Below are 142,491 nucleotides of genomic sequence, written 5' to 3'. Positions count from 1 at the left end.
GATCTGTCCCCCACAGTCTCGGCAGGGCCATCAGCAGGCCACCCGGGGCCGCGGGGCCCAGCCGCTCCGATGGCAGTGAGGCCCTGAGCGGGCCATGCTGTGGAGCCATGTGCACGATTCCTGCGCAGAGATGGCAGGGCGGGCAGGAAGCGGGCGCCCGAGAGAGGCCGGACGTCGGCTTGCTGGCGGGAGGCTTGCAGCGAGCGGAGGGGAGGGAGCGGGCCGGCCGGGCCCCACCTTGGGGACAGCGCTTCTGTGACCGTGCGGTGGAACGTGGGTGGCTTTGTAAGCAGAGGCCTCTGGCTGTAGCTCTTTGCTTTCCTTGGTTGTCTGTGGTGCGGTGTTCGAGTGTCAGGCAGGAAATGGCATGCTTAGCGTGTCACCTGCACACGTCACTGGGAATCCTTGCCTCGGAAGCTTCGGTCTGAGGGCAACAGGCAGCACGGCCCGCCTCGTCCCCGCCCTTCTCCCCTCCCGCCTTCCTCCTCTTCTTTCCTTCCCCTTCGCCTTTTCCCTTCTTTCTTCCTCCTTCAGTAATAGCCACATTCAATCAGCAGATGTTTCCTTTTCTAATTTTAATTTTATTTCCTATTACAGTCGGCATGTGTTTTATTAGTTTCAGGTGCACAGGAGAGCGATTAGGCATCTCTGCACCTGACGTGGCGATCGCCTGCCTGGCACCATGCGTGGCTGTTACAGTGTCACTGCCTGTGCGCCCTGTGCGGTTGTCACACCCCCGGGCTGTGTCTGTAACTGATGGCTGGTACTTCTTAAGCCCTTTTACCTTTGTCACCCAGCGCTCCGACCCCTCCCGCCGCGGCCGTCAGCAGACGCTTGCCGGGTGTCCTCCGTGTGTCCCACGCCGGCCCAGGCTCGAGGGTCCAGCAGTGGACAGGACACACAGGCTCGCTCCTGCGTGGCCACAGTCCAGGGAGGGCCGGGCCGAGCGGGCGAGGCCCGTGCAAGTTGGTGAGGTTTCTGTGACGTGCGGTGCCGTAAAGGAACTAAAACAGACTGCCTTTTAATGAAAACAAAATTACAGATGGTCCCCCGCTGGCTCTCAAGACATGCTGGAATCATTGTGTAAGAATTTCGTGTTTTGCTTCTGATAACAATCAGAATCTCCCCACAACCACAGGTGGTTTTCTCCCATGTTGAGAGGGTATGGTATGTATTGTTAATTTCTTCAAAACTATAAAACTACAGTAGAGAGGTCCATAGATAGATGAATACGGTCCAGGCTCCATGCCAATAAGAAACACTTGTTAAGACCAAGAGTCATGAATGTTTGGCTTTGGCATCTATGACAAACATCTTTTCCGGGTTGTTTCGTGGGCACATCCGTGTTTGTATCGGGGTGGAGGTATTTGATCCCAGCTCCTGGCGAGGAAAACACGAAGTGGTTGTTTGGTAGAACTCATACTCGTGATAAGATATTATATGATAGGCTATATATAATATAATCCTAAAGTATTCACTTTAAAACTGTTACTACCAGCACATCTTATAAACACTTAAATGGTTCAGAACACACTCCAGTGTTCAGGGGTTTTTTAGGAAAATACTCAGAAAGCTATGGTTGTTCTTCTTGTTTTTAATTAATAGCACTCACGCTCGGTGGTAACGCTGCTCCATATGACCGTGCAGAAGGGAACACTGAAGACACAGGTGCACAGTCCTCAAGGACACGATACAAGTGCCTGAAGGGGGAGCAGGGCTCCCCAGTCCCACAAAAGCCAACTTCAAGAGCGACGCCAGCTTGTTGGGCCCCAGAGGTTCATGGGAAGTATAGGATTGGGACCGACCTGGGCTTCCCAGGCAAGCATCTTCCCGACGCCGCGGAACTCTCTCCGCCTCAGTGTCCGACTCCCGGTGCTTCTGTTAGCAGAACCGTATTATTTCCCAGTGCGCGGAAGGAATGCAGGGAACGGTGATTATTATTGTTTCAAGTACAATTCTAAGTGTGGGTAGAGAATATGACTCTCTGTTTGGGGATGGCACTTTCTAAAGTACCTGGATCCACTTGTGCTGCCTGAATTCTTGTTCTAACACAAGCAGTGAAGCTGGATCGTTGGAGGGCTAGCTTGTCCCCAAACCCACATGTTTCTGCATTAAAATCTTCTGCTCTGAAGATGGAGATTTTCTACCTGTTTGTCTGAAACATGAGCACCAGCCATGGAGGGAAAGCTGGAGCTCAGAACACAGCGCGGAAACCCACTAACTGGACGAGTCTCATAAATGCACCCAGAGGCGCTGTGGTGGGCAGTGCACACACGTCAGCAGTAACTGTTGTTTCAACAGAAGCGACAATGAGAAGGTGCAGGGCTGACCCGTTGCCTGGGAAAATAAGGCTGGCCTCCTGCGGTGCTTGTGGGTCTCTGTGCTGGACACCGGACGCATTCTCTGCGCAGACAGGAGAGGCCTGAGTGTGTCAACACACAGCCCTCCCTCCCTCCCTTTTTTCTTTCTTTCCTGCTGTTCTTTTTTTATCCCCCTATAGATTTCATTGGTAAGGATAGGAAGGACAGCAGACCGAGCTTCAGGGCAACTGCTCAGAGGAGTGGCAGACCCGTGCTGGGGGCCTCGCCCCGCGCCCCGGAGGCTGGGGGGAGGCAGGGACTCCACTCAGCCCCCTCCTGGGCGAGAGGGCCCGCCAGGCTGGCCGGCAATGCCCGGTGACTCAGAGAGAGACAACCCAGTGGTCCTTTAGAGTGCAGACCCTCCGCCCCCTCTCCCTCTCTGCGGTGCCACACTGTGCTGGGCACTGGCGGGGGTGCTGTGAGGAGGTTCGGCGGGCGCGGCCTGGCTTCTGCAGAGCCAGGGGGCACGGTGGGGCATTGCAGGTGCCAGCGTGAATTCTGTCCTGCGAATGCGGCGAGGTTCACACGGGCTCTTAAACCCTGCGGTTTCAATAGAGTTGGTAGAGGAGCCAGTTCCGAAGTCTCTGCGTGAGAATTGACTCACTCCTCTCTTACTGTGTTTATATTTTTGCAAGTTCTCTTGTTTTGAAATGGAGGTTTTATTGTTTTCTTTTTAAAGTAACAAGAGGTGTGCATTAGTTGGAAGTTACTAACTCGGTAACCTGAGGGGTAATTGCTTATAGCACCTGGTATAAATGGGGAAAAGCTTAAAAACTTACATTTTCTCCACACATCTATACATGTGATGGGAAATAGATTTATTTTGGTATCACACAGGACAGTAGGTCCTGTGAGTGTTTCTAATGCTTGACTTTCTTTTTGATCCATGGGTTGTTTAGCAGTGTCCTAACTTTCCAAATATTTGGAGTTTTTCTAAATATCTTAGTGCTATTTGTTTCTAATTTAATTCCATTGTCTTTAGAGAATGTATTCTCAGAAGCTTACTGATATCTTTCCTGCTGAATATTCCACTGCACCTTGAAGAATGAAAGAAAAAGAATGTCTGTTCTGAAGTGTTCGGTTATTGCGGTTGGTTAAGTGAAATTGTTTGACAATGTTATTTAAAACTTCATGATACTGATTTTTAATTTTTTTGGTCTAGTTCTATCATTTACGGAGACAGGATATTAAATCTCCACCTGGGACTGCAGATTTCTCTCTTTCTCCCTTTAATTCTGTCTGTTTTTTTTTGATGAGTCACAGGCAATAGTTTGAAAAACACTGATCTGGGGGACCGGAGAGGGAGCAGTGGCCGCCTGCAGTGGCCTCAGGGACGACACCGGACCCGATCGTGGCCAAAAAGGCTGAGCAAGATGAGGGGCGCTGGTGTGCTCGCTCTGTGCACACAAGTGTGTGTAGTTTATGCAGTTTTGCGTAGATTTAACATCTCAACATATGGGGACTGGCTTGGGCATCCTATTTTGCATGAGAACTTCATCTGATATTAAAATAATTTTCCAATTTGAGAGCGTTCTAGTTAATGCAAATGTTAGTCCTCCTTTTTAATTTCATTTACTTATTTTACTGTCGTTCTGTGACCGTGGGAGCAGGGGGCGGAGAGCAACGGGGGAGAATTGGGGCAGCTGCCGGTCCTCCTAACGGCCCCTTGGGTAGGGTTCCGCTTCCGCACTCCCACGCCGGTGTCGCCGCGGTCCGTTCCCTGACGCCCCGCCCACGGGGCTCACTGGCACACAAGAGGCTTTCGGCGGAATAACCAGCAGGCAGTGGAACAAGGCGCTGCAATGTCAAACACGTCCCGCCAGTCACGCATTAGCGCCACCCAGACACTTCTGTCCTTCCAACTGCTAATGGTTCCTTCACACGCCAGGCAAGGGTGCCCGTGAATAGGCTTGAAGGTGGTTTGTGTTTTATTTTAAAGGCAAAGAGCATGAAGGATTCGACAGCCAAGTTTTCAGCTTCATTATCGTTGACAAATTTGTTGAGTCATGACACCTAGACCCTTTACGGAGTGGAAAACAATGACGTTCTTGAGTAACGATAGCGTATTCCCTGTAGAAAATGCACACGGTATAGAACAGCAAATTTCCTACCTGAATTTTCCAGGTGCAGTTTAAAATGGCAGGGTATCAGTCTGCAAATCAGTGCGCATGGCTTTTGTGGACACAGCGTTTACATGGGCCTTAGGGCTCTGATGTGAAAAGGCGCATCCTGTGCGTTGTGTGATCAACGATTTGCTGCAGTTCGCATCAGCTGCGGGAAGGTGGACATGCAGGGACAGGCCTGGCATGGAAAGGGCGGAATTGAGGATGCTTGGAGGTGGCAGAAGCCCATCCCTTACAAGCTAAGCAAGGGCCCCGGTAGTCACTCACATGCGCCGACAGCCGGTCTCCCGACGTGGTCCTGAGCAGTAGTGCCGGCCGCGTCGCCATCATCTCTCAGCTCAGAGCGGGGTTCTGAACGCGCCCGTGTCAGGGCTGCGCCTGCAGCTGGGCTCGCACACCCGAAACCTGTGTCACTTTATTAGTGAATGTCACCCCGATAAAGTCCGTAAGAGTCAATTTAGAAAAAACAGACGGAAAACGTTGAAGGACATTTTTAAAAGCATGTAAAGCAGTAGCGTGGGAGACATCCGCATAGGTTATTTTATGCTAGAAACAGTTGTGTGCATCAGTGTTAATGACTGAGCCTGAATTGAGATCTGTAGGTCAGGAATGGAAAACCCAGGCATGTTTGCACGTGGCCGTGCCACGGCCTGGCTGCTATACAGGCTGGAGCGCAGGAGGGAAGCCAGCAGTTACTGAGCACTTGCTATACAGCAGGCGCCTCGTGCACAGCGTCTCATTTTCTCCTCATGGCGGCTCAATGGAGCAGTTACTTTTACAGACACTTCACAGATGAGGACGCTGAGCTGAGAGGTTAAGGAATGTGACACGGTCTACGCGGCAAAGAGGACTTGAAGGACAGCCCATGCGTCATATTCATTGCATGTCACTGTCCTCACGGGGGCTTCGCGGGCTGCCTGTCTCTGAGACAGAGGTGGCGTCCCCTGACAGAGGCTCGGCCTTAGTCAACGGTGGCAGGAAAATGGCCATTCAGGGAAAGGTGTGCGTTTGCATACAGGTGAAGACATGACCGCATCTTAAAACGAAGCTGCCAAAGGTGTAAAAGCAGTGATTCCTGCGGACATCAGTTCAAATGATTTTTCAGACAGGGGTGCTGTACCCCTGAGTGGTTCCACAAACTCCCCCGTCACATCAGAAGAAGTGACTTGCTGTACCTCCGAGTAAATTGCTTTTCACTCGTCCTTATAAAATAGCATCTTAGGAGAGAGTGCATTGTTATTTAGTATAAAATATTAAAATCTCTTTGTTTTGCATTGGGCCACATCTTAGGGTTTTGGGATGAAGAACCCAAAGTTTTCACACAAGGATCCTCAATTTAAGGAGCCATCAGCCCTTTTTCTGACTGGAAATGTTTGTTAATGGAAAGTGTTGATCACGTTGTAGCAAGCTGATAAGATACCAGGAGAGACGGGGGATTTGTGGGAAAATAAGATGGGCATGTATTATTGATATTTTTCACTTTGAGAACATTTTTGACAGAAAAATATAAATAACCCTGGTCGATAAGGGCATTTTTTTTCCACTTTCAGTTTGAGTGAGAAAATTAAGACAGTGTGTGGTTCTGAGTCATTTGCCCAAAGCACGGGAAGGCTGTGACTCATGGCTGCTCTTCCAACGGGCTTTCCTGTGCTCGGCAGCGGACGCACAGCGCCCTGGACACGCGGAGCCGGTGGCACAGGCTCGCGCGATCGTGAGCCAGCATTGCCGTCTTGGCCGCTCTTCACCGGGTCCTGCGCAGACAGACGACGACACCCCAAAGGGTGAGGCCCCTGCTTCTCCGAGTGACACCTTTGGAGCAGGACACAAACGTGGTCACGAAGACAAAGAAAGAAGAACAATACGTCAGACAGGGACTGTGTGGGGATCTGCAGAAATCTGCTATTATTACAGTTCCTTTGCTTGACACAGGCAGGCAGCTCACCATGACATGTTCCCTTGCGCCTCACGGGGACATTCAGTATACATTGATCCACACATGTCGGGCAGCGTCTTTGCTTCCAGGAGAAACCTCCGACCGTAGTCATCTCACCCTTCGCGTTTACCTCACCAGCGCCGGCCCTTGGCGGCGGCCCCACCCGGAGCTGCGCCGAGCGGGCACGCGGAGGGGCAGCCAGCAGCCTGGGCTCACTGCCGCAGTGCCTGGCTCCTCTTCGCGGCTCGGAGCGGGCCATGCTGCCTCCCAAGGGAAGCTGCTGGCGCTGCTTGCTCGGCAACCGGTCCTAATATTTTTTAGCCATTTTCAAGGCAGAGGTTCCATCATTTTTTTTTTAACTGTGATAGGAAGTGACTCCTGGATACACACGTAAAAACGTTACATGATGTGGCACTTATAGAAGGCCTTCCAAATGATGTTGCCCTGAGTGTCCTGGCATCTCGAGAGTAGTCGAGTGCCCCCTTTGGGACCCCATGTTCCAGGGCCCAGCCCCACCTGGTGCTGTGGCGTGGCCGCGTGCTCTCATGGCTGCAAGGGTGGGGACGGATGTTGGAGGTCCCATGCTTTACAGAAGTCATGGTGGACATCGGCTCCCCCCGCATAGGCATCAAGCAAACCAACTCATCATGACAGCAGGACCCAGGTGCAGTATCCAGGTGCAGCATCCAGGTGTAGGGGCCTGGGAGCAGGGGCTCTGATGTCGCCCGGGCTGTGCGGAATCATTTTATTTCCCTGAACTGCATGCAGCATGGGGAGAACACTCGCATAGGGTTCTCAGGGAGATCGCGTGAGTTCGCCTGTGTGAAACAGCTCTTAGAAACCCTACGCTAATGGACTTCATGTGTGTGTAACACATAAGCATGCGTATAACATCACTCAGTAGGAACTGCGGTCGTTATTACGTCGTTGGTGCTGCATTGCCCTGCTCCCCGCCCCAGGTCCCCAGATGCTGCCCCGAGATGAAGGGCACCTCGCTGCGCCCCAGCAGCGCTCTCTGGGGGCATGCGTACAGACAGGTTGCTCGGCTTTAGGAACCCGTCTAAGTGCCAGTGATGTTGTTGTTAATGTTTACATAGAAGAGCTCATGACCCAGGAAAATTTTTACCCAACAAACATGACTTCAGTGTTCAGACCATGGGAGGACCCCCGAACAGCCTCTGGGGTCCCCCACAGAATGCCGGGGGCTTAGGGGCCCATCTTTGGAATCCATGAGTCTTTCGGCACCAAGAGTTATGGATGAGTTGAATTAGCCAATGGGGCATTATTATCCCGAGTCAAAAGTAAGGGTTAACTTTAGAGCACTAGCCCTGACTTCAGAAAATGCACTACCAAATTGTCTCTTAAGAAATTCTGAAAGAAATTCTGATGACTCTTTTGAGCGATGGCTACAATTTTGGAGTACACACTCCTATGGCCACTTTGACAGTGAGTCAAACAATTATTGTCGTCCTTGAGTTCTGCGTTTGATTATTTTGTACGGCCTGGCTCGTCCAAGGGGGTCCCAGTGGACCAGCTACTCCTTCACCTACAGGCAGGCCTAGGAGGGTGCGTGTCCAAAATGCACAGCCTCAGCTTCCCCTGCAGGCCTGCCGCGTTCCTGCACCGGAAGTCGCACTTGAACGAGACCCGGGGAGATGCGTGTGCTAAGGTTTGAAAGGCGCCGTTTCCCAGTCTCTCTCCACTTGTGTCCCTCCCTGTTAAGCCCCTCTTCTTACCTGTAAAGGTTTGAGGTCCTTACACTCATTACAAGGTGATAGCATTTTTAACTGTGCATGCTGACGACAAGGTGACTCATCGGCCCAGTTATCACGGGCCCAGGTAGCTGGAATTTTAACAGGCTCCTCTGGTGTTTATCTTGTACATCTTGTAACACAAAGCAGAGCTGACCACAGGGTGACCACTCTACCACGGGGAGAAGCCACTGTCAGAACGTCCTAGTCAAGGCGAATAGTTGGCACTGACACCAACAGCCTTCGGGCTGCGTTGATGGCTGCTGTGGCCCTAAACGTCCTGCTGGCCGGTGCCAAACCTCAGGCAAATGAGAACAGGGCTGCTCAGTAGTGCCCTGTCTGTGGATGCTTTTTCGTTAACTGATCACACTAAACGATTCCACCAAAAAGAAACCTCAGCTCGCCTACCGAAAATATTTCAGGGAAAGAATTTCTCCACGGGAGCAGGGTGGAGAGTGTGTCGTGTGTTGGTTTTAACCAGTCGAGGTCCAAACCATTCTTTGCTCAGTGGCACTGCCACAAAGAATTTGGAGCTCTGCCGCCACCCACAAACTACTTAGTGGGAGAAAAGCCCTTTGCCACTGGTCTGCTCGCCGGTTCTGGTTTTTATGACGGCACTTCCCGGGGCGGTGATGTGGGTCTCCACGTGGGCCTGCCCTCCTTGCCCTCTCGTTTATCCCTAGCCCCCCCCCAACCCCCCCGCACTCTGTGGATATTTCTGTTTCGTTCTTAGAAGATTTCTGAGTCCTGTCTCTGAGGGCTGGAACGGCTCCCTGCCACCCCGGGAGTGAATTTCTGCCTTTCTTGCTGACATTTTAAGGAGACCGCTGGGTGTGGGCTGTGATTCCATTTCCCAACATGCTTGGGGCAATTACACTGAAATGTTACAAAGCCTGTTTGTGGAAAGGGTGAGGGTTTTGGCTCCAGGGCCTGCACCTCTCCCGAGGACAGTGTGAGACAGCACAGCGAACAAGAGCGCCGGCTGGTTGGAGGGGTTGTGGCTAAGCCCTTGGGGGTCTGGTCAGCCTGGTCAGTTCCTGTCAGTGCCTGGAGAGCTTCTCGAGTTTCCAGGACTTGGTGCCCCTCCTGGGAAGACCCATGCCACGCGGACAGTTTCCCAGAAAGAGAGGGCAGGGGCGTGGGGAGGGGCTGACTTCTATTTCGGAGCAATGCTTTGGCGAGCCTCTCGCTCACCAGGCGGACTCTTCTCGCTCTGCCACCGTGGCCTTCAGGGGCCGCTGATGTTTACCATGGCTGGCTTCTATCTGTTTCTTACGAAGAAGTCTGAGTCTGTGGCCGAAAGAAGAACGGGACCCTTGAGGAGACGTCCTCCTGAGCGCAGCGGACGTGGCCACCCGCCCTCGCTTACCTTCTTCAGGATTCACCACGCCGGGGCCTACGAACTCCAAGTAGAGGCATGAGGATTGTTGAGTACGATAACCTGTTCTCCTGTAACGACTTCTTCCCTAGTAGTGGAGTCCATTGCAGTGGCCTCTTCTGAGCAGGGAAGGGGAGATCGGAGGTACAGTGTGAAAGTGATACCGTCTCTAAAGGTTGGAGAACACATTGCTGGGAAGAGAGGTGCAAAGTCCTACCTGTTGCCTTTCTCGTGACTTCATCCCAGAACATCGCTCCTCTAGGACAGCTGGCTTTGAGGCGAGCTTGGTTCTCCCGGGGCAGGGCGAGGGAACTGGAACCACATGGGAAAATTTCCCCCAGGGTGCATCCCTGAGGGAGTGGAGAGTTCTGGAAGGGGACCCAAGTTACTGCCCCGAGGGGAAGATGGGGGCTTCGAGGCAGCGAGGACCCCCCACAGATGTGCACAGAGCTTTCGAGGGAAGAAACTGATTTGGCTCCACATTAAAACTGGTTGAGATGCAAATTCACAGCACACTGAGATGCCATAGTGAACGTCACAGTTTGACAACTTACGGCGGGGGGTAAAAGTAGGCTTTCAGTTGTGCGTATGGAAAACAGTACAATAATTAATAAATAATAACAAAAGAACAAACTCTGTCTTTTTGCACTCACAGCTGTGGACCTGCCTTTGCCCCATGCTGCCCTCCAATGGGGAGGCTGCGGGGCAGGTGCGCTCGTACCCTGCAGGTGGGAATGTGTCGCAGCACAGCGCTCGGTGGTGGGACTGGGGCAGGGGATAGCTGGGCAGGGGACTGCGCCCTCTCCCGCTGAGCCAGCAGTGCCCTACTGGGAAGAGAGGCCCAAAGGTACCGGCAAGATGTGAGGAGTTCATGCTAGTCCTTTACCAGAGCACAGCTTCTAGGCGCATGCCAGGGCACAGCCGGATGCGCGCCCGTGGGTGGCTTGGTGGGGTGGGCTGTGGTACAGCCCGTCGCTGCAGTGAAGCGGCTGGGAAAAGGAGGGGGACCTGCGCCTCTGCAGGTGGTGTTACGATGGGGGAGAAGGTGGGTATTTCTTTAAAAAAATGAATAGAATTACAGTTTTTTAAAAGAACCAGTAGAATGACATGGGGAAAAAATATAGACAAGGACAGACGATAAGCATTTCTGAATAGGCCTTGTCATAGAGATCTGGCTTTGGAACCCAGTCAGTGTTTTATATAACTAAATATTACCCAAGTAAAAATAAAATGTACAAAATTAAGAGACACAGTGAAACAAATGACCCTGACTTTATGTCAAGTGGATGAAAAAAATCAGAGTAAAAAACGACTTCATATAACAACATAGAAATTAACTACTCACTTTTCACATGGGCCATACCTGAAGCAGGACCCAGCGAAAAAGTTTTAACTGCGTTTGGCAGCTTTCATTTTACTAATGGTATCAATATTTGTTATTTCAAAACAATTATACAGTTGCACATATGAAAATTTTTTAGGGCAAGGAAATAATGTTAGTAATGACAGTAGGAAACCAGGTTTTTCAGGGTATAAAAATAAAATCAATAAATCAAGTAAAAATTGTGTGCTTTTTCATTTGAAGTCACATGACCCTATGAACCCACGCTCTACTTTTCTCTTTCTAGAAAAACACACGTTTCCTTGTCCCTCCAAACTGGAAATAGCCAAGGTCTGTCAGCGGGGGAACAGAGAAAGCTTGTGGGGTGCCTTATAGCGAAACCCTGCCCCGTGACGGCAAGAACGGCCTGCCAGTCCCCAGAGCGACACAGGGGGACGTCACGCGCATTGTAACGAGGGGAGGACGCGGGTGCAAGGGGCTCGAGCTGGCACAGGCGGGGCGGACGGAGAGCTGACCGGCGGCCGCTAGGGGTGGGGCAGGCGTTGGGCGCAAAGAGGCACAGGGAAAGTTTCTGGGGTGGGAAAAGGTCTGTATTTTAACAAGTTTCTGGTGTGGGTTTCGTGGGGTGCACGCTTTTCAAGCCTCTCCAGGCGCTACGTGCGAGCGTGGGTTCGGGCCTGCCGGTTTGGAGACCTGAGGTGCAGGGCATCGGGCGGGGCGCCGCGTGCGCCGGCGCGGGCTCTGGCCGCACACCCCAGGAAGACTGCGTCCAGGACAGCAGCGGGCCAGGGAGCAGGGAGCGAGGCCAAGAGCCACACACACACACCCGTCTGCCACCGAAGGTCAGGTCTGGAGCGTTCTCCAGTTGCCTAAGAATGAGCAATCGGGAAAAAAGCCCGCACAAAGCAACCAAAGCCCCATTAAAAGGCACAACAAGGAAAGGGAGCATCATGTTGAAAGCACGTCTCTGGAACAGGTTTCCTGCTGGGAGGACAAGCCAGGAGAAGCCGCAGCCTGCGGGGGACACGGCGTGCTGCCCAGGTGCGGGCAGGCCTGGCCCCTGCCTTCCGCGGGGTCTGGGGCCGAGTGGGGCGGGCCCTGCGGCCGGGGCACTCCAGGGGGCCCCTCTGGGTGGGGCTGGGAAGAGCCCTGTTGGCACGTTCAGGGGTGTGGGTTTCTGTCCCTCAGTCACTGGGGTTTTCTGTGAGCTCAGGGGAGAGATGATCCAGCTGTTGCAGGTTTGTTGTCAACCACGGCAGATTGTTCTGGCAGTGGGGCAGCGGGCGGGGGTCGCGTGGCTTTGCTCAGGGAAAGGGGAGGCAAGCAGGGCGTCGTCCTGGTGAAAGATGATTTTATTCCAAACTGAGACAGTGGCGGTGGGAATGGAAAAGATGCCGCAAACGGAGGGAAATTTCTGAGACACTAATAAAAGTGGCTATTGGTTGATGCATACCTTCGTGGGGGTGGGGAGGGGGAGAAGCGGGGAAGAGCGGGGAGAAGTGAGAGGAATTAAGGTTTCTGGCATTGGGACTCTGGGCAAACGGTGATTCCACCAACAGAGACGGTCAGGGACAAGGGGACACGTGTCTGAGAGGACATGCTGCAGCCGAGTGAAGAATGGGGGTGTGGCTTGCCGTGAGATACGCAGGCGTCACGAGCCCATCGTGTTATGTTGGGCTTTTCTAGGAACTGTTTAGAGAGATATCATGAGGCTCCTGTGAATCCAGGTCTGTATTACAAGACGTTGTTTCATAACACACTCCTGTAGCTTTGCCAAGAAGTTCAGTGAGTGTTTGGCATTTCTGGGAGCGTCTTGGTGCAGCACCGCTCCAGAAAGGGACTTAGCTTTCACACTTCTTAAATCTGCAGGTTTAAAATCTCAAACTCAACTTCATGGTGTAATCACGCCTCCCAAGTACTGAGCGCTTACTATATAAACGCCAGAGGCTGTGCTAAGCGTCAACAACAGCCCGGAGGAATGTGGGCGCTGTGTCTGCGTGTGGCAATCGGTGACAGGCACCCAAGCAGCCCCCTGCTCGGAGAAAGCAACACAGCACGCGTGTCAGAGCGGGAGGTTGATGCGCGGCCTGATGGAGCTGAGCTGATACTGCGCCCCGACTCCGAAAGCGCCCAGGGAAGACGCCTCTGGACCCTGGGCCACCCGTGTTCAGGGGCAGGCCCGGCCAAGAGGGTGTGGAACAACAGATCCGTACGACTCTGCGGGGCACCCCCAGACTCCTGGCTGTGCCTGTGCCCCCGTCCGCCCGTCTGCCTGCCGAGCTGTCACCTCCACGGGGCACGCAGTCTGCGCTTGGCGGGTGGAGCTTTGCCTGTAGGGTAATTAAGTGACTATTGAGGGGATATCCCCTAGGCTGTCTGATGTTGGACTCCTCTCTTAATTGAGAGGCGCTTATTCGGGAAATCCACTCCTTCAGGATGTGTTCAGAGAACCGACTTAGCCCTAATGATATTTAATGGCAGAGGCTGGAATTTAATGGGGGCGATAATTTCATGTAATTGGGGGCCTTTAGATAAATTAATGCGCCTGAGTGGCATCGCATGCGGGGCTGTGCCCGAGTCAGAGGTGCACTTCCTGTCTGTGGCTCCTGCGGGATGTGCTGTCTGGACGCCCTGGGGGTGGGGGGCACCTGTGCCCCCCTCCTGCGCCCCCAGCTGGCTTTCTAGGAGGGCGTCCTGGGCACGGGCTGTGTTTTACAGGTGACAGACACCCCTGTGATTTCGTTTCAGGCAAACTGTTGGTCTAAATTCATGGTTTTCTTTTACAATTAAAACCGTACACCGATTTGAGTGAGTGATTCTTTAGTGGGGCCCTGCGCAGAGAGTGGCACCTGGTGGGAATGAACCGACTAACTGGAGCGGCCGCCTCTAGCTTGGTCCAGGGCAGTGGGGGGTCCAGGGAGCTGCTTTGGTAAATATCGTGATGCTAATGCGATGTAAAAAAGTCAGACAGGTGTGCCGCTCACCAACAGGCGCACGAGTGTGTGTTTGGGGAGATGCTGTCACAGGCCGAAGGGAATTTTCCTTGGGGCTGGAGGCGGAAGAGGCATGATGCTGACATCAGACGTCAGCCCGCCCAGACGACATGCCACTTGCTCCTCTGTGTGCGGGGCAGGGCAGGCCTTCGGTAGCGTTTGGTTGGATCTCTGCAACGATGTCTGTGTTTAATGAGCTGGTTATTCTCTTTCCCCTGTGAAGAACTGTAAAGCCCTGGTTTTAAAAATGGAGCCCCTACAGTGCATGAGGCCTCTGGGTTAGCCCTTGGGTCTAACCTCTCGCCCTCAGTCCCTACGCTGTGCGTGGCCCAGCCCCTGCTCAGGGCCCGGACGCAGCTGAGCAGTCATTCCAGAACCCACTGGGAGGACCTCATTGGGCCTCTGTGCTGGGTAAGCTCAGGCACATCTATCGACAGGTCGATGTTTCCCAGGGACAGAACACCCACATCTGGGCTGTTGGCTGGGGGCGCAGGCGCTTCTGCAGGTTAAAGGCCTGGATGGAACACGAACCGATGCTAATATTGCTTCAAGTAACAGGTGCATGGCGGTGTGCAGGGAAGAAGATACAGTTTGGGACCTGTATCATATTTTTAATAAGGGATAAAAGTGAGGATCCTTGGAGCCTGTCAGCCCTCATCAGAGAGAATCAGAAAGGATCTAAGCGCTCAGGATACACCCAGAATCGTCTGGGTCGTTGGAAAGTTGTTCAACCCAGAAGGAAGCCTCACTCTTAGAAGGCCTGTTCTCCTTGGACAGAAGGCAGCATCCCCTCTCCCTCCCGGGGAGGGGGACACAGGGGAAAAGTCCCCTCAGGCGGCACCCCCTGCTTCCTGGAAGCAACTGCATGTTATGATGTGTATTCACGGGGACAGAAACGTAAACGTGACGACCGCAGCAGCCGCGTCTCTCTTCAGTGCACCCCCAACGCTCCTGCCCTTCGGAAACTCTGCAGGTGGTCACGGATCATGACAGAGATGGGCCAGGGGCTGCAAAAGGCGCAAAGACAAATGTATAGACCAGCAAGTCAGCCATGCCCGAAGGAGCCACCTAAATAGTTACCGCAGGTCCCGGAGCACAGAAGATTCCCGTAAAAGGAGACAGGGAAACTCCATGTGCTTACCGGGTCCACTGTGGTGCTGCTATGTGTTAGCGTAACACTGGACAAGAGGGAAACGTTGAACAATAGGAGAATGGGAGATGGTCGAACCGTTCCAGCCTGCCTCCTGGAAATGGGGTGAATGTATTTAGGAGGCCCTCCCTCTCCAGCTGGTATCGTTGGGTCCTTTCCCGGCATCTCCTGTTTGTAAGACTATTGTGTTTTTTTAAAACTTCTGAGCAGTCCAGTCACACACGAAGCAATCATCGTAAAATTATAACCAACTGTGCTGTGTTTTGTAAGATGCAGGTGAGGTCCATGTGGAGCAAACATAAAGCAGGCTGGGGGGTTGTTGGCAAAACTCAATTAAACATAAAAAGACATTTAAAAAGTGAAAGGTCGGAGGGTTTACAGCCTGCCCGCTCGGACCCTGAGAGCCAGTCACTCCCGTCTGGTGTCACGGAAACTGCAGGAGAGGAGGCCTCGTGCGAGGCCACGCCGGGGAGGCTCCTGGGCCGCTGTCTCACCCCGGAGCCCCAACGGAGGCCTAGCCCTGTCCCTCTGCGCCCTCCCCGGGGTCTGGTGGTGGTCCGCAGCCAGCAACTCTCCGACAGGGGCTGACAGCTACTGCATGCTGACCCTCTTCAAAGGGCTACAAACGTGCGCTTTAGCCTCATGCTGTCAGCAGAGGTCTCGCTGCTGTGCTTCGAGTGTGCTTGGCCTCAGGTGGATTCAGAAGGAAACAGGGACCAGAGGGAAGGTTCTTCTGAGGGAATCGCACAGACTGTTGTGACATGAAAATGCCTTCAAGATAAAAAGATATCATTGTGCCTTTAAGGAGCCTTTTTTTTAAGTTGATTTTTTTTCAAGGTGGGGGAAAGAGGAAAAACAACACATAAACTTATTGTTCCACTTATTGATGCATCCATTGGTTGATTCTTCTATGTGCCTGGACTGGGGGCTGGGAATTGAACCCGCAACCTTGGTGTATCAGAATGATGCTCCAACGCACTGAGCTACCCAGCCAAGGCTAAGGAGCCTTTTGAGACATTCTTTTAAAAAATAATCCCGTCCCTTGTCTTAGTCTGTTCTGGCTGCTGTAACAAAATAGAGATCAGCCATTTATTGCTCCCGTTTCCGGAGGCTGGACGTCGGCGACCAGGGTGCCAGCATGTCAGGTGGGGTCCCTCCTCGGGGTCGCAGACTTCTCACTGGGTCTTGGCCTGGTGGAAAGGGCCAGGGAGCTCTCTTTTATGCAGGCGGAATCCCTTTCCGGAGGGCCCCGCCCTTGTGGCCTACTTGCCTCTGCTTGTACCACCGAGTGTGTGGGTCAGGATTCCAACAGGTGGGTTTTGGGGAGACGCACACACTGAGAGCACAGCGCCCCTCCATGAAATTTTCATAGCACAGATACACTGTCTGTGTGTTTGTGTATTGTGTGCATGTCTTGCTTTAGTCCACAGAAAGAGATACGTGGTTTTGCTCCCTTCTCCCAAGAACCATTTCTTGACCCCTTGAGAGCCTAGAAAGTGGGGTCCGATGGGCACACCTGACACGGTCGGTGACACACAGCCGAGGACATTCGTGGGAGAGGAGAGACGGGGCCACCGGAGATCATGGAGAGGGGACGGGGCACCCTGACTGGGTCAAGTGTGAACTTTAGTCTTCAGCTTCACGTTGGAATGTAGAACTCACTGAGAAGTATCCAGGGCTCCGACACCCGTCGTGCGTCAGTCAGAAGAAATCCCTCCTCTAAAGAAAAAAGAAGTTCATTTTCAATGAAACGTTTAAGTCCTAGCAGAAAGCAGCCCCGCGAGGTGGCCACGCCCCCTTGCCACGCCCCGTGCCTGGAATGTAGGGACTGTGCGCGGGCCGGCTGCCGCCTTCCTGCTTTGACATCTAACGAGGGACGCTCCACTCAGCAGTAATTATTGACCTTTAATGTCTTGCTGCAGTATATCCAGACTAATTACACTGCACATTTGTGGACTCTTTCATCCTTTCATTTTTAGCCAGTTTGAAAATGAGGCCCCAGGGGTGTGAGCTGATCCACCAAAGAGGAGAAAATGCTAATCTCTCTGACTCTTCAAAGATCTACTTCTTTCTCTTACGAGCAGGATTCTTGACTTCGCTCTTCCGTTGTTCTTCTTTTCTCCTTGAGGACTGGCAGGCGGTAATGGGGGCACTGAGCGAGATTTTGCAAGTCTTCTCTTGTAAGTGTTGACAGAATTTAACAAATGTATTAGACGGAAACTGCTCCTTGTCGGGAGGCAAATCTAATTGGACGGCAGTGGAATAGAATAGACACAGTTCTGAATAATGCATGCCCTGCAACATTTTAAAACAATAAGAACCCCAAGATATTTCTGCAACAGTTTCTGGTTTGGTTTTTCTTGCGATTTCTAGTGTTCTCAGAGTGCTAAAAAGCTATCTGCTGCTCCTAAAACATTTGCCAAATGTCATTTCCTTTTGCCAATCTGTTGGGACCAAATTGGACCCCCTCAAGCCTTACGTGGGGAGAACATATTTTGAAAATTGGAACCTAGTTTTTGATGATTTAAATAAATTAATAACAGAATTTTCTATTCTTATTCTATTTCTGGTGTTAATGCCTTTCAAGGTTGGGTTTGCTATTTCCTCCAAATCTCAGGGTGCGGAGGAAGGCAGTTAACCACGTCCCTGCCGGCAGAGAAGGAGCAGCGTGACCAACGCCCTCTCTCCTGGGAGTGGGGCCAGGACTGAATGTGCCCTAATGTTTTTAGGGGTGATGGGGCATCCAGGTGCAAGCTATGGCGACCTTCATGACGTAGTTCATAGCACAGCTTTGGAGACTTCCGTCCCCTTCAGGCAGGTAGAGACTACATTAAGTCCCTGCGACCCAGGCCGCACTTCCGGCAGGCCTCACATCGCCCCTGCCGTTAGCGATGACATCCACAGTCTCTCTCACAAGGTGCCTTTTTATTTTGCTGTGTTTTCTTTGCATTTTCCTCAGCCAAGATGGCAACCCGGTACCAGTAATGGGGGCTTAGAGGTGTCATCAACCTTGAGAAGTCCACCGGGACATAGCTAGGTGGCATCTTGGGGACTGTCCGGCAGGATGACAAGCCGGGCCCCAGGCTTGGGCAGGTAGAGACCCCTGAGACTTCCAGGGGTGGCCGTGTGGAAAAATGTGCCCAGAAGGGGCTTTGGGAGGTGTTGCAAATGCACTTCTGCGTCACTCGGTCTTGGTGACGTTGCACTACACTGAGAAGAAGGCCCACATGGTACTCGGATGATATAAAGTGTTTCACCACATCATAATTTTAAAAAGTTCTAGAGAAACTCATAGCCGTTTCAAAAACCTTTTGTTCAGTAGCAAGAAGAGGCTGGACGCTTCGTGTGCTGTCCCAGGCCCGGCAGCTCCGTCGTCATCGGGCCTTATCCTGGGAAAAAGGGCTGGTGGAGAGAGCTGAAGATTTCCCGCCCGAGGTGGGCGCGGGCCCCGCTGTGGGCAGGACGCGCCTCCTTCTCCCTCCTCACCCGCTCTGAGCTGTGAACCCAGGGGCCGGCGCCTCCCCTCCAGGACCGCGCACCGGGCCGAGCCCTGCGGCCGGCGGGCCCTGCGGGACGGGCCGCTGGGCGCTGGCGCCCGGCCTCGCGTTGGTCCCGCCAGCGCGCCCTGAGCTTGCCAGTCTCGGTTCTTCTCTCTGGCTGGGCCTCCCAGCTCTTTTTTTTTTCTTTCTTTTTTACCTGACCCTGTGATTAGCATGTCTTCTCTATTTTCGTCTAAGTCACTAGTCCACACTGGAATAGCGAGTGTTTCGTATTTATAGAATTCTGATTAATGCAGCAGACTGTCCTACAAAAGATAACGCGATGAAACAGAAATGACCGGGAAGCCACCGTTCACTCATTCGTTCACCAAACAGATACTTACTGAAGACTTAACATATGCCAAGGCCTCTGAGCAGAAACGGATGCTGCTCTCCCCTCGCAGGGCCCGGAGCGGGAGGTGGATGGTGGCAGTCAGGCCAGACCCTCGAAGTGCATGTAGACTTACGCAGCGACGGCCCTGCCGGGGGCGGGGCCTCGGCAGCAGGGGGCGGGGCCTCGGCAGCAGGGCGGGGCCTCGGCAGCAGGGCGGGGCCTCGGCAGCAGGGCGGGGCCTCGGCAGCAGGGGGCGAGAACTAAGTCAGGGGTCCGCAGACGTTCCCGAGGGAAGGGCAAGCCTCACAAGGGGCCTTCGCTGGGGCCCCGGCAGAAGGCAGGATAGCACCGGAAGAGGCAGATTCAAACAGGGAAGGGCGGAAGCTTGGGGGAGAGGTGGGCCGGCCCCGGTCACCAGGTCCTCTCAGGGCACTGCAAGGCCTGGGGCTTTGTCGGAGGACGACGGGGAGCCAGTGTTCTAAGGAGGGTCCCGGTGAGGAGATCGGACTGGCGTAGACAAAGAGCGTTCTGTCTGTGTGGACAGCTGGCTGGAAGGAGGCCAGGGTGCCTGCACGTCGGGCGGCATCAGGGGGCGCCGCCGGCGTCGGGCCAGAGCTGGCGGCGGCGGGGGCGGGGCGGAGGCCGGCGGCGGGCGTGAGAGCTATTTGCGGATTCTTTGTTGAACTAGAGTTCAGAGGAGTTATGAGAATGGGTTCTCCTCTTTCACATTTTGACTTAGGTGGACATATTTATAATTTAAGGTCTAAAAATGTAGACAAGTGCACTGTTGCGGGAGGAACTGACCAGGAGTCACCAGAATCCCTGGCCCCGCTGGGCTGCAGTTCCCTGGCGTGACCTTGGGTGAGTCACTTCCTCTCTCTGGGCCTCAGTTTCCTTATCCAGTCACGGGAAGGTGGGTCCTCTCTAAGGTCCCTTTCGAAGATAAGACCCTGGGACAGGTTATGTGGGCTCTTTTCGCACCTTCTCAAATCATTTCGACTTTCTAATTTCCTTCCAAACACTCCTTATCCGCTGCCAGGGGCTAAGTATGGGCAGATTTTCAACTTCCAGACTGGAAGGTTTTAAAATGTAACAACTTTGCCTGTAGGACCATTCAAAGCAGGGCATGCGTGGTAATCTGGGTCTCACCCTCCGTGCCATGTGGACTTCAACCTCACCGACAGGAGAAATTTGACAGAAGATTGAAACAGACACACTGCGTCCTAACGTGCGCCCAAACACATGTACAAGAATGTTCATGGGGTGCTATTTTGAATGTCAAAAAACGAGATCAAAGCAAACATAACAATCGTGCCCTATCCATGCAAGAGAATACCGTGGAGATGACGATGAATGGGCTACGCCGCAGGCAATACTGGGGGGAAGCTCACAGACGGTGACAAGTGAAAGCAGCCCACCCGCAAGGGTGCTCTGGGGATAATCCCGTTTGTGTAAAGTCCAGAGACAGGGATTGCTCAGAGGTTACCTGCAGGGACGGCCAGCAGTGCTGGGAGGCGTGCAAAGGGGAGCTCGGGGACCGCTGCCGCAGTGAACCCCAGAGGCAGAGAGGCGGGGGGGCGTGCCCCAAGCTGTCCCAGGCCCGCACACAGGGAGCCTTCCTGTCCCCAGCGGCTGCCAGCTCAGCCAGAGCAGGCAGGGGGCAGGTAACCAAGCAGGGCAGCCCGCACCTCTGTGTTGGGTGGCTTGGCCCCTTTTGCCCGGCCAGTTTTTTAGAGGGAGCGCCCCCGGGGGAGGGAGGAGCCCGGAGGCGGGTGGCCAGGGCTTGCAGATTTCCAGAGCTCAGAGACCGCTCCCAACCACGCAAAGCACGCAGGCACGGTGACGGGTGGGAGACCTCCGAAAGGACGGCTTGCCCTCTGGTCCTCTCGCTCCGAGGAGCAACTCCACCTACCCCACGCCGAAGGTTCCTGCGTGACAGTTTTCGTGTGTCTTAAACTGCATGCCTTAAAAGCACAGACGTCAGCTAAAGCCCACATCAGCCCCGTGGGCTTGCCCAAGACTGAGAGTGTCCCAGGCCATGAGACTTTCAGGGATAAGCCCAGGCAAGCCCGGGGCCAGCCTGCGATACCGGTCACCGCATGGTCAAATGTCAACTTGGAAAGCTCTTTAGAGCTGAAAGCCAGTCCCCTCATTCATTCATACCAGTTGCCACCGTGCCACCTCAGCCACCGTTGCTCAGTTCTCCGTTGGAGTTGTCTTGTAGCAAAGACCTTTTTAGAAGTTTGAAGCCATGTATTGGGTTGTTTTCTTAGCCAGTGGGCACTGGAACTCAAAATGACATCCATGTGACACAATATATGATTGCTCTGAAAAAAATGTTTGGGAACAAGGCAGAGTAAAAACAAGCAAACGTAAAAACAGCCCTGAAGTATGATGTGAGTCAAAAACCCTGGGAGGGACGGCACTGGGCTCCTGAGTCCTTCCGTTGCCGAACTTGAACCCTGTGATTAATCGTAATGGATTACCACGATGTACGCTGTGTTCATTAAAGTGAAGGGGACCGGAAACGTCATGCACCATGAATACTTTATTTATGAATGATTGAAATATTTTACAGCCATCTATCACTGTAGGCTCAAATGCTCTAGAGTTAAAAATCAATTCAAAGCGAAAGAGAGAGGCAAGAGGTGGGGAGGGGAGATGCTTTCCCCGGACCCCCGGGGCCGGCCCCAGGGTTGTGAGCTGTTCTGTGTGTGAGCCTGGTTCGGTTCTTCACCCAGGCAGCCGGGTCAAGCTGGCTTCCAAGGGCAGCTGTGCTGTAACCGCCCCTGACGGGCTTTAATGAAGAGATACACAGTGTCTGGGATGTATTTGAGGGAACTCTGCCGCTTGTGGTTTTGTATATGGTTATGGTAAATAACTAGCCCGCTGACTGTTGTGGTCTGGCCTTTGCTGGGAGCATGGGATCACTGGAGACCATTTAACCTAAATCACCCGCACCTACAAGAGAGCCTGGCCTTGCAATCAAAGCAAAGAGGCCGGGGCGGGGGCGCGGCCTGCGGCCCACCCCCTGCGGAGCGCTGCCCACTCCCGGGGTGGGGGGGGAGGGCCGCGCAGTTGAGGAGCCCTTGGAGGCGGAGAGCCCGCTGGCTGCGCGGTGGGGCTGTCACATGGCAGCCCCTTTCCCCACGACTGATTCTTGGAGATTCGCTGGTAAATGAGCCCGCGGGGGAGGAGAGGCGGACTGCTGAGGCCGAGGGGGGCGCCACCCTTGCGGGGGTAGTGCTTCCCCATCCTGACAAGGCGCTCGGCCGGAACCAGAGCCACCATGGTCCCCGGCTCCAATTAGAGCTGACGCTGTAAAAAAAATGGTCATTTTGGAGCGAACACCAGAGCTCATGGCCTTGGCCCAGTTTCAGCATAAAGAAAGCGTGTGTTCCTTCGAGCAGCTTGGGAGGAGGACTCCCGTGGTGCCTCCCGCCGTGCAGGGGGGCAGGGTCAGAACGGAGGGGGCTGGGCTTCCCTGGGATCAGGCCGAAGCTAGTGCCAAGCCGGTGTGAGGAAGGCGCGCGATGGCCTTCTCCCCAGCCCACAAAAAGGAGCAGCGCCTAAGCTTGACAAGGCGTTGGCGGCGTGTCCGTGGTCCCTGAGCAGCACAGGGAGCCAGCGTGATGCAGGGGCAGGCTGCGGTGGGCCCAAGGGCTGCGCCAGTCCCCCCACCCCCCGCCCTCGCTGCGTCCTCCGGGGAAGGTGCTGCTCCCGGTGTCCCAGAGGACAGGTTTTCCATGCAAACTGGGTGCTGCTTCTCCACAGCCCCCGGGGGCCACCCCGCTGGGTCCTGGGTTGGCGAGTCGGGTGCAAGGGAGGTTCTGCAGAAACGCAGGTCCCTTTTCCTCTCTGCACCCAACATTCACCGGGGCGCGCTCAGCGCCTTTTGTGTTCTCCCGCAGGCATGTTCGCTGAGCAGGGCGAGGAGGAGGGGGGCCCCGGTGCCCTGTTCCTGGGAGAGCCCCGTAGTGCTCTGCCCCCTCTCCCCAAGCGAAAGCACAAGGGGACCGCCTCGGAAGGCCAGGACCCTCGTGCCCACACTTCCTCACATTATTATGGCCCCTGTTCCGTCACTTTAAAAGAGACTTGAAAAAGTACTCTGTGGACTGTCCATAAGTCCAGGACACACAGTTGTTTCTGTTGGTCAGCAAGTCCCAGGGAAACAACATGGAGCCACCGGCAGCGTCCCGAGGACCTTGTCCCAGCTCAGAGGCAGAGCCCCCGCAGGCTCCCCGCAGCCCCGTGGGGCCTCCCCGCGGCCACACACAGCCGAGTGCCGAGTGCCCGTCCAGTCCGACCGCCGCTCAGCATGTCCCTTGTCACGGTCAGTGGGAGCAGTGCAGCCGTCTGCTTGCAACATCGCCGACACTCAGATTTGGGTGGAATTTGATAACTGTCTGGAAAAACGGCTCCCGAGCACATGTTTGCGGCAACTGTATTTTTCCCGATGCTGTTCCAAGGAAGTGGGCAGGGGCGTGGTGCGCTGGGAGTGTGCGTTGGGGCAGGTCTTCACGAGCCGTTTGTCTGGAAGGGGTGGCAGCATGTGGAGACAGGATTGGGAGGAAGGCGGGGCAGCCTCCTGGGGAGACCCCCACCAGGAAAGCCTGTGCTCAGTGCTTGGAGCTGGGAGACTGCGTGGGAGCTGGGTGGGCGCCAGCCGCAGCATCCCGAGGGTGTCTCCTGGGAGAGGGTGTCTCACGGGAGGGGAGCCGCAAGGCGGAGCGCGGGTCCTGGTTTCCTGAGCCGGCTCCAGCTCCTCGGACTGCGTGCCCTGTGTTCCCCAGGGGCAGGCGCAGCTGTGTCCTCTGGGGTTCCTGCTGCGTCCAGGGCTGCCGAGCTAATAACGAAAGACTTAAGGAGGCCCCGTGGAAGGGTGGGGTCCCTCCGGGGGCGGCTCTGCTTGGTGGGCGGGAAGGTGAGGAAGCACAGGTTCTTAGAGTAGCACAGGAATCCAGTGCTTTGAGCTAGGTAGCCAAGTCTACAATAAAAAAAAAAACAAAACAAACCAAAACAAAACAAAACCCAGTTATTTGCTTTATTTAATCTATGGAGAGATTTTTCATCTGACAACTAATTGTTTATCAGTGTGCCTGTATGTTTTGATAAATAAAAGCAAAAAGCCCTAACATTTTGTAGAGGGATCACACCCAGAGTAGCGCGGAGGACTGGCCGCACCTGTTCCCCACAGTGCTTCACAGCAGAGAGACGCTAAAGTTAGCCTGGAGGGCCGCTTACCTCAATAACCTCATGCCTCCAAAGGCTGCCATAAAAAGTTAGGTAATTATGTGAAAATTTGTTCCCGGTTTAAGTAAAAACAACAAGTTCAAAACGTATATGTTGTATATATCAATTTTATAAATATGTTCATAGAAAGGACTAGAGAAATATGTACAAATATTGTGATCAGTGTATCAGCAGATCATTTTAATTTTCTTCCTAACCCTACAAAGAACCATAACAAAAAAAAAACCTTTTAAAATAAAAGAAACAAAATTGCTAGTTTTTAAAAGACTTTTGATAGTGGCTGCTGTCAAAAACAAATTCATCGGATGCGGAGACTCAGCCTGTGGCGGTGCTGACATCACCCCCAAGGGGAGACGGCTGGTCCTTCGGGAGCAAGGGAGCCAGAGCAGCTACCACGGTGGTCTGCAGCCTCCGAAGAACCGCAGCACGTAAGCACGTCGGCAGTGTAACTGTCGTACCGAAATTTCAAGGAGGAGAGGCTATTAGGAAAAAGAAAGTCTGAAAGGCTCTTTCGGGGGTGGTGATAATGGAAAAAAAGATGGCGAGACATTGCCTGGCCTGGCCGATTCCAACCATTTTTAGAGATATGGTTGATAAAGTAAATGATTTTTTTAAAAATAAGAGGTGCCCTTGGACCAAGTGCTCCAAGATGACCGTATGGCAGCTCGCCCCCCTCTGCCCCCCCACGTGGCCTCCAGGCACCCAGGACAGCCAGGGGTGCCGTCTGTGGCCTTCGCTCCAGGCGGCGCGCAGGCCCAGGGCTGTGGGTCCCGAGCCCTGTCTGTCCCGGAAGGCGCCGTAAGGTGGGGGGGCAGTCGGTTCGTCCCAGCCACCCTCCGGGACACGCAGATGTGTATCAAGAAGGATGTTATGTGCGCTGCTGACACCTCGAGTCCAGGGACCTCCCAGATAGGTGTCCCCGGGCGGAAGCCTTCCTGCAGCAACGCTGGGGGTGGGGTGGGGGTGTGTGCATCTGCTGTCTCTCTTCCCAGACGGGCCGCAGAGTGATAATTGCAGGATCCCATTTTGAACAACACAACAGCAGAGCCTGATAAAGTTTGTAACTACTTAGATCGAAATCTGAGAACTCTAAACAATTTATTTACAAAGAAAGACACAGATAGGTTGTAACTGCCTCATAGATCAGCTCTCCTGGACTGCAAAAACAGCAGGCTGGAGCTTCATGGGGGAATCGATCAGCCCCAGGCAGGGGCTCCGGCCTCCTCGGGTGGAGGCCTCTCCTAACTCCTGGGGTTGGGGGGCGGGCCCTCCCCAGCGCTGTGCCTAGCAGGGGCCAGCCCAGGGCTGCACACCGAGGCTGGGCTGGGAAAGAGCTCGGGGGGGCCCCGCAGCACCCTGAGCAGACACACCCTTAGATTGGGAGACCCCAGCCTCGGGGAGAAGGATGCTGGGCCGGATCTTCTTTGCTGCGGGGCTGTCCTGGGCCTTGCTGGACGTTGAGCAGCATTCTTGGTGCCCTCTACCCGCTAGATGCCAGGAACAGCCTTCTTCCTGGAAAATCCCCCGACGTGGCCCCGTGTCTCCTGGGGAAGGGTCAGAATCCCTCGCACCCCACCCTCCTCGGTGGGCTTCAGAGCCGCTGCCTTAGGCAAGGACAGTCCTTGGGTTATTCAATGCCGTTTTTCAGGGGTTAATTTTTTTTTCTAAGTGCAGATTGATATTTGGATATCATTGCCTTCTCTCCTCTCAGCCCTTTCTGAGTGCCCAGCTATACGATTACACAGTGGCTAATTCTTCCATCTTTAACCTGAGGCTCTGACAGGAAACAGCTTTTATCTTCTCTGTTACATGGAGGGGGGCGGGATGGGTTTGAATATCTATTGCTTTGCATGCAAATTTTAATCCTTTAATCGCCTTCCCACAGTTTCAGGGCAGATGCGGAGACTCCACGGCCCTTCCAGGCTTGACCTCCGGCCTGTGAACAGACTGGAGGGAACCCGGGGAGGCCATTTCCTACCCCCGCTGTGATACCCAGCTTTTAGGGCAAGATAATTTCAGGGAGGACGCGGTCTGTTAGCTGTCTGTCTGGCCTGCCCGGGCCTCCCGTGTAAATGGTCCTTGTCACTTATTTACCTTTTGCATAGTGTTCTCCAGGCTCAAATTTCTCCTTTTTATTCTCTGTGTGTTTGTGGGAAGAGAGGGCCGGAAATGAGAAGTTCGTGGGGACACTTCAGTTGGTGCCAATTTTCTGTATTTTTCAGGCAGGGCAAAATTTAGAACACTCAGTATTTTGGCAAATTCTACAATAGAACACAGCAAAGCATCCCTTTATTTTGAGGAGCAGTCATTAAAAAGAACTCAGACGTTTTCTTTCCCACCCCGAGCTCTCAGCTGCGTAATGACGGTTGTCCGCGGGCTGTTGGGCCTGCGAAACGTGCAAGGGCCGTTTCCAAAGCCACTACTTGTCTGGCGGGGACGGCTTTGCATGCTGGACGCCACCCACAGCGACCACGGTGCCATAAATTACGTGGCTGTGGTTTTTCCCCCTGCAGTCTAATCATTTCTCCCGGGAAGGCCGAGTCCTGCTGGGCCTTGCCCTTCACGGAACACGTGAAAGCACGCGCCGGACCCCAGCCTGACCTCAGACGTGGATGTAGAACACTCCGTTCTACGGCACAAGGAGTCGTTTTCCAGTTCGCGCTCTGAGCAGGGCGTTTCTATGCACGTGAGACAGTCAGATCATGAGAGCCAAGCAGAGCCTGACGTCTCAGGCAGCCCTCGCTGAATATCAAACCCGACCAAGAAGGACCATGGCGACGGCAACGTTGCTCCATCCTCAGAATTGTGAGGTGTAGAGATGGCGGGGACCGAGGAGAATCGCTTCTCCACTCTGACTGTTGTGCAGATCAAGAAACTTATACTAAAAGAAGGGAGTTGTTCCCCTTGATGCGGCCGGGCAGGCGCAGCGTTGGGATAAGAACTTGACCCTGCAGATGGCCAAGCTGTGTGCACTGTGGTTTGCTGTCTGCAGCCAGAGATGGTGCGTTCCTGCCCCAGGACCTTTGCGTCGGCCGCGCCCGGGGCTGCTGTGACCTTGCCCCAGATGCGGCCCGCGCTCCTTCAGCCGCTTCCTGCAGCCCCCTGCCCGGGCTCCCTCCCCTGAGAGACTGGCCGTCCACCACAGCAGTCCCTGCGGGTCCCCCTTCTCCCTGTGCATTCTGCTTGTATCACAGCAGTTACCGCTCTCTGTCATTATTTGTTTGCCAAGTGGGGCCCGAAAAGCGTCCACCTACATTAGATCGTAGGTATTTGCGTCAGAGAAGAAAGGTCCTGTTACAAACCTGCGAAGATAGAGTTATAAAGAACGTAGAGATGGTTTAAAATTCTGAAAAAAAATGGGAATCTCACAAGCGATCAAATAAACACAGATAAAATGACAAGATACTAGGACATGTGCCAAGAAGGCCAGTGAGCTACCTTTGCCAAGTCAAATTTTTGTTGTCTCATAACTTTTCCCTCTGTGTTCCTGGGGCAACAAACAACCCCAGTGTGTGTGTGTCGGCGGGGGGGCGGATATTTTAAGGAGTTGGCTCCTGCGATCATGGAGGCTGGCAGGTGGGAGCCCCAGTGAACTGAAGGCTTGACATGGAGGTAACGCATGTTAAAATGCAACATTTGACCCCTAGCAGGAGAAGGAAAGCTTAGACAGCATCTGTTTTGTGTTCTCTGTATAACGCAAGAGCCTATGATTTTCATGACGTAAAACTGAAAAGTGTAGTGAGAGCAGAAGAGACTGAGAGGCAAAGAACGGGGCTGAGGTGCAGGCAGACCTGCAAGGAGAACGTAGGTAAGGTTTGCAAGGAAACTAAAAATTGCAAAAGGTTGACTGAAACCCGTGCTAGGCATAGTAAGATAGACAACCAACACTGCAGAAACCTGAATGGATAATACAAAATTGGAGACACATCTTTAGACCACTGGGGAAATATAAGGGGATTAATAATTAAATTGATGTAGATGATTGGATAGATAGATACAGGAGCTAGATTCATAGATAGTAAAGAGAGAGATTTCAGTGGAAGGTGACAGGTAGGTAGGTAGGTAGGTAGATCCATTGATCAAAAGATTAATAGGAAAGTGAGATGGCTTGATATAGAAGACAAAGGAGGAATGAATAGAAATAGAGGAGAGGGAGACAGACATGGAAGAGAAGAAGCAGATAGACATTGAGACCAAGGATTTTCTCTGTTCCGACGCAGAAGGGGAAAGAGTGTCCTTCGGTCACAGGATGACGCAATCAGCAGAACCAGTTCTAACCCTCCCCCACCCGGTCTTGGATGACACTGTGTGACTTACCTGCCTCAGAAGGCCCACAGAGCAGCGGCAGACCCACGTCTCAAATTCAATCAGCAGCAGCCACAGTCTGCTAACACCGCTTCCGTGGCTGATGGACAACCAAAATCTGGTTTCTCCAATTTCGACCATTTCTGAACTCTGTATTTCTCTGAACCCTCTATAAAACTTTTTCAAAAATGGTAAGAAAACAGAAGTGAATATCTGGTAGACAGATCAGGGAAGACTTTTTTTAGGCATACATTAAGCTTTAAAATTACCAAAAAATATAGATAACAATAAAAAAAATGAAAGATATTCGCGTATTGCAAATACCATAAACAGCATTGTTAGGTGGACAAACTAGGAAATTATTTACATCAAATGGAACAGACAAATCAAACTGTGGTTAGTAATTGAGAGGGAGCTGAGTTTGCCACCCTAAAATATGCCTTTTTGGGGGACATCAGTTGTTTCAAGCTTGTTATTTTTAAGAAAGGAAAGACTCAGAAATAACCGTTGACCGGCCCCCTAGCTGCCTGAAAAGATCGACATGGAGCACGTGCTCCACACCGTTACAGCTGTGGTTCAGTGTGACCTGGGGCGGGGGGCTCGCGAGGCCCGCGCACTGGCCTGCGTCCTGTGGTCAAAGCCGGCCCAGCCGCCTGTGGTTACCACGCTGTGCCGCTCCATTGCCCTGTGCATTGCCTCCTCAGCTCCAGAGGGCACGCGGAGCCTCACCTGCCAACGGGTCCTCGGGCCCCTGTCCTTATAGCACCTCCGTGTGGACATCCAGAATTAAACGTGACGGTTGTCTCCTGGTATTCTGCCTCGCGCCGTTTTAATTCGTAGGCCAGCCCGAAGAACTAAGAGGGGAAAGGGGGGGCCCTTGCCCTGTCCCCCACAGTCATCCTAGTTAAAGGACTTCCGCTGCTCAGAGGGACATGAACACCCCAATAGCAAAGTGGGCAGAAGATAAGAACACAACTCCCAGAAGAAATACAACCAATAAGCAAACGGACACAAAGTGTTTGCCCAAGACTCGTAAATCAAAAGCAAGAAAATCAAACCAAGAAATGCTCATTAAAACAATAGCACTTTCTACCTCAAGTCAGCAAAGACCAGTTGCGGTTCAGCCGGTCTTAGTCACTGTGTGTAAGTTGGAATGGTTTTCTAGAAAGTTTTATGGTGTTCGTAGCAAGAAACGTAAAACAAAGTTCGTGTCCTTCGCCCCAAACCCCCTGCCAGGTATCGTTCCTTAGCAGGAACGAGAGGCTCAAGCCCGGCTCCCAGCCCAGGCGCTCTCCGCTGAGATACTCCTAGTCGGGCAGCGTTGGGAACGCCGTCCGGTAATCCTGGGCACGATGGCAGAAGTTGGGGTGCATCCGCGTGACCGGACGTGGTGCAGCCAGCACGGCGGCGTTTGCAAGCAGCTTCCCACACGTGAAAATGGTGGTGGTGCCGCAGGGTGAAGAGCAGGATGTAAAACTGTAAATTTTATCATTCATGTTTTATTACAGTGTGTGTAGAAAAATACAGTGAAAGATACATTTTTTTCCCCAACTATTTTTAAATGATTTGATTATAGGTGATGATTTTTTTTTTTAGGTTCTGAGGGTTTTATTCCCCTGGCAGTTCATAAAGTCTCTCTTTAGTCAGAAGACTTTGGCCCCTTTCAAATATGCTTCTTCCTTCCCTGTCTTTTCCTTCAGCACGAAGATCCCTTTGCTGGGAAGTGTGGCAGAGGGCGCCTGCGCTGGGTGGAGCAGAGGTGCCGCCTCTGAGCCGTGCGCCGGCCTCCCCGCCTCCTGGCGGGCGCGTGGCGCTTCCAGAACTCTCTTCCCTGCAGCCGTGGCTCGTGACTGAGCCCAGGGTCACAGAGCACACACAGGAGAGCGACTGAGACGTGGGCCTTCCCCTCGGCCGCAGGCTGGCTGGGGTTTCTGCCGGTGCCCCTTTTCTTATTATAAAACAAGGACGAGGTTATTGGCTGGATTCCAGGCTGTGTGCATTATTTTTTATAATCACACACACAAACATAAATGTTTCTGCAAACATTGTCATGACAGGAGAAAATTGTCATAATAAAGTGCTATGCAAAGAAAATAACAGAAGTTGTACAAATAATCTGAACCTGTCTTTAAGAAAAGATGCTATATATCTATAGATATAGATACAGATATTAGATATAGATATATAGAGAGATACATATCTCTCTCTCTATATGACAATTTTACTAGTGTTTCTTTTGGGTTGTGGGAGTGTAGATTTCTGTTTCCTTCTTCATATTGTTCCTGTACGTCTCACGGCGTCTGTCATGAGTCAGAAGAAGGAAGCCTGTTATTTGCAAAATGGGGTGGGCTGGATTGGGTAGAGGTAACAACAGCGAAGGGAATTGTGCAGTTGATCTTGGAAAAAAATTAAACGAAGACGGGCTTCTGTACTATGTCCCCCAGAGGCGGCCACGCCCACGCCATCCCATCAACAGCTGCGCCCCCCCCCCCCGCCCCCCGGGGTGGGCGTCCTCCACCCCACGTGGCAAACGCGTCTACTAAGACCCAGGCTGCTCCTGTCGGGTTCCTGCAGCTGCGTGTCTGGTACCTGGGGGAGCGGACACGTTGCCATTATCTACTCTTCAACGTCCCCTGGGGGAGGTGACTAGACCACCACTGGGCTTTCGGAGCCGATGGCGAAACCGCGTGTGCTGGAGCACTTGCGACGCATTTCCCCTGGGTTCATTTCAGGACCAGCACTTCCACGACCCGCGGGGACTTCCATTTTTCCTGCTCTGGCAAATGAACGGAACCCACCATGCACGTCAAAGCGTTCTCCAGGGCCTCTGTTTTTTCTGCACGTGCAGTCATAAAATCAATCGAGGTGTGGGTTCTCTCCCCGCCCCCCGCCCCCCGCCCCGTTGTGGTCAGACACCCTGGCTTCTCCTCCGTCTGCCGGGCTCTCTGCTCTCCACCCGCTGAGATGTACAGAGAGCCCAGTGGGCGGGGGCGGGGGGAGGAGGCCCAGGGCCGGCTGATGTTTCTGCGCTAGGACATCCCCAAAGCCCTGTTTCCTGGAAGGACGGAGCATGCGCCTGGCAGCCCGTGGTGGACTGTGTCACGTTTGGCAGGCCCGAGGGTCCTTTGTTCTCCGGGAGTAGGAGCCGATCGGTCCTCAGAGGGATACTTCAGGAGAGCCCAGGGGTGTGGCTTCGTTCGGCTTTTGAGTTACAGGCTGTGCTGAGCACGGGACGCTGCTTTGCGGGGGGCGTCCTTCTCCCTCTGCATTTCCTGCGTCCCTTGGGTGGCCCAGGACACCAGGAGCCCATGCACACAGTCCTGGGGAAGCAGCAGTCACACTTATGTGATGCGGGGGCAAGGGCTCCTTTACCAGACATTGTCAGGTAATTGGGCAGAGGCATTTTGGGTGTTCTGTTCAGTTTGAGCTTGTGTTATCTAGGAAACTGCTTCATGTCCCAAGTTTGCACGAGGAGTGCATCTTAGAGGAATCGTACAGCTGGATGTTGGGAAGAAAGCGCAGGCATTTTAAGTACCAATAGAACTAAGTTGACTGCTTTGTCCGAAGGAGGCAACCTAAACCTGGAAAAGCCCGAATGCGGCTGGTTCAAGGACAAGCTTGGGGACACTCTCAGGCTTCTGGAAGCCTGGGAGGCCACTGACAGGCAGCTGAGCCAGGCAAGCCCCAGTTCTCAGCCACAAAGTGGCAAAGCCTGGGCTGGAATTCGGGACCGACCCTGTCCCCAAATCACGATCCTTCCAAAGTGTGGGCTGCCTTTTGAGCTCTAGAGCTGAGATGAAGTGGTCTTTGGCTCACACGTCTCAGGAAACGCTACCCTGGGCCCAAGTAGTTCCCGTCCTCACTTCCTGAGCGAGTGAGAGGATGGATGGGGACCTCGCACCCCCAGCCCCTGCCCGTGTCCCCTGCGCCCCCCCACCCCTCCGCCCATGACGGTGCGGCCCTGCACTGTTCCTCTGTGAGGCTTGCAGAGTTTCAGAGTGAGAGCCGGGCCCCAGCGTGTGGGCGTTGGGGCTGCTCTTTGACCTTGCCGAGCAGGTCTCAGAACACATAACCCCGTTTGCATTCACAATGCACCCGTTCCGCATGGACCCCTCCACCCGCTGGGAGGTCCAGGCTGGGACCACCTGACCTGCTCCCAGAAGGGTGGGCGTGGCCTTGCCGCCTGCCTTTTCTGAAGTGTTGGTGTGAAGGGGAAGTTGGGGATCAGGTAGTACAGGGGGAGGATGGGAAGGCTGCCTCTGTGACAGTCATTAGTGTCCTGTAGCAGCCAAGAGAGGCGTCACCCGCTCCGCCCTCCCACGGTGTGTAAGTCAGTGCCCTCGCGAAAGAGCCACCTCGGCTTCTATTGCCGGTCAGGGTCCCCCCCTTCCCCTGTGGTCGGGAGCTCAAAGGCTGGTGTGGAAAGAGAGGTTCCTGCCTCTCGACTCCTGGTCCTGGGAACCCCTTATGGCCGAGGAGGCGAGCCCTGCTGGTGGGGGAGGCGGGACACGGGTGGGGGGCGCGGATAGAGCCGCGAGGCCGGCAACTCTCCAAACGAGCCCTCTCTGCCTCCCGAGGCAACCGGTCCCGCTTTTGACAGCTTCCCTTTTCAGAGGCCTCCCCTATAGCGGGCTGGGCTTCGTCTCCCTGCGTAACAGAACGAATCAGCTGTCCTCAGGCTCCAGGGACACTGCTCCGCTGGGCTTCGCTGGCCGAGATGGGCGGGCGGCTGGACTCGGGCAAGGCAGCGCCTTGGTGTGCCAGCTCGGTCTTCGTGTTTTCCTCTGACTCTGAACTTTGGTGTCGGCCTCTGGGCGGGGTGTCCCCTGCAGGGTGGTCCGCTGGGCTCTCGGGGGCTCTTCAAAGCCCCTCGGGCATCGGGCTTCCAGGCTGCTCCTTCTTAACGTACACACGGCGGCCTTCATTTCCCTCCCGCTCCACCGTGAGCCGGGTGCGGTCCAGAGGCAGCGCGTGCGCCTGCCCTCCGAGCCACTCCTGTTGGAGGGACCGCAGAAGGGAGGGTGGGGGAAGAGTCCACTAAGTTTCAAAGCGCCAGGATGTTCTTTGAAAAGTTTTTAAGGATCAATTTTGCAGCATCGCTAGTAATAAAAATACCATTCTGTTCACTCTTAAGAATTGGGGGACTGAAGAAGAACAAATGCGAAATGCTTGCTTTCTGACCAACTTTCAAATTCATCATGAAGATGCCTTATATCCTCACTCGCTAAATACGTAGTTTGTTTCCCCTGGTCAAGGGCTAAGGCTTGGAAGACCAAGTCCAGCGCGTTTGCTGGAAGCGTTCGGCTTGCTGAACTCGCCAGCCCTCCGGAGGGTCTGCTTATGCCGCGTGGCTGTGAAGCGCTCCTCATGGCTTCTGTAAAAGGAGGGTTGTCAGGAGCTTCACAGATACGCGGGGTTAGCTCTCCTCCGAAGGATGCGCTGATGTTGCACTGATGATGTGGCCTTCATGTGAAATGCTACACAATTACCTTCTAATTTAATATTGACTTTCCCTCGGGAAATCCGAATTATTGACGATTTACCGTAAGATGAAAAGGACAGATTCCCATGGCAGGTGATTGCTATTAGAAACGTGCTAATGTGGCCCCTTTGGTGGCGGCAATGGACAGAGCTTTCTCGGCCTGGTTGCGCTTTTGGCGACGTGGCGGTTTTAAGTCCGGCCCTTGGGCCCTGCAGTGATGGGTGGAGAGACCTGGATTTAAAAAAAAAAAAAAAAAAAGCTCTGAGCTTTTGCTCAGGCTTCCTGTTTGCCGCAATAGGAGGCCTTTATTAACTAAGGGTCCACCCACTTCATTTTTACTGCTAAATGTTTGCAAAAGCCTTCCTGAAAAAAATGCATGGGCAGGATTTGAATTAGGAAGGCTCAGCATCTCATAAAACTGACTCTCCAACACTTTGTACCAAAGATGGGAGGGGGTGGGGACTCAAGGAGAGAAATGAAACTTCCAACTGTCCAGCAATATGTCTTCCTTCAGTGCCAGCTTCGCCTCCGCCGGGTTATGAGGTCAGGGGGCAAGGCTGATCCCCATCCTCTAGGCGCAGCAGGGGCAGGAAGATCCACGGGCAGGCGTATGTGCCTGTGTGTGCATGTGTGTACACACGTGTGTGCAAAGCACCTTTAAAACACGTTTAGTTTCCCTTGTTTCCAGACACTTAAAAACAATTTTATTTTGCTGGCAAGAGAAGATAGGGAGATTGAAAGGCTCAGCAGTTTTTATGACTAGCAATGCTGAAATGTCACAAGAATTCGAGGGGTTTCCTTGCTGAATCCGCCCTCTGTGGAGCTCAGGGAGGGCTAGCAAATGAATCCCAGCCAAGTCTGGGCCGTAGCTGAAATTACAGATCGGGGCGGCGTCCCTTTGGAGCGAGCTGTGCCTGCGGATGTCAGAACAGCAAGAGCATCAAAACCGATCTTGGGCCAACATGAAACTTGGGTCCGTTAGTTTTAAACAAAGATAAGGGCAGACGTGAACAGCGACTCGGGGACAGTTTAGGACAGCCGTTCGTGAGCACCGTGGTGGCCTGCTGGTGCTTTCCCAGGAGAGACGATGAGGAGCGGAGCAGCAGCTCGTGTTCCCCCCTCGAGGAGCCCTCCGCCACCCACTTGCCACATCTGCGCCCCCCCGCCTCCCAGTGACAAGCCACAGGACACCTATTAGCATGCATTAAATAAAAAGCATCGCTTGGAATCTCTCTTTCAGCTGGGGCCAGTCCAGCAGCCTTGGGAAGCCAGAATCTGCCAAGTTTCTCTCTCTCCTGGAATTCAGACATTTAATCAATGACATTTGCTGTGCCAAGGTTGTAAAAATAAAATAACTCTCAAAGTGCTAAGCCTTTATTTTGGTCTGTGAAGAAATTCCAGGGCTTCGGTTGGTGATCAAAATGTAAAGAACCAAATTCTAACGGGTAGAAAATGAGTGCGTGCAAGTGTGAGTGTGCAGCGAGCGTCAGTGCAAAAGCAGGACGAATCGGGAGTGCAAGCGGGAGGTCCTGGGCCCGAGTCCCCGGCTCAGTGTGAATTCCTGGTGACCTTCAGCCTTACTGAAGTCTTCTGGTTCCATATTTATTTACTAAGAGCAATTGGATTTTCTATACTTTGTCCCTACGCCCATTAGCCTGGAAACATATTTGCATACATAAAAACTCTTTTACATGGGAATTTTAGATTTGTATCCCAACATTTACATGTTATCCATCATAAACGTCACAGCGTGGACACACGGGCTGTCCCCCCAGAAGTAAAAAGCACCGCAGCGCCTTGTATTTAAAAGCTATTCATCACCGTGACTCACTCTGGCTGGGCTGTGACGGCAGTTTGCCCATCTGTCACGCTCGCCGAACATGAAGTGCGAAGGGGCTTTGCTCATGGGACGCTGAGTCCATCCCTTTAATAGACTAGGTGGACTTTGATCGTTGTCTTTTATTTTGTGAGATGGGCTGCTCTTTTTATTAGACTGTGGGATGTGGCTTCGTGGAAGGAGTGGGAGGAAGAGGTAATTCTCGGACCCTCGGGCTACACCAGCTCCCGGTCAGTCGGGGTTTGCGGCCCAGGAGGCTGGGGAGCAGCCTGGCCTCTGAGGCCGAGAGCCAAGCTGCTGGGCTGAGGGCTCTGCCGTGCACACACCTGTGGGTCCTGGAGGTCCCTAAGCTCCGTGTGCCTGAGCTCCAGAGGGGAGGACAGCTGGACACAGAAACCCCACTCCTATCTCCCACCGGTTGAGATTAAACACAAGCAGGAGGCAAGGATGCATTATTCATGATTGCCTTTGTAATGGAATCCGGAGTACTTCCAGGGCTCTCTGCTACCACACTTGCCCTGAGCCAGAGGCAGGGGTGGGGGGAGGGATGGAGGGAGAGAGAGTGGGGAGAAGAGGTCGCAGGAAGAACCTGCCTGCCTTGCTCAGGTGCGAAGGTTCTGTCTGAGCGCAGCAAAGGGTGGCTGCCACCAAGAGCCCTGTTGCGACTTAGAAAAAGCATGCAGGCCTGTTTTAAATTCAGGGGGAATTTTCCATATAAAAAAAGGCAGGGAAGCATATTTTAACTCTCATTGGTACAGAGAATATGGACCTAAAGAGCAACACTCACTTTTCAGTTTCCCCTAAGCTTAAGGGGAAACCCTCAGGGCGAGTCCCTGCAGAAGAGAAAGTGCCAGCGCTGCCCCCACGCTCTGCCCCTGCCTTGACCGGCGCTTTGCTTTAAAGCCAGTGGCAGGTCCACGACCCAGGTGTCCAGGTGTCTAGGGCTGGCGGAGGTGCCATTTGTACATTGGTCTTCGGGGGACGCTTAACCGTGGGTGCAGTGCCGCCTACGGCTTTGGAAGGAGCCTTCCCAAGACTGGACGCTGCATTTTCGTGCCGGGCCCCCGGGAAGGCACGCCAGCGGCTTGCAGGCCACATCCCCTGTGCCGTGGGGCTCTCCAGGGCCCTGTGGAGGGACCGGTGGCTTCGTGGGAGCGACAGGAAAGGCAGGGAGGATGTGTGGGAAGTTCGTCTAGCCCAGGGGTGATTAAAAGATTATCAATTGTGTTTTGTCTGAGTGGCTCATGTGGTTTTTGATATTGTTCTCCTCCAAGGTTGGCTGCTGCCTGAAGAGAGGGGAGGCAGAGAAGCCAGACGCGTTTCTAAGATCATGAGGCAGGTGGCCCCAAATCCAGGTGTGGGGGCCTCCTCACTGGGGGGGGGGGGCATGCGCTCACCTGGGTTCAGCCTCAGACCGTGGGGGTGCGGGGGCCTGCGGGAGCCACTGCTTTGGTGGGATGTTGGGGGCTTGGCATTGACGGGCCCACTTGTCCGTGCTGACCGGCAGGTGTCGGCTCGGACTCGCCTGTCCCGTGGGCTCACCCCGGGCGCAGAGGAAGTCGCTTGCTTGCGTGGCCCGGGCCGCACGTCCCTCTGACGCCCGGAGGGGTTCAGCCTATCTGTGGTGTCCCCGTAGCTCAGAAGCCCCCACCGAGCTGACGCGCGTGTGGCCCTGCTGGCAACAGCTGCAGTTGCCACGAGCGTACGGCCGCGTGGGCTGTGACGTGGGGGAGGAGACGGGGAGCCCCCACTCTCAACACGCGGGCCGTGCAAGGAGCTGTTTTCCTCTCCCGCCCCCCACCCCTCCTTCTCTGCAGAAGCTTTATTTCTGTGGCTACAACGAGATGAGTGTGGGCCGGATTAACTCTGAAACATCATTCCTGCAGAAAAGAGGTAAAATGATGACAGAAAAACATCCTGCAGTTTGGTAGTTTCTTGCAACGCTAAGGACAGTCTTAAGCTCTGGGAGTCAGTGACGGGCTCCTCAGTCTCCCCCGAAATGAGCTGAACACCTCTGTCCGCACAAACACTGGCCACTGTATCCCCAGTCACTGAAGCTGGGAAGCAGGCCCTTCCCGAGGGGAGCCGATGCCTTGCATCACAGCCCCGCGATGGTGTGGCGTTCAGCGATGGAAGGAGCCCACAGGCACGGAAGGCAGGGAGGGACTTTACGTGCAGGCTGCTGAGGGAAGGGCCGGCCTGAAAAGGCTGAGGCTGCATGATTCCAGCTCTCGGTCAGCCTGGAAGAGGTAACACGCTGGGGACAGAAAAAGGCTCCGTGGGGGCCGGAGGTTTGGGGCGAAAGAGGGAGGGGTAGCGAGCGGGCACAGGAGGCCAGGGAGTGGGGTGATACTGTCGTGATGCGGGCACGGTGTCATGAGTTTGTCAAAACCCATAAAAGGTACAGCACAGAGAACACCCCAAGTGTGAGCTGTGGGCTCCGGTTAATAATAATGGAGCAGGACTGTTCGATGTAACACCTGTACTGCACTAACGCATGATGGTACTAACAGGGAAGGCTTGAGGCGGAGGGAGGGCGTCTGCGGAAACTTCGTACTTTCTGCTCTATTTTTCCGTAAATCTGAAACTGCTCCCCGCAAAATAATTAAATAAAGATGTAAAGAAATAAATCTATTGATTAAAAAAAACCAAACACTTGAGAGGTGGGAGGCGGTCGGTGCCGCCGGCCTTTGGCGGGGGCGGGGGCGGGGGCCAGGCACGCTGCCTGGAGGAGGCGCCGTTGGGGCTGAGGGCCGCCGCTGTGGGAGGCTGGCATGAGCGGGGCACGGCTGTGAAGTCCCGGGGCCGGGGCTTGGAAGGAGGGATGACGGGAAGTTCTGGGCGACTCAGGAGCGGCGGTAGGAGCCTGGGAGGCGGGGTCCATCTTCAGTTTCCCCCTACGGGTGGGAAGCAGAGCAGCTGCGCTCCCAGACTGTGGGCGGTGAGGATGCATTGGAACAGCAGAGGTGACAGAGGACAGCGGAAGGCAGAGTGGAGCTGGGAGAGGGTCGGGGAGCCAGGAGGGAGAAGCAAGCACTATTCCAGTCCGGGGGAAACAGCAGGCACTTGGGCCGTGAGAGAGCACGGAGTTCAATAGGGGAATGCACCCTGCGCAGTTTAGACCCGGACGGGACCTCTCTGATGGTCAGTCTTGCGCCGGAGTGGTCCTGTTGGGCACAGTCTTCAAGATGCAAAATTTGGCCGGGTTATCACTTTGAACAGCTTTCCTGGGTTCCATACCTGACGAGAAGCTCTTTATCCAGAGTACCTGTTCTGCCCTCTGCGTGTGAGGCAGAAGTTGCCAAAGGAAACTGAGGTCCACTTACCGGCATCCGTGATTTTTAAAATGTATTGCAGAAAGTCTTTGTGAACAGGACAGTGAGTGGTAGGTTGTTCTGTGGTCTGGGACCGCACCGCCTACGTGTGGCCGGTGTGGCCCCTGGACTCTTGGAATGTGACAAGTCCAAGTTGAGCTGTGCTGGAGGGTGTTGACGACTTTGTACCAAACAGTGTGAAATGTCTGATTGATACTTTTATATAGATGACATGCTAAAATGATATTTTTGGGTATATTGGGTTGAGAATATGTTCTTAAAATTAATTTCAACTGTTTCCTTTTTTTGTTTTGTAAGTTGTCATAGTTTGCTAGGGCTGCCATAAGAAAATACCACAAACAAACAAAATACCAGCAACATAAACTTATTTCCTCATAGTTTTGAAGGCTACAAGTCCGAGATCAAGGTGTCGGCGGTCCTGCCCACGAGACCCTGAGGAGCAGTGGCCGGGGTCTCTGAAAGGATTTGCAGGATCCAGTGAAAAATGAAAATATGGGGCTCCTTGTTCAAAATTAAGTATTTCAGGGCGGTGGCCGTCTAGTATTACTCTAGGCCGGGGGCTGTCCTGAACATGGGACCCTGTGTGACCGCGTGGGCTGACCTCCACAGAACTGGCTCTGGTGGCGGCGTGAGCTGCGTACTAAATCAGAGGGTGGCATTGGGGCGGAGCGTGCATAGGCGGGGCCCTGGCTCTGCCTGTGACCCCACTTCCAGCCAGTCCTTCTCTTCGCCCCCGACGTCCTCTCTACGCGTTTAAGGTGTGACACATGACCACCACTCAGCACTTCGGCTCGCGCTGCGTCCCCTGCCTCGGGCGCACCCCCCAGATCGGCACCCGGCTTGCATTCTTGCACTGTGAAGTCCCTGCTCAAATAGCCCTCCTTCAGAAAGACTGTTCCTCACCAGCCCGTCTAATAGCTGCTTCCTGTCCCTGTCTCCTTCCTCCGTTTCCCCCGTCTCGGGAACTTTCTTCCTCGTTGACTAGATGTCTATGCGACCATTGCTTCTTGATGGCCTTCCCCAGGCAGGTTGGAGACCGCATGTGAGCAGGGGCTTTGTTCCACCCATTGCTGAATCCTTGGCACCTAGAACCAAGTTTACCGCACATAAGAAACTCAGAAAAAACTGAGCGGATGAATGAACGAATGGAGAATAAAGGAAGACGCGTGGCTGTAGGGTCCGCCGCTTCTGCTTAGGGAGCGGCGCAGTGTCCTGCCGGTTCGGTCTCTGGTGAAGGGCTGGCCTGGGCTGTGTGAGGGCACCCGACCCACAGTGACAGGCGGAAGGACCTGACGGAGCACGGCCTGGTCACAGATGTGCCTGCACAGGCCGCTCTCCTAGGACTCGTACTCCGCAAATCTTATTCTCTCTCTCCACCATGTTTTGTGAACACTACTCAGTTCACAACCATTACCCAACAGGCGGACAAATTCATCCTACCTGTATCTGGTGGCATGTTTCAGGGTGTCTGTTCTGCTCGCAGACCTGTCTTCTAAGGACTGACTTGTGCTCATAATTGCTGCTGACGGGGTAGGTCCAGGTGGCTTAGCTCTATGATGTCACCATGTTTGCCGTGAAGGACTGGTGCGGAAGTGGACACCTGACCCAACGCCAACCAATCAACTTGCTGGGCAGTGACCAATTAGCTTCTCTGACCAAAATTTGAGTAGTTAAGAGGTAACAGAGAGGAGAAAGGACAGACCCTGCGAGCAAGAGAAAGGAGGGAGATGATGGGGCTGCTGAGAAGTGGACACTTGTTTCTAGAGCCTCTGGGTTGCACGCACCGGCTGCGTCTTTGGTTCCTCTCTTGGTCTGTGAAATCACTCTCATATCCTTCTCTTCACTGCCTTCCGGGACCTCCCAGCCTCGCCCTCTGACTCAGAGTTGGACCTTAACCAGAACAACACAACTGCTGGGAAATGCATCCTTTTGGATACCCACGTGCTCATTTCAACCATATGCAGTGTCATGCAGTGTACTATGTAATCATGGACAACCATCAACATCGAAGGGGATAGAAAGGTAGTAACAAAATCATTCTCTTGAGGATCAATATGAGTTTCGCTGGGAAAACAGGTCGTGCCCCCGCGACAGCACGTGGTTCGGTTCCCAGGGAGAGGAGGGATGGTGCAGGCTGCGTCTGGTGAGGGTGCGCTGTGTGAACAAGGCAGCTAAGGCCCTTGGGTAGAAATTCTTCTGGAATGTTCACTCCTTTGATATTCTGGCTGAGGAATTCGAGCTCCACTGAGGAGACAGCAGACAGGGAGTGACTGAAGGGTTTGGAGGACAGGAGTAACCTGGAGACATTGTTTCACTGACCGATGGATCTGGTGCGTCGGTGGATCAGAGGGTGTCACAGATGCTTCTGGTGCCAGCGACGAGCCCGTTGGTCCCCCTCTGGCCTCAGCAGCCTCTGGGACGCACAGCTGCCAGGCACGCTCAGCAGGGTCCCGTCTCAGGCACAGCCAGTGTCTCTGGGCTTTCCTCCTCGGGGCGTTCTCTGAAGCCGAGGGCAGTCATGCCTCACAGAGCTGCCCAGAAAGGTGGGTGAGACGTGCCTCCCGGGTCCCTTCATCTCCTGGGGGCTGGGAGTCAGGGGATGCATGTCCAGGGCTCTTGTCCTTCAGAGGGACAAGTTATGGCCATCCTGAAAGATTCTTCAGAAGGTCTCCAGGAGAACGGAGTCTCAGCAAGCCACTGTGTTGCACGGATCAGCAATGTCCCTGTCCATCCCCCCCTTTCCTGTCTCAATGCGTGTCACGCTCTCTGTCCTGCTTCCTAAGATCACCTGCCCCAGAGACACCTGCCCCTACATGCTCACCTCAGGCCCTGCGTCCGGAGAACCACACTGAGACGTGGAAGAGGTAGAAGACGTGGGAGCCATTGTATTTAAAAAGCTACAAAATGGCTCAACTATGGCTTCCCAGTTTTCAAAGGCTCTGCCGCCTCCCCTGCTGCTCCTTCACCCCCGGGCAGCAGGAGGGCAGGATGGCGCGAGCGCTGTCCCCTGAGCCTCGTGGTTTTACAGGCGCGGCTTCAAGCGCTTGGCACGAACCCATTCGTTTATTCTTCACACTCGTCCTAGAAATAGACATGCTCATTAATTCCATTTTGCAGATAAGGAGATTGGAGTCGAGGGAGATTAAGCAACTGGAACAGAGTCACAGGTTGTCACACAGGAGCCTGGATCTGACCCCGTCCAGTCTGATCCAAACTACAGGAGCCACGTCACCTCACCGAGGAGCTGCATCCGGGAGGCACCCCAGTCCCACATACATTCTTCCTCCAGGCGCCATGGGGAGTGCAGGAGAAAAAGATGGGGTCACGCCCGTGGAGTTCCGTATTGTTGCTGGAACTTAACTCCAAGTTTGAGAAGGAGAACAAGGGAAGCAAGTTGACACCATGGTCAGAGAGTCCCCCTTGAAAGTGGACATGGACCCTGCTCTGCGGTCCAGGTGGCTTTGTTGGGATACCCAGGTGAGAGGCAGCCTGCTGCCCTCGCAGTCCAGTGCTGGCCACCCCAGGACGAGGTGGCGCAGTTGCCACATGCTGTGACGAAGCCACCATCACTCTCAGACTTGGCGTCTCTTCCTGGCAGCCGGGTCCTGCCCACCTGGCCCTCCCTGAGCTCCTTCCTCCTCTCACTGGTGCCTCCTGGGGATGCCAGATGACATCGCATGTGTGGGGACAGTCCCCTCCTAGCGGGGCTTAAAGAGGGTCTCCGCTGTGGCCCCCTGTCCGCGCTTTAGAGCAGGATGGGCTACATTGCCTTTAAGGGCCGTATGAGTCCGGGCTGCTGTGAAAGGCCCCGTAGACTGGGGCGTGAACAGCAGACCTCGTCCTCACAACTTTGGAGGCTGGTCCTCCAAGGTCAAGGTACTGGCTGGTTCTGTTCCTGGTGAGGGCTCTCTTCCTTGCAGGACACACCTTGATTACTTCCTTGCTGGGGGGATAGGGCTTCAACATATGAATGTGGCGGGGGGGGGGGGAACATACCTCCAGCCTGTAGCAGGGGCCATGTGAGAAATAAAAACACAGGGCGGGGCCCCTTATCTGATGTCGACCGTGACAGTGACCGCAGAGCGCTAACCGAGCGCGGGCCTGTTCCAGCTGCAGCGCCCCCGCGCGCCGAGTTTGTGCACCTGCGCCTTGGGGCCCCTCCTGACAGACAGGCGCTCGGACTCCCCGGGTGGGTTGGGCTCCCTGCCTTACTGGCTGTGTGACCCTGGACATGTTTCTTCACCTTTCTAAGCTTCAGCGGTTCACCTACACGGTGGGCGTAATAATGCCTGCCCCGCGAGGGTGTCGCCGGGACGGAGGAGGGTGGCATGGCAAGGCTCTCGGGCCCTTCCCCGGCCGCTCTGCCTGCTCAGCAGCCCGCAGAGCCAGGCGTCCCCCGGCCCCTAACGCCCCGTTTGATGTACGTCCCCGGCAGCATGGCTGTGTACCTGGTGGTGGCTCAGCTGGGAGTGCGTTGGGAGAATAATCCATTAAAGAGGGAAAAATCAATAGCGCCATTAGGGACCACTTCATCCCCGAATGATGCCAACTGCTGGAAGGGCCGCTGCCACCAAGCGCTGCCTCTAACGGCGCGTGTGGCCACCTCTCACGTCAACTTCTGTCCTCCCAGGACGCGACGCCTTCTTAGGACACCAGGCACGTAGAACATGCTGCAGACCCAAGGTGCGCACAGCTTGTCTTAATCACCAGCACAGCATTGCGCTTTACTGAGGGACTGAACACATCCTTCCGCACTCAGCTAAGCTCCCCCAGCGGCACAGCCTCTCTTCTGGTCATGCCTTGTGGTTGCTTTTCCTCCCTCCTTTTCTTTCCAACAGAAAGCGGGGGGTGCGTAGTGTCGGGGAGGCCCAAGGGCCTGCACCAGCGTTCCCAGGGACCTGGCGTTAGGAATGACCTGCATACACTGCCCCTCATTTCATGCCTAGAAAAGGCTTCAGGTTACTCCCTTCGCCCTTGATAATCATGCTCCTGCACGATCACCCATTGATTTGATCTGGAAACACGCATTCCATGTCTACTGCGTGTGAGGCGCTGTGGTGGGGGGGGCGTGGGTGCTTTAAAATAAGGGTTATTGACCTTCTCCTCCCATGAGAGGCCCATCTCAAGATCGACCATGAACACGTCTTTGTAAGGTCACTTGAAACTTAAGTTCTTTCAGTTCCATTTGGAGGTAAAATAATTAAAACTAAAAATTAATTTGCGCGTTTAGCAGTAGCAGTGTCCTCTGTCAGTTTTAGTGTCATGAAATGTGTGGGTTCTGTAGCTGGAAAAAGGGACAACGGCAAGATGAAGGGCAGCGAGCTGAGAATCCCCGTTAGCTCTCTCTTCGGCCTCCGGAGCCTCCCGCCCACGGCGGGGCTCCCCCGACACAGGCCTGGCTGGGGTGGAGCGTCGGGCCCACCCTCCGGCCGTCCCCCTGGCCTCCCTCCCGTCGCTAAGCCGCACAGGGACAGGCGCTCGCTCTGTGAACGGCTGCTGCCGACCGGCCGCCTGGCCCCGGCCCCCGGCGCACGCCCCGCTCTCTCCTCCCTTCCATCTCACGTCCTCGAGGGGAAAAAGCACTTAAACGTCTGCTCTTTGCGGGCTTCCGCCCGCATGGCCCTCTCTCATTTTCTAATGCTCAGGAGGAACAAGAAGCGCACTCACGGAACCCGGGGTCAGTGCTCCTGCCTAAGGCCTGGCTTCTGCGTGCCCACGAGGCTCTCAAGCAGCGTGGCTTCCGCTGCCCCCGCTCCCTGGTGGGGACCACAGGTGTCCACCTGTGCGCTGTCTCCCCAGCCACATCCTTCCCTGACTCTCCTGGAGGAGGCTGGGGGGATGTACATTCAAAGGAAGGGCTCGTCTGCTGTGTGTCCCCCGGGCGGCCACCGGGCATCGGCCTCCGGGGGGTTGGAGCTGGCAGCTGCCCTGCTTGCCTTCACTCCAGGGGCACAAGGGCCCTCGTGGCCAGGAAGCCTGGGCCCGCAAGGAGACGAGGGCGGCTAAGGCGGGCGCCTGACGAGGACGTGCGCTCACCGCCGAGGCCTGCTCGTGGCGCAGCGACGTTGCTGCCCGGGTGCGGCCTGGGCTCCCCGCGTAGTTTTCCTGCGTCGCTGTGGCCAGAGCAGGGTTGCTGCCTGCAGGGAGGCTCCGTCCCTGGGCAGGCCCTGCCCGCACTCAGTCTGTGCGCGCTGCTTGCACTTTCTTAGCGGCTTCTTCAGCCTGGTGCTCGGATTAAGCTTGCTTTCCTGGAGCGATTTCCTGAAGCGAACAGCTCGTGTCTGCTGTTCAGTGACCGGGGTGAGCCCCAAGTGTCACCGGGGTCCAGGTCTCTCGCTGGTTAATGCACTTTCACATCAAAGGCGGCCCCTGTGCCGAGCCACACGTTGCCTCTCATCGGAGGATTTTAAAATGTCTCTACTATCAAAAATAGTGTTATTTTTTTACATACGCAGCAAGTAATGCTAGTAATGACTTCTTTCAGGTCGTCTTACTTTTTAACTAGAGTTCCAATAACCGGTTCGATCTGATTACCACTATCAATAAATGTTTTATGAAAGTGTCAACTTGCTGTCTTTCTTCCCCATTCACCTCTTCCCCTGCCTCTTAAAAAAATAATTTTTCTTTTCATTTAATCAGAAGTATACCTATTTTTTATATATGGAATCTAAAGAACAATATAAATGACAAACAAAACAGGAACAGAGTCACACGGAGAAGAGACTGAGGGTTGCCGGGGGTGGGGGTGGGGACCAGGTGGAAAAGATGAAGGGACTGAGAGGTAGCCGTTGGCAGTTAAGAACAGTCCTGGAGACGTTAAGCGCAGCGCAGGGCCTACGGTCATTAATATTGTGATTACTGTGCACGTCCCCAGTGGGTAATGGAAACATCAGGGGGGCACTTTGTAAAGTACACGACGGTCTTACCTGGTCTTCCGGAAATCAACGGAAGCTGTAAGAGCGCTCGGCTCCTGGCCACACCTGCCGCTGTGACTGCTGGCGGTCAGCGGAGTCCGGCGGGCCCTCCGCGGCGGCGCGGGAGCGGCTGTGCCGGGGCGGGGCACCCCGCAGCCTGGCCAGGAGCCTGTGAGCCGCCGCCCCTCCGCGCCGCCCGCTCCTCTCCTGGGGCTGCAGCAGGCGCTCGGGGGCGCCTCGTGGTGGGACTCGGCCTGGCACCCCTTGGCTTGGTTGAGTCACCCAGATTTGTTCAGCCCTCAGTCCAAGGGAAGAAAATTAACCTTGGGCAACGGAGGGGCTGCTCATTTTGCAAGTCCCAGAGAGATGAATTCTTCAAAAGGGGGTTGTAGGGTTACTTTTACAAAGTAAATCTAGAGCAAAGGGAATAGGACAGGGATATGTGTCGTTAGCAACATTTGTGTCTGGCTGTCGGAAGTATTACATGTTCAAAGCTACAGCAGAGAATTAAAAAAAAAAGAAACAAATAAATACAGGAAAAAATCAAGATCCCTTGGAGCCAGCTGGTGCCTCTGCTAACACCTTTGTGTGTGCCCTGTACTTGCAGGCATTTGCACACTCACACGCAAATTCGAGTTTCACGTGTGCCTTTTTACACGAGAAGAGGATTTTACGGCGCACACCTTAGCACTTTCTCATCTCTTGTGAACATTTTCTCCTGAAACATGTAACGACTGCTTCGTGTCCCTTAGAGATGCTTCATAATTTCTTCACCTGTGTCCGTCCCGCTGGCGAAAATTAAGCTGTTTTCCTTTCTTAGGCATTATACACGTTTCTATTCCGTGATAACCTTCCTATTGACCTTCAGTGACTTAAGATAAATTCCCAGAAATGGAACTGCAGAATCAAACGTTATACACATTCTTCTAAGCCCTTAATACCTATGGGGCAAGCGCCCAGAAAACAATGGGACCGTTCTGCACTCACGTAAAGCAGCCAAGGGCCTATTTCTGTACTCTCACGATAAACGTTTCTAGCACAAGATAAAATGTGCCAAGTGTGTGTGAAGGGTTTTCAACACACATTTTTCTACTTAATCCTCATACCGCCCTCACTATCCTTTGCGTTTTACAAATGTATAGGGTTAAGCGTAGAGAATTCGTGTTCCTTTGATCAGAATCCCATCATCACTGGTTCTGGCCCTGATGCCTGACGCTCAGCCACCACCGAAGGGACTGACTTAGCGCACGTCAACATTCCCTGAGCGCCCAGTGGGGCGAGGCTCTGTGCTGGGCTCCGTCAGGGGCCGCGGGGGCGAATTAAGTGTGATCTGCTTCCGGAACCTTCTGACCCATCAGGAGAAGACAATAGATGCATCATCAAAATCCTACAAACATAGTGGGGCTGCATTTGAAAACAGGGAGAGCGAGGAGGCAGGGTGGGCGCCGGGAGCGGGGAGCGTAGTGGGAAGGGAACGGGACTGTTCAGGCTGACTGCTCAGGACACGCAGTACCTGCAAACAGGGAGCTGGAGAGTCAGCGCTTCCAGCAGAGGGACCGTGTTAAAGTCGCAGCCCTGCGGGAACACGGGGCGGGGGGGCAGGCGAGGCTGTGAGGAGGGGCCTGGAGGTAATGCAGAGAGATGTAGCTGGAAGGCAGATTACGGAGCTCTTTGCGGAATTAAGGAGGCTGGGTTTGATCCTGAAAACCAGTCAGAGTGTGGAAGAGTATAAGGAGATGTGATTCATGTGCCAAAGAGGAGTCTGAGAGTCATTTGAAATGTGGATGGAACAGAAGAGACTGGGGGCGGGGAGCACAGGTGAGCGTCAAGGAGAGGCTGCGTGCTGTTGAGGTAGAATCGCGGTTTAATAGTTGGGGCTGAAGGGGGAAGAAAGGTTTCTCCGATGGAGAGCTTTAGGAGCTGGCGCTGGTCAGGAAGAAGGAGGAAGCAAGTCTGGGTGGATTAGGCCTGACGTGCCTGCTGGGGACACAGCTGAACGTCTGCCCTTGACCTCAGGGGACGGTTCAAGACTCTGGGGATCGTAAGCGTTGTCTGTAGGCGAGCAACAGCCGAAGCCACGGTTTGTGTGTTACACGTGAGGGAAGAAGGTTAGAGAAAAGAGGAGGCTGGACGAGGCCCTTGAGCCTGTCGAAAGTGGATACAACACAGAATGGGAGGAGCAGGGGTCAGAGAGAAAGGTGGACGGGGTGGGGGCGGGGTGTTCTGGGCCCAGGACACTGAAGAGGAGGAAACTTCCAAAGCAGGAGCTGACGGAAGGCGGGAGACAGTGTGGGTGAGGAAGTGCCCGGAGGGCTCCCCCGCAGGGTGGCTGAAGAGCAGCCCTGGGGTTTGGCCAGAGTCCTTGAGAGAGTCACCTCAACAGAATGCGGGGGAGGGGCCAAGGCTGGAGGGGACTGGGCGTGGTTGGGACATGTGGAGGCAACAAGACAAAGATGACTTGAGGGCATGAACACACACGTGTGCACACACACGCAGAGCCTGAAGTGCGGGCAGAGCGTGGGGAAAGCCAGCGGGCCTTGGGGCTTGCGGCAAAGGACAGGCCACCGTGGGGGCCAAGGCCTCGTCGGACACAGAATGCGCAGGGCGGGCGGGCGGGAGGCGGGTGACGGCTGGGAGAGGCCCAGAGGAGATGGGAGGGCCGACACCGAGGGCCCCGTGAAAGTGTTCTCTGCTGGCCGAAGCGGCGCGTCTTCAGGAGGTTGGGGTGGGGGGGACGGCAAACACCTGTGCAGCGGCGGGGGCCAGAGCTTGGGGAAAGAGGGAGATGAAGTCAGCTGAGGAAGCTGGGGGCTGGGGGGAGGGTGGGTGGTGTGGCCCAGATGCGGTAACAGGCATCGCGCTCTACCTTTCGTTTCTTCCTGGCAAAGCCGGCAGTGGGAACCAGCCTTCCCCTAAGAATCCTGGGCCGGCTTTTTAGAACAACATTCCGCATGGAGGGTTGGGGCAGATAGAGGAGAAGGGGCAGAGTGAGGAGGGGACACAGGTGTTCCCACAGACAGACTTGCGAGAGCGTTTACAGGGGACGGAGGCCCCACTCCCCTCCCCGCCCCTCGCAGTGAGAAAGTGGCAGGATGTATTCTGGCCTTGTCGGGTGGTCTGTAAGGTGTGTCAAAGCTCTTACTTATTTCACATTCTAAATCTATTATGTGAGGACTAGTTTTGCATATGGACTAAAACTGGAAGGAGACATGCACAATTAAACTTAAATGTATGGAGATAGTAATTGTTTAAATAATTTCTTCCCTATATGCACAAACCATATACAATGCCACTGGCTCTATAGATTTTTTAAAGCAGGGCAGGCTTCGATCGTTGCTCTTTTATGCCTAATGTTTCTCTTTCTGAACACTTGAGGTTTGATTTTGACGTATGTGTCCAGACGCTTGCGAGTCTCGTGGAGACCGAGGGGCCCTTTTCTATCAGAACTGAGCTAATTCTGTAGAAGCTTTTGACTCAACAACTCATGACCTGTTCCAGGAAATGCATTGCGAAGGAGCCAGCAGATAACAAATCTCCAAGTTCTTAGGAAGAATTGCTTCTGGAAACTGCAGGGCATGAGATAAGGCTGGCTTTGTGGGATCTGACTTGACCAGCCCCGCCGGGGGTGATGCTGCTCGAGCTGTGTGCACAGAACTGATAAACTGCACTAAGTGAATGCAGAACTCTCTCCCATAGCTTGTTTTCAAAGGCAGTGGCCAATACCAGGGTTTATTATGTGAACGACAAAAAAAAAAAAAATGGGCTATGTAAATTTTATAATGGGAACCCTAGATTTGTTAATGTTTCTGATATCCAAGCTACACTGCATAGAATCACTGGATCGTAGAGATTCAAGAATTCTCTCCTAAGTAGAATAGTAAATTTTGCCACTGAACTTAAGAGTTTGTGTGATGGTTGAACAAAAATTGTGTCCTTTGAGTCCCGTGACATCCCTGAAAGGCGATGGGACTAGTTGCAGCCTACAGACACGCGTGCTCATTCGGGAGGGTCTGCTTCCTGCCCCGGGAAGCCCCGTGGCTCACAGGGCATAGCTGGGACTTGAACTCAGGACTCCAAACTTCAAATCCCGTCCTTTTTCTGCTATGCCAGATGCATTGAAGTCTTGCTTGGTTCTTTTTTCTCTTTTCTTTTCCCTTCTTTCCATTTTATTGTATTTTATGTTTTATACTGAGGAGACTGAGACTCAGAGAGGTGAAGCGGCACCAGCGCCCCCTGCTGATGAATCCAGAGGTAAACCCGAGCCGCTCGCCTGGCACAGGCAGTCTCTCCTTGTCCCCAGAGCAGAGGAAAGGGTTAAAATCGGCACAGCTCAGGACCACCCTGCGGCAGCGGGCATGTGGCCCACCTGTCTTCTTGTACCAATGTAAACAGGCTGCACACACAGAAGGGTGGGGCAGGGTGGGTGCTAAGCACCGCAGGACGGGGACGGCCCTGTCACCCTCCGCCGTGGCCTGGCCCCTCCTGTCGGCTCCGCTCCCCGAGCTGGGTCAGGGGCCTCTGCTCTCATCACACCTGCGCTCCCCCTCCTGACTACAGGAGCCATTTCTTTACACGTTTCATTCTGTTCCCACCCCAAGACCGAGTCCCCTGCTCTCGCAGGAGAACGGTGTCTGAACTGCGGAGGTTCCCTGGCTGCGGTGACGGGCCAGCGCCCCTGACCGCGCTGTCCTGGGGTGCTCGGAGCGCCCCCAGGTGGTGTCCGGTTTTTGCAGTTAGAAGATGAGGCCCCAGCGAGGACCCTGCCCTGCGTCTTCTCGGACGTGCGCACGGACCCTTCTCTACGTGTGTGCCTGCGAGAGGAGTCCGTCTCCTGAATACATCGCCACCTGCAAGTTACTAAGAATATAGACAAGTGGCTTCTAAATCCTGGTTCTACCACCCTGACCAGAGCTGTTCAAGGCTCTGGCTTCCGGTTTCCCGACCTCGCCATCACGGACGTTCGGCCGCCGCGTCCTGGGCCGCCAGGCACTGTCTCTGTGTCGGGGTCCGTGCGACAGCTGACTCGCCGCCATCCGAGGCGAGGGCCCGTTTTGCAGATGAGGGGACTGAGGCAAGCGCTTCTATGGGATGGAGTTTTCTGTATTTCCTGGTTACCCTTCCCTCCCCCTGTCATTTACTTCATCTCCATGTTTAGCGGTCACACACATGTTTTAGTGAGTAACCATGACAGAGCAAAGTCTAAATTCTATCTGCATCTCTAGGCTTCTCTCCCAAAATACAAGGACCGTAAAAGGTTTTAATTGTATTAACCCCAATAGTTTATGTTGCTGTTGTGTAATACTTTATTTTTTCTTGTTTTTATGTAAATAAGAATTAGCCGCTACTGTTATTGGACTTATAGCCATGTTTATTAGCAGTATCTGTATGTTTGCACATGTCTTTGCTTTCTGTTGTTTTATTTCACCAAATCCTTGTGGGTTCAGTTTACTTCTTAGCCATTTTCTATCTCTCTCTCTCCTTGTGATTCATGCTGTGTAATTTTTTTAGCATTAACTTTCAGTTTACTGATCCTTTCTTCAGCTTTGCCTAATTTGTTAATTCACTCATGCATTTAGTTTCAATTTTAATGCCTTTTTAAAAAATCATTTCTAGAAGTTCTATTTTTGTTCTTAAAATTTACTCTTTTTTTTTGGCCTGTGGAATTGTTTCTAAGTCCTATTGAGTTTTTACCTATTGAGTTTTATTCTGACTTTGACCTCTGTATTTTAACATCTTCAATTTACACTTCTTCCCGGTTTTTTTCCTGATGTCTTTAGGTGTCCAATATTTGACATAAATGTTGAGTCTTCTGCTTTGTTTAGAATGAGGCGTATATCGTGTATTTAAAGTTCTTTCCTGTGCCCTCACTTTCAGTGAGAGCCGCATCCCTCTGGCCGGGCTGAGGGGTCCCGCGGGTGTGACTTTTTATCTGCTTACCCGGGGCACCTCGCGTCCTGCCAGGCTGGGGCAGCTTCCAAGGGGCACCCTCCTTGTGAGGATGTGCATGCCATCAAGGTGGGGTGACGCCTTCTCGGAACCTGTGCGTCATGCTGACTCGGGGTTTGGTTTCTCACAGGGATGTTTCTCTCCCACAAAAACCTCAGTGCAGAGATACGCTTCTTTGCGATCTTGACTAACCAGGTAGGGAGCCCTGGGACGGTCATTTGAGAATTCTTTATGCAAATGTCTCATGGTCAGAATTCTCTCTGCGTCAAAGCCCTGGTCCCTGAGCCCCAGGAGGCACAACTTTGAAGTCACTAGACCCTCCCCACAGCGTCTGTCACCAGACCCTCTGCCGTTTCAGTTCCACTGCTTAGAGGTGCCGCTCTCAGTTCCCGCTTGGTTTCTGGAAACTGCTTTTTCACTTTTCTTCTTGTGTAATCTATTATATATTTAAATTTTTATTTACTTCATTTGGCATTTCTCTTGCCTGACAGCGGTAGAGTTTCCCCGATGGTTGGGTCGGCCCTGCTGCCCGAATTAGAAGTACCTGGAAGGATTGAGCGGAGCACGGGATTCGAGTTTTTCCGTGTTCTTGAAAGCTAACCCAGCCAACTACAAGGTTATTCCCCGGGCTCCGCGCACGGGATCGCGCGCCGGTGACGCCGTCCCCTGTAAGGGTGTTAGCTTTGGCCGGCAGCGGGGAGGGCCCTGCCTTCGCCGCCGTCTCTGCTCAGGGAGAGCGCTCCCTGGAATGTGCGTGTGGGGGAGTCATCCCCCAGAAAAGATTCCGTGTTTTCGTATGTTTGGAAAATGACGGGTTAAACCCATAAAAAGGAGTTTCTGTGCTGCAGGGTTTCTCAGAAGAGGGAAGCGGCTGCTGTGAGCACCCCCCACCCCGACACGGCGGGAGGTCGGGAGGGGCCCTGTCTCAGCAGGAGCGGTAGGTGGGACCTGGAGCGGGAGCCAGGAGGATGGGGCACCGGATTCCCGCCAGAAAGCGGCAGGAATCGCTTTACCGGGGCTGCCTCCCTGGTTTGCATGGGAGCCTGCGCCTGCCCTTTCAGCATGGACTCTCTTTAATTCAGATGTAATTCTAGGAAAACAGTCCTGTGACCTACGGGATAGTGACTTACTGACATAATCAAACCACTGTGTCGGTTTGGGATTTGTCTCGGGCCAGATATCCTATGAGAGAAGAGACGCAAACTATAATGTTTCCTCCTGGAACCGTCGGGATTGCCTGGGGAGCACCCGTGGCCTCGCAGCTGACGGCGAGCGTCTGCGGCCTGCCGGCCGCCCTGGGCGGGGCCCGCTCCCTGCAGGCTGTGCGGCCTCCGCCGCGGGGGGGGGGGGGGGGCCCTTCTGCCGAGCCGCCCGGTACTGCCTTCCTCTCCGGCTTCATTTCAGTCGGCTTTTCAAAGGTTGGCAAGGTGAAGATGGACTCTCTAGGCTCTGATAGGCTCTGAATTTCGGGCATTTTTGGTATCTGCCCCAGCAGAGAGCAAGATGGAAGCTGTCACCTAACTGCCGCCAGCGTGTAAGACACCCCCACTTCGGAGGTGTAGGTGTCCTGGGTTCGAGGGTGTTGGCTGCTGCATGGCAGAGGACAGAAGCCTCAGCTCCTGGGATCCGTGTTCTCCATCCCCTAAATGGAGGATCGTCAGGGCCATGAAGTGAAGTAACAGAGGTGAAGTCCTTCGTGCAGCACGGGAGGCACTTTGGTTGTAAATGGAGCCCCGTGTTGTTTCCTCTCCCATCTGAGGAGAATCCAGGTGAAGGCGTGGCCCTGGGCCCCGCTGCTGCCTCTCGGCTGCTCTGGCCGCCGGTGATGGTCCCGCGTTGCACCCCAGCTTCAGCCGGGGGAGCAGGACCGGGGACGTCCTTCCGCTTCAGGCCAGCTTGGGCCTGGATCGGCCGGGCCTAATTTTAAAGTAGACTCTAATATCTTTGACTAAAAAATGGCTTGATGAGAATGTGTGCATTTCTGTCCAGGGAGAGATTCATCTTCAAGGGGTGACGATACCTATTTTTATTATTTCCCCGCCTCACCAGACAATTTCAAGAATATTTATGATTAAAATAGTATTTTCAAGAAGGCCGGTGTACTTAGCTCTCTTTATAAAAGAGGGCCCAAACAAGTCGGCTCGTCCTAAATCTGCCGAACAACTCGGGTAATAAATATTTCTGTGTTTGTTTTCGGAGTCCGTCTGAGCGGCCAGACACGTTTGATTTAGGCTCGGTCCCCTTGGAACAAACACGTTTCCTCTTCCTCTCACTGCTATCATGTTTTTCCAAGGGCCCTGGCTCCCTCCCCGGAGGCCCCGGCCCCAGCAGCCACTGGTCTGCTGGGTGGCAGCCTCTGTCCAGCATTCACCGGCTGGACGGGAAAACCTGGGCTTGCAGGGGAAGGCAGCTTCTGCCCTGAACGGTGTGTGTCCCCTCGTTCACTCATCCGCCGCGCCCAGCCGGTCAGCAAACGCTCGCTCAGCATTTACCGCGGGTCCCTGGGAATGACGCAGGCGCGGCGCCTGCTGTGATGGGCCTCGTGCTCCGGTGGGGAGATGGGGCGAGGCAGGCAGTCCCTCGTGTCAGCTGCTCCTTCACGAGGGAGCTTTCCTGGGCCACCTGCCGCCTGGGCCGCGTGGCGCTCCTGGGCCAGCAGTGGAGGGCCCACGGAGCGTGTGCTGGCGGCCTGGCCGCCTGGATGGGGGTGTCCTGGGGAGGCGAGCCGGTCAGCTGAGCTAAGGAGAGGAGAGCTGACCGCGGAGAGGGCGGTGCTGTCGGCTGAGAGGCAGGGAGTGCGGGGGAGTTGAGTTCACGTTTTACGAAGGACTGAGCTCAGGCCCGGGGAAGGAAGGTCTAGAAACTGTGAGAAATGGGGGACCTCATCCAGGGAGGGAACAGTGCAGCTGAGGCGAGCCATGGGGTTGGGGTGGTGCCGAGGGGCCCCTGACTCCCCAGCTCCTGCCGACCTGCATCAGCGTGCGTCTGAGCACATGTCGTGAGCTTCGACTAGTTGCAACACTCATTTCCTTTGCCATTTACCGCAGCTGGATCTTGCATTTTGCCTTTCTTAGAAGTATTTGATTTTTCTCACAACATTTTCCATTTTTATCTATTATGATCTATCTCTTCCTGTCATGGCCGGAAAGTGATACCAGGATTAGGCAACTCTCTAGTCTTTCTCTTGGGTACAGTCTGAAACGAAGTAACTCCCCCCATCCAGTATCTCTGCGACATTTTCTCTACTGCGGCTTTCTAATTTTGTGGGGACAAAATAATCCATTTACTCTTAAAATTAATGTCTTTTTCTAAAGTCGGCTCTGCTTTGCACCAGTTCCCCTCGGCCTTTCTGGCGTGCTAAGCCATGCACACGTCACGGGACACTTTCGGCTTTGACTTCTGGCTGATTAGTTGGCTGTTCTTTAATGTTTTTGTTTCTATGGGGGGGGGGGTACAGTTACCAGTTTCGTTTATTCTAAAGTTCTGCTTATTCTAATAACACTGACTTCCTGCCTAAAGTAGTAAGAGAACACAAAAAAAAGTATGAATTCAGATTTTAGTTTTAAGAGCCCGAAGAGCATGAGGAGTTGTCAGAGGGGCAGGACATCACGCCAACGGGGCCGGGGCCACCGCGGGCTGTGACCGCGCAGCAGGGGCGTCGGAGCCTGGACCGCGTCGGGAGGAGGAGGGGCCCGTCCTGGGCACCTGCTTTTCAGAAAGCAGCCAGCGGCAGCAGCCCGTGGCCCCTTGGCAGACCACGCTCCTAGGCCACGCCGGCTACTTGGTGACTAAGATGGAGACTCATCACATGTCCCTGACATCACTGAGCTGCCCAACTTCCTCAAAGAGCTCGGGAAACACAGTTCACTTCAGAAATGCAAACAACGGAGTGGGAGCCCTGCCTGGGTGTGCGAGCCAGCCCGCCGCATGCCCTCCCTCAGCCGCGGGCCTGTTCGGGGCTCTGCCCGGTGTGTGGGGGGCGTTTGAGCGACAGACGCCCGAGGCGGCCTGACCACCAGCCACTCACCTTGAGAGAAAGTGAAGCAGAGATCTCCGTTTGCTGTAGCACTTCCTGGCAAAAGACACTCAGAAGCTATTAAATCAACACATTAATTATTAACGCTATTAAATGTCTAGAAGTTTCTAAAAGGAAATTGTTTTAGGGAAACAATTTAAAAATAAATCTCTCCTTATGTTGCATTTTTATTTCTTTCAGTTACATCCTTTATTTTTAACTCATATTTTTACTGGAAAAATATATTGTGCCAAGTTTCTGTTACATACCATTCTTTAGAGGTGTTATGAACACTTAAGGGAAAGAAAATCTTAATTTGCCTTGGATAACTAACTGGAATGTATACGTATGATGCGGTTGGGATTTACTAGACAAACCATTTGTTTGGGCTGATCATTTTGTGAAACTCTAGTTGGAGAAAAGTAAGAAAAACGATTTTGTATCTGCAGGAATTCTTGCATTGGAGTATATTGGAAACTACAGGCTCCGTGGCTCATGTCTTCTGCGTCAACTCAAAACATTGGCTTTTTTTTCCCCTTTCTCTGTAATTCTAGCAATAGGCATTGTAGAGGAGCACATTTGGAGAAGATTTTGATTAACAAGGATTATCCCACGTTCTAAGGCCTTTTAAATGTCACAAGAGCCTGTTCATTGTGTATTTCTTATGGGGAAACGGTGCCACAGACTTTGGGGAGACGATTCTCCTGAGCCAGAGAGGCAGCCCCCGGGCCCCTTGTGCATCCCGAGGCCAGAAGACGCTGTTTAAGGAGGAAGAAGTCCGTTTGAACCACCTGCACATCCTTAGAAGCTGTGACAGGCTAGAACCTGTCCAAACGGACTTGCCATCCTGATTTCTAGGAAATGTTTGTGTCTTATCAGAATAAGGCTGTGAGCTCAGCCCCTCTCCTCTTGCTTCCACTTTCTCTTCCCCAACTGTCTTCTCCCCCTAAAAACGTCCACAGGGTCCTAAAACTACACAGCTCTGCTCAGGCTGCCTGCGAACAGCTCCTGTGTCGCACACTCTCTTGTTCAGAGGATAGATTTTAGATGCAATCTCTTCTCACAAGGTAGTGATAGGAGAGGGCAGAGGTGCTAAGTAACCCTGTTGTGGTCATCACTTTGCAATATATGTGCAGGCACCCCCTTGTCATGCCGTGCACCTTAAATTTATGTATTTTGTTTGCCAGTAATATCTCAATGAAGCTGGAAAAAGCGAGTTCCGCGCGTTTCTCTTTATTCCATCGGCTGGCCTCTGAGGCCTTACTTTGGGGAGCATGTTCCCAGGTACGGCCCCAGGGAATGGATCGGGGTTTTCCCATTTTCCTTCTTTGTCCTCAAGGGCAATGAATGGCAAGAACTGTGAAGAGGGGTGATTATTAGCTCATCTTACTGAACATTGGTTCCAAGGTATTTTATGACAACTGAGATACAGAGGACCCGTGGCTTCTCCGTGGGTAGCTCTATTTGTTCATTCATTTTCTGGGACAGTCGGCTCCACACGTGTCTGCTACCTGCCGAGCTGGGGGAGGGGAAGGGGAGGGAAGGAATGAGAGACTCGTAGGATGGGCCGTTGCTCATTGAATCTGCCAGGGCCGTAGAGCTGCTCAGGTCTGTTCGCGTGGGTGGGTGGGGGAACCATAGGAAATAAAGTGTAAGTGTTGGTTTTAGGAAATTAGATAGTTGGGTATTTTTTTCTTTGATACTGTATTTCTGTTTTAAGATGGTGCAAGTGTGTGTGTGGGAGAGAGAGAAAGTGAGAGGAGAGAGAGAGGTTAAGAGACAGACTGAGAAAGTCAGGGAATGAAAGATAGATGGGAGGCGGGAGATCAGAGAGGAGAGACAAAGAACAAAACCTTGTTTCCCTTCAGGGGAAGAAATGGCTTCCAAAGTTGTAGCAAAAACGTGGCTGATTCATCGATTCATGTTTCAAACTGTAGGGTAAGGGGGTCCCACTTCACGTGCTGTGTATACACGTGTGCTGTCTTTCTTAGCGACAGGAGCCGCGTCCGTCTTTAAATGGCCAAAATGTCTTGGCCTGGTGACCTGGAGGCCTCTCAGGGAGACCGCTCCTAGGACATGGCCGCAAGGGGAAGGGAGATGGGTGCCATGTCACGTGGCCAGCGACTGAGGGCACTGACGACTGGCCGTGGCCGTTTGTTCCCGACCGGGGTACAGCGGACAGCTGCGGCTGGCTGTGGACGTGGCAGGAGGCCTCAGCTCCCCGTGAGCGATCCGGGATCGTGATGGCGATGTGGGTTAGTGTTTATCGAGCACTGGATACGCGTGCACACCTGACCCTAAGCCCCTGACTCAGCTCATTCATGCAGACCTCACGGCGCCCCGGCCGTGGGATTTCCTTAGATTTAGAGGAGGAAACCGAGATTCAGTGGTAGTTCACCGGTGAGGGGTGAGCCGGGGTTCCAGCCCGGCCAGGCTCTGAGCCGCGCCGCAACGAGCCCTGATTTCCCAACTCCGCGTTGCAGCTTGTAGGAAGCTGAGACTTTTATCGTCCTTGGTGACGGTGTTCTGTTTGCCTCATAACACGACCTCTGTCGTAGAAGAAGTCCTATCGAGAGGACTCGAGGTGACCCAGCCAAGACACGGTGGCCACATAGAGATAGAAGCAGCTCACGTCTGCAGGGAGGGACAAATGTGAAGCTGCACTTGCTCTCCTTGGTCACTTCTCTCGGTCAGAGAGCGGAGCGGTAGAAACACGAGAGTCGCGGAAGGTGCCTGAGAAAGGCGCAAATACTGGGGAGGTTTTTGTGCCATCCGAGGCTGCTCTGGCGTGGGGTCCAGGCAGCTGGGTGCTGTTGGGCCAGGAGCAGGGGCGGGGCACTGGTGAGGCCCACGGCCCTGACCTTGAACGTGCCCACTCGGCCCGTCAGCAGAGGCCACCTTTCTAAAAGGCTCTGTGTTTCACTCTCCAGCTGGCCTCTCCCCCATTGGACAGCAGGCCCAGGAGCTGGGGTGGATGGGAAGGGCTCTCGAGGGCTCCTGGTGCCTGAAGTATCCCCTGGGGCCTCACGCAGCTTCGCTTCCCCCTCCAGCCCCGTGCTGACGTCCTCTGGAGACCCGACGCCTGCAAGCGCTCCCTGGCTTCTCCTGTGCGTGCGCCCACATCCTTCCAGACCCGTGAGCGGTTTGCAGGGCGCTCAGCGGGTTCTTCCGAGGCCTGAACTGTGCTGGAGAGGCCCTGGCCCCGTGTTCAGGTGGGTGGGGGTGGGGATGCAGGCGCCGGGCGGCCAGCGGTCAGCGCGGCGGAGGGGCCGACGCGGGGCTGTCTCCCCGCCAAAGGGGACCCTCGGGGTTCTTGGCACACAGAGTTTGCCCACTACCTCTTGCCAGGTTTGCAGGGTCACAGAGACAAACTTCTCAGGTGCCGGGGACGCATTCCTGCTCAAGGGGGCTGCTCCAGCCGTGAGCGGGGTCCAGGGTCGGCGCATGCACCTCACTCACAGCTGCAGCACAGGGACCCCCGAGACTGCTCACGGGGCGGGCTCCCTCGCGGGCCTTTGCAAACTGGGCCTTAAAACTCAAACGTGGCCCTGGGGTTTCTGAAACAGTGTTTTCCCATTCTGATAAATCGGCCTTTCCCCTTTTTACAGAGAATTTGACTCAGAGACACTTATTTAAATCCGTCCGGAACAGCCTCGAATGCAGATCTGGGGTTCCCAAGCCTTTAAAGACCCCACAGTGCTTACAAGAGCTTAACTCTTTGTCATTCCTGGTAGTCCATCTGGGTCGCTTTTTTGAGCACGAACTAAAAAAGCACCAACTTTGTGGGAAATTTCCACCAGGATTAATTGTTATCTCACATGGGGATGGGGTGATTCAAAACATAAACTGAAGTGTTGTTTATTTTGTTCATTCAGAAGAAAGGAATACAGCCTTCCTGGTATTTTAATGGGAAGAATGTGTATTGTGAGAATTTTTTAAACTTCCCCACATCTTTCACTTCAGACGTCTTACGTGGGCAGAATGAGATTTTCACGGGCACTGCAGGGTAAATGAAAAACAGCACTGGGGCTGCTTTGGTTTTGGCTCTTTGGTGGGGTGTGTGACTTAGATGTGGCGGTGTGACAACCGTCACCGAGCAGCCATTCCTGGGGACAGTGGCATCACATACCGTCACCTCTGTGGACATGGCTTGGCGCTCGCAGCCGGGGTTACCCAACGGTGCGTGGGCACGCAGTGAAGACACATGCACTGACGAGCTGAAATTCAAACTCCACCAGCCCAATCGCCGTTCTGGTCGCGGCCTCTGTCCACTCTGCACGTTGGGAGCGGAGCAGCAACGTTTCAGGAAGCCTAGGACCTTGAGAACGCTCGTCCGTGCTCGCACCGCTGGCGTCCCCGTCGCCGGTCTCTGAAGTGCTCTCTGCCGCCAGAGGCGGTGTCCAAACAGCTGTTCCTGGGAGCCCGGCTCTTCCAGGCGTCCCAGCTTGTCGGTGGCTGGGAATCGGCCCTTCTGAGGCGACCCAGGAGGGCCAGGGCAGCCGTGGTCCCCCCCCCCGCCCCCCGCCCCGGAGGCCGTTGGAGCTTCCGCACGCTGATGCGGGGGCTCGTGGGCCAGCGGCAGGTGTGTGCGCACTTGGGCCCACCCGTGGGCCCACCCCTCGGCCTGGTGTCCTGGGTGATCCACGCGCTTATCATTTGCTGATTAGACCCAGCTGATACGCTTTTACCATATATAGTGTCTCATTTGCTCTTTCATGAGCTGTGTGAGAACAAGGCTATTTTGTTTTTGTATTTTTGAGTGAGACAATTCAGACCTTGAATAGCCAGGTAACTTGTCCCTGGTTCGTAAAGAAGCGACCAGAGCACCCGCCCCCCGTGCCACTTTGGGCTCTCTCCCCGCTTCTCTGCGCATGCCCACCCTGTTCTGCAGTGCATGTGACAGAAAGGGACCATGGGGAGTCACCTGGAATGGGAGAAGCCCTGGACTTTGGGGCCAGGCTGTCCTGGTGGCTGTGTCTTTGGGGGGCACGTTATCGACCATCTCTGAGTCTCAGGTGTCCTAATCTTTAAAACTGGGGTACAAGTGCGGACTGCCTAAGTTTCTTGGGATGATTCAATGGTGTGAGAACTGAGAGGTGGCCTAGAAAAAGCACAGGAAGACTCGGAGGTGGCGGGAGAGGGGCTGTGTGGCCCAGGGCCCTGGGGTGAAGGGATGTTCCGTCTCTGCCTGTGTGGCTCCTCCGTGTGCTCTGGAAACCTGGGTGGCGAAGTGCGGCCTGAGGCTTGGGGCTGGGCACCCCGAGGGGGTGTGGCCCCTGGGTTTAGTAGATGGAGGCTGCACCCTGCAGCCTCTGTGGCTCTCAATTCCCCACGGAAAGAGGAAGGTCAGGGCTCGGAATTCCCGAGAATTCCTTGAAAATCCCTGGTTCATGACTAGGGAATATTTATGCTCGTCCAAGAATATACAGTTGCTTTTCTGGGCTTCCCTTGGGGGGAAAACAGTCTCCACAGTTCCTTTTATTTACTTTCTTCTGAAAAATAAACCAAACCAAACCAATTTGAGCTAATACTTAAAGGCAAAGTGTTCTGGGCTCCCATGGAATGTTCAGTGCCTACAGTTCCCGGCCGGGCCGCGTCCCGCCTCGGGCCGGTCCCCCGCATCCGTCCAGAGGACAGGCTGGGGGTTGCAGGGGGCTGTGCTGGAGGCTCGTGCCTGCCCTGGGCTGGGCCGTCCGAGGGGCGGCGAGCCCTCCCGCTCCGGCGGGGGTCAGGGGGGGGCCGGGGTGGGGACGGGAGTCACACAGCTTGACGTTGCCCGCAGTGTCGTTGCCTGCAGTGTGGCCGCAGGCGGGGACTGGCCTGGAGAAAGGAGTGCCAGGCGGGGGAAGAGTGTGTGCTGGGGGCTGGGCAGCCGGGAGGCAGAGCCAGACAAGTCACGGGAGGGTTCTCAGAGGAGGTGACATTGGGCAGACATTTGTGTGCAGTGAAATAACCGGTCCGGAGAGTGGACAGGAACTGCAGTGCACGTGGCCCTCTGGAGAGTCACTTTCATAGCTGCTAGGGAAGGGTGCGGGCGGGGCCGCGGCAGGAAGGAATTTGGACTTCGTTGCAAAATGTGGGGACAATAAGAAGATGCCTCTACTGGGTCCTCAACTTCAGCTCCTGAAAACCTTTGGTCTCCTCCCCATTCTGTGTATCAGAGACATGTATGTGTGTGTGCACGCGCGCGCACACATGTGTGTTTGCAAATGTTTTGGATTCTTTTATGAGATGGTCAGGCAGGTGCATCCCCGAGAGGAGATAGGGAAAGCTCAGGAGGAAGTGCTCCAAGGTTGGCTGTAGTCACAGGTCCTGGGGACAGGAGGCAGCCCGGGCCCCGGGGGAGGGGCTCCAGGGCCCAGGCGGCAGAAGGCGGGCGCGGGCGGCGCCTGGGCCTCGGCTCCTGCTGCAGTTTCCAGGGGGAGGGGGGCGGGGACCGGCTCCTGCACCCTTTCGGTGGGTCTCGGCCTACGGGATGTCCCGGCGGCCGGGGCCCTGGCTCTGCTCTGGCGACTGCTGTCTCTGGGTCCCTGGGCCAGGAGGAGGGGCTGCACCTCTGGATCACTGAGCTTCCCTCTCAAAGACACGTCCTCCATGGGGCCCCCGGCTGCGTCCAAGAACTGCAGGCGGGAAGGTTTATTTTTCTTTTTCAGAATGTCAGAACATCACACTATACAAAAACAACTGTAAAAAGTTACTGTACGACATCCACCGCCATAAGTAAACGGCGCGTCGGGCACCTGGCACTGGCAGGCGCGCCCTCGCTTTCCCTCCCCCGCGGACACGTCCCAAGGACTAGTGTGGGGGACAAACAGGTGCGGCCACATCTGCTACCACCCCTCCCCAGCATTGCCCCCCCGTGGATGGCTGCAGGTATGCGGGCCCTCCTGGGACATTCTCGTCACCCACGTTGGGTGACACAGACCAGGGAGCCGGACTGCACCTCGCGAATCAGATCAGAGGGGGCCTCGAGGAGGGTGTGGCAGTCTAGGCGGACGAGTGACGGTGTCCACAGGACACTGGGAAGGAAACAGGGCCCAGAAATGGGCCTAAATGTTAGCGTGAGGGGGGCGGCAGGAGACACAGGGACAGAAAGAACGCGGCACGCGGTGGGGGGCCTGGCTGCTCACAGACAGCGAGGAAGGTGGACTCGAGGGTGGCGGGTCTTGGAAGGGCTAGAAATCGGATGACAGTGAGTGCTTTCCCGGGTGAATTCTGCGTCCGTTCGCCGTACCATGGCGCCCGCCCCCATTCCCACTGTTTCTGCGCGCGGTGACCTGCGTGGGGCATGCAGCACGACGGGCTCTTCCCTTGGGTGTTCGCAGCACCTGCGGTGTTTCCTTCCGGGCCCCTCTCTGCCCAGGGGGGACACTTGGGGACAGGCCACTGCAGATGGCCTCCTGGGAGAGGGGCTCGCCCGGAGCGCAGCACCTTCCTGCCTTTGCGAAAACCGGCACACGCGGCCCGTGGGCTCAGAGCTGAGGACAGAGGACAACGAGGACGGCTCCTGAGGTCCCAGGCGGCGTGGCTCGGTGTGGCCCCTGAGGCACTGCATGGAGCGCCCTGCTTCTGTGGGTCTCGTGCATGTGCAGCAGGACGGGACTACGCGTGCCAGCCCCGGGAAGAGGACGGGGGGCTGCCATGCGCACCTACACAGAGTGAAGGGGTCGCTGAGCAGGGTCGCGGCGTTTCTGCCGGCTTTCGAGCCGCGTTCCCCACAGTGCGATAAAAATACCCGACTGCTGACAGACGGTGGTAGAGAGGAGGCTAATTCAGATTCACCGAGGCTGCCGGGTTGCCCGGGGCCCCCGGCAGGGCTGCACGGCAACTGGTCACAGGCCAGGCGGGCGAAGCTACCGCTAAGTTGGGGTTTCCTTCTACCTTGGGTTTATTTTGTTTTCATCTGTGAAGAGTGTGGTTTCAGTGAAGTTTTAGTTATGTCTTTACTTCGCTGCATCAAAGAAGCAAGAATAGACACAGCAAAGATGATTGGAAGGTGACGCTTTTGTTTTTTGGGATAAGAAATGAGATCCTGTCACGACACTGGTCCCCTCGGGGGCCTCTGTGGCTGCTCTCCCCACTCCTGTGAGCCTCTCCGCCCTCCTCCCTGCTCCCAGTTCTCCCGGACCCAGCAACCCCAAGTGAGCGCACGCGTGTTTTCCGCACTTGCAGAATGCAGCTGCAGAATCGCAGCACCCTGCGTAGCAGGGCGTTTCTGCTCCTCGCGGTCGGCACGCCAGCCCGGAGGCTCTCTCTGTGGGGCTGTCCGGTGCGCGGGAGGGTGTTAGCGGCCCGCCGGGCCCCACCCACCAGAGGAGAGCGGCACCCTTCCTTCAGTTTTGACAACCAACCAACAAATATCTCCAGACCCTGCCCAACGTCCCAGGGTGGCTAAATCGCTCCTGGCTAGAAAGCGCTGATATGGGGCTTAGTTTTACAACTCACTCATTTTCATTAAAAAAAAAAAAAAAATCATTTGTACGCTTTTCTATACGTTGCTTTTCCCAATCAAAAAGCATTGACAGATGCCTCCGAGGTGACCTGGTGGAAGACTGGGGAATTGTTTCTAGTGACTGCTCGCTGCTCTGGGTGGTGGGGGACGCAGCATTGCCCCGCAGGCCTGCCCCCGATGCCCGTGTCCGTGTGCGTGACGGGGCCCCCAGCCCGCGGTCTCCTCCAGGCAATGCGGCGAGGAGTGTGCCACGGGCTCTTCGAGGGCCCTGGCAATGGGGCTGTGCCGCCCGCGTGCTCTGTGGTAGTAGATGTCCCCAGGTGGCTGAGGAAGCCGCTTGGCAAGGACGTCGAAGACTGTCGGTCGCGTGAGACCGACGCTGCCCTAAAACTCTGAGGTGTGAGTCTATAAAGAAGTGCTTGTTTAAGTGATTTTTAAATATCAAAAGGCATAGGAATTAATTGGATAATTTGCTTTTTTTTTTTCTTTAGTCCTAAAAATTACAGCTGTTCAGGAGGAAGTTCAGATTACCGGTATAAGTATTGGGTCTTTCGAATGTCTTGTTGTCTGTTTTTTTGGTCAAGGTTTTGAGTGAAGACATTAATTACAATGAGCAGATCATGAAAGAATACTTGTGTGCCTACAGTGTTAGTTTTTCCATAATTAATACCATATTTTGACTATGGAGAACATGAACTTTTTGCCCACATTTTTGAGGGAAAAATAAGGATGTGCATTATACTTGGGTAGTACCTGAAATATCTTGTATCTGTTCTTATGTTTTGTAATTATTTGTTACATAAGATTTCTTGCACCATAAGAGGTTCAAAAATAAATGCTAAAATTCCTTTATAATACAAAAAACAAGTATCTAAATATAAATAAATAAAAAGTTGAATTAGAAAGTTTAAATGAAAGATTTTTTTTCCCCTGAAAGATTGGGCCAAAAAACGTGGGCGGGTATTATATATGGCAAAGTATGGTATAACCTGTGTTAAGTATTTCTAGGGCATAAACATCAGTGGAAAAGGGAGACTACATTTAAGTTGTATTAAGTAACAGAATAATACAACATCCCTGCTGAGTTTCTTTAGCATTAATGTTTACCTGAAACTCTGCAACAAGCCTCATTAATCAAGTCAGCGCAATTTAGTAATATATCACTGTTACATGAGTAATGAAAATAGTTCTCAATTTGATACTTTGAATATTTTAATGTACTGTTTGATTCCCAAGCTCATAGGTCAGGATAGCTTTTAAGCACCATAATTTAATTTGTTCTACCTTTTCTCCCCTTCAGAGTTATCTGGTGAAAGGAAGCAGCCGACCCTGCCTTCTGAGTTCCAGGATCGCCCTGCCCAAAGGTAAGGAAATTAAGATGTTCTTTTTCTTTTTCAGCACATTTGCTGGACTTGGCGAGTCTAGTGTTGCGGTACGTTGCGGCATATTGTGGCATGTTGCGGCACGTTGTGGTATGTTGTGGTACATTGTGGTATGTCGTGATACGTCGCGGTGCTTTGTGGTATGTTGTAGTATGTTGTGGTACGTTTTGGCATGTTGCGGTATGTTGTGATATGTTGCTTCTGACAGATATTGTGCTGTAAGCAGACACTGCCTTCTGTAGCTTCAGAGAAGGCTGGAACTAATTTAAAATTAAGCAAAGTGTTTCTCTCCTTTTTATTGGGCTTGATATTTTTTAATGGACCTGTAATGCCTAAATGTTGCAAACGTTAAGTTTTGTGCTGAGCTCCTCTGTTACAATGTATCAAAAGTGATATCCCCCCACCCCCCGCACCCAGACTGTTGCGGGGTGGGGTGTGGGCACCCAGTGCCGATCTCTGCTGCACTTTCAGGCTTTGCTGGTGGCCTCCCGCAGGTCCTGTGCTGTCCCTTTGGCTTGTGTGATGTGCTTGGACTTCAGTTCCTCCCTTCTTTTACATTGTTTCTCCTACCAAGCGAGATTCTTTCTTGTCACTTCCACTTTTTAAAAAAATGATATGACAACTTGTAGTGGAATATTTGCATTTGTTGTAATTTTGTGTGATTTTTAGCATGAGATTTATAAATAAGTTCCATATTAAAATGTCAAGTTATGTTACAAAATTTTTAAAAAGTATTTAGGGAAAAAGATATTTACAAAACTATCCTATATTTTAAAGCAGCAATTATTATTGTTTTTCTACCAATTTCCTATGCTTTTTCGTATTACATCTACAATTTGAAATTCTGACCTTATATAGCCTGCCTTTTAACATGTAATGCATACAAAATGTTAAGAAAACACTGAAAGTGATTAAATTAAATATAATTAAACACATACGTCTCTTTCTCCCCTCTTTGTCCCATGACAGCTAGTTCCCTTTCAAGGCGAGGTCTGATGGTTCTTGTTTTCTCATTTGCTGGACCAGTCAGACCATCTACCTGGTGTATACCCCGTTTCTTTATTCAGCAACGTGTTAATGAACACCCTTATGCGTGTTGTTGCTCCTCACACGTGTGAGCATTCGGGTGGAAAGAAAAGGCTACCACTCAGTATCTAAAGCTAAAATTTCCGTTTGCCTGCGAAGGGAGGGAAAAGGGCTTGTAGGACATCGTTCTCCTGAAACAAAGCAGAAGTTGATCTCACATAAGGTTTTCGGGGGCGCCGCGTCCGGGGGTGGACAGACGTTCAGAAACGAGAGTGTCGCGGCATTGGGGGACCTTCGGTGCGGGGCCTCGGCCATTGCCGTTTCTGTCTGGCCGTGAGAAGCGCCGTCGCTGAACTGAATTTTCATGGACTGATTGCGATGGCCTTGAAACAGGTTGTCATGGTGACTTGTTTTGTGCCTTGGGACCGTGACCCAAGAACAGCCATCTCTTTGCGTCCTTCCGTGCGGGGCCTGGGAACTCCCCGCTCTCCTCTGCGGGAGAGCTTCACGCGGGCAGGTTGCCGGCTCGGACAGCGTGTCTGTTCTTTCCACGTTTTAACTGACTTCCGCAGGGACTTACGCTCCAACCGGCAGCGAAAGCGAGCGCTCACTTCCCCCCGACGTACCCTGTCACCGGGTTTTTACCTTTGTTCACCTGGGGGTTGAAATACAGCATCTGCTTGAAATTTTAACTTGTCTGTCTCTTAGCCTAAGTGCGCTGTACACAGTTAAAAGGTGTTATATTTTATTTTCCATATTTTTTTTCTCTCATTGCCCATTTTTGATGGAGTTTTTAATATTGAGTTTTAAGGACTCTTCCTCTTTTCATTAGCCCTTTTTAGTAAAAGTTGTAAATATTTTCAGTATCTGTTCGTTGTACTTTTGTTTGTGATATTAACTTGGGCAGAGTGACATGAAAAACCTGCTCTTAGATAGTTTGATCAATCAATTTGTTATTGTCTTCTAGGTTTTCTATTATAGTTGGAAAGACTTTTTCACTTTGAAATTATCACTTTCTCCTAGTGCTTCTGTGGTTTAATTTCACCCATTCCTCTGGACTTTATATGGGTGTAGGAATTGGGGAGGAATACAGTTTCTGAGGGAGATACTTAGTTGTCCCAACACTATTCGTTGGTTAATATATTATTTATCCATTAATTTAAATGCATCTTTGTCCCAGAGTAAATTTCCGTAAGTACGTTAATTTATTTCTGACTTCCCCCCCATCCATTGATCTCTATGTTGATTTTTTCATTTAACATGACATCACTTGCATTTTTCTCTTTGTTAATTGGGGCTCTTGCTTGCCACGGCCATATTTATTTACATTAAACAAATATTCTGTAATTTACTCCACAACTTTCCTTCTGGTGGCCCTTCATTTAACTTTGGGGGGGATTTTAGTTACAAATCAGCAAATTGGTTTCCCAAACCTCATCTTCGTTTAGTCCACAAACAGCCACCCGTGAGGGCTACGCCCGCAGCCCGCGCTCACCTGGCCACCGCGCCCCACCGGCCAGCGGGCCTCGCAACGCTGCGGCTGCCGCACCACAGGCGAACACTTTCCCATCCAGGCGCCTGGGACGTTAAGTCAGTTGGTGCGGAGAGGCCGACAGAAGCCCTTCGACGACCAGGCATCTGCCATGAAATGTGAAAGACAACCTGTTGGACCAAGTTCAAGTGTTCCACTGAACTTGGGCATCAAGCCCTGAGAGAGAAACTTTATACTCAGTTCCGAGCGCTGGCTGCAAGTAGTGGCCTGGATGACTTCATTCTCCTCAGAAGGTACTTGCACGAAAGTCTTGTTTTTCTGTGGATGATTCAGAAACACTGACTGAGACATTATGGTACAAAGTCTGTAGTGTTTGTAAGAATATGTGGGTGTGTGAGTGTGCCTGTGTGGTGTAGCTTCCCTAGGGCAGTGGTCCCCAACATTCTTTGGCACCAGGGACTGGTTTTGTGGTGGAAGACAGTTTTTGCACCGCCCGGGGGTGGGGGGCAGCGGGCAGTGGGAGGGGCGGGGGAGACGGGAGGCGGCGCTCAGGGGGTACTGTGGGCAAAGCCTCGCGCCGTCCGAGTCTCTCGCCTGCTGCTGTGCAGCCCGGCTCCTAACAGGCCACAGACCAGTACCGGTCTGTGGCCCGGGGTTTGGGGACCCCTGCCCTGCAGGGTAACCCTAAATATGTGCCTCCCGGGCTGTGCTAGTTCTGATCCGCCAGAAGGAGGGTCTGCGGATGCACATGGAGAGAGACAGGGGCATGTCATGGCTGCCCCTGTCCAGGGCCACGGGAATGGAGCCCCAGCCCAGGTACAGGCCCCCTGTCCCGGACCTTGGCTTGTCCTTCCTTCTGGGGCAGGACCCAGCCAGGGCCAGGCCACTGGCATAGCTCCGTCCGTGTACATCCCAGGGGACACCCTCCCTCCTCTATAGGCAGCGGGCAGCCTCTCCAATTTATTTTAAAACACAACGGTCAGAATATTTGTATTGGGGATTATTTGTTGCTTAAGCAGAATTAGGACTCCTCTTAGGAGCACGAAGCCCTCCCTGGTTAGAAGGCATGCATCTTCTTACACGGGGATGGGCAGGCACTGTTGGCCAGAGAGTAAAAATTGTTCACCCAAGATTGTAGGACAAGTCGCTGCTGATGAGAGGAAGTGATGGGTCAGCACCATGAAGTCGCCGTTGTAATGAAAAGCCACGCTGCGTGGGGCCATTGGTGTGGACCACAGCGTAGCCTCAGACCACGCCAGCCCACACAACTGCATGTGGCTGATTCAATGACTCTCACCAGTGAATTAAAAAAAGAGAATAAAGAATGAAGGATGATGGGTTAGACAGAGGTCTCCCCCTTTGTTTCTGCCTCAGTGAAGCATCATTGTTCTGGGAAAATTCAGAAAAAAACCCATTGCCTCTTTGTTCCTGTGAGCGCGCCGTATTCTCCTTGCAAAGCGTTGACAGTTGGAGGAGAGCAGCCGAGGGGCGCGGGGTCCGGGGCATGTGTGCCAGCCCTGCGGGGGCGCTCGCGGCCGTGACGGCGGATGTTTCCATGAGACCAGACGGTCGCCCCTGCGGCACTGAGCGGGGCCTCAGGCGGGAGACTCCTTAAACCTCATGACAGGTGACATTGGCAAAAGTTATCTCGGGCAAAGCAAATGTAGTCAGTCGGGGAAACTTCGTTATTGGGGGGGTGGGTAGGTGGGGGAGAGGAGGGCACAGAGCAGACCCTCAGCAGGGGCTGCCCGAAAACCTACCTTCTTGCCCCGTCCGCCCGCGGACCCCCGCTGGCCTGCGGTCCAGCAGGTTCCACCTTCGGAGTCTGGAGCGTGAAGTCAAACTGTGTCTCGCAGCTGCTGTCTGGCTAGGGGGAGCCTGCCCTCTTCGGGGACTCTCTGCGAGGGACATTAGTTTCCCTATAAAGAGTCAACAATATAGGTGTGATTCAGGGGCCAGGCAGAGCCAGGTCACTCTGGCAATGCCTTCTCAGTGTTCTAGGGATGCGCAGTTCTGAGCCACACGGCGGAGTCTGACCCAGGGCTTTAGGGCGGGGTTTGCTTATCTCTGTTTTGACAAGTGCCCCCGTGACTCCAGTGAAGCCTAGAGTTGGGTTGTCACTTCAGGGTTGAATCTGATCGCCCCACAATAGTAGGATAACACATCCCATGTTCATGACGGAAAGAAATTCCTGTCCAGGCAACGCTGTGAATTTTGCCAAGTTCACACACTTGAGGTATGTTCGCCAATTCACTTCTACGTGTTATAGACACACCCAAGCAAAAAACAAATGCCCGGGCTGTGGAAGGGGGTTTATTTGGTGTGGCACCGTTCGGAAAATACCAGCTTTGAGATTTGATGAGAGTTCATTGAGAATTTTTCATTTTTCTAGAGAAATGGGAAGGACTCCTGACTGGTTCACCTGAAAACAAAAAAGGGCAAAACACAGAAGGAAGGCCCAGCAGTGATTTCATTATGCAAATGAGATGGGGACACGTAGTGGAATTCTCTCTGCCCTGAGGATGGACCCCCTTTTGAGGTTGGGGGAGCAGCCCGGAGGGAGCGGCCTCGCACTCGTGGGCTCCGTAGCGGTCGCTCCCAAGCAGTTGCCCGAGAGGTGCGAGCAGGGATGAAAGGGTCATCACACAGCGGTGGGCCTCGCCCCCCCTTGGCTGGCTGCCTGAGAAATAAAGCCAAGAGCCCACGCAAGGCCCGTCCCGCGCCCGGTGAACACGTTGGCAGTGGAAGCCAGAGGAGAGCTTGGGGACGGCCTGGGAAGTACATTATGTGACATCGCAGAGTGTCTGTGATAAAGAAGATGTCTAAAGGAACTGGCTCAGGAAAGTCCCAAATGCAATAAAGAACGATTCCTCCTCTTTCCATGGCTCGTTGCATTCAATGGGGTTTCACCTTCAAACCGGCCTCGTGCCGCCCAGGCCAGTGACGGGGAACAGCGACGGGGCCAGGCCAGCCTCTTCCAGCCAGGGTCCCTCCGGCAGCCGTGGCTCAGCACCCCAGTCCCTGGCGCAGCCCTGCTCACGTCCATGAGGACGAGCCGGGCAGAGGAGCCGGTGTTGGGCGCCCAGGCCTGCATTGCTTTTTCCTCTTCAACAACTCTGCGAGGGATCACTGAGGAATTAACTCAAAACTTCGATCATTAAAACGAAATCACAGCCATGAATTAGTCAGATCCCTGGGAAAGCCAAGGCTTTTGAAAGCAGGGAGGCCCTGTTCTGTTGGTTCACTTTGCAGGAAGGCCCTGCACAGCTGACGAAACAGAACTGGTGCCAACAGACCGCTGCTAATTACCACGCGGGCACCCTCTTGAACAAGAAGTGCGCGCTTTAATTGCCTTTTAGTGAGATGCTGTGCCGTTTCTCCCTCCCACCTGGACCCCAGCAGCACTTACTCCAGGGCTGGCCTGAGCTTTCAGAGATTAGTCATAGAAATGTTTATGTATTAATAATAATAATAATAAAGATAAACGATGTTTGCAGTGCTTCCCCTGCATTTAATCTCCGTAACAGCTCCGGGGGGGCGGGGGTAGGCAGGCCCAGCGTAGCATCTCCACTTCAGTGGTGAGGAAGCGCAGCCCCGGGAGGGCGGAAGTGTTCCACGGTCTCAGGGCTGGGTCAGGACCCAGGAGCTGGTTTTCCGTCTCTGACAATGTCCCATTCACCCCTCTGTGCTGTCAGGTGGCGCACGGGACTACGGCAAGCAGACTTGTATGCGTTCTGTCCCCTCCAGCGCTCTGTTCTTAGCCTCCTGGCACTCAGTTTACACATCTCTAAAAGGACAAACAATAGTAGCTTTCCCTGACGAAGTTTTGGTGAGAACCTATTGATACGAGGAATGGCTTTCAAACTTGTGCAGTGCATTCTTGGCTTAGAGTCCTTGAATGGGTCTTAACAGGTGCGTGACGCCTTTAATGGGGTGCAAAATGGGTTGCTTATTTGTATGTAACGCAGTTTTCTGGGGAGAGTGCCCAAAATTTTGTAAGGTTTTCAGAGATTTCTGTGATTAAAAAAATGAGAATTATTGCCAAAAAACATTCTAGAAGGTGCTGGTGTTATCCATAATTATGTCTCTTCTGATTTTATACTGTATGCCTTCTGGACAACGTGGGAAATACCGAAAAGCACAGAGAAGAAATAACAGTCGCTTGAAAACGTACCATTTAGACAGAACCCAAGAACATGTTACACATTTGGCTGACATCATCTTTTGGCATTTTTTTCTTTAATGTAAGTCAAAAATTAAGAGAGATGTTTTGGGGTGGCACAATTATATTACATATACATATAATATGTGTACTCTAGGTGCATATTTTCAGCTTTGGGATCAATCTAAGTATATGAACATGACCCAGTGGCGTAATAATGTTATTCTACTAATATTTTATACCAGATTTAAATCACTATGTTGTTTTTCCAAAATTTAATATTCTACTGTACTTTCAGATTGTTTCTATTTCTGTCACTTATGCTATATTTCAATATATTTGCTTCTATGTATACTTATACTATATATTCATGAATTTTATGTTTTCTTAAATCAACATGTTGTCTTTTATTTTTCAAACCAGATGGTTAGTTATTATGTATTTAATTCCCTGAGGTGTACTTTAGCTTTTCACTGTCATGTCTTAAAAAATCTTATTTATGTGGAAGAAAGGTATGCCTTTATCCCAGAATTTGCCTTGTCCCTTTTTAAATTCAGATCTCCTTCTCTAAACCCTGTTAATTTTTGTTATTTTCTTTAGCACTTCTAACAATGTTTTTCTTTTCGACGTTTACAGGGTGCCCTCTGCCTTTAAACTTGGTTTTGCCTTGCTAGGACTTTCAGAACAATTAAAAAAGTCACGGTTGCAGCCAGTATCGCATCTTCTTTAGGCGTCACCGCGGGCGTCCCCAGAGGCTCGGGCATGGAGGGTGGTGGCTGAAAACGGCGACAGCGGTCTCCCTCCCGGCGTGGAGCCTGGAGGGCCCCTCCTCCCTGATGAAGATACTTTGGGGGAATCAGGGTTACATGCTGGATGCCACCACTTGCATTTAGGGTTTTAATGCCTTGGTGTCGCTGCGCCTCTCTTTTGACCCAATGCAGAGAGCTGTTTTGGGATCCGTCCGGTAACACCTCTGTGCACTCATAGAATGAACTCTTCTCAGTCATGGCGCGGCATTGACAGCATGCACTTCAGTGCCAATATTTCACTGAGAATGTGTCATCTACACTCAGAGGGGAGACTGGTCTGTAGTTATGTATTTTCGGGGCTTGTTCATGTTTTCAAATGTCAGAGCAAGGACTGGCATAAAACAATGAAGCGTTCCATCTTTCTTGACAGGCAACCATGAAATTTTCTTCCACAGTTCTTTCTTTATTCAGCTTTTCTACGAATATATTTACATTGTCCATTTAATTTAGTTTTCTAATTTATCAGAATGGGATTTTATGCAATTTTGACTTGTAATCTTTGGTCATGTCTATTTCTTATTCCCAATTTTATGTTTTATATTTTCTCTCTTTTATTCCGTTAGACCTGCTGTTTGCTCAGTAATTTGGGGTCCATAGTCATAGCACTTGCAACCTGGCCTCATTTGCTAGTTTCACCTTTACATGTCTAGCACAATTTTGACATTAAAACCGAGACTGATTATTTAAATCATGAAGACCTTAGTTTCAGGGCAATAGGAAACCCCCCTTTTTTGCACATTCAGTGTTATAAGCCTGTGGGAGGAAAATTAGAGAAAGAATTCTCTGTGAATTTCGACATTAGTGGCTAGCACAAGACCATAGGAAGCCATGTTGGATTTTTTTGTAATGTTGGCATAATGTACATCAGTCTTAATTTTACCTGTAGCTCACCCCTTTCATGTGACAGCAAACTGTTTTTATCATTTATGTAAAGGACAAAGCACTGTTTTGATGTGACAGAGTTCAGGCTGGCCACATCGCATCCCCAGCTTTTGTGAATTTCCAAAGGGAGGACGGTGGCCAGGCTACTAGCCGCGCCCTGTTTCTACAGCGAGAGAGACTCCTGTTTCGAATGGGCTGGGACCTCCTGCGTAGCCTGGTCGCATATTTGTCCTGAGCCTTTGGAAGGGCTCATTTTCCACATAGTCAAAGAAGGAAAATTTCATTTCTGTCTTGGATGTAAGCTCCCAAATTCAGAGGTAGTTACAGCATCACTGAGAGAATTTAGTGTGGATTTCCAAGTGGACATGCAGTGTGCACGGCCAGCGTGGCGTGGAGGTAGGTAGTGACCATGTGCGTGTGCAGACCAATGGCCGCTATTGTGGATTGAACTGTGTCCCCCCACCAAATGCTGAAGTCCTAACCCCCAGGACCTGTGAATGTGACCTACCTGACAATACGGTTCTTGCAGACAACCGTGTTCAGATGAAGACACCGGTGGGTCCTAATCCAATATGACTGGCATTTCTATGAAAGCAGAGGGGCCTTGGACACAGAGACAGACACACACAAGGGGAGGACACAGGGAGAAGGCCACCCACAAGCCAAGAAACGCCCAAGACCCGCAGGAGCTGGGAGCTGGGAAACGCCCGGAACAGACGCCCCCTCACCGCCTCCGATGGAACCGACCCTGTCAATGCCTCTATGCCAGACTTCGAGTCTCTAGAACCATAAGACAATCAACTGCTGTTGCTTAAGCCACCCAGTGAGTGGCACTTGTCACCGCAGCTCTGGCAAACAAATACAGCCATTTTATTTCCCGTTGAGCCATTTGCTTTGAAAATTGTAAATAACAATGGCAATTGTCAGTAAGGTTTCGAGTCAGACGATCGCGTCGCTTTTCTCAGCGGTCGCTGCTGGGAACTAGGAAGAGGCCGCACGGCTGAGCTACTCCTCAGCCCGAATACTAGTGACTCTACGGGCAGGTTCTTATTGCAGTGACTATCTGCAGGCTGCTTGTGCAGATGGTGGTAGGGTTCGGTTAACTGAGGTTGGGTTTCTTCCTTTGCATGTCTCCTGCCACTTGATGCCGTTACGGACCATGGTTTCCTGTATGCGCTTCATTAGGAAATTAAACAGCGTCCCCACTGCCCTCAACACATGCTATAACGTTGACCTTACTCTCTCATGTTCTTAGTATCATATGTTATGTATTAAAATCAACAAAGAATTGTATCTTGTGGCCCATCTGACAGGAGAACGGCACCCTGCGTTCAATTACGCTCTGTCCAGACCAGTTCTCTTCGGGAACAGTTTTACCGAGCCTCATGGAAAGGCCCGCATGGCTGTGGCCAGCGGGGCCTCAGGCACAGCCCCGAGGAAAGCGTTTCCGAGCTGGCCCTTCCCAGTCGGCGCCGTGCGTGCCTGTGGGCCCCCGAGGGGGCGCTGTCGTGGCTTTGGTGGCCTGCGGAGGCCCTGGCTCTTCCCCACAGGAGCACAGGAAGCACCTGGAACAGCAAGCGAGGGTGAAAGAAGGAGCAAAGGAAGAAGGAAGGTCAGGAAGGAACTGAGGGGAAGAGAGAAGAGAACGCGTGGCAGGGAGAGGAGACAGGGACAACGCGGATGGGGAAAGAGTGCCGGAGTGAAATTCCAGAGGCCCCAGGCAGGGTCTTCTGTGCGACTGGCAGGTGGCTCGTAGGCCACCCTCGTTACCGGGAGACAGATCACACAGCGCTGTGGACATTTCAGGTCTAAAAGCACGATGAGACCTGATAGTGATACCACATTAAACACATCTCCTATTGATTCCTTCTAACCTTGCAAAACGAGCTGTGTGCGTTAAGTACCTCTTACTGCAGTCTGGCCGATGGGGCCGCAGATGTTAACTGCGGGGCCGGGTTTCCTCCGTCAGCCGGCCAGCCGGCCGGGTCGTGGCCTGGGGGCTGTTCCCCCTCGTTGCCCTCCCACAGAGCGTGGGCACCCATGCCTGGACGAACTTGAATGGGGGAGACGTTGAATGCAGCCTTCCCGCCTTCCTACCCATCGCGTGACCGGCCACACGGAAACGTGTGGCTCCGAGAAAGCAGCAAGCTGTTTGGGAGGAAGAACGTCCTTCGTGGCTCATGAAGTTCAGGGTGTCTCTTACCTTGCTCATTTTCTCTAAGTGACGGTTTTGTTTCAAGGAATGAAGACATTAAAGTCGCACTCATTCCGTCTCCTCATCTCCAATGCCTGCTTTCATACCTCTGTGCTACAGCTCCATTCTCCCCGCGTGGCTGGAAACGGGAGCAGCGGTGGGGACAGCGAGGCTTGCCATTCCTGGGGTTGGCTCCCCCATTTGCAACCTGCAAAGGCCCGCATGTCAGAGGCTCGGCCTTCCTCTTGGTAGATGGGACGATGAGGCCTGGGGTAAGAAGTAGCCCAGAGCACATCCTCCCTGAAAGGAAGCTGTCATTTCATTTCTGTGCTTATCATTGCTGATATTACTTGTCATTGCAGTGTTCACCTGCCAGCCTGGACCGTTGCCCAGTGTGTGGGGCACAGCCTGGGGGTGCTGTGGTGATCAGAAGCCGCCTTGGAGCAGAGCCTGCCGCTGCCACTCCGTGGGGCCTGGAGTGTGGGAAAAACTTCCTCTGATACTGCCCACCCTGGCCGGCTTCTCCTGGGGCCTGGGGTGCCTCCCTCTGTCCCTTAGGCTAGTGCAGGCGTGGCCTGGTTTCCCCAAGGAGAAGGGACTGGGGCTGGGGCAGCGTTGCCAGAGTGTAAAAGGGGGGACAGCACAGGGCACGCCTGTCGTGTGTGCACTGCTCACCCAGTACCCAGCTTATGCCCCGAATGAATGAATGACGGTCGAAGTCACCTTTATCGCCACTTTCCTCCCCGACATGCTCAGTCTGAGGCTTTGCACAGAGAGTGACCTGTGACTGCCCGTTGCAGTTATTTACATTGAATGGGAAATACTGACGCTGGAATTGAAAGTGAATTCATAAGAACTTGGTCGCCCCGAGGAAGCGAATCAGTGGGGGAGCAGGGCAGGAAGCAGAGAGACGTCCGGCTCACCGGGGGGCCTTCCGGATGGACACGTGGGGAGGGGTGTTTGGGCCGGCCATCGGGGACTCTGGGGTGAGGCGGGGCAGGAGAAAGGAGAGCGTGGAAGGCGCTTCAAGGTCAAGGGGCAGCAGCAGGCAGCGTAGACTCGACAGGGGCGGGGGTGGGGGGGTGGAGCGTGGTGCCCGGGGATGGCGCGTGCGCGTGCCGTGCTGGAGGCCGTGTGTGGGAGTGCCCGTCTGCACCTGGGGCCGGGGCGTGCCACACGGGGTCCGCAGGCGAGGGCGTGTGGTCTTCCTCCCAGTGCAGACGTGTGTGCCCGTGAGCCCTGTGCACACATGTGGGCAGGCGGGCGGTGCTTGTGCGCCTGGTGCCAGCGGGCGGTGCTTACGGCCAATGTGGGTGTTCAGCGTGTGTCTGGGGCACGTGAACGTGTGGCTGTACAGGCGCCAGGCGCCTCTGTGGCGGGCAGGTGCCTTGCATGTAGGTGGGTCGCAGAGGTGCCAGGAAGTGTTTGTAATGGATCACGGAGGATTGTGTTGCATGTTTGTCAAGCAGATCATAGTTACAGAAAAATAAAGCTAAGTGTGCGTCACGGCAGTGACGCTGGTGCCGACCACTGTGCCTCCCGGTCCCGGGGGCGCCCGTGCATCTCAGCGCCGCTCGGCCACGGGGCTGCTTTTGCGGAGGTCCCCCTCTCCTGGGGCATAGGCCTCTGGCTCTTGAGACACGCTGACGTGAACCTGAGAGCCCCGGTGCTGGACTCCTTCCCAAACCTCGGGGCCTCTCGTGGCAGTTCCTGCCCAGGGCCGTTCCCTGGCACCCGTGGCCTTGCCGGCTCCTTGTGCAGGGATTTCTGTGAGGAGTGTTTAACGAGCCATGGAGTTTTACGTAAAAATCACAGTGAGGTGGGTCTCTAGAGCGGACTGATGTTCGCCTTGAGAAGGAACACACCCCTGGCACACGCGGCCGCACTGACGGACCCAAAGGATGGACGGCGCCCTCAGCGAAGTGAGCCCGACAGAAAAGCCACGCGCCGTAGGAGGGCCCTAAAGGAGCGAAACCCGCGGGGACAGAGGGTAGCACCGGCGATGCCACAGACGAGGAGGCGGGACGGGGATGAAGAATCAGTGTTCAACGAGGACAGGTTTTTAGTGTGAGATGACAAAAGTTTTTTGGAGATGGATAGTAGTGATGGTTGCACAGCCATGAGAATTCACTGAACCCCACTGAGTAGTATCTGTAAAAATAATTAAAATGATCCACTTTATGCGTTGTATTCTACCACACTAAACATGGCAGTGAGGCGAATTCATCCGGCGCCTTGTCACGGGAGAAATCTCCTACCTGATGTTACATTTCACTCATATGCATCTATGGCGGTTGGGGAGGAAAATCCTTTCCTCCACCCCCTTAGGCTCTGTCCCTAGAGACTGGGAACTAAACTGATAAAAGGCAAGACTACATTTTATTGTTGTTAAAACGTTTACATGCGTGGGAGCGTCACGGAAAAGAAGAGAAAACCCGAACAAGTGGTTCGACTCAGGGTGTCTGTGCCGTGGTAACAAAGGATGGCACATTCTGGAGAAGCGGCGGGACAGCAGGGGCGGTGCACTGCCGGGGGGGGGGCACCTAAGGAGTGTGGGCGAAGCCAGCTGTTCCGTGAGGCTCGGGGTGCAGCGTCAGCCCGGAGCTGTCTCCGCTGAGGACGAGTCACTGCCCGGGAGGGGCACACGCATTTGTGAATGAAAACCTTTGTCACCTTTATGGAAGAAAACCTAGGCCTTGCTTTTAGGCAGAAACCGGAGGGCAGGGAGCTCTTGCTGCCAATTATCAAGGGCTTTCAGCTCCACATGGTCCTTATACCTCAGGGACACATTTGAGGGGGGAGCATAATCTGTTCCCTTAATGGTTAAACTGATCCAAAATTAGAGGTGAGGCAGGAACCCTTCCAAGGAGTGATATTCAAGTTTGTCCGATCCGTACTCAGCCGAGGTCCCAAGACGCAGCTGGGAGGTCCAGTCTTGTTTTAGCCTCTGGTGTTTCTTTCAGTTAATCCACCTGATAGATTATAGAATGGACAGAGGCCATCCTTGTTACGTTGTTATTGCTGTTGTTGTTTTTCCTTTATGTCTGTGGTAGATGAAATGCATCTGTTCCAAAGCATCTCTCTGAGAAGAAGACTCCAAATCTCACCCCAGGGATGCGGCCTCTGGAGCTGGAAGGGAGGAGAGAGGGAGCGAGCGGTGCTCTGTGCACCCGGAGCGAGCGGGGCTTTGGGGAAGTGTCAACGAGTGAGAAGGGCGACTGGATTTCTGACCTTGTAGAGCTTACAGAGAAGGTGAATATTAAAACCAAACGTGGGACAGACAAATCATCTCAAGCATAGTGAACGTTATTTTTAAAGCCAGATGCCTAGCCGAGCGACCTTTCCAGTCTCGGGGCCAGGGAAGGCTTCTCCGCGGAAGAGGCGGTGCGGCCAGTCCTCGGCGGGCAGACAGGACTCACCGGGGCACGGGGAGGCTGGAGGAGGAGGACTGAGTTCTAGACGGAAGGAGCGGCGTGCCCAGTGATTCTCTGCGGGGTGCTGAGGGAGGTCCCCAAGAGCTGCAGTGTGACAGTGGGGGTGACATCTGTCAGGGAGGCAGGGACAAGGCAAACGGGGCATGGTGGCTGCACTGAGGATGTGGACTTGACCCAGAGCAATAGGAAGACCTTGAGCAGCTACTTCAACGCGCTCATTCTGTGGAGGAGTGAACCGAACTCCCGAGTGGTAAAGTAATGTGCTCAGCACGCACAGCTGGCTGCCGCGGACCCAAGGCGGAGCGTGTCCTGCTCCCTCCCCACCCTGGGGTCTCTGGTCCTGGGGCCCTGGCTTCGTCCATCTGGGGATTTGAGAGTAGGCTTTGGGATAGCAAAGAACCTTGGTAAAATCACGGTCCTACCCCCACCAGATGGGAGAACATGGACAATTTATTTCATATCTTGGAGCCTCAGTTGCTCCATCTGTAAAGAAGGAGACTAATCATGTCTGAGGCGGTAATGAAGATGTAATTAGGTAGTATATGCGTGTTTCCACTATGATGTTCACTCTACTCTTAGGGGTCACTTATGGGCCAGTTTCTGCTGTGCACACCTCTTTGTTGGGCCAGAAACGTGATAACTAATGAACTCCTTCTAGCTTCAGTGGACAGATTGATGGCGTTATTGTTTTGGTGTTTGGATATCTTTAAAGCAGTCACCTGGGAGACCCTGTCACTCCCAGGGGGTCCAGCCTGTGCAGGGTTTAGCTGATAGTGTCCAGGTCACATTCTCCGCCTTCTCTGAGAAGCGTGACACTATTTCTGCAGCAACGCAGCACTCACAGATGCACAGCAATAGTGAGACCATGAGCTCAGCTCTGCTGCAGGCTGTTTGATTTGGGATAAGCCACGTAACCTCTGTGACACCCTGCACCTACCACCGAAAAGCAGGTCAGGCGGTGAGTGAATGGAAAGCACCTACAAAACGCCCTGCACACCGCAGGGGCTTGGCACATGGGGAGACTCCTCCCTTCTGCCCATCCCTGGTCCCAGGTCCCTTTGGAGATGACACCCAGCGTGGGAAGGCCTGGGGTTCTTCTGAATTGGGTTTGGCCTCATGTCGAAGTGGGGATTTTCCCAGCCTCCCCACCCAGTGGGATGGCTGCCGTGTTTCCTTAGCCTCTCGGGTGTAGATCAGGGCCCTGGAAGGCAACTGGCAGCCTCTTACCAACCCTGGTCATGCAGCAGAAGGAACCGAAACCCGGAGAGGTAGCGGAGGGTGGGTCGGCCGCCTCGCGGGGTGGCAGGGCTGGGAAAAGGCCCGGCTCTCCAGCTCCGCAGCCAACGGCTCCGTGCGTGTCCGCTCCTCCGCCTACGCCTCACAGAGCATGAAGGGAGGATACTCTGTGGAGGTCTGGGGCCCACTCTACGGAGACGTTCTCTCTCCAGTTCTGTCTTTTAAGTTCTACATCTCTGTGCTTTCAAAGTCAGCTTCTTAGATCTAAATGCCTGGCAAGCATCTTTCAAAGGCTTTAAACACGCTTGGGGAGGCTCCTCTAGAGTTCCGATAGCTTTAGTTTGGCTTCTCTACTGCGGGCCATTTTTGGCAGGTGTTCTGATTGGTCCTGGAGTTTGGAAATCTTCTTTACTGCAGAGGCTGTGTGGACACAGGCCTTCTTACCGGTGGTTGGTGGGGAGGCCGGTACAGCCCCTGGGAGAGAGCTTTGCAACATGTCTATCAGCGCCTCCGAACCAAACAATCCCACTTCTAGGAATTTATACCAAAGAGGGCAAAATATGAAAAAAGTGGACACAAAATCCTGTTCATGTGGCACTAATTGCAGTAGAAAAAGCCTGGAAATTACCTAAATGTTCATCAGGAGGGGACTGGTTGCATAAGCCATGCCGCATCCACACGATGAAGCGTGCATTAATTTTATCTGGCTGCTGACAGGTAAAGGGCTGGCCGAGATACTGCAGGAGACGCTCCCCTGGGATACAGTGTTACAGGCACCAAGGAAGGTCAGGTCGGAGTGCATGGGATGGTGTGGCACCTCCCATCCTAACACAGGGGACTATTTATTTAATAAACACCAGGAAGCATAGGGTGGGGAGATGCCGAGGGGGCAACAGGGTTGGCAGCTAGATTTTTCTTAATGTACTTTGTGTTGTACATTTAGAAACACAAATATTTTATAAAATTATAAAATGAAAAGGTAAAGAAAACTGTCCCTTAAGTCAAACACAAAAGTAAATAACCTAAGTGAATATCAATCTATATGAAGGAACCATTTGAAATGACATTAGCCTTTACAGGCGTACCTCGGAGATAATGGGGGTTCGGTTCCAGACCACCGAGCATCGCAACAAAGTGGGCTGTAATTTTTTTGTTGGTGGAGGGTCTTCAATTTGTAAACGGTGCAGCATGTCTGCAGTGTGACTGAGCAAAGCATAGTCAAGCGAGGAATGCCTGTGCTCGTCGGGCTGTTTGTCCACGGTGGGACATACCCTTAGGACAGAGGAAGATGCAAAGCAGTCTTAAATTTCTTTCAGTAATTATTTTGTTGGTGTTATGTTGGTAGAGTTATTCTAAAGCGTTGTATGCATAAATAAAGATACAGTACATAGTGTTATATTAATCTCATAGGGAATCAAGTTTTTTGACATTAGAGAAAAAGAGACTGAAAAAAAAAAAAACAACAAAGAACTGAAATAAAACACTGTAACCCAAAACGTGAATTGGAAATGTCAGAACTCCTGATGTATTTCTCCAAACTGTTTCTGGCTCTGGCCACTGAGAAAAGACTTAGAACCAATAATCAATACAGAAGCTTGTCAGCATCCATACCGTAGTTTCCAGATCCCCTCCCCACCAAGAGGGGCCAGCGGGCCTCGGAAGCCATTGGTTGATTCCACTGGAGTGGGGAATGTTCCAGATGAGCCTGTTACCTCATGTCCCACCAGAAAGCATGGGAGCAGTGGGAGGCCACCGCCCCGGGGCAAAGGCTTCCGGACACCCGGGCGCCAACGCGCAAAGGCTCCCACTGGCCAAAGGCGGACGCCTCCATCCGAAGACGGATCTTCACACGAAGAGCCACACCTGTGGTGGACCGAGGTGCACAGACCCTGCGAACCCCATGCATCCATCACAGCCGATGAAGAGCGAACGTGCTGCTCAGGCAGGGTGCCACGGACCCCCCCTCATTCTTCTGAAAACTGGTAAATAAAGGAATAGAACCACGCACTGCGTTTTCTCTCCAGACAGGGCAGTGCTGTGGAATAACTAAATCGTGGAGGAAGTAAAGAGCTTCCTTCTTCAAGAATTCCAGTCAATAAATGAAGAATCAGAGAAGCCAGCCTACCACCGTTTGGCAGCCCCTCATGAAATAATGGGTCATGGCAATGACCGGCAAGAGCTGCAGCGCCATTGGGTGAAAAGCTGAGGGGAAACTTTGTGATGCGTGGTTGAAGCTGGCGTCACCCACCTCCAAGGACAGGCGACCAGGCGCGACGCGCTCCCACTGTGACTGGGTGGGGGGGACGCCGCCGGTCCTTTGGACCCTCCAAGCCTGAGTCCGGTCCAGCCCCGAGACCTGACCACCAGGCTGCGGCACGGGCATGGGGCGGGGACTCGCTGCGGTTACCACGGGGAAGCACTCAGACGCGTCGGGAATGCAGGCTACGCAGCAAACAACTTGCAAGAAAACAAAAGAATGAAGGCCAAAGAAGAGATGAACAAATTTACAGACGCGACCCACACGTCACGTAGGGGCCTTGTGCGCCTTCTGCTTCAAGTGGGCAAGTGGTCGAACCCACAGTGGCTTAGGTTTGAAATTTCCCGTAACAAAGAACAAAACGTTTTGGCGGATTTTGCCTGATTGCATGTTTTTTTCCACGTGGACATTGCGGTGGACTCATTAGCAGCCGGGAGGAGGAGCGCTCTTTGCAGATGTATTTTTGGAATACGGATTGAAATGTGTGGTTGTCTAAACTTCAGACCCTAAAGGAGCGCAAATTGCTGGGATACATTTATCCCTCCACTGCCTGTAATTGCGCAGCTTTCCTCACGTTCTCTGATCTAAAAGCTCTTTGAGGGCAAGGGCGAAGGGAATGGCTTTCTTTCCTTTAAAACTGTGCTTGGACAGCAGTGTGCTGAGTAGTGGCTGTGATTGCCAGGGGCTGACCTGCCGCACCGAGAGGCAGGTACCTGGTATCTCCACATGGCTGGGCGCTCCCTGGGGCCCTTTCTTCCTCCCCCTCTGCGAACGGCCCCCATGGTCTCCTCAACGTCGTCTGCTGGGAAAGATGTCCCGTGAACCCTGTCAGGATGAGTGTAACCTTTCTCACGGGTACTCGCTTGGAGATTGCCATCAGGCATTGTGAAACGGAACGCTGTTGTCTTCTATTATGAAAATGAAGGAGGAGGCGGCCGTTGGGGCCCAGAGAAGTACCCATTGCATCAGTTTACCTCCAGCCTCGATTGGTGAAGCTGCAGGTCACACCAAGTAAGAGGTGAGCAAATTCCAAGGCACACCCCGGCTCCTGGGAATGCCTCAGCTGGGCGGTCGTCTGGCTTTTCTTCCTACGAGGCGGGGGTTGACTCCTGGCCCCTGTCTCCAATGTTTCATCGTTGCACACAGTCCACGAGGAGGAAGTCTTCCAAGGTGCACTGTGGCTGAAAATAAAACTACTCATTCCCTCCTCAAGCAGGAGAAATGCGCTTGGACCTAGTTCATGACCTCTGTCACTCACCTAGTGATCAGGAAGAGACAAGGTCTTCTTAAGGTTGTAGGAAGCTCCTCTTTTTCTTTTATTCCTGAAAAACTCAATTCCCATGGTGGTACAAGTGGCCAAAGACAGCGCCGAGTTTCCAGAGCTGCCCCCAGCCTCTGCCCCCTTATCCGCGGAGCTGTCCTCTCCAGAGTGTGCCGTGGGGTCCGCCCTGACCCACAGCGCCGGCTCTGGGAGCGCTTGCCCCGTCAGCGCCAGCTCAGCTGCCTGGCCCGCGGTGCGGGGCCTGCTCCTTGGAGATGCGTCAGTGCAGTTTTGCTATTATAATCACCGTGCTTTCTCTCAAGGTTTGGGAACAAATGGGGCATGTGGTTTTCCCACCCACAATCCTCAGGAATCATCCTTTTCTGCCTATTTCTATTTTTCAGAGACTTCTAGGAGATTTACAAGGGTAGCGTCTTAAAGTTGATCTGAATAGCAGCTGGGAAGAAGATGAGTAGATGTTGGTTGTGGACTGCTTTGTTCTCTGCCAGGTTTTATTTCTGCTGTTGTAATAGAGAGGAAAACGAGCAGGCCACTTGTTCCAATGACTTCAGACATTGCATGGGAACCGAAGACTGGGTCTTTGACAAATCTTTTGACTGCAGAACATTCCCTTTTCTCAGGATCATGATCAACTGGTGGCATGATCGTTATGCTACTTAATATAAAAATAAACAGCAAAGGAAAGAAATTTTGTTGGCTTAATATATTTTGCATTTTTCCCTCAGTTTTATTTATTGCCCTTTGAACACACGCTTGAATCCTTTCCTTTTCCGTAAATGTTATGTTCATTTTGCTGCACGCATTGGCCCTGGCCATTTATGACCTGTGTTTCCCACTGGAAGGAAGTCATCGAGCCTTATAGTTTTTGCTTGTTGGTTTCACTTTGTCCTTAGAAGGTAATAAAGGCTTGTTTTTTGAACTCATCTCCTGCACTTCCTTGCTCGCAAATGCCATGAATGATGCGTACTCTGGAGCAGTGGCAGATGGCTCCTGGGGTGCTACCGCCTTGGACTGTCCTTGGCGGGTAGCGCAGAGAGCCCAGCTCGTCCGCAGTGGGCTCACACACTGGCGCCGCCTGGGAGGAGGCCGTGGCGGAGCCTCACCCCTGGCTGCAGCGAGGCACTGGGGTGGAGGTTGCTTTGAGAGAATCCAGGACGGTTAGAAGTGGACGAGGCCTTGGACTCTGATCACCGCTGGAGTCCTGGGTGAAACAAGTGGGTCTGCCGTGACGGGGAGGGAGCCGAGCGTGACAGAGCCAGCGTTCACAGCCCCCGTCTGTTGCATGGTAGGCACGGGCCCCGGGGCAAGCTGCTTCGCCCGTCTGGGTCTCAGCTTTCTCCTCAGTAAAACGGAAGGGTTCATTGTCAGCCCGTGGGTGCTATCTCAGTGTGGCTTGAATCGATCAAAATAAAATACGGCATTTCAGAAATCACACGCCTGGTCAGCCATAAACCTTGATTGTTCTCTGGTTAAGAAACAGAGGAAACAAGGGAAAGAAGACACTGGGGACAACCCCACGTGGTCCTTGATTCTGATACGCAGGAGTGTGGGCGGGAACCGGGCGGGGGGGTCCCTCCCGCAGCTCTGAGGCCACAGGGCCCTTCGGGCGCCGGTTCCCAGAGATGGAGCTCTCACTGGCGGCGAGCAGTCGTGTTCCTGGTCCGGAGAAGGTGCCGGCTCTGGAGGCAGCCCCGGCTGCCATGCTTACACGGGAACCAGCAGGCGACAACGTCAGACACGGAGGAGGGGGTTGGGTTACATTATCATCCTTGGCTCTGATGCAGATGATTAAGTCACAAGTAACAGTGTTAGAATATTGAGTGTGTTTATACAGTAAAAGTTTCTTCAAGGATTTTGGAGATCGTCAGTGTACATTGGCACATCCATCTTCTTTATACAGTTACCTTCGATCCAGTTTACGAAGGAGCCACACGGAAGCATTATACAATTAAAAAAAATAGGCTGTGCAATAGCTTTATCAGATAAACTGTAGATCGCCCGGTTAAATTGGGGTTCCTGATAAACAAAATGATTTTTTTTATCATAAGCGTGTCCAAATATTGCATGGGATATATTAAAACTATTCATTATTGATCTGAAATTTAAACTTCACCGAGGGCCAGCCCTGTATTTTCACTCGCTCACCCCGGCCGCCCTGTTTTGGAGAAATCAAGTGGGCTGCACAAGTCATCGAGTCCCTTGGAAGATGCAGGACTCTCTCGGTTTGATTTCCTGTGTCGTCGCCGCTTCCATTACCCCTGGTTTGGGGATTTTGGGGGTTTTGTCACCCTGCAGCCCCTTCTCTTGGCCGACTCACGCTTCTTGCCTGGGCGGCACACCTGTTGGTAACTCAGCGTCTCAGCCTTTAATGTGCCTGCCAGCCACGCAGGCGTCTTGTTAAGATCCACATTCCGATGCGGCAGTGCTGGGGTGGGGCCTGAGATTATGCATTTTAACGAGTCCCAGGTGACGCCGATGCCGCTGGTCGTTGGACCGCATGTCAAGTGTAGTCTCTTGACCTGGGTTCTCATTTTCAACCACACATATAAATAAGACTCTCGTGAAAATATTTTCTTTACTCTTAGTTTTTGTTCCATTTTTGGTGGATTCTTTATTTTATTTTTTTTAAAGTCAGGAAAAGCTAGATGTTATGCCTTTTTGTTAATGGAAGAAAACTGTGCGAGACTGTGAGAAAGTTCTGGAAAAGCACATGTTCCAGGAACTGGTCATTAGGTTGTTCATCTGTTCGTATTTCTGGAAGGACCCTAGGAGTCATTAGAAAAATCACATGACTGTGCTCGGTGAACAGGCTGTCCCAGGAGCCACACTCTAAACTGTGTTGGTTACCAAGCATGAAAGCCCTGCATGGAGTAGTGTTTTTTTATAACACTGAACTCTGTTAGGGAAAAGAATGTTGAAATGATTTCAACATCTGCATATAAAGGCTCAAAAGTCCTTTTAAAATGAAAACCCCAGACGAACAGCTGAAGGTTTCTGCTGCCAGGTATTTTGAGCCTTAGAATGGCACAGCCCAAGGGGAGGAGGGCGCTGCCAGCCATCGCCAGGCACTCACGCTTCCTACCAGGGCCGACCCGTCCCCGTCCCTGTCCCTGTCCCCGTCCCCAGGCCTTCGTGCCTGCGCTGCACGCAGAGGCGTCAGATTAAATCATCTCCGCAATGGACGCATCCTGTCTGCTCCTGACCCCCTACAACCGATGTGCTACGAGTCAGGAGGCAAAAGACGTGTTGACAAGCTGGGTGTCTGCCTTCTCCTGGTGTCTGATGTGGCTTCTGTGTCAGACATGGGCAGACAGGGAGGGGGAGGGAGCTGGCTGCCAGGGCTGGGGGAGGGGGCGGGGGACGGGAAAAGCTTCTAGACAAGTTTTGTGGCAGAGGCTTAACTGTTTGAACTTGCTGTCAGAGGGAATGTGAAGAAAAGGAGTCGGTTAAGGATGCGTTGAAAATGTGTGTGAGAGAGTTGAGTGCTACTTCATAGAGACTTTAGTCCGGAGGTGTAGGGGGTAGAGGTCTACCCCCCTCTCTCCTGGAATCCCCCAAGACTTGACTAAGAATGAGGGTCTTGTAGCTTGTATTCTTCTGAAGACACAAAACTCACGGAATAGGCAAAAGGGAGCAGTTCAAAAAATCATCTCCAAAGTTAAGTAATAGCATTGCATTAATGATCGTTTCCTGATTTTGATAACTCTACTGAACTTATGTAACAGAATATCTTTCTTAGAAAAAACACGCAGAAGCATGTAGCAATGAGGTCTCTTGTCTGCAATGGACACCCAAAGGATTCACAAGATAATGACCCAGCAAAAATGGTAAAATGTAGATAACTGGGAAATCTCATAAAGAGGGACTTTGCACTATTTTTGTAATGTTTCTGTAAGGTTGAAATATTTCAAAGTGAAAACTTTTGCTAAAAAGTAAAGATCTCCTTGGAATGGGGTTTGCAGCCGACCTGGGTCCCTTGCACCGTTTCCTCCCTCAAATCCCTGCAGTGGCTTCCTGGGGCGCTTGCTTCTCATCTTCGCAGTTGAGCTGAGCCTGGCTGTTGGTTAGGGACATCCCCAGGGCTTTCTGTCCCTGTCCCCCTGCTGACTGGCATGACCTTTCACTTAGAGTCTCAGACTGAACCTAAACTGACTGAGTCACTAAACATTCCTTTTTTGGATGACGCGCAACTGACCTTTCTTTTAGCGGCGACCTGCTTGTGGAAAGACGAAATCTCCAGGCAGCATGTGGCTAATAGAATTCTGTAAGTTCCCCAACGGGGTGTGTGACTGCCTCCGGTGCGCCGCGCGGGGCCCGTGCATACTCTCTGGGGACCTCCCCGCCAGCGCCTATGCCGTCTTCCTGCCCAGAGTGCACAGCACCTTCGAAGCGGTTTGATTCCTGCAGTGCAGAGCTCCGAACCTCACAGAGGACAGATCACGTGCTGATCTGTAACCTAAAGGAGCAGAGGCAAAACTGACACCGTGTTTTGGTGGTGGTTGTTCTTGCCAGTTGGATGCCTTTCCTTGATCCCAGGCAAACTACCTTGAATCTCCAGCTCTCTCAGTACAAGATAATTTTTGAAAATTCTTGGTTTCAATCTGCCACTCAGTTTATTAATTTTTTCCTTTGAATGCAGAGAAGCAGCTGGAAACTTCTAACGTCTGCAATATGAACTGCTTCAGAGAGTCTTTGAAGGGGTTTTCATGTGGGAGAGTGCACCCCAAGTAGTAAAGAAAGTCTTCTCTCTTTCTCATCAAAGTTGAGGTGGTCAGAATCAGTTCTCTTCAGGAATTTTCCATCTGAAAAGTCTCTCAGAGCATGTCAACTCTCCAATAACAACGGCCGTTCGTTTATGGGGGTAAAGGCATGCAGTTGGGTTTCGAGTTGAATTTTTTTTTCATTGCTATAGGGTGTGTTCAGAGAATTTGCTTTTTCCCTTTAGAATTTTTTTTTTTTTTTTTTTTAAAGAATAGTGCTTCATCATTCTGCTCCGGAGCTCTACAGCAACTTGCTGCCACTCCTGTCTGTATTGAATGATTACCGCTCATGCTTGTTTAAGGTGCCCTACCTACCCTTCCAGAGGCCTCCCACCAAGTCTCAGCGGCCCCCCTCTCTCTCCGCGGAAGGGCTCGCCCCACGAGGGAGCGTGGCGGGGGCAGGGCGGCCTTTTATCTGCCTGGCCGCCTTCTCATTAGGGGGTGAGTTGGACACTGGGCGGCGAGGGAGGCGGCGGGCGGAGGATCTGGGGGCAGTAAATGGCTCTCTGAGTGCGAACAATTAGTGATGTAAGTGTGTTCTTGAAACTGAGCTGCTTTGGGGCGAGATCACTTCCAAGCACCACCATCCCGGCTGAAATCCCTGTGAAGAGCTCCGCAGTTCTGAGAAGTCATCTTCAGAGGCGCTGCTTATTGGAATCCACGCCGAGTGTTCCTGTGACGCTCTCTGAAATTAGCTAATGTTCCGGTCGCCCCGGAGCCCTGGGAAATGCCCCGGTTCCCAGGGCCTCGCCGAGGGCCGATGCAGCTGGTGTGCGCACGCCACGCGGGGCTCCTCATTCTAAGTCAGCCGCACCGTTGGGGTCTTTTCTTTTTCTCAGCCGGACACACCGTTTGCCTCCCCTTCGTTACCGACATAGAGCAACACTTTGAACGGGACAAAAGTGCTCTATGTGCAATATGACATTTTAGCCTTGATTTTAAAAGATACAATTGAACTGTTTTAAAAGAGCAATTTTTTCACTTACTTATCCAGTTTCACTGTAGTAAACCTGAGTGAGTAGAAAGATGGCTGGTGTCTTCTCATAACAGAGCGACAGGGAAGTCATCGAGGTGTTATCAGGAGCATTCTTATCTGTGTACGTGTGGGAAACGTGCCCTAGAGCTCAAGGAAAAGAAACTGAGGCTGTATGGGTTCCTGGTTTTTAGGAAAAGTGATATACACTATTCTGCTGAAACACTGAAGCTCGCAGTTTTAATAAGGTTTTGAACTTGTTTTAATCCTATGTATTTAAAGAAAGTACTTCATAAAATAAAAGGAAGGTTGACACATTATTCAAAATATTTTAACGATTTTCCACTTGACAGGAGCGCTTCAGAGCCTCTCGGCCACGGACGGTGCACACGCTGTCTGTGAGGGCATCTCTTCGGTTTTCGGCGATGCCTCTGAATTCAGGGCCAAAGTAGCTGAATGACTGACAAGGCGCATCCGATAATGGACTGAATCTAGAATCTTGACAGATCAGTCTATACAGTGCTATGTTCAAAGCCTTTCTAAACGCTTCTTTAAACCCTTCCACATCATTGATGTATTATTGACCATCACTATGTGATTTCATTTTTATTATCTTTACATTAATTCATAATTCACTAGTAGGTCAAGGCCCCACTAGACATTGACTGGCAAGTGAAGAGGGCGCGGGAATAGCTGCTATACACTGTCTCGTCTTCCAAGCAAGGTCCTGCTGCACAGGGACGATGCGATGATGCCAGCTCTGCAGCCATTACCGGGGCCTAAGGCCCGGGATCCCCTCCCAGCCGTGGGCTGCGTGGGCTCAGCCTCGGCCGACATGCAGGGCCTGCGGAAGGGCGGCTTCCAAAAGAAAGTACGTGCATTGTGGCAACAACAGGGAAACGGAACTGCCAGGGACTGAAACTCTGTGTCCCTCTAAAAGCCTCACGCTGCGTCCCCACTGTGGCGGGACCTCTGCGAGCTCGTTAGGCCGAGAGGATGGAGCCCTCAGCAGTGGGAGGGATGCCCAAACACAGACGGAGCGACAGACCACCTCTCTCACGGTGGGGGGAGCCGGCGAGGGGCAGCTGTCGGCGTGGGCCACGCAGCAGAGGAGAGTCCGCGGGGGGCGCTGCCTCAGCCTGCCCCCGGCACCTGGGCCCCTCAGCTCCCAGCTCTGGAGCCGCCACGGTTGTTGGCGTCCCCCAGCCTGTGGCTCCTGTTGCGGCCGCCTGGGCTGCCTGGGGCAGGTGCCGAGCAGGCACAGCCCACCAGCGTCCGCCCAGTCAGGAAAAGTGTCGTCCCAGTTTACCTCACATCTGCTGACCTCCCGATAAGTACACATGTTTTCAAGATACTTTTGAATGTTTCCCCTGAGTGCACTTTGGAGTATCAGTGACATTTTCCCTTTACCAAAGATGGAAGGGATCATCTGCGCCGAGCCTCCAGCCAAGACAGGACGGGTTCTGTAAGGTCGTCCTGGGTCCTCTCTCTGAGGACTCCACGCTCCCTTTGAGCTCTGAGTCTTGCAAGATTCAGCACCGCATGTCGTTCCGCCGCTACTGCTTCTCGCCTGGGACCCTGCCCTGCTCACCAAGAGAGGTGCCTCAGAGCGGAAACCATGTATTGGGTTTCCTTATTCTCCATGACACATTGCTTGGCATGCAAAGGACACCAAATAAATTCTTGGTTACATAAGCTTTGGAAATTGAAATAACATTCTCTAATGTTCTAGTGAAAGTTAAATTGCAAAAAAACAGGATTGTACAATTTTCTCACGTATCAAACCAGTGCTCTGAGGCCAACAAGTCTTTCAGTGGCGAATGTAAAGATAGTCTTATTTTTATTTGAGCCAAGATATTTTAGATGTCTCATTTCAGAAAAGACCATACTTGTCTCCGAGGATAAATTTTATGAATGGCCTCGGAATTCAGGAAAGGGGCAGCTTCCTGTGGAAGGTGACTGTTCCGTCCCGCTGTCACGGTGAAGTGTAGGTGCCGGAAGAAACGGCCAATTTCTAGCATCGCAGCGACCGCCCCCCGCATCTCTGTCATCAACAGCCTCCATAATACCCGCTTCCCGCACGCCTGCCGTACAGTGCGCTTAGGGACATGAATACATCTACGACTGAGGAGTTTACAATCCAAGTGGGAAAAGGGGCAAGCCAAGGGACCCTAGCCCTGTCCACTAGAGTGAAGAGTAAACTTTCTTTTTTGGTTGTGAAAAAATAAGTTTGTCCCCAGCAGAAAGGCTGAGCCTGGCTCTTGAAGGCGCCCTGGTCCTTCCTGCTCCAGTGAAAACAGAAGACATTTCATTCCTGTTTCTGGCAGGAGCAACTTGACCAGCTCCTCATTATTTGGTGATGATCAGGCCTTGGTGGTGCGGTTTGGTGGTGCGGTTTGGGAACCTCGGTTTTCAAGGTAGACTCATGATCGCCGATGCTGGCTGACTCAGGTCCCATTGGCCTGAGGGTCCCCCGTGACGCTGTGTCTCCTAGCTCTGCTGGGACGGAGTCCTACACCCTGCGTGGCTTCAATGGTGAAAGTTTATTCTCTCACAGCCCTGGAGGCTGGAAGCCCACGATCCAGGTGTGGGTGGGGCTGGCTCCTTCTGACGCTGCAAGGAAGACTCTGTTCCATCCTGTCCCTGAGCTGCTCGTGGTTTGCTGGCTGTCTTTGAACTTGTCAGTCACGGTGGCCATGACGCCTTTCATCACAAGGGAGGCTTCCCAGTCCCGCTGCCTGCCCTGAGTCCCTCTTTGCAGCCTGGGAGGGGCCCGAGAACTTGCGTTTGACCGCGTGCCTGAGGAACGAAGAAGGCGTAGCCTGGGCCCCCCTCGGCGGACGCCGCCGCCCTTGGCAGAGGGTGTTGTCCTTCACAGCTCACCCTGGGGCCCGGGGCGGAGGAGGGTTTGTCTGTTCAACCGCTAACATTTATTGATTATGAGGGACTTTGAGGTCACAGGTAAGAAGTGAAGTTTTGTTTTTTCAACAGGTGTTTAGATAACAAATGCAGGCATGAACCAGGACACTTCCTTTTGTTCACACCCTTCTAGACCAGCCTGTTTCACAGCTCCTTGGATAATTTTAGCTGACAATCTCACCACAACACAGCAGATTCAGTGCCTATGAGCCCAAGGGGCATGACTCACCTGTGAGTGTGCGCTTCCGGCTTGGGGCAAGGCCACTGGTCCCTTTGCTGCTCCAAGGATTCAGTTTAAAGGTACTGGCATTGAAATGCAGGAACCTAGGATTTGACCAGTTAACGAAGACTACAAATAAGCACAAGAAAAGTGTTTTGAAGCATGGCTGCGAGCCGTTTGGTGGGGCGGGAAAGACACAGCGGCCCGATTCTGCGCTGTGGACCCGCAGCATTTGTCAGGCAAGCCAGCAGGCAGCGAGCGAGGGAGATGGCGCGCTTGGGGCTGCTTCTCTTTGCGAAACCGCTTTACCTCATCCTTGACAGATGTCTCAGATAGACGCGAGGGGATGAATAGGCTGCTAAGACGAAACCGAGGTAACATGTCTCCTCCACACGCAGAGATGGTTTGATAAGAAGGGAAGAACAAACAGGACAGGCCGCTGGGACTCGGAGAGCAGGGGCTTCTGGGTGGGGCTGGTTTGCGTGCCTGGCGGAGGTTGGACGCTGTGATTGTAGCTCAGATCCGACTCCCGGGGCGATGAGGAGCCCAGGTCGAGGGGCAGGGAAGCGCGTGGCAGCGCGGGGACAGCCTGAGCAGGAAGACTGGCGTGAGGGACGCTGGCGCTAAGGCACCTGGGACCAGCTGCCACGGGGCCACCGTGGCCGCGCCGTGGACGCGGTGCCGCCAGCTCACGGTGAAGAGACAGCCTGGGAGATGCCACAAGCTCAGAGGGTGAGCGCGGGGCGCCAGGTCACAGCCGCAAAGCACTGTTACAGCTGGAAGAAGAGCCGCTCCTAAACACAGGCATGCGCGGAAGTGTCTCTTCAGTGTTTGTCGGGGAAACAGGCATTCCCAGGCCCGTCTCAGACCTTCCGGCTCAGAGTTTTTGGGAATTTGCATTGTTTACCAGCAAGCGGAGGGGTTCTGAGACAGCCCTTGGAAGGCCCGCGTGGGAAGCCGAGGCTCCCGTGGGGAGCGGAGTGCACCCGGACGCCGGAGCGGGGCACTGCTCTGCGGCGCCGATTCCCGAGGGGCCTCGGCGACGCCGCGGCGCCTCCCATCCCAGCATCCCCCGCGCACGCGGTCCACGCAAGGATCGCGGCCACGCGGCACTGCAAAACAATCCCAACCGTACAGATGAGTTGCAAAAATGAAAATAATATCGAGAGCACACTTACCACGCCTCACTGCACGCGTTTTTGCCTCATTCGCCTTGTCAGCCAGGCGCGCTCTGTTTCTCCCCCACAGGCGTGCACACGCGTGCACCGAGCGCACACACACCCCTTCCTGCGAGCTGCTCGCGCGGAGGTTGCCAGCCTCCTGGCCCTTCACGCCGACGTCCCTCGCTGTGTGTCCCTGAGAACCGGGCTGGCCGGTCACACAACCACCTGCCCTTACCCGCGGCAGTCCAGTTAGTCTTGAAAAGGTGTTTTGTCGAAGCTACCGTTTCTGCTCTGCCCCCAAAATGTCCTCTGAGCGATTTCCTCTCTGCACGGGAGCCCCCTAAGGTCAGGCGTTGTGTTGAATTGCCCTGTCTCTTCGGCCTCCTCTGTCATCGGAACGGTGCCTGCGGGCTTTCTTTGTGTTCTCGGACACGGACGTTTTGAAGCCTAGTACGGTCGCCCTGCACCCCCACTTCTTTCTTCGGCCGAACGTGTCTCCCCTGGGGCTCCTCTCACATTCCCTTGTGAGGAGATCAGGTTGTGCATTCTGCGGTGATGCTCTGCGGGGGGTGTCGTGTCCTCAGGGGACCATGTCTGGGGACGCTCAGCGGCCACCTAGCCCCGTTGGTGATGTTTATGTTGTCTGCTCGCTAAAGTTGCATTTGGTATCTACACTAGTTTCTATTTTTTTCTCCCTTGCAACTAATAAGCAGCCGGTGAGATGACATTTTAAGGCCACACACATATCCCGCCCCCCCTCAGAAATTCTCCTGCTGACGCTTTCTGCGTGACCTGGCTTTGCTGTGAGGACCGCAGAACGCTCGCTTTCCCTCTCCTGACCTCCCCCACCATCTGCCCGCCGCGCTTGACGCCTGCGCCGCCTGTTGTCCAGGAGGGCGTGGCTGCTGCAAAGCCTCCTGGGCTGTGTTTGCACAACCCCAAAGTCAAGTTCTGCAGGGGAGCAACTAGCCTTCGGTGACGGATGGCGAACAGTGTGAGCAGAGGCTGGATCGCAGCCTCTGCGGGTCCCTTTGCAGCCCCCCGGGTCGGGGGTCAGCATGCTGGTGCGGTTGCCTGTCTCTCACTTCAGACCCATTTTAAAGGTGTTCTATTTCGGTTTCCGATGGAGTATCCAGACAGTGTAGGGTTGTGAATAGAACCTTTCTGACAAAGAGTGATGAGGCCCCAGTTACGCGTTTTGTAGGGAAGTATCTGGTCTGTGGACATGTGGCATCTTTAGCCCGGTAATTCTCAGTGGGAGCGGTTTTCCCCTCAGAGGACATTTAGCAAAGTCTGAAGACTTTTTTCCTGATGGAAGGGGGTTACCGCTGTGCTGCGGGCGCTCAGTGGGTGGGGCCAGGCCTGCTGCCAGGCGCCCGCGGCACCAGCACCGCCGCACAGCGAAGGAGCACCCAGCCAAGAAGCCGGTGGTGCCAGGCCGGGGGCGCTGCTTTATTCTGACGTTTTAGTGACGGCTCCCTGTTGTTTAACTAGAACAGCCATTCGTCAGATGGTCTTAGAACTAAACTGAGAGCTAGACGTACCCACAGCCTAGATGAGGGGCTGGCTCCCTAGCCCTGGGAAGAGCAGAGAGAAGGTTCCAGCCTCCAAGCACCTGTAGCAAGTGCATGAACTGAAGTCATGTGGGTGCAAGAGATGGGGGAGACAGAGGGAGAAATAGGAAGTTAGTCTCTATTTCAGAAAAAATAAATGTGAATTAGGAAACCAGTTTGGAGAATGTACATTAATGTGTATGGATGCCCATCCTCCCTCCCCCCCAGTCTGGGGTTTTGTGTGTGTGTGTGTGTATGCATGTATGTATGTTTGTGTGTATGCATTTATAAAAGCGGTCTGTATTTCAGGTGCACAACGCAGAGATTTGCCAGGCACCGTGGGATAATTCCTGCCATGCATGTCTGCATCTGTCCTCGCTGACGGTCGGGGGGTGAGGGGTTTCCTTTCCTTTCTGCCAGCCCGTCAACATGCTGGGTTCGCCGCCTGCCTCTTGCCCACGCCAGGGGGGGGAGCCGGGGCTGATGGGCCCTGTCTCCTCCTCAGCGACCTGAGTGAGCGGCGCTGCAGCTGCTTGTAGCAATTAGAACACACCGTGTGCAGAGCCTGGGGTGTTGACGGGACCAATTAAAAGATCAATTAGTGCCGAGCAAGTGGTGGAGAGGCGGCTGTCTGGGACATGGCGCAGGCATTCCGTCTGCACGCAGAGCCCCCACACTGGGCCGGAGGTGCTCTCGGTCTGGCTGTTTTCCTTTTAAAGTGCTCGGTGGGTTGCCGGCCATCGATGGGGCGCTTAGTCCATGCGCTCACGGGACAAAATGGCTTTTCTGACAATAGTAATTTCATGTATGCCAATGAAATGGACTTCTAGTGAGTCATCGGGTTTATAGTAATTAAATCATTGCAATTAGGTAAAAATCGTAAAACAATGCTGAATTTATGCAAATATTTTATGTTTAGCTTTGAGAGAGTTCATTCAAAGAGGTTGTTTCCCTATCAGTTGTTTGTATTCGGTTTGGGTTTCTGACGAGTGTTTTCATAACAAAGGAATCCCAGGTTGCGTTCAGCTTTTCTGGCTGCACTGGCATTTCAGCGCCTGCGCACCCCCGACTATGGGGAAGCTTCGCTTGTCCGGGGCCTTGCCACATAGCGTTTGCAGGCCATGGGGCCATGTGCAGAGGGACGACACTGAATTTCCAGATTTCTAAGGTGCAAACTCCAGGCCAGGTCTTCTTGGAGGGTGAGAAAAAAATGGACTTCGGGAGATGTGTTCCAGGTGTAAACCAAGCGCTGGTGTTGAGCAAGGCTTTTGCCATCGGCGGGCAGCGGAGGGCCTTCTGACCAAAGCCCGGACGCGTTTCTACCCTTGGGTGCTGACGCTTCAGTTGGAGAAGCGAGGGCCAGGTGCGTGTGTTCGCTGTGACGGTGGGTGACCGGGAAGGGCGCCTGCCCATCCACGGCTCCCTCTCTGCTTCCTGCTGCCCTGCCAGGCCCCCAGAGAGACACCCCAAGAGGAGAGGGGGGGCGTCACAGGGCCTGTTACATCCAGGGCTCCCGGGGCTTTGAGAGAGGAAGCCGCTAAGGAAAGTCTGTCCTCGGTGAATTCAGCTGGGCTTGGGGTGACCCAGGAGAACTTCTTTGTTTCATCCTCACCCCAGGATATGTTTATCGATGAGAGAGGGAGGGAAGGAGGGACACAGAGAGAGAGAAACATCAATCAGTTGCCTCCCACACCCGCCTCAGCTGGGGATTGAACCCACAACCTAGGTGTGTGCCTTGAGTGAGAATCGAACCTGCAAATTCTGGTGCACAGGACGATGCCCCAACCCAGCGAGCCACCCGGCCAGGGCGAGGACTTCCTTTGTCTGGACAGGCAGGTCATGTGACCCCCAGCAGTCTGTCACCTGGGTCCTGCCCCATTCCCTGCCTTGTTCTTTCGTGTTCCAGGGAGCCCGGCCACGTGGAAGGCACCTACAGCAACTCTCACTCCCTGCTGCACGGCCTCCCGAGGGAGGCGGCTCAGGAGGGAGCCCAGGAGAGGAACTCCCTGGAGAGACCAGGAAGAAGGGTCCCGTTGTTCCCTCTTTTCTCCCCCCGCACCGGCCCCCACTCAGATCTCTGGCCCAGCCACCGCAGCTCAGCAGCATCCTTGGCGAGGGGTGACTCCCATGGCTCTCCTTGCAGCTGTGATGGCACAAAGAGCTAAAGGCATGTCCCAGGAGGCGGTTCATAGACAAGGGTCATGATGCAGGGTGGTGTTTTGGGGAGCATCAGAGTGTAGTCCCCAGAGTTCTGAGTTACAGACAATAGAACTCAGTCCGGCTCACGTCAGCCGCGTAAGCTCCCTGGTCCTGGGTAGTTTGTGGACGTTCTGAAGGTCCAGAAAACCGAGCTGGCAGCAGAGCAGCCCAGAGAAACCCGCCCACGCCCTGGGGCTGTCCCCGCGGAAGCCTCGCTGCTCTACCGCCACTGCCGCAGCTGACCAAGAGGACCCCGCCCCCACCTGTGAGTGCTCCTGGGTGCATCTGCCTGGAAGGAGGTCGCTGAGGACCAGGCGGCACCCCAGCCACCAGGGAGTCTGGGGATGCACCCTGCCAGGGATGGGAGTGGGTGCTGCGGGAGCCCGTCTGTATCTGCAGAAATGTGCCAGGGCTTCGCCGACGGCGGGGACCCCTGAGGACTGGAGTCACCGGGTGAGACCGCTGTGAGGAAGTGGACGTTGAGGGGACCTGAAAGGGTCCCGAGGAGCTGCGGGAGAGACAAGAAAGCAGGGACTTGACATGGAGGAGGGGTGCAACTTTGCCTGTAGGGGCCCGCTGCAGCCTGGGGCCGGCCTGGGCTGCCAGTTCACCTTGGAGAGTCAGGTGAGCCCAAGCAGAGAGGAGGAGGCCAGGTGATGGGAAAGTTTGACTCTGGGGAGGGTTTGGGGACTTCGTCCCGGGCAAGGGGAGGGGCGGCTGGAAGCTCACAGGAGCGGGGACGAGACGCAGGCCGTGTGTTCGGAGGCTTGTGGTGCGGGCGCGTCAAACTGCTGGGAAGGAGACAGCCTGGAGGCAGGGGAGCCAGCTAGGAGTCAAATAATCGCGGGGGCAGGCGGTGACAGCCGAGTGCGGGGTGACAGCGGCGAGAACACAGGCGCAGCGTGGGTGTCAGAGGCTTTCAGAGGAAGCCGCGCGCTGGGAGGGCACCCAAGCCTGGTGCCAGGATGCGTCGCGTAGAGCCAGTGGGAGCCTGACAGGCCTCTCGGGGTCTCTGCGTGGGCGGTGGCGTCTGTGAAGTCAAGACCATGTGCGCCCGCCCCCCAGCCCGGGTGGCCCGGAGCTCTGAGAGTGAGGGTCCCCCCGTAACACGAGTCATTGTGAATCCGGAAGGGAGATGCAGGGTGACTTGGGGGCCGATGGGGAGAGTAGGGGAAACTGGCGAAAATGGCCCTTGGCCTTCTCGCGAGAGCTGTAGGAGAGCAGGTGAGGTCCAAGGGAAAGAGGAGAGCTTCGGAGGCTTGGGGAGGGCGGCGGACAGTCTGGGCTTGTCCTTGGCTAGGGCAGATGCAAGTGAAGACGCACAGAGACGCAGAGCTGGGCCGAAGCCCCAGCGAGGCCCGGGCAGAGCAGTGCGTGTGCTCCCTCCTGCTCCAGAAAGACTTTAAAAAAGCAGTAACTGGTTAATCCGTGTAGATTCTGTTTTGGTTTGGCGTAGGGGTCCTGCCCATTTCAATTCTGCTTTAGCTCGAAGCCAAGAACATTGCAGCTACTGATGGATTAACGTGTAGTGCAGGAACAGTTGATTAGCCGGAGCCTGATGGTCCACGCTTGCCTAGGACTGAGGGGCTCCCCCATTCAGTGCTGGAGCTGGGGGGTCCTGGGGGGCAGCGTGAGGGGTGGTCACCTGCACAGGTGAGAAGGAACAGGAGGAGGCGAGGTAAGGACTCCTGGATGAAACAGTGGCTGCTAGGAAGGACTCAGGCAGCTCACGTGAGGAGGAAGTGCAGCTAGAACACATTCTGCTTTTAGAGAAAGAAGCCCTGGAGAGGGACCGAGTCCTGCTGTGCTTGGGAAAGACCCAGCAAAGTCTCGCCAGGGCGGAAAGAAGGCTGCTGGCCTCAGAACTCTGGGTGGGACAGAGTGGGGTTTGTCCCATCAAGTTAGGGAGGAGCCCGTGAAAAAGAGGCGGTTCAAGACACACAGACACCAAAGGCACCTGTGTACTTTGCATTGAGGAGTTCCAACCTTTTGTAAACAAAGCAAAATGAAACAAAACAAAACAAAAAACAACCTCTGGAGAAATTCTTTTCCCTCTCTAGTTGTTGAGCATTCCCATTCACCTGGTTCAAGACAGCCACTGTTTTGATTTGTCACAAAGACCTGGAGACAAAAAGATAGGCCAGAAAGCTCCGTCGGTCTAGAGGGTGTCTAGAGGGAGGCACTGCCCAACCTCACCAAGAGGCGATGGTGGTCTCACCAGGTGACATCAGAGCTTCACGACAGGGACAGGGACAGGCCCAGGAGCCCAGTGACCCTCCTGTCCTGCACCGTCTGCACGAAGCGGCCCTGAGAGCTTCCGCCCCTGCCCTGCCGGCTCCCTTGGCCGGCCCTGCGCGTCGTGGGTGACCCCGAACGAAGGGCTCCTGAAGCCCGGGGAGGTCAGGGTCACAGGAAACCGTGGCTGCCATTGGTCCTTCTTGATTTCTTTAAATACGAAACATACCCTTCAAAGTAGCTCCCACACGGTTACGGGTTGGCTGGCACCCTCCTACAACCCTCCCGTCGAGGGCCTCCCCTTGGGGCCTCGGAGCGGGGCCTGCCTGGAACACAGAGCCTCTGCGTGGTCATTAGGTCCATGAGGTCGTTAGGGTGGGTCCTTCATCTAACAGAACTGCCGTCCTTATGAAATGGGGAAATCTGGACACAGACCCGCAAGGAGGGAGGACGCCATGAGCCGGGAAGGCAAAGATGGGAACGATGTTTCTATAAGCCAAGAATCGCCAAAGAAGGTCGGACCGCCAGCCGCTGGGGGTGGGGCACAGGCCAGTTCTGCCCTCGCAGCCTCCCACGGAGCCAGCCCTGGCGGCCTCTGATTTGGGGTTTCCGGCCCCCAGGCTGCGAGACAGACACTTCTTTTGTCTAAGCCCCTCTGTTTGTGGTGTTTGCTTAAAGCGGCCCCAGGACACAATGATAAACTTTTACTTGCATGTTTTCTCCTCTAAGACAAATAGAACGCTGCGGCCAGACCAGGGTGGGTTTACCTTTAGGTTAAGTGAAATGGACAGTGGTTTGAGAGATTACTTCTGAACAGACCGAAAGCCGTCACATGAACTGGGGGAAACCAGGAATGTTTTTATTCACTCGGCTGAAGCAGTAGTTTTCAAAAATCCTGACTGACAAGCCCTCATTTGTTTACAGTAGGATTTCCACCCTCTAGCACTCGTCATTTATGAAATGAAATGTTAGTGGAAGGTCTCAGAAGATTGCCAATAAAACTGCTAAAAAGAGTCTTTTGATCTCTAAGCAGCACTGAGGACAGATACGACTTCATTCCTTCTGGAAAATGCTTTGTTCTTTTGACCCCACTTAAGGAGGCAATGGGAAGGCATATAATGCATCAGGCTCTCCTCCTTTGTAGAACAAAGTTAATCCGGGTCCTTATCATGTGCACAGCTCAGGGATACAATCTTTTAGAAGACGTAAATAATTCTCCGTAATACATTTGGAAATACTTTGATCTCTCTCTCTACTTCTCTGCAGCAAAATGGAAGGGCCGACCCGCGTTGCTTGTTTGGAGGTTAGTGAAATAAAGTTAGGGGAGTGATATTAGCACCTCAGGATTGCGTTTTAGATGTAAGATACCAAAAGGATCGTTTTACCGGGTCCTGAAAAATCCCAGGGCCAACACCATGAATTTCCTCTTCATGTATTTACTTTTCTCCTGTTTTATTAACTCTGGTAATGGACTTTAAAAGGTTCTCTAAAACCCCACCCACCATGACAGTTTTAATTTTCAAGGGAAAGGTTTGGTGCGGGTCCCAATGTTTCCAACGGCCCCCCCACCCCCTCCCGCCACGGATTAGGCCGATGAAGGGGTGGGTGGCACAGGACGCTGGGGAGGAAGGCAGAGCCTTCGGAGGTCACGTATTCATTCAGTCACGATGATCGGAGGTTGCTTTGACGGGGGTGGGGAGCTGCTGGAGGCTTTGAATCAAAGGAATGAAAGGATCGGACCTAGATCCTGGTAACACCACTCTGGAAGCAGCTTAAGGAACGGGTCGCTGGGGGCGGGGATGAGGCTAGACTCTGAGAGACCTCGCCGAGGGGCCCCGAAGGGGTAGGACAGGGCGGCGTTGTGTATGGGGGGATGGCAGAGGTGGGAGATGGACTCAGTGAGGTGTCATCAACTGTCTAGTGCTACATGTCAGGCACGTCACCGCTGCAAACACAGGCTGTGTTGCTTTCTTGCCCATCCTTTAGTGGGAGAATAAAATTTAGTGGTTGGTGCTGTTTTATAAGCGATCAAAGAAAATCGAGAGTCACCCTTGTGGCCCTGGGCCTTTGTTCCCGCCTGCGTGGGCCTCATCCTTCGGCGACTCCAGGGCGAGGACCGGGGTCGTGGGAGCTCCCGTGCCCTCCTGGAGCCCCCTGGCTTGTCCCGGCGGTCGGCTGCAGGGCCACCTTCCCTTGCTCTGTGTGTGTCCTCCAAACAGCTGCGGTGATGTCCCTTTCTGATGTGCCCAGGGCCCGGGTGAGAGCCAGAGATGCACTCCGCCTGGATTCCCAGTTGCGCCGAGGTGTGGCCAGCGAGCGTTTGTGGACAGCCCGTGGTCCCCTGCATTGTGAAGTCCTGTCCCTTCAGGGAGGTGGAGGGAGGCGGTCAGTGACCTCTCAGAACCGGGCCTCCTGCTGGGCCAGTAGAGGAGCCCAGCCCCCTCCCAGGGGCAGGCCCCGTGTGGGCCGCGGCCTGAGGGGCACCGGCGAGGACGGCCTGCCGTTTGGGGAGGCAGCGCCGTCTCCGAGCCGGGGCGGGTGCGGCCGTGCTGCCAGGCGTGGCCCCGTCTGTTTCCCGAGGGAGGCCAGAGGGTTCGGGGCGCCCCTTCCTACAGGCCACGGGCGCCTGCAGAGAGAGCTCCGGGCAGAGCTCCGCCTCTGCTCTCGGGACAGGGTCCTGGAGCAGCGTAGTGACCGGGGGACTTCAGAGTCTGTACACGTTTCCTGTGTTTACCTATGTGTTGTGTAAAAGGTTTCCAGTTTATTAAGATTTCAGGTCCTAGAACAATTAGCCAAAATATGTATAACCACTGTGTGTGCGTGTGTTTTTTTCTGACATACTAATCTTACGGCTAGGAATTTTTTTCTCATCTTATGGTTTATGGTCATTTTTCTCTCAATTTTATTCTCTTTTTTGGTGTGTAGAAACAACGACAACAAAAAAGAGGTAAAAACCGTTCTCATTTAGGCCCCTTAAAACTCTCATTCTTTGTTGATTAGAAAGCAGAATTCATAGTGAGGGTTCATCTCTGTGATTTCAAAAAGAAAACTTCTAATACAGATTCACAGACACGTAAAAATCCTGAAATCCGAGAGATGGAAGGTCTGTTTTGAAAACCATTAGAACTTTGCTCTTGAAATGGAAGTTCAGATACAGGCTTAGAAATCTTCCCCATGGTATTCCACAATAACTATACGCACGTTGCTAATCGTTTCTGCCTTGCTTTCCCATACTTAAAAAGTCGGTATTTAGAGCTGATTTAGGAACCTCCAGATGGGGAGGTCGTAGAAACAGTCGCAGGTGACGCGAAGGCTGTTGCATTCCAGGCACTGCGGCGTCTCCAACGTGAAGTGGTTTCCTGGGCCTCGCCTGCCTGGCCGTGCAGGTGGGGCGTCGCCGCCGCGTCTCGCCTCTGTGTTTCCTCCCTTGGCCTCGGGGCGGGGCCTGGACAAGCCTGAGGGGATGGAGGCACCAGCGTGGGCCACGTCTTTACAGGGGACACAAAGGACCTCAATCACCAAGATAAATAATATTTCACCACAACATTATTAAAAATAAAAGTTAATGCAGAAGAAATTTATGATAATGGAATATAAAAATTCTAAATAACCCCAGGATTCGTGACAGTGCTCCGCGGAGCCCTGTGTGGGCTGGAGGCCAGCGGGGCAATCGGGAAAACTGGTACTGCCCTTATTTAGGATGCTGGCATTGTGCTCATCGTGGTTTTTGATGTTGATTTTGACTTCTCAAACTACTGCATTAAAATATTTTTTTCCCCAAGATTCCTACTCTTTTTCTTTCTGGGCCCCTCATCTATGTGTTGGGTGGCCAGCCCCGTTTCGGCGCTGGGCTCAGATGTTTCTGGAAGCGTCTGGTCTTCAGAAGTCTGTAGAGCCCAGATGTGTCATTGCTAGTTTTACCAGGTCTCTAATTGAAGACATGGCTCTGAATCAGGCCTTTTAATTTTAACCGATGTGAGTACATCAGTAACAGTCATACTGACCCCAAACCTCCACACAGATCCCTCTGAATCACCGCCCGGGGCACTGGGGACAGCGGAACCTGCCAGTGGCATCTTTTGTCCCAGGAGCAGCCTTTCTTGTACGAGCTTCATTCTCACTCTATTTGCTCCTCCTGCTGCCTGCAGAGCCAAAGCCTCCTCACCCCGCACGAAGCCAGCCTCCCGAGCCATGCGCCGTCCGGGACGCTCCACCTGGTCGCGGGGAGCGGCGGACCGTCTCAGCCGTGTCTGTGGCGTTCGCTTTGAAGCCTGGCGCAGGACACGTTTTTCTGTGGACGGAGATGAGTCTCCTAAGGAGCTAAGTGAAATGATTCATTCTGTTCTCTTCCTCCTTCCCCTCTACCCTCCCCTCAAAAGTGTGGCCATCCCAGCATCAGAGGAGCTGAGACTTGGGACCGGGCCCAGACCTCTGTGGAGAGGCCGGGGACTGTCACGAAGCCCACGCAAGGCAGCGAAAGGCCGGCCCTGCAGCTCTGCAGAGCGAGCGCCTGACTGCTGGTCTTGCTTTAGATTATGAACACCGCGTGAGGGAGGAACGGCTGGGTGTGGGTACCGGTCCCCCAAGTGCAAGTTCGAGGCCCGGCATCCTCAGGAAGACGGGACAGAATAAGGGGACAAATTAACATCAGCTGGAAAGAGCGCAGCCTCGGGGGACAGTCTGTGAACAGTGACCTCAGTCCCCCGCGGGCCAGCGGCATCTTCACATGTTTGTTCGCTGAACCACAGAACAGCCCAGGATATTTAGGATGTACATTTTAAAAACCTGATTTTAAGAATATTTAAGTTAAAGCACTTCAAGGGAAAAAGAAAAGATTAGAATCAGACTTTTGTTCCTATAATTTTAAATTTCACATTAAAACGCTAAAAAAAGATTTTCTAATTAGGAAAACAGGCTTTAGCTATTCAGATATTATCTTATCTATAATCCTTTTCTCTGAAAATTCCAGACATAGAAAATGTCATTCTTAACATGTCAATTTCCAATTAGTTTGTTATTTTTGAAAGAAATAACAGAATGTTTTTACTTCTATGATTGCTTAGTATGAACGTATAGTTTACTTTTTTTTTTTTTGGTTATATTTTTCCCATCATTAAACAATTCCAGACAATTAGGGCAAGACAAAATTGAATGTTTAATAATTTACTTGAGTTACTTTCCTTCTTGCAAACATGCTTAAACTCATGTTAAAAAAAAAAGTTGGAAGACTGACTTCTTAAGGATATAAATGTATATCCTGTCTTGAATACACAAGAAAACTGGGTTAAGCCATTTTTTTTCCTTTAAAATTATTTTTGGCAACTCTTGGGGAAAATCTGTTAGCTTGTCAAGATAAATTTTACAAGCAGGATCCCAGGTTATGGTAACCATTGCAAAATATCCGAGAGATAAAGGACCTTTGCAGAACTAGGGTTACAAATGTGTTTATACGTTTATATATATTTTGGTACTGCGAGTACTCAAAATATTTGGATGTTGTGTAAGCTGGAGACAGCTTTCATGATTTGATTTTATTTTTAAAGTAAGAGATACTGTGGTGAAAGAGGACTTCAAATTTGAAGGGGCACCTGGCCAGAGTGAACGCTCTCGCAGTCTTTGAGAAGCAGGGCTCTGCTCCTTCCAGAACATTTTCTGTGGGCAGCTGTCTAGCCTGTTCTTTTTGTCCCTGAGTGTTACCAACGGGGGCAAGGCCTCACCCCCACCGATGAGTACAGCACAACGATTTTGAACTCGGCAGTCACGCTGGCCCCGAGGCCATTGGGCCCTTGTTTTATCGGAATGTGTGCCTGCGTGTGTCTGCTGTTTTCCACGTTCCTGGGGGCCATCAGGCATGCCCCTACGGCCCCTCCTCCTGACCCGCGGACGCTGGCTTTCCCGCTGCCCCAGACATCGGTGCTGTCTCCAGGCTCCAGGAGAGGAAGGCTGTGGGAGAGCGTGTCCCCGCGCCACGACGTTCGCTTTCATGGAACTGTAACTAAGAGAGAGTCGGTATGGGGTCAGGCGAGACTGAACTCAACCCCAACCCTCGCTCACTGGCTGTGCGGCTACGGACCAGGGATCCCCCTCTGAGCCCTTCCTTGCCTGTCTCACAAAGCCGCTGTGAGGGCCCCGAGTGGAAGTGCGTGCAAAGCGCAGTACAGGGCGGTGGTGGGCCGGGGCGGCCAGTGGCAGCCGCTGGTTTCGTACTGTTACCATTGCCATTGCGGCTGTTATTGTGGCTACGAATAACACATTGCAGGGTTTCACATAGGGGTGAAGCGATGCGTAGGATGGGAGAGGGAAGCAAGAGGCCCGTAGCGTGGGGAGAGGGGCGGTGGGAACAAGGGTGGCGGAGAAGTGAGGGCGTGCCGTCCGCTCTCTGCGTGGATGAAGCGCCCTTTGGCGGGCGCACTCGGCTCTGCGTCTGGCCGGTCCGCAGGGCTCAGCTGGGAGAGCCCAGTTCGGCGAGCAGGACGAGGCGACGGAAAGACGTCGTATTGCTCTGTGCGCCAGTGCCCTGGGCCACCACATCATTGAGTTGGGCTCTGGAGAAGCCTGTCCCTCTATAAAGGCACACTTTGGGAAGACCCTGCCCCTCAGTCCTGAGCACCCCAGCCCCCCCCGGCCCCCCAACCCTCATTAGCTCTATTCCCTGGGCCTCCCGCTGTGACGTCCTTGGGGCTTTCTCGGCTGGGCCAGACCCAGGCTCCCGGCTTTAGGCAAAAGCTTTCGGACCTCCGCTCGCCTTCCCACGCACCTGTGCTGGCTTTGGCTGCTGTCTGTCTCCCTGCCAAGGTGCTGCCCTCCGCCTGCCGGATCTGTCGGACCTGTTCGGCCCTGCCCGGAGCAGCCATGGGGCTTAGGTGAAATGCCAGAAGGTTCTCTGGCTTGACTGGGGAGGCCTGATCTGCTTGCCTGACCTTCTCAGTGCAACGCTCTTCCCTTCCCGTCTTTTGAAGCGCAGGTTGATTCATCGAATCTGGGCTGTTTTTGTACCCAACTGATTTATAGTGATTTCTCTAATCCTCCCTCCATGGGCCAGCAAGACTCAATATACGTATTTGGTAGAGAATTTATTTTTGAATATTTTAAAAGATGTTTGAAAAAAGGCGATAGATTTTCAAACTGAAGGTTTATTATGAATTATTTTCCGTTAATTGGAATTAATTTTGACAGGGGCTAGGGCTGAGGATCTGAAGAGAGTCTCCTTGGCTGTAACCAAAGAAATAGTGACCCAATATTCCTTTTACTTTATTTAGTCATCTTGTTTTCCCTTTTTTGAAATTGTGGTAAAATAGACCACCTGCGAGGGCGCTGCTCAGTGGCACGGGTGCGTGTGCCGTGCTGTGCCGCCGTCACCGCTGTCTGCCCGCAGGACTCGTCACCCCAGCAGGAGCTCCGCACCCCGGATGCAGTGGCTCTCCCTTCCCCCACCCCCCTCGTACCTCTGTTTCTTCATCTTTTTGTCCGCTAAGAACGGAACTCGGCTAGGTAACCGCATGCATTAGTTTTCCCTTGCCACGTAACAAACGGAGTGACGACGCAGACGGGTCCTCCCACAGTCGCGGAGGTAAGGGGTCCAGGCGTGGGGCCGTTGGGCTCTCGTCCGGACCTTCACCGGCCGCCGCGAAGATGCTGGGCGTTCTGAGATCCTCACCTGCGGCTCAGGGCTCTCTCCCAAGCTTGCCGTAGGGGGAACTCGCTGTTTTGTGACTGTGTGATTGAAGTTCTCTTTCCTTCGTTCCGTGCCCGCTTACGGCTGCTCTCGGCTGCTGGAAGCTGCCTGCCGTTCCCTGCCCCATGGCCCTGTCAGTGATGCACAGCCCGGCGGGCCGGCCGGAACCCGCATCTGACTTCCTCAGGGACCAGCCGGAGAAGCGCCCTCCCTTAAAGGCCTCCCCGCCCCCAGTTCTTCCCGCTTTGCTGCACCACAGAGTCCCTGGACGGATGTCTCGTCATATGCGCAAATTCTGCTCTTTTCAGAGGAAGACAGAACACGGGGCATCGTGTGCCAAGGAAGGACGTCGGGGAGGCCACCGCAGGGCTGTGCCGCACGCTTCAGCAGGGCCAGGAGCTTTCGGCCCAGACGACTTGGAGTCCTTCTTTCTGTGCTGAATTCCTGCCAACTTCTTTCTGATGCTCTGCTTTCTCAGGCTGAGTAGCTTGGACACTGGAGCAGAGGATGACAGTCCCGGTCTCTAATTTATATGAACTGGATCAAGGCCTTTTGCTCTCGATCATTTAACCTGTGTCTGCACATGTGAGCCCTCAGTCGGTGTCTGTGGATCTGGGATGAGGTGGACAACCGCGCATTCGCCCAACAAATGTCTCCTCAGCATCCACTCACTAAGCATTAGCTGTGTCCTTAAGTAACAGAAACGTGCTGTCCGGAGGCTAGAGATCCAAGGTCAAGGGCTTGGGCCACATGCAGCAGGGCTGTGATGGCTGCCAGTTCTGACGTCTCTTCAAGGAGGTCCTTTAGCCATTTACCTAAAAAAAAAAAAAAAAAAAAGTATCGAATGCCCACTGTGTGCCAGACAGTGTTTCAGGCACTGAGGGTCAAAGCAGCTGTAGTCCTGCCTTCGTGGAGCTGACATTGTCCTCAAGGGAAACAGAAAGGTAGCATCATATGCACATGGCGTGTACAGTGCGTCAGAGTGTGATGCGCGCCGTGGATAACAGGGTCCCAGGTACAGCTGCTCAGGGATGCTGCGCAGTGAGAGAGACGAGAGGCGGGATTTTCAAGGGCTGTCCTTAGTAATACAGAAGTCTCAGGACTGAGCAGCCAGCAGATCGTCCGAAGTCGTCTCTTGAAAATAATCACTAGTGGAGAAAGACCTTTAGAAAACACCTGGCTGCACAGGACATGTGGCTGTGTGGCTGTGTGGCCGCCATATGGAGAGGGACGGCACCTCCGGGCCCCACCGCCCCATAAGGGGTCCCCTGCACAGCCGCAGGCCACAGCAACACCGAATGAAGCCAGAGGAAAACGGCATGCCAGTGTCCTGGACGCGGCAACAGGCAGCCCTCCACAGACTTTGAAAAGGGTGTGGAGGGTATTTTGGGCCCACTCCCTTCCATGGGGCCTGCTCGGCTTTGGCAGCGTTTCTGGGAGAGGCATAGAGCCAGGTGAATGGGAGAGAGCCCGGGGGACTTGGAAGTGACCGCCTTGAAGCCTTTTATGTACAACTTTATATACTAGTTTATGAAACGGTGGTTCCAGGAAATAGCTGGCTTCCCAAGGTCACCCAGCGAGTGGCAGTGCTGGAGCAAAGCCTGGGCCTCCTGGCTCCCGTGCACGCTCCTCCGCAGTGGCAGCGCCCTTCCCAGCGCAGCCCCCAGGGCTCCCACCCAGCCCGATGGTGCCTCTTCCCCGGCCCCCTCTGGCCTGTAAGTGCCCGAGGAAAGAGGGACTGTGTCTTAGTGGATGCTCCATTCATTTGTTAGTCTGCTGTAGCCAAGCGCCACAGGCTGAGTGAATGTAAACAGCGGAATTTTATCATCTGGAGGCCAGAAGTCCGAGATCCTGGTGTGGGCAGCGTTGGTTCCTTCTGGGGCTCTGAGCGGGGATCTGCTGTGTGCTTTTCTCCCAGCGCCTGGTGGTTGGTTTGGGAATCTGTGATGTGCCTCGGCCCAGGTCTCCGCCTCCGTCTTCACACGGTGTGCTCTCCCTGTCAACCGATGGCCATCGGTGCCAATTCAGCGTCAACAAGAACCCCCAATATGGGGCCATGTGAAGAAGGAAACTTTATTCAGTGCAAAACAGCTGAACTGCGATACAGCACAGCTGGGAGGTGCCCTGGGGCTGGCGGCTCTGGGGCCAGGCTCCTCTTCCGGCAGCAGCTCTGGGCCGCTCTGCTCTGTGCCTGTGACTCCTTGCGCTGCGGAAACTCAGTCTTCAGTTTTCAGTGGAGGGGGAATGTGTGCTCCCGGAACCAGAGGGGAGCTGGCTGATAGAGAGAGAGGTCCCCACCCCTGGTCCCTCATTCCTCCATCCTCATGCAAATGAGGACTCCAAATCCTCGCAGTTTGATTGGTTGAAAAGGAAAATCCTGAATGGTTAGACTGGAGCTGCTCTGATGGGTTGGTGAAGATGTTGCTGGAGCTATAGCTGTGCAGCTTCGCTGAGGCTGTTGGTTGAAACAGGCCTCCAGGAGCCCCCTCTCAGGACCAGCTCCCGCGCTCAGATGGCAGGACCTGGCGCAGGCCGGCAGCTCAGCGCAGGCTTCCTTTGGAAGTGCAGTTTGCGTGCAGAAATGGCTGCTGGGCTCTGCTTTTGTTTTTGTTTTTACATGTAAGCCCTGCTAAGCCACCGGGAGCCCAGCTTAGTAGATATCTTCTTTCTCAGGGCCCACATTCCTATGTGCCTGTGTATGTTCGTGTTTCCCTTTGCATAAGGACACCAGTCATTCTAGAGTAGGGCACATTTGAAGTCCTTGCCCTAACTAATTACATCGGCAGTGTCCCTGTTTCTAAATGAGGTCACATAGTGAGGTCCTAGGGGTTCGTACTTCAACCTCAATGTGTAAATTTAGGACGGGTGCAGTTGTACCCACAGCAGATGCAGTCGCCCCAGCATCCACCACGGAAGAGGTGCCTGATAAGAATGCGGCAGATGAACAAACGAGCTGCCCGGTCTCCCTGGCTTCTACGCTGCCGCCACCTGACCCCTGTGGAGCTGTCGTTGCCAGCTCTTTGCACCTCTCAGGCCACTGCTCAGCTGCCGGGTGATCGAATCTGTGTACCCCTGAGAGAGGACCAGGTTCCCAGAGGAGCCCCCAAAGGAGATATTTGGGGACATTCCAATCTGAACAGGAAAAGCCTGCACTCAGGTGGGTATTTTAGAGGTGGCTTCTGAGATGACACAGAGAAAAGCCAGGACTTATCTGTGATTTCATCGTCTCCAAAAATTCCAAACTCTAGCAGCCAACCCACAGAGGGTCCTGGCCAGGTCCTGCCATGCATGTTGTCCTAGCTAAAGTTCACTGTAATATTTCGTAGCTGCAGGCCCAGAGGGAGGTCCTGGGGTGTATGTTTCACAGCTCGGTGTTCGTCCCGCTTCCTGCGTGAAGCATTCCTGGATTTCCTCCACCAGGAGGGACACCTCTCTTCTCTGAGTTTCTGTAGCACCTGTCATTTCCGTCATGCCCAGGTTTCTGGTCCCACAATTCATTGCATTATAACTGTTGGCCAAGAAGTTGGTACAGGTGTGAGTGGGGTGGTCCAGGGACGGTCTTATGTGTCAGTCAAGTGAATTTTTAAATTCAGGGATGCTGGAAAGTTCCATCTGCTATCTCAACTAACTCTTTCTACTCTGATATCAGAAATTCCCTTCAGTGGAGGAAGATGATGTACTTCGCAATTATCAAGAAAAGACATTTACTTTGATTTATACTAAGATGTAAATGATTGACATGACATCCTGCCCTAAGATTAGAGTTTGATAAAAGAAGAGGGAGCATAACAATACGCGGTTGCTTGCCAGGGAGGAGAAGAGGGTTGGGGGGAAAGAGACAGGAGCCACTGGAGGTCAGGTTTTCTTGCTCTACAGTTTTGTTTGCAGCTCTATGTGGAGGGGAGAGAAGGCACGAAAGACCTCTTGGTCCCCTGGTTCCCAAGAGACTCATTCTGTCCCCCCATCTATCAGGGCCCTGTCTTTCCTTTTCAGTATGAAGGCTTTCTTTACAAAGAAATGCAAATGCCTAGACATTGAAGAATATGCTGGAAGCTGATCAACTTTATCCTTGAATTTGATCTTATGCTGCAACTGAGAGCATGCTTACAGACATCTGCCTAACAAGAGACAGTCATAACCTAAACCGTTGTGTTCTTGTGAAATGACCATGAAAAAAGTGAGTTTATTGGAGGCTGTGAGCTCAGTCAGTTTCATGGCACTTAGGAATCAGATGAGGATTTTTCAGGGCAGCTTTCTGATAGATGGAGGCCCTTCGTCTTGTGTAATCTGAAACATGCCCCGTCAGGCCGGTGAATGTGCTAGTGAGAGCTGGCGGAGTGTCTGTGGGAGAGGGGAATGCACTTTATCCAAGCAACTGATAGTGAGGTCCTGCTGAAAGACGTGTCTCCAGTTGTGTCTAAGCATTTGTTCTAAAGCCTGCCAGAAAGAAGTTTGAAGGGAAAGCTCAGCCACAGACAAGCCGGAGATCTGTCTTGCATCTATAAGGTAGAACTTAAGCCCAGTTATTGGAACCTGCACACATTCGTAGTATTAAAAAAAAAAAAAAAGAAAGAAAAGGTCGGTCATGGCGACCGCCAGGAAGAAATGCCAGACACTCTGCTGGCTTGGCTCGCCCCTGACGTATGTTCATTCATGGGCATGGAGCCGAGACGGACTGTGCTAGCCTGGGCCAGACGTAATGCTTCATTACCTTGCCCACCTCGACACAGGATGGGATGTGAGCACTGAGCGGTAATAGCTGGCAATAGAAATCAACATAAATTACTGTGTGTTTAAACACTGGGATGTTTTTCCAACGTGTGTTCACAGTCTGTGTTCTGAAAATAATTGGGTAGGTACTTAACAAACCATGGATCTTTGCTCTTAAGTGAATTAAATCTAGTCAATATTTTCTTATTGTGAAGGGCAATTTCCGCAGAGCATGAAAAATACAAGTAAAACAAAGCTGGGGTTTTCCTTTTGAGCTGTGTCTTTCCAGTAACTGAGTTTGAAAACTAAAAAGGAGCAAAAGGGCAATTGTATATGCATTGGTGGAGTATTTGTATTATGTTTAGTGTTCCCCCTTTTAGGCAATGAGTAAGATCGCCATACAAAGGTTTTCATACTTTGAATTTTGTAATTATTATAAAATCATGTCAAATGGAAAATGCTACTAAGAACCTTTATTTTTAAGCTCCTTACCTAGTTGCAATAGACATAAAGAATGATGTACATATTGAATGCACGCAGCTTGAGTTTTCTGATAAGCATACACACCCATGAAACCATCTAGCTACCTTCTATGCCGTGAATATATCCATCGCTTCTAAAATTTCCTACACTCCTCCTTATTCATAGTTATTTTTTCCAAGTGGAGTGTTTAACCTGAGATCTACCCACTCAGCAAAATTTTAAGTATACAATGTGGCATTATTAACTATGGGTTATATGCTGTACAGTAGATCTCAAGGACTTATTAATCTGCCATAGCTGAAACCTTATTCCCTCTGACTAATATAATTTGGTATTTTCAAATGTTAAGAGTTAATCTGTCTATAATCCAAGGGTGACTCTAGCCAGAAAGAAAAGAAGAAATCTTACTGTTTCAGGGAAGGAGTAGGAAGTTGTTTTTCCCCTGTTACTTTGCAGATGCTTAACCCCTCTTTTGTTTTTTACTAGTTAACTTTATTTTTTTATTGTTCAGTTACCGTTGTTCGGCCTTTCCCCCCATTGCTCACCCGTCCCCCGTCCCCCCGACTCCCACAGCCGGTCCCCACCCACGGTCCGCGCCCATGAGGCCTCTATTCCTGTTCCTTCACTTGCCCCTTCCCCTTCTTTATTTTTAATGTATTTTTTCCTACATGTTTTTTATTTAAAAAATTTTTTATTTTATGTTTTCCGTGACCATTTAGTCCCCTTATACCTCCCTACCCCTGCAGGCACCACAGTGTTGTCCACGTCCATGAGTCCTTTTTCCTTTTTCCTTGATTCTTCTCCCCCCGACACTGACCTCCCCCGATTTAGCTGCCATCCTGCTTTCTGTCTGTCTCTATTTTCCTCGTTAGTTCAGCTTGTTCATTAGATTCCACATATGAGTGAAATCATATGGTACTTGTCTTTCGCTGACGGGCTTATTTCACTGAACATAATGTTCTCCAGGTCCATCCGCACTGTCACAAAGGGTAAACTTTTCTTCTTTTTTATGGCTGAGTAGTAAGTTTTGAGCACATAATTTAAAGTTTAAAAGGTAATAAGCATTGATTGATCAAAGCTGAACTTTTCTACAACTTGTTGCCTGAAATTTTGCCTTTTTCTGTCTTTTTCTGGAAAGCAATGACAAATTTTGACCAAAAAAATCACACGCTATTAAATAATTGAATCTATACCTAACTTTGATCCACTTCCTTGACACCAAATAAAATGTGCCAAATGAGATTTTTCATTGGATTTCAATGAGATTCGATTTGAAGTTACAGAACTATGTGGCTGCACGGGATGGAAATCTGTGTTTCGTAGGCTCTGCTATCCCAAATAAATTGTTTCCGTGTGCAAATTGATCTATTTGATTGTTAACTGAGTGCTTTCAGTGGTTGTGGTGGATTTTAAGGTATTTTGGAAACCATTGAAGTATATCTATATATTCTTATTGTTTGTGAGTTACTGGACATTTTGCAAGAAACAGTGGTTAAAACAATTTTCAAAAATATTTTCAATTGGTATGTTTTTAATCATGCCATGTGGAGAGTCCTTATGGGTATTTAGTTGTGTCTGAAAATTTGGTTCAATGTTGAATATTAGAATTGAAGGAATCCTAAAGGACATCTTGGCCAACCCCTCAAGACAGACAAAGGTCCGAAGCTCAGGGCCATCTGTTGTCTTGCTAGTCTCGTAACTGGAGGTTCCCTGCTGGAACTCCAGGACCAGTGCTCTCTTCTGCATCAAAGCACTATCTTTACTGGTGCCAGTACAAGCTCCGGCAACTACAACACACCATGACACTCCCGAATCCAGGATCTGTCTCAGAAGCAACGTCTTCCAGCCTCTGTTCTTGGTTCTTCTCTCTGACCGGCACTCCTGGGCTGGGAGGGGGAGGAGGAGGACCTAGTCCCTGGACTGCAGGGTCATAAAGTGGGCGAACGTTAGGACTTTGGCACTATCTCTACGTGATGAGATATTATATTTGTGTGCATATATTAAAAACATTAATTTGTTTAACATAAAACTTAAAAATACACCACAAATCTATAACCATGTCTTAATACTTGATTTATCAAAACATTCCAGAATAGAAATGGCTGAGGTCTGTCAACATTGGGAGGTTCTGTTAATACTTGTGACTCAAAGAGCTTGCACTCTCCCTTTTTCCTTTAAAATTGTTGGAGGAAATATCTGTTTCTTTCAGCCAAAGAGTGTGATGGAATCTTGGCTCCATCTCAATCTGTTCAGTTGCCACAAATTCTTCAAGGACATGTTTCTTGATTCTCTGAGATAGGAGCCAACATGTCTTTTTTTTTTTTTTTTTTTTTTTTTTTAAACTTCCAGGACCATGAAATTCTGTGTCTTCACTTTCTGTGTTTGTGTTCTGTCCCGCCTGACTGACAGGCCACTGGTGGCCGGGGAGGGACTCGCCCGCCTTGGCCAGAGCGAATACCTGGCGAAGTGCCTGCCCTCTCTGCTGAATGGCGACACGTCCAGTCTCAGCCCAGGTGTGGTGGACTGAATGTCTGCGGCCTCCCAGCTTCATGTGTTGAACTCCTAGCCCCCAAAGGGATGGCGTTAAGAGGCGAGGCCTTTGGGAATAACCAGGCCGTGAGGGTGGAGCGCCCACAAACAGGATTAGTTCTCTTATAAGAAGAGACAGCGGAGAACTTGCTCTCTCCTGTGAGGAGAGTCAATGCGGAGGTGGCCACCTGCAGACCGGGAACGAGCTCTCAGCAGACACCCGCTCCTGGACTTCACAGCCTCTAGGACTGTGAGAGACAAATGCTGGTTTCCTAGGCCACCTGGCTTACGGGAAGTGGTTCCCGCAGCCCAGGCTGACGCAGACATCGTGCCGGCGATGGGGAGGAGTGGGCCGGGGGCTTAGCCTTGCACGGCGAAGAGGTCTGAGTTTTATTCCGGGGACAATGGGGGCCACCAAGAAATGCCGGCGAAGGAGGAATGCCATGAGTAGAACGCACCCCTGGGCACCTCCTCCGATAGAATCACGTGGGGGAAGATTGGAGGGAGGCCTGTGTGATACTCCAGACAACTGCGAGTGCGGGTTCGACCCCGTTGGTAGGAGGAAGGGGGTTAAAAATTGGAGTTGATGAGAGTGACATTGATTTGCCATTGGCTTGGAATTGATTGAATTGCAGGACTACATTAAAAGCGACCTTAGAGATTGGACGGCCCAGCCGGGTCCCGCCTCTGAATCTCCCTGGGACACAGGTGACAGGCGGCAAACTAGGGCCCAGTGCGCTGCTGGCTGTCGTCCTGCCTCCCAGTCCCCTGTCACCACTTTTGGACACTGCTCATCTGGTCCTTAGAATGAGCCAGAACCTCCCTCATCCTTCTCATCCGTGGGTCCTGGTTCTGTCCTCGACGTGGCACTACATAAATCCACGTGACAGTCCTTCAAATACGTGAGGGTCCCTTTGTGGCACGCCTTCTCTGCCAGCTCCTGGTCCGGCCCTTCATCATGAGACTTAACTCCAGGGTTCCTCGCCATCACGCTTGCTCCCCCTGGGTGACCTGCAGTTGGTCTGAGGGTCACATGACGCGACCGCCAGGACTGACTTAATCTTCCAGGGACAGCGGGCTCCACCCGCACCTCAGCAGGCAGCGGACATTACAGGCAAGGAAATGCTGTGCCCCCTGAAAGAAAGAAAACACGAGGTGAGCCTGTGTTCACCCCGGCCTTCTACTTGGGGACGCTTCCTGAACTGTGCCATGAAGGAAAGGGGCCAAATGCCAAGAGAAGGAAACAGAGTTTGGAGCTCGGGGACGCTGAAGCTGCTGAATTTGTAGGAGTTGCAGATACCAGGCCCGAGCTTCCCTTGAGTCTTTGGTTGAAAACTAAGCTGTGTATGGTCAAGACAAGCCTCTTCGAGGCCTGGCAGGATGTTGTTACAAGGAGCCTCCGAGGTGAATGAAGATTCCTGAGGATATGTAAGTGTGCATGGAGATTCGTTTACGTTGCTGAGGCCTGTCAGAGTTCTTAGGAACCAAGGCTGAAGTCCTAAGAAAATTATAGAAAATCCTACACATCTTAGAAAGTTGAGCTTTTCTAGCCAGAGTAAGGGATACTACAGAAAATCTGCGAGAAACCTAAAATATCACCAAGATCAGGTTGATCAGGCAGTAAATTAAAGGCTTGCAAGAAAACATCTTCATATGCTATAAAGGAAGACAAAAAAAGTTTCTATTATAATAACCTAGGACCTACAATGTTCAAACCACAAAAAAATACTAGACATGCAAGGCCCAAAATACAAATAATAAGTAGAAACAATTGAAACAAATCTAAAGGTGAAACAAATATTGGAATCATCAGACAGTGATTTTAAAATTGTTTTTACAATGTGTTCAGGGATTTGAAAAAGAATAGGAATACAATGAATGAACAATACAGCAGAAAAAGAAACACTCTAAAATCACAATGATATTTCTGTAACCAAAAAATAAAATATCAGAAATAAAAAATATCAAAAATAAAAATGGATGAGCTTAACAACAGATTGCAAAATGAGGGTGAGAGTGGTGAATCCGTACAGAAAGCTCCCAGACTGAAACATTGAGATTAACAAAAAAATAAAAAAGTGGGAGACGGGGGAATGAAGAGAGAGCCAGGGACCTGTGGTTAAAGATCAAATCGTCCAATGTGTTTGTAATTAGAATCCCAGAAAACAGTGAGATTGGGGGATGAAAAGAAGGAAGGAAGGAAGAAATGAGATCAAATTCTTTCTCTATCTGATGAAAAATGGCAACCTGTAGGTTCAAAGAGCTATATAAACTCAAACAGAACAAATAAAAAGTAAAACTCTCTTAGAAGCATCATAGCAGGGTTGCTAAAACTAAAGGTAACAAGAATATTTACGGCATCCAGATTTTTAAAGATGACAAGTACATAGGAAGAATGATGAGATTTTAGACTTCTTATCAAAAACAGTACAGACCAGATGACAATAAAATGATGTCAACCTAGAATTCCATATCTAGCAGAAATATCTTTTGAAAATGGAAATGAAGTAAAGACAGTTTTCAGGTAACCAAATACGGAGAGGATTTATCGCCAGTAGACCTACAGTAGAAATAGTATTAAATGAAGTTGTGTAGGCCAAAGGGAAATGTTATCATGTGGGAACTTGAATAGTTAGGAAGGAATGAAGTATACTGTAACTGGTAAATATAAAAGATGTTTTATTTTCTCAGTTCTCAATTTTCTCTTTAAATAACAATAATAAAACTGTATTATGGGGTTTGTAACTTGTTAATAAAGTATGACAACTGTAACACAAAGATGGAAGAAAGTAAATGGAATTATACTTTTGGGAGTTTCTTGTATGTGAAGCATTATAATATTAATTCCAGATAAACTGTTTCGTGTTAAGGATATATATTGTAATCTCTAGATTAATTACTAGGAAATATAGAAGAGGTTCCAAAAATCCAATAGTGAAGATAAGTTGAAATATTAAAGAACACAAAGTTAATTTAAACAGGGTCCTAAAAAAAGAAAAAAGGAACAATGAACTTCTCAGACAAAAGAAGACATTTAATTATTGTATTTCCATATAATAACAACAATAATTGGGAAATGAAATTTAACCTGTTTCATTTACAGTAACAAAGAATTAGCTGGAAGACCTCTACACCGAATACTCAAAAGCTCGCTGAGGGCAATTAAAGACCTAAGTGAAGTTAGGAGATAAACTTATATTACGTTCACAGCCATCTGACTCCCTGTTGTTCTCCGCAAAGTGATCTACAGATTCAATGCAATCCTGATTAAAAATAACATCAGATCTTTTTTGGAGTTTTCAAGGGACTAAAAAATTCATGTGGAAATGAAAAAGGTCTAGTGTATTCAACAATATAGAAAATTAACCATTTGTAGAACGTGCACAACCTGATTTTAAGAGTTTCTTGAAAGTAGTCATCCAGAAAGTGTGGCCTGGGGTAAGACCGCTAAGCAGAGCGAAATGGAGAGTTTGGAAATTGGCCCGCACTTTTGCCAGAGGAAGGTGCATCCTATAATATCCTTCTAACGGTTAAGACAGTGTGGCACTTAAAATAAATGTGTGAGAACAGCAGTTTTTGTCCCTTACCACTTTGTGGAACCCCAGGTGTTTTGAGAAGCCTACTCACAGGACCTCGCTGGGCGCTGGGCTGCCCCGTGCCTTCCCCGTCTCCCGGTGGAATCCGACTTTCGCTATCTCTGTAGCCCATTGCCAGTCCCCTGAGCTGGGAGCTATGAACGGGAGGATCTGCATCCACATGGACAAATCTTAAAACAAAGAAAATGCAAATTGCTGAGGGGTGTATACGGTCGCACAGCATGTGTATGACATTTATAAGCTGGAAACCAATACTTACAAATATTTGTAGCTATGTTACCATATGTCCCTGTAGTGACAAATACTTAATCCATGATAGGGATCATCTCTGGGGAGCGTATGACTTGCTGGGGCGGCTATACCCAAGTTCCACGCACCGAGAGGCCTACACAACAGACGTTTACCACCTCACAGTGCTGGAGCCAGAAGTCCGTCCCTACAGCCTTATTTGCAAATAGTCACATTTTTGAGGTCCTGGGGATTAGGACATCAACACGTGGGTCTGCGGGGGAGGGACACAGGTCAACTCCTAACCGGGAAAGAGAGAAGTCAGTAGCATCTGGGAACGATAAAGAAGTGGGGCGGCTCCTCCTGGATCTGTGATGATTTTTGGAAAGGGACTCGAAGTGAACAGGACAGGATGATGTGAACAGGTACAGCGCAATGGCAGAGGTCAAGGTTTGCAGTCTTGCCCGAATGATGGAATAATTGTACGCCTCAAAAGGTCTTTAGAAATATAGGAAGCTCCCCACGGGGGTCCGGCGCTGGGTGGCAAGCTTGGAACGTTGATGTAGAGGACAGAAGTCCTCTTCGAGGAAGCTGCGGAAGGCCCAGGGCTGGGGAGTGCGCGGGAGGGGCCTGCGCCTGCGGTCGCGCCGAACCCTCTCCTGGGGAGAGCGGGGTCGGGCGTGGACCACAGTCCTCCGAGAGGCGCAAGTACCGACCCAGCCACGTGGTGGAAGCCTCACGAGGGCAGGTTTCTCTTGAAACTGAGAAAATACTTGCTGACTCATCCAAGCTCTTCACACATGAAATGGGTCCTCAAAAGAGTTGGCGATTCCGTACAGGAGGGACGGCACGTCGAGGCGAAGGACGCGCAGGTGAGGATGCGCTAGGCGAGCCTGAACGTTGCCCCGCGAGCCCGGAAGGCCCTCAGCCGTCTGAAATACGGCGCTTCTCCTGCAGGCTCCTGGCCTCTACCGTGCCAGCTGAGGGCAGAAGAAGTGAAAAGCCAGGTCTGCCTTTTGTGGGGAGAAACGCAGCTGCTCCCAGTCCTCACCCCATCCTGTTCCCGTCCCCACAGACAATCTGCGTGCGCGACAGTGGACTCTTGCATCGTGCTGGAAGCGATCATTGTTCAGGGCTGACCTTGTGCCGCTTTTTGCAAATTGAGGTGTGTGTTCTTTATCAATCTAGTCTGCCCACCCCACCCCCCAATTCTCTGTGGTTCCTTCGATACTGTTGTTGACTCAGTGCGCATGCCTACCAAATGTCACGGACCTGGAGTCCAGATGTGACAGACTTGAGATGCGGCATAACATGGAAGTCACGTCCTTGCCTTTCTGCGTCTGCAGTGAGCAGCCCCTGGCTCAACTGAGGGCCGCGCGCCTCCTGCAGACAGGGCCCTCATCTGTATCCCTAGCTTTCTAGTCAGAGGGCGGCTGTGAGGATCGGGTGAGGGTGCGCGTGGCACCCAGGATGGACCCAGGGAACGCCAGCTCTCCCCATTGCTAGCTCAGGCTTCAGCTTCCTCACAACACAAAGTCTCCCCGGGGCTGAGCGGAGTCCCAGCAGAAGGGGTAGATGCCAAATAGGAACCACGGGAGTTCCCATGCCTTCCTGTTGTCCGAGACATTCGGCGACCTCAGGAACACAGTGCTAAAATCTGCCCCTTCCTCTTTGTCCCTGGGGCTTTTTAAAAGATTTAGGTTCCTGGACTTCAGAATTCCCAATATCTCACTTCAAGCTGGAGCGGCTGGGTCCCCGAGCCCCTCTTTCCCTTGCTGCCCATGTCTCAGAGGGGCGCCAGCGCACAGGGCCCCCTGGCCATGCTCAGCACTGACCCCTGATTCCCTCATCGAGAACATTCCCAGCCGGCCATCGGAAATTCATTTTTGCAAGAAACCCTGCCTTCTTGAAACAATACCCTTTCCTTTGTTATGTAGGGGGGGAAAAAAACCCTAGTACATTCTTTGGCACACAGTAGGTGTTAAAGGAGCTTTTGTTGTCCTGAATTCTTTTGTGGCCATTACAACCTCTCAAGTAACATTCTCTTCCGATGTTTCCTTTTTTCTTATGCCAGCCACCTCCTTGGGTCCAGGGTGACAATTCTCTGCATCTCTCTGAGGGATGAAGTCAGCTTGGAGGGTACATGAGAAGGAGCTGGAGCTGGCTTTCAGTTTTATAGGCTGGGATCCTGGGAATTGATAATGCTTTTCACAGAAATAAGGGAGAGTGGAGCAGGCTTTCTCAGGAAGGGAAGGAAAAGATGTTTGGTTTTTAATATGTTGTGTTTAATGCGTTGGTAGGATCTGCTGGTGTATCAGGGCCTGTTCAGCAAGCGGTTTATGGGAGAGGCTGACGTGCTCTCCGCGTCTGGGAAAGATCTGGGGTGAAGGGAGCCCTGGTCACAGGGGTCACCGGCAAGCTGTGCAGGAGCTGTGGGTGTCAGCGGACTGCAGGCTCCTGAAGACCGTCTGCGTCCTGGAGGGGACAGAACCGGATCCACTGAGGCCAGAAGAGAAACCATCAGAGACGAGAAAGGAATCCGATGAGCGTCTCACCGGGGGAGAGGAGCAAGAGAACCTTTAAATGATTTTGAACCAGATGGTAGAGAAAAATTAAAGATGAAAATTGAAAAAGATAGCAACACTAACAACACGTGACGCCCAGCACTGCTGGTCACTCATGGTGGGACCAGTGTGGCATTAAACACCTGTGTCCCGTAGTCATTCCCTCCACGAGGCATTCTATTTATTATCATTCTACTTCAAGAGGAGGACAAAGAAATTACATAAATTAGTTAAAAAGACTCAGTCGCCTTCGCCCTTAGGAGAACTGGGTTTGCAGCTCTTGGCGTCTGATTCCAGAGCAGGAGTTTGCTCACATTTAATATCTACAGAACTTAGTGTAGGGCTGATAAACAGACTGCGAAGTCAAGGTGCCTTTGGGTGATGAGGAAGAAATGGAAGGGAGTGTCAGGCACTCTTGTAGGAAATTTGGCAGGGACGAGAAGGGGAGAGAGAAAGCAAGAATGTGATTGAGAAACATTTAGAGTTTTCTTTTTGTCTGAGGATGGGGAAGGCAGGATGTAGGTGAAGAGATGGAATCCATGGACATGAAAAGAGAAGGTAGGGTTTTGAACCTTCATCTGGAAAGTTATAGTAAAATGGGGGTATTACTTGGCCTGGCCAGTGTGGCTCAGTTGGTTGGAGAGTCGCCTGGTAGACCCAAAGGTTGCAAGTTCGATTCCTGGTCAGGACACATATGAGAGGCAACCAATCGATGTTTCCCTCTCACACGGATGTTTCTTTTCTCTCTCTCTCCCCCTCTCCCCGAAAGCAATGAAAAGCTGTCCTTATGTGAGGATAAAAAAATGGGGGTATGGCTAAGGTGGGTCCAGCAATAGGCTAAAAGGGTAACAATGTAAATGAACTCCAAGTTGTTAGCAGGGACGTCAGCGAAGGGCCAGGTGAGCTGGGGCACAGGACAAGGATGAGGAGAGGGGAGGAGCAGGGACTCATTTCAAAAGGGCAGTAGATGTTGAGAGGGTGAGGAGTGAGAGATGGGGAAAATTCCAGGGAGGAGAGACTGAGCACAGTGTACACGTCAGACCCAGCTCCGCGAGCAGGAAGAACCAGGACGGCCTTGGTTGGCTAAAACTCCTACAGAAAGCCACGCCGTAAGGCAGGACATCTTTGACCTGCCATTCTATAAGGCGGTGAGCTTGGGGTGGGGGGTGGGGGAGACAGGGACGGAACTGAGACCTCCCTGGGCTCCTTCTCTGGCTTCTGGGCATTTTGTCCAGGACGAGGTGCCTGGGTTGGAGTTTCTCTTGGTGGTATTTTATGAAATTGCACAGGTCAAACCAATTTCAGTTTTGAACGTTAACATAACAAGGAGAGCCTTGCGTCTTAATTAGAGGCCATTAACTTCCTTGCAAAGTGGCCCTGTCAGGTCCACCTCCGGGTAATTTGGGGAGCTCAGTGAAGCTTAGAATGAAGGGTTCGGTCGTCAGTGTTTCTCTTTTTAAGTCACATTGTTTTGCTCTTCCACAAACAACGGGTAGCCCAGACTCCAATTAGAGCAGCATTCTAATAATTTTAGATTTACACGTTTGAAGTGGCCGTCGTTGGGAAGGAGCGAGAGGCCAGGCTGTGCAGCTCTCCAATTACTTAGAGCAATTAGAGGAGATGATCCGACACTTCTGAGGTCTCATTAGCAGGCGCGCTGGCTGCGCCGACATCTCAGGCGATCACCGCGGGGATGGGCCAGGCCGCCGCGTCCCCTCCCGAGCGGGCGGGCTCTGCAGACAGACGTCTAGTTAAACAAAGGTAGCGATTTCCACAGCCCGGTTCTCCTTTCCCTCTGAAAAGTCACTCATTACTGTTGTTTTTCTAAAATACACATTGTATTAAATACGAATGTCTTTTTCTACTTGAAAGCTCTCTAAGTTTCCTCACAGATCTACATGCGTGATCATCTTGGTACCGAATTCCAGGCGGTAGTAAGTTCCCAACAATAAAATGCGGCGCTCAGAAAACTAACTTTTGGGAGCAAGGAATCCAGCATTCGACTATAATCACCTTTTCATTGCTGATGAGCACTCTAAGAATGGGGCAGAATTTTAGAAAAAATTGGATTGCAAGTGGGTTGACCTGTGCAATTTCACAAAATACCACCAAGTGAAACTCAAATCCAGGCACCTGCAGTGGAAAAAATGCCCAGCAGCCCGAGAAAGAGCCTGCACAGGCCTCGGTTCCATCCTGCCCACCCCGCGCGAGCTGACTGCCTGATAGGACGGCAGGCCCTAGAGGTCCTCCCGCTGGCGTGGGAGCAGCGTTGTCCCAGCTCTGTGTGCGACTGCGCCTGGTGTCACTGTTTCCAAGGCAGCAGTCTCCTTGGTAATAGCACCTGGGCCTCCCACGCTGGCACGGCCTCCATGCCCCCCGCACCCCACGGAGCCAAGACAGAGCGACGGGTCCCTTCCCTTGGGGTGGCCAGTTCACCACCCAGGGGCCTGCCTCTCTCCCCAGGTCATCCCAGACGTAAGGACGTGCCTACGTTCCAACACCTAGATGTGAAATTAGCCAAATAATCGTGCTCAGTGTTTTCTAGGGTCCATTTTAATCTCCGTACTGAGCATCGGTCGAGTGGAGAACTGGCCTAGACGCAAAGGGGAAGCCTTTACTAACGTCCGTGTTAGGCCAGTGGTTCATCACCTCTGGCCCTTGATCTTCTCATCCGCACAAATGGAAGGCACAGTATTTACTACTGGCCCTGCCTACCATGTTCCATCACCCTAAGACCTGAATGAGATGCTGTTTATGAAAGAGTTTTGGAAATTATGGATAGATCGCATGCTTACTCTCATGGGCAGAGAATCCTGGGTCTGTTCTCAAAACCCTACAGGAGGTGGAAGTTGGCGTGGCATCGCTTTATGGTTTAGCGTGTGGGTTCGGGGGCCCGCCGGCTGGGGCTGGGATCTTGTTTCCCTGCTTCATCGCTGAGCAGGATGCTGTTTACTCCCTCAGTTCTTCTGTTTTCTCCTCTGTGGCAATGAAGTGATGAGAAGGCCATGTCACAGGCTTTTGGGGCATGAAGAGTACGGGGCACAGAGCCAAGCCCGGCAGAGTGAGCGCCATGTGGACGTCGCTGCACTTCAGACGATACCTTTCGAGAGGCTGGCGGGAGGCAGGGGGCCCCCGGTGCCTTGCGTGCTGCCTCAGGGCTCTCCCAGGCCCAGCCTTTAGAGCCGCGTCTTGCTTCTCTTAGGCTTTGGGCTCACAGCTTTATTTTACGCCAGAAGCTTTGTGAGGCTGCCTGGCTGCAGGTGCGTCAGACCCCAGGTCACCTCTCAGGTTTCATCGCGAGAGTGAGAGGCCGTCCAGCACTGGCCTGAGCAAAGCGGGCGGGACCCTGCAGTCCCCAGCTCAGCACGGGCTGGGGCGTTAGGAAGGCGGGAAACGGGAGGGGCTCCTCAGCACCCCAGCCGCCTGGGCCGTGCCTCCAGGAAGCCCCACAGCCTGGCGCGGGCCAGGCACGTGACCTCGGCGTGCAGCCACGCTGTGCCTGAGCCGACTCCAACCGAGACCGTAGCCCCCAAATTCATCATTTGTGTACCCTAGACGAAGGGCAAGTAGTATTTTTGTATAGCTGTGTCTTAAATACTGCGTGGTATGCTGACAGCAACATAAATTGTTTACTGTTTATCCGAAATTGAAATCTAACTGGGCATCTTGTATTTTCATTTTCTACATATGGCCATCCTTGGTGAGAGGATTTGCATCAAAGTCTTTGAGGATTCAAGTTACATGGGGTAGAATGCCCAGCAAAGTCTTAACGCCTAATATGTGTTTAATTCATTAGAGGTATTTCTTAAAGTAGATTTGCTAGTTACTTTAACAACTGTCGGGGGTTAACCATCCTTGATTTTTGCTTATTAAAAATAATGAAGCATTCAGTGGAACATTTCCTCGCTTCTGTCAGTCATTATAGTTAAATCTTATCTAGTCTTCTAATCCTTTGAGGATGCTTGTAATTTCACTTCCACATTTTGCTGTAGATGTTCAGTAAATTAGAAAGAAATAACCCATACTAAACTTGGAAGACACAAAACAGCCAACCCCTCCTCTGTTTCTGTTACTGAAAACATACCTTAGTATTATCAACAATTCTCTCCTTTCTAATCAAGAGCTTTTTACCTTCTTGGTTTCTTCCAGGGCGGCGTAGCCCAGCCTGTCGAAACCAGCAGGCCTACTGTAAGAAACGAGCCAAGGCTCCTACGCCGAGGGAAACAAGCCAGTCAGTGAAAGACAAATATCACACAATCTCATATATACTTGAGTCTAATGAACAAAATACACTAACTTCTAGGAAGACTAGAATCAGGGGTGCGGACACACGGAACAGACCGGCTGCTGTCAGAGGGGAGGAGGGCTTGGGGAGGGGCTGGATGGAAGAAGGCACAGGGTTTCCCCGAGGAGCCCAAGAGCTGACTTACAGACACAGACTGCGGAGAGGGGACTGCCTGAGCGAGTGGGCGGTCCGGGCGGAGGGGAACAAAGGGGGAGAAGCTGGGGCAACTGTAGTAGCATAGACAATAAAATATAATTACAAAAAAGGATGACCCTGATACCAGCTGCTCTGCAACCACGAGCGGAATCACACAGCGTGTGTCGCGGGGCGCTTGTGACTTGGTTTTGCTCTGGGTGTGAAAATGGCCCGGGATGGGCTTTTCCATTGGGAACAGCGCTGCTGTCGAGGCTGGTGAACAGGCTCGGCAGGCCCTCTGGCCCCCGTTGAGGGTGAAGAACCGCGTGGAAAATGGCCAGGGGCTGGGGCCGAACAGCCGACCCTGTCCTGCCGGAGGGGCCGCCCTGTGTGCCGGCAGGCTGGGGGCCGCCCCAGGGGAAGGGGAGGGCGTGTCAGATCCTGTTGCTCTGTGTGACCCTGTCCTCTGGGACCTCCGTGAAGGAGAGTAAGCAAGGTAGCGCCCCTGGCGGCCGAGCCTCGCCCCCGCCCTCTGTGGTGGCCCAGAGCCCCTCTCTGCTCCCTGTAATCAACTCGCCTATCCCGCCCGCTCGCCCACCTGCTCTCTTGGCGCCGCCTCCTCCCGGCGGGGGGGAAACAGCCTCTGCCTGCTGGGGAAGGTGCGCTAGCGAGAGCGGCGGGCCTCTGCTGCGCTGTTCCGTGGCCGACCCTGGATGGGCAGCCAGGAGGCTGTCGCTCGGATCACGCCGGCACCCCGTGTCCCCATTGCGTGTCCAGACGGCTTCAGGGGGTGCTGACGGCCCCTGGACGGCTTCCTGGGGCCTAAAGGTTTCTTCTGTTTCCATTTATTTTTTGCGCAGAAAAAAGGCAATTTGATAACAAAAAGAAATCTAATTTTAAATGTGTTTTTTTTTTTGGAAGAAATTCTAGAACTTTCTTAAATATAATAAACATAATAAAAACAACCGCCCTTTGAAACCGCCAGTGCCCTGGGTTTTTGCTGTCGCGTCTTCCCTCACCTGACTCCAGTTAACCCACTGCCCTGCCACCTCGTTCTCTTCAAGGAAAAGGACTTAAAAAAAAAAAAGCCCAAAAAGCTGTGTTTGGAGATGGGGTCCCAGAGACAGTCCCAATTAGTACTCGGTGGATGTGAGCGAGAACACAGCGTTCAGGGTTGCAGCTGCCGATGGGGAACTGCGTGACAAAATTTCTACAAATTGATCCCCCTTGATATTTGTGATGCCTGTCAATAGAAGCAGCTCAGGGATTAAGAACGCAGCTTCTTCTCGATTTGTCCGTCTGGGTCCTTAGGCAAGCCCTCCGTGTCACGCTGAGCACCCCTCTCGAACGTTTTAAACCGTGAAGCAACCTAGCCAACCACAACATGTTTTACAAGCCCTTCACTTCTGAACCTAAGTGGCTTTGTACAGGATAAAAACGTGACCAATTCATTGCCAAAGGTGGTGTGTTTTCCTTTATTGACATCAATTTTTTTTAGTAGTCAAACTGCAAGCTTCTGTAGCCCAGGAAATACTGGTGTGTGAGGAAGACTAAGGAAGCCTGGGGATCACCCAGGCTGTGCACTGTGTCCCAGGACTGGGGGCGGGGCGGGCGGGCGGGCGGTGCAGCTGGCTGGTGGGGGACGGGCCTGGGGCCAGATCGGGGGCTCTGCTGTCCCATGCCCACGCCCCCTAACTCAGCTCTGCAAAATTGTGGGTGCTTTCCATTTCCGCTGAGTTGTATACTTGCATAAACTCTATCTCATTTGCAAATAATGCCAAGATAAAAAGTTGAGATCATTTTTAAAATAGCAGGAAGGAGGAATTAACAATATGTGTGGCAGAGGTAGACCCTTTGGGAAACATATTGATTAAATAGCATCACAAGAAAGCCTTTAAGGAAATAATGAGTGAATTTCACATGAACCAAACCACCACTTATGATGGAATTATATTTTAAATTTAACATCTTTGGAACTCAACCGGCTATGACACTGGTTGTAATTGTGAGTAAATATTCCTTCTAACATCGCCTCCCAGGTGCTTGCTTAGATGTAGTTGTCACACTGTGCTGAATCTTGGGATTTCTTTAAAGAGTGAATCTTCTGATAAAAATTAAATATTCAAATCCCTACGTATAAAATAAAAATATACTATTTATTGTCTAGTAGTAATAAAACCAAAACAATAAATAAGTACTGAAAGCATGCGAGTCCGAGGCTTGACTTTCTTATCCTTCTGGCCTGTACAGAAACCAGCTGTGTATAAAATGTGGTCTCTGAAGTAATCCCTCTGTTTGCGACCACTCTGAAGTCCAGTGTTAACCTTTCAGAGTTCAAATGTCATCCTCCCCATAGAAGTCGCTGCTGGCAGTGATGTAGTAGTTCCAACTCCGCCCATCAGCAAAGAAATGAGACAATCACAAAATGTTTAGAACTGTCAGAAAATACGGAAATTGGGTGGTGGTAGGAGTGGGTGGTTGGGCGTTGGATTCTATGCTGTGTGTAAAGAAATTTGAATTTAGAAGCAAGTGTTGGAGAGGTCTGTGGTGGGTAAAGAAAAAATGAAAAATAGAATTACCATGTAATTAAAACATCCGTCTTCTGAGTATCCATCCAAAAGACTGGAATCAGGAAGTCAGAGATACCTGCACTCCCGTGTTGTTGCAGCGTCAGCCACAGCGGCCAAGGTGTGAGAGCAACCGAAATGCCCACCGAGGGGTAAGTGGATGAAGAAAATGTGGGGCACACATGCAGCAGGGTGTTGTTTAGCCTTAAAAAGGAGGGAAACTGGGCCACGTGCAACAACCTGGACCGACCTTGCAGACAATTATTGTAAATAAGATAGGCCCGTGGAAGGACAAACATTGAATGATTCTATTCATGCAAAGTTATCTGAAGTAAACACCGTCATGGAAGCCCCGAGTAGAATGAAGAGGGCCAGGGCTGGGGGGCGGGGAGATGGGAGCTGCCCTTCAATGGGAATAAAGCCTCACCCAGGCAAGATGAACAGGCTCTACAGATCTGCCGTGCGACACAGTGACCATGACCGACAGTGCTGTGTGTGAACTTAAAGCGTGTTAGGAGGGTAGAGCTCATGTTAAGTGTTCTTACGATAGTAAATTTTAGAGAAGAAGGAGAGGTATGGAGTGCCCGACATACAATGGGTACTAATTACATATGAGCTGCTGGGGACCCCAACAACAGCCCTCTGCGATGACATTACGTACAATAAAGACAACAGACTCCAGGGAAGTTGAGTACTTTGCGCCAAATCACGGAATGAGAAGTGATTCGATGAGATCATGAAGGAGTCATCCTTGGAGGCAAGGGTAGGGGGACAGTTAATCATTTGCATCTTCTACCCAATCTCTCAAAGTCAGGGGCCACAGGGCAGTGGTCCCCCTACTGTGCTTCTGCCACCGAGACACGAAGGCTCTTCACTCATTCTGCTGGGCATGTTGGCTGCAGAGACAGGTGCCTCTCATGCAGCTGGGAGTGTGGCTCAGGGGCCGGGAGGCCCCCAGGGTGTAAGGACACTGTCCAGGCAGATCACAACTGTCCCTCTCCTGGGTATGGGTCACATTTGATAACACTGAGCTTTCTCCAGCAATCCAGTCATCTGAAATAGGAAGGGAAGCCTTGCTTCAATTCCAAAATAATTAGCAGTCCCCCAACAAGAGCCTTGAGGTCAGCTAATGGGTTCCTGTCATCTGTCCCCTGGATTTGCCTATAGGAATCCAAAGCGTAGCTCTGACTAGACAAGGCTTCCATTGACATTATAGAATCCTTTCCCATTCCTCTCAACAGACCTAATTCTTACATATTTAATAGAATATCTATATAAGACTCCCCCTCTTCCAGTATTCAAAGGGAATATCATAATGCTAATCGCCTCTTCAAAGAAAGTCCTGATATTGAAACTTGATGAACCTCCCAAATAATGATTTGGTTATGTTTACCTAATTCTTATTCATCGGTGAGTGTCTAAAAGAAATCATTATTAAACCTAGCTCACTGATTGCTTTCACTGAGTGTTAAATAATAAATAATGCATTTCTACTTCAATTAATGTACTTAGACATCTCCCAGGCCACATGCTTTGGTGGAAATGTTCTAATCTACAGAATCAATCTGCAGCCTGGCTCTGCCTCTTGACATTCTGAGCTCCCTAACGAAGCGCTTTTAATTCCCGTTATGGGGTAAATGGATAATTTAGAGGCCCGTGTTCTGCCATTGCGCTTGAGCTGCTCAGTACGACGAGGCCCCGTAAGACAACTCGCAAGTCTGCGCAAAGCAGAATTGGGAATCAATCCACCCTCCCCCAATAGCAGGCATTTTTTTCTTAATTTTATAGGTTTCTGTGTTTTTCACCTTAATTTGATGGCCAAAAAGTACCTAAAGACTTTTTAAAAAGTTCTATGTATTATATATCATGCCATTATTGAGGGATTGATTTAAAATAACCCCACTTCTATCATTTTATTAGCATTGTTAATAAAAGCAATGGAAAGTCTGAGGACTCAAGATAACCAAAAACCCTTGATATAATATTAGCTGTTATTTTGGTATATTCCCTTCTTATTCTTCTCTATGTACATACATATTTCATGTGATTGAAATCATAGGATACATGCTACTTTCTAACCATTTTTAGTACTCATTATATTAAAAATGTTTCCATGTGTCAAGGTTTTGTAATTATAAAATTTGACATTAATTATGATGCTATAACGCTTCTACACAATGAAGCATGATTCAATCCTCCCATTAACTTTGGACATTTAGTTTGCTTTCATATTTTTATTATTATAAATAATGCTGAAGTGAACATCTTTGTGCCTGAAGGATATTTCCCCCCCTTTCTTTTGGGGTCAGGGGTTTACAGACACATATTTCAATCGCCACATGTGACCACATAGGTTCACAGAGTCTCCCCAGGATTACACACAAACACCTGGTAAAATGGGTGGTCATGCAATACACAGAAAGCCACTACGTTTTGAGTGTATATTTTTAATTACCAGTGAGATAGTGCTTTCTCCCCGGCTGCGTTCATTAACCGAATTTCCTCTTGGACTTCTGCACATCATCTGGCTATGTAGCTATTGGCATCCCTTTTATTATTTTTAGGAGATTTCTATTTGGCAGGATTTATTATCACGTCTACAAGAGTAGCAGAAAATTAAAGACAATACATTGAAAGAAAGAGTAGTTGGTGTAGATTTCAAATGCTTTTAATCTCAAGGAGTTAAAGCCACACGTACCATATTTTGTTGTGTATAATGTGCACCCACGTTTTTTGGCCCAAACTTTCAGAAAAAAAAAATCTTTCGTTTTAATTTTTTCCAATTAAAACAGCACTGTTTGACTTTGAATTCTACCTAGACATGTTGGAGTGACTGAGGGCACCAACATCTGAACTATTTTAGTGTAAGCAAGTGGCTTCTGCTGCACTTTTTCTCTCTTACAATTCTTCATATACACTTTTTAAATAAAGTCTTGCTCGTACTTCCATTCCACTTTTAGTTTCATAAAATAATGTCACTGTGCTGTGAAACAGTCAGAAATGTTGGTGTGCGTGGCTTATAACTGTCCAGCTTTGGGAAGGATAAATATGTTTGTCCATGTCTGTGGGAGAACAGAGCTTCGGAACTCAAACACCACCCATTCTTTGCCCCAAGCGAATGCAGCTGTGAGACCCAATGAGACGCCAGGGAGAACTGAGCCCAGGGTGTTGGTATGAGAGTTGCGATGCATTTCTGAGATTCTTGAAGACTTAGGTTTTCCATGCTGTTGTTTATAGAAAATAAGACTGGATGCTTTTAAAGGAGTTAAGGTACTCTTGTTTACATCTTCCTTTGATATCAATTGATTATCGATGAGACAAGTGTTGCTGGGCCTGGCTTTTTCACAGGCCATCTAAAATGCCGCCGTTGAGCACCTACTTAAGTGGCCATGGGGATTTGAGGAGCCAAAGCACGTCTATCACTTATTTTTAAAATTATGTAATGATAGCACTTAGAAGTATTCATCCTGGGGAACGGCTGTAACCCTGCCCTAGAGATATGACCGTGACTTTGACAGCGAGTTAAATAACAAAGGCAATACTATCCTAGCCAGGAAATCTGTAGAAGTCAAGTCACTTTGACTTCCTGCCTAAATGCCTTGCCCCGTGTCCGGGTCAGTAAGTAGTTAGTTATGGTAAGCCTCGCCCCAAGTAACCTCCCGCGGACATTAGGGTTACAAGCATTTGAAAGCTGAAGATGCAGTGTAAACACAGTGAATTCTCCCCATGTCTTTAACGCCTTCATGGGAGTGACTAGCGTTTCTGGCTGGCTCTTGACACACACATCTCCCTGAGAAAGGGGGAGAGGTTCCTTGAATAGGAGGATGTTGCTTTTGGTCCAAATGCAGTGTTTTCGAGCTACAGAGTCTTACTAATGCACAGTAAATGCACTTCACTCGACGTGGGACTTTTAGGCCTGGGGAGCGACCGTGGCACCTGGGAAACCGCAGGCGGATCGCGTGTCCTGACACGCCAGTGAGAGGAGCCTCCCGCTCTGTACATTTTGTAATTGCACACCGCGCGGCCACCACCGACAGATAAAAATGCTACTGCTTGTGGTGACAGTGGGTAGCCACAGTGGAGCTTAAAAAAAAATTGCTGTCTGCAAAGTAAGCACTTCTTTTTAAAAAAGAGAACTTAGGTTTAGACTCATTTATGAGAGAATGAAACAGCTGTGTCAAGTTCCGCTTAGAAGGAATTCACCTTTCGTGTTTCTTAATTTTTTCCTACTTCACAGGTAGGCAGCAATTCTAGATCATCAGCTGACATTTCCAAATAACTGTCTGGGGACCAGGGTTTCTAAGCTGCAGCACTGTTGATATTTGGCCCTTGGTGCGCATGTGTTGAGGTGTTGTTGTTGGCGGCTTGTTTTGTTTTGTTTTTGATTGTCAAGATGTTCTGTTCCTGATCACGCTTTGCTGTGGGGCTGTCCTGTGCCTTGTAGGGTGGGTAGCAGCCTCCTTGGCCTCTGCCCCCTGGGTGACCGTGGCCCTCCCTCCCCCTAGTCACAGCCATCAAAAATGTCTCCAGACACTGCCCACTGTTCCCGGGGGGGCAGGGGGGGGACAGTGTCAAAATCACCCCTGGAGGGGACCCACCACTTTAAACCAAATGAAACCACAGTTGGACAAGAAATCTGGGAATCTGCTTATGCCTTTGTTGCTTCTTCTCAGGGCAAGTCCCTCAGCCTGCCCTGACTCCCTTGCCACAGCTGTGGGGTGGCCCCGGTGCGGTGTGCTCCGTCCTCGCATAGACACATGGCGGCGTCACTGAAGCAAGGTCCGCCCTCGGCGGCGCTCAGGAGACGTTGGCTGCCGGAGTGACGCAGGAATGAGCACACGAGGTGTACGCACGGGGAATAGATCTTTTCAGAAGGACAGTGTCCTCTGGTCACGGGTCTCGGCTGCGACCACAGAGCCTCTCACTTTGTTTAGGCCTCTGTCCCCACAGTGTGGGTGGAAGTGGGAGCCTGGCCCAGGAGCCGTGTGTCCGCTTTTCTCGGAACCAGCTTCTCACTGCCCCGCCGGCGGCGCCGACCCTTCGCAGAGTAAGCCCGGCAGTGTGTGCCTCTGTCGTTGTTGCCCTTGGCTTACTTTTTGTTTTTGTTTTTGTTTTTGACTGTCAAAATGGCAAACGTCAAACTAGGCTCATGCTGGGGCGAAGCTCACGTGCGAGCAGAAGCACGCGACTGTCTGGCTCAGGTCTGCCCGGCTTAGGAGTCCACGTCCCCTTCTCCGGGCTCCGGCGGGGTTTCCCGCTCCTTTCCTTCGAGCGCTCCTCCCAACCTTCTCTCCACTCCGCCTCGAACAGAGCTTGACGCATGTTTGTAAAACACAACGGCCTTCCCCTCCGTAGGTTGCTTAGCTTGTTGGACTGAGTTAGACCACAAAATGAACCCCTGGGCAGGGGTGGGGGTGGGGGGGATAAAGGAGAAATATCACTAGCTCTACATATACATCTTCTGCAGAAAAACAGACAAGTCACTAACTGGGAATAATAAAATTAGCTCATGTTGACTAGCCCTGGGAAATCACGGACTGTTTTCTGGACACTTGGAGGAAATATCTTTGAATTATAGAAATTCCTTCTTTACTTCTCTAAACGCTCCTTCGTGAAGGCATTATAAACACATTTTTAACGTGACTTCTTGGGGAAGCTCTTGTGGCCTCGCTTCGTTAATGCTCTAGGGAAATGTCATCACAAAAACGACATAAATATGGAGGTGAGAAATGTCAAGTTCCTTGTAAGTTTCGCAGGCTTTCCAAACAGCTTCTTTTCCAGGTTCGCTTTATTTCATGATTTTTGTGAAATTTGGCATGCAGCTATTTAAAGACAACAATTGGCAAAAATAAATAAATGCCGTCTCCACTGATGACCATTTTAATGATTGGTAGGCTAACATGTTGCAGAGTCCAATTGTATCACCCTCACATAGCTAAGAGTATAGAACAGCAGTCCTCAGGCCGGAAGGAAATATTGAGGGCAACAACGGCAGTGATATCGGAGATACTGAAAATGGGGGATGGGTAATAAAAATTTAAAAAATCTATTTTCTCCTTTTGAACTCTTCTGTAACATATTGCACGTTGACTAAATTAGTGAGCAGATAAAGCAAAGTTCATGAATGCCAAATAAAGATCTTTAAGACATTAAAATCCTGGGCCCCATAGTAACCTGATGACGAACGTCCTGTATGCCAGCCTGTGGCTTCCGTGGGTGCCCCTGGCCCCGTCCAGCCCACCCCCTGCCTGTAGCCCTGGTGACTTCTCAGAGTGCAAACGCGACCACACCACCACTTTCGGCCGCTCCCCTCGGAGAGGAAAACCCCTTGATGAGCCCCCATCGTTTCCAAGGCGAAGACGGAAGTCCTGAACCTGAACTGCGAGGCCTCTGGCCTGCCCCCTGCTGCCCGGCCCTCTGCCTCTCGTCCTGACCCCCACGACCCGTTCTCTGGGACCCGCGTGGCTCGCCCCCCTTGCTTGCTTCTCACGCTGCCTTGGTCTCTTCTCAAGTGCTCCTCCCTCAGGGGAGCATCTCCGAGTCCAGACTAGGTCAGTCGCCCAGGGCGCACGCCATCCCCCTCAGGGCTTGGGGCTGCGGACTGTAGCTCGGTGTTTATGAGTGCAGTGACCCTGTCCGCCACCGCCACCGGGCTCCCAGGTCTGGGATGGCGGGCGCCACAGGTCTCTTCCCTCCGTGGCAGTGCCAGCGTTTTGCATTAGCGTCCGTCGCAGACATGGATGGGATTAATACATAAGCAGTCATTATGCCCGTACCTTTTCTCCTTCCTTGTTCCTGCTCGGGGACTCCACTGAACGTTGTGATCTTTGTGCCTCTGTCACCGGGAACTGTAACGTGCCCCAGCTGGCACCCCCGGCTTGGCTCCCGCTCTGTTTCTGCAGATTGGGGCCGACTGAGTGTCACCCTTCCCTACAGCAGGGCCCTCTGCACACTTGACACAGCTGCCGTGCCTCCTTGCGGCCCTCTTTGTCCTCCTCCACTTTCTTCAGTTGTCCCGCATCCATGTCTCCGTTTCTGTTTCTGCCGGAATATCGCTGGCTGTCCTGTCTGCCTGTCGCAGCTGGTCTGTCTCTCTATAGGGAGAACGGTGGAAGACAGGCATGCTCTCTAGCGACACTCCTCTTCTGTTACTGAATATTTCAATCTTTGGAGCAGGGGGACTGAGTCCTTGTGTCAGGCGCCTGAGGAAGGGGCACGCTAGTGGCAGGCAGATGCAAATGAGAGCCTCTGCCGTGTGGTGGCAAGGTTCGTGACCGCCAAGGTTCGCGACCCCCACGACCTGAGAGCGTGCAAGAGTGTATCAACTGCCCTTCCCTTTATGTGTCTGTGGCCAAAGCGAGACTCATTTTAGAGTTCGCTCTTCTGTCTTTTTCCTTAAAGATGAGCAGATACCGCTAGCGGCCTCCACTGAGAAAACATAAAAGTCTAGGCAATTTGGGTTTGTACCAGTCCCAAACCCCTCGACTCCATGGATATCTTGGGAAAACTAAGGCGTACGCGGGGATTGGGCTGGAAGCGTGGGGCCAGCCCCTGTCCTCTCCCGAGGACCTCTTGTCCCATCGCCTGCGAGGACCCAGCCTGAGATACGCAGGCGTGGAGCAAGCGTGGCTAAAGCCACGGCAGCGCAACGATGAACTGACTGTTGCTTTCGATTCCTCCTGGAAGTGGGTGCCTCAAGCCGCGCTGCCAAGGAGCCTGAGATAATTTACTGCTTATCTTTTTAGGTCCACTGATGAAAAGTGCTACACGAGTGCAACATGGAATCGTAACTGTTATTTATTATTGTGAGTGAGAATGTGATTGGTCATCATGATGGTGAGGCCTAGTGTTGGATGGGTATTGACAAACCATCATCTGATTTAATAATCTTTCTGGCCATTTTTATTTATAAATGAATCTTCTGTCAACATCAAATTCTCATTAGCATCATTAGCATGCTACACTCTCCTTGGTAGGATCATGTAAAATTGATGGGATCAAATTTCTATCAGATGCACTGCTTGCTGCTGGGTTATTTATACGGAGCGTTCTGGAAGCCTGGGATCATAATATCTTGTAAATAAACATTACATCCAGTGATATCACCTTTCATTTTAAAAGGGTCTTTAGAAAGCTTTTAAAATGGCGCAGGGATAGAGCACTCATTATTAAGATTGGAGGGAATGGAGCGATCGCTTTATGAGTATGGAATTTCTGGGTAATAAGTGCAAATTGACATTACAGAGAAATTGATGTGAGCAGAGTACATCTAAATTGAGAGAGGATCCTCAGATTAAGAGCAAAAAAATTTTTTTTTCATGTTTTTATTTGCCCAGAGGTTTTCTAATTGTTATAAAAACTGGAGTTTTTCCCTTTGGCCCTCAGTTAAAAGGGGGGCATAACGCTGGATGCTGAACGTGGATGAAATGATGAAACTTTTTTTTTCAAACGCCCAGCAACAGCTGCTGCTTATTGAGTTACCAACACCACTTCCTGAAGAATGTGATTTTGTTTCAAAGATAGCCAAGTTCTGACCGGGCCGCCTCAGCCGAGTTTGAGCTATGATAATGTGGCACGTTGTTGTCATATTATTACTAGGTACGTTTCATAAAGTGATTCCAGATCCTTCTGGGGAGGGGAGGCTTTATTGATTTTGGAGACGATAAATCGAAATGGCGCTTTTATGATTGAGCGATATTCAACGGAGGATTTGTACGATGTTTTAGAAAAATTAGAAAAGTTCATAAACTCCGAAGATTCATGGGGCAGAATCTGGATTGCAAAATGCATGGGAGCTTCCTGGAATCTGTGAAGTTCTTAGGGTTACAAGAAAGATGCTGGCTTGCCTGCCAAGCCCCCCTCCTATGGGATTAAGTCTAAGGCTGACTTTCAAAGTCTTTCTTGTGCTGCAAGAGTTTGGAATGTCTCTTCAGTGAGACAGCTAAAATACCCCTGGTACTTTTAACTCGTTCAACTTGTCTCTCCACCCTACATTTTCAAACTATTTTTCTGCTAAACAGTGTAAATACAGAGAGAGCTTTTGTACTTAAGATGCAACATCTTCACCTTAATCCTCTTTTAGGGAAAAATAAACATTTTTGTCATCAAAAAGATTCTTGATCTGTAATGAAATCATCTTTCAAATTGAATTGTGAAAATTAGAAGAAGAGTGAAAAATACCCAGGCAAGTCCATACAAGAGGACCATTATGGTCAGTATTGTCTTCAAAGGCTAGAAAAATATATAAAATGTTTAAATGAGAGTAATTTCAAAATGCATGATCTGAAAATCCCACTTTTAAGGGTTTAGTCTAAAGGATAACAGATATACAGAAGTATTTAATTAAACTATATTCCTTGCAGAACTTGTTATAATAACAAAAGAGGTCTATTTATATAGTAAAATACTAATAAATATTAATGATTCATTTGGAGGACTACAGATATATGTTGTAAAGATGTTCCCTATTGTAATATAGAGGTATTCCACAGTACTCTATAATCATTTCTCGGGAAAATATTCTTTAGATTAATCATTTTCTTTCTTTTTAAGAATAATAATTTTTTATTTTTTAAATTTTAATATAATCTTTATTATATTTTTTCCATTACCATTTAGTCCTCTTATACTAAATGATTAGTCCCCTTAGTCCCCAATTTGTGTGCTACTGATTAGAAAGCAGGCTTTAGAGCAACTCCGGTATGAAGGCTACACTCGAGTTTAGAAAGCAACCACCGACGCTCAGTTCTCCAAGGGACCTGAACTGTACATTTTGCTGCGGGACAGTTAGTGTGCCGAGCAGTCACGCCGTGATTTCGGTGCCTCTGCTAAATCGCACCCGTGTTGCAGGGGAGGCTTCCGCGGGCGCGTTCTTCTGGGGCCTTTGGCTCCTTAATCGAGCAGGATGTCGGGGCCCCTGACTGCCGAGTGGTGCCCAGCAGTCCGCGGGCCGTGGGCGACTGCGTTTATGTGAGCACAGCCCTGAAGAGACTTGCCAGGGTTCTCATCGTGTATTCATTTCACAACGTTAACGGCTCAGGGAGCACCTACTACGGAGGGCGTTCTGGGACACAGGCGTGAGGGCGCTGTACTCTTGTGTGGGTCTGATCAAATCAGATCATCCCCATGTAAGTTTAGGAGGACAAACTGCAGAAAGAGACACGTGGCGAGTTATGAAAATTCTGGGAAAAGCAGAGTGACCGACGTGCCCTGGCTTGCCCAACACGTTCTTGGTTTTCACACTGAAAGTACGGGAACCCTTTAGTCCCAGGAAAATGGGATGGCGGCGCCTTAGAAAAGGCATCACAGCCACCAGCATCTTCCTGGAAGCGGTGCCCCAGGGCTTGTGGGCTGAGTGTCCCAGTCCAGAAGGGGCACCGTGGGGAGGGGCGGTGCGCGTGGCGGGTCAGGGTCAGGGCGAGGGGCGCATCCGGGGCGGAGGAGGCTACCCGAGGGCTCACCCAGCGCGGCGTGTGTAAGGAGCCCCGAGGCCACTGCAGAGCCGCTCCTGTGTCGGCCGACTGAGGTGCAGCTGGGGAAAGGCGAGTCCTCAGCCCCCCAAGGCCGACCCCAGACGACGGGGCAGGACTTGGGCTGCCCCAGCCCCAGAAGCGGGTGGTCTCTCAGCTCTGGAGGCCGGCAGTCCGAGGGCAAGGGGTCGGCAGGGTGGGGTCCCTGGGAGGCTGTGAGGGAGATGATCTGCCCGCCTCTGGCGACGTGCTCCGGGCACCCCTGCTGCCCAAGGCGTCTGTCGGTCTCCGTCTCCTCCTCCTCGGGGTGTTGCTGTGTGAGTGTGTGTGTCTGTCCGTCTGTCTCTGCATTTCTCTTCTGGATAACGGCCCCAGTCCTAACGGGTCAGGCCACTCTAACAGCCCATGTCAGGCCGCTGCGCTGCCTCCGCAAGGCCCCTGTTCCCATGGAAGGCCGCGCTCTAGGGCGCGGGGGCCAGAACTTCAACAGGGGCATCTCTGGGAGACGGGACTCAGCCGTTGCAGTGGGGACGGTGCTGAGGGGGTCGAACGGGGACACCGAGAAGGATCCTTACGGCGGGCTTGCAGCCTGCGGTGCCTCTTTTTCCCATCGGTTCATGGCGGCAGAGACCCTGGCGATGAGGGGGTGGACCCCGCTTCAGTCCAACAGGTGCTCAGGCAGGACACGCAGCGCTGGGTCTGAGGCGCTGACCACCCCATGCGGACCGGGGACGGAGCAGCGGCCCCCCTCTGGCTGGCACCCCGAGGTCCGCGGAGGTCTCCCTCCCGGTAGGGATAACCTGGATAAAGCACAACATGCGACAGGTTACTGTGGTGCAGAGGAGAGGAATGCGATTCTGACGACTGTGTTCAGAGGGAGCCTTCAACTGTTGTTTGCCGAGGAGACCACAGCAAAGTAGCTTGGCAATTGGGGTGTAAGACGGTGCGGTCCCTCTGAAGCAGCAGCTGAAAGCATCATAAACAGATGCCCGGATAGAAGAGAAGGGCTGAAAAGAAAGCAAGTATGAAGTAGAATCAAAGTTTCATTGTGCACTGGCTGTGGAATCGATGCTGCAGCAAACGGCACCTGGAGCGCTCCAGGAACTTGGACGTCCAGGCGACAGGCAGGCGGAGAATGGAAGAGAAAGCGCAAGGCACGTGGCCCGAAGCCAGAGGCTTCCCATGCGATCGTCGATGTTTATTAAAGAAAGGCTGGGATGAAGGGGAAGAAAACAGTGGAAGCAAACATTCCTGATCTGAAAAAAATCATACTGTAAATAGATTTAGTCATGTTATTGTCACATGTGAGAATTACACATTTAATTTTCATTAAGTTGCAGTTATATTTTATATATGTAGTTTTGTTTATTTACCTTTAACATGATCCTATGAGCACTTCCTATGTCATTAGAGAAATTACGCAAGGGATCTTCAATTGCTACATGTTATTTTATCATGTGATTATACCATAATTTAAGTATTTCACGATTTTATTTTGAAATTTTGCTTTTTACCAATAATGCTGCAGCATATATATTTTTGTTTATAAATTGTTTTGTATATCACACATTATTTCTGGAGTATCATTTCCTAGAACTTGAATTACAGGGTCAAAAGACAAGCAAATTCCCAGATGTTAGGATTCCACAGACCAACGGAAAAAAATATATACACGCACACACACAAATGACCAAATATATATATAAACAAATGACCAAAATAGAGTTGTTTGCATTTTCTTTTGTCAAGTGAGTACATAAAAAAAAAAAACCCTACCGCATAGCATGATTATTCATAACAGAGAAGGTATTTTATACCCAACATTTGAGAGAATATAATCTCACAATATAGGCCTGTCTTTAAACTGAATAATGTAGTTCCATGAAAAACTCAGTACATTGGCTACATTATTATTTTTTTTATTTTACTCTACGCCAGTGACAATTTTGTCATGGGTTGACAGTGGCCTACTGTTGGGCGCTCTGGAAGCTTTGCGTTGTCAACCGATGGTCGTTGGCACCAACTCAATGCCAGCAGGATCCCCAGTTCGGGGTGCGATGGAGAAAGAAACTTTCTTGCGCACCACCAGCCCAACGGTAATGCAGCAGGGCTGTGGGGACGGCATGGCCGGGAGGCGGCCCTGGGCCACGTCCCTCCGCAGCCGGCAGCTCCGCTCCCCGCTGGTCTGCCCTGCCCTGGGGAGTCGTCTTCGGTGGTTCAGCTCCCGTCTGGGAAGCACGGCCTACTCTCTTCAGTCTTGGGTGGAAAGGGTGCTCCCAGAGCTGTGGCGGAGCTGGCTTAGATAGAGAGACGTCCCCATCGCTGGTCACTGACGGGTCAGAAGAGAGCGGCTCTGACTGGTCAGAGCTGCACAGCCCAAGAATGGATGGGGACAGCCTTGAGCCTATTGGTTAAAATACGATTCCAGAAACTCCTTTATAAGGGCTGGCTCAGATGGCAGGAAGCCAGCACTGGCAGGTAGCTCAGTGCAGGCTTCTCTGCAAAGTGCAGGTTGCATCAAAGACCCCTGTGCCGGTTGTTTTTTTTTTTTTAATTTGAGCACAGTTAGCCACCAGGGGCCCTTCTTAGTAGATTTCCTTTTTCCTCGGGGTTCACAGAGTAGACCACTC

This window comes from Pteronotus mesoamericanus, unplaced genomic scaffold, assembly GCF_021234165.1.
Source record: "Pteronotus mesoamericanus isolate MK-2021 breed Mesoamerican mustached bat unplaced genomic scaffold, CSHL_Meso_final contig_116, whole genome shotgun sequence".
NCBI lineage: Eukaryota > Metazoa > Chordata > Mammalia > Chiroptera > Mormoopidae > Pteronotus > Pteronotus mesoamericanus.
Note: the sequence above shows the minus strand (reverse complement) of the source record.